This window comes from Diospyros lotus, chromosome 2 (assembly GCF_014633365.1).
Source record: "Diospyros lotus cultivar Yz01 chromosome 2, ASM1463336v1, whole genome shotgun sequence".
Classification (NCBI taxonomy): domain Eukaryota; kingdom Viridiplantae; phylum Streptophyta; class Magnoliopsida; order Ericales; family Ebenaceae; genus Diospyros; species Diospyros lotus.
The window spans coordinates 28,094,556-28,235,933 of NC_068339.1; the positions used below are offsets into that span (position 1 = coordinate 28,094,556).

The window sequence follows — 141,378 nt, forward strand, 5'->3', positions numbered from 1 at the left end:
TTCCCCTATTGATTTAACCAGAAACGGGAGAAAGGTTATGCTTATACTTGGGAATCAATCACCACGCCGTGAGCGCAGTTCTTGTTAGGAAGGGGGAACATGCTGACAACCCAATTTACTACGTGAGCAATGTGCTGCATGGAGCTGAGACTCGATACCCCTACACGGAAAATGTAGCCTTGGCACTGGTAATAACAAGGAAATTGAGACCTTACTTTCAAGCCCACATTGTGACAATGTTAATAGATCAACCGTTAAGGAAGATTCTACAGAAGCCTGAGTGTTCAGGAAGGCTAACCAAGTGGGAAATCGAGCTCAGTGAGTATGGTCTCAGCTTTGAACTCAGACAGGCAATAAAAGGACAGGCGCTAACAGACTTCATAGTGGAATGCACCCATACGCTAACGGTAGAAGAAATTCAAGGGAAGGAGTGGATGTTATTTGTAGATGGGGCGTCCAATGCCAAAGGGAGTGGAGCAGGAATAGTACTAATCTCACATGAGAAGGAAGTCTTGGAATACTCCTTGCGCTTCACTTTTCCCAGCTCCAATAATGTGGCTGAATACGAAGCACTGCTAACAGGGATGAGGTTGGTTGAAAGGTTGGAGGTAAGTGATCTAGTGGCTCACAACGATTCCCAGCTAGTGGTGTAATAGTTTAAGGGCACCTGTGAAGTAAGGGAACTAGTACTATCCCGGTATCTACAGAAAGTGAAAGAGTTAGCACACAGATTTAGCCATTTTGAACTAATTCAAATCAACAGGTCTCTCAATCAACATGCTGATGCGCTATCCAAGTTACCCTCGGCCCATGACACCCCAAGACGATTGATCCATATGAAGGTCTTACAGTGACTGAGCATAGATGAAAAGGAAGGAGAGGTGCATTACATTGATATGACTGAGGATTGGAGAACGCCCATCCTTAAGTACTTGCTTAATCAAGAACTCCAAGCAACACCTTTCGAGGCCAAGAGATTGTTAACTAGCGTGACCCGCTTTATAGTTATTTGTAATGCCCGAGAATGATTTGAGGTCATAAATAATATTTGATGAAGGGCATAAATGGACTTTGTGGAAAATAAGACTATAGGGTACACTAACGCAACTTTGGACGATCGAATTAGTCAGAGGGAGTACCCTGGACCCTAGATAGCCAAGGAAAATGGTATAGTATCGACAAGTAATACGAGTTATGATTTTAGGCATCAAAAGAAGTTGGATCGGGAACGGTTCCCGGTACAGCTAAAAAAGGCAATTGTGATTTAGGCTGAAATACCAAATTATCGTACGGGGCATCCGGGAAGTTAATGGAACCCCGAGGAAGTTCATATTTGGCATATAGAGTAACCCTTCAGTAGTTTTTGGAAGAAACAAAAGGGTTTGTAGCTAAAACGAAGATTCGGGACTAAGTGTAGTTTTTTCGAAATTGACAGAGGGAGATCGAAACGATATTTTTTCAGAATTTTAAAGAGAATGTTTTAGGATATTTCAAAGGGTTATAAAGGTCTTTAAAAGAGAAGTTCATTTTTTGAGCTAGGGGCAAAATCGTAATTTTTGAGGTTAAGGTAAAAGTGTAATTTACCTAAAAATTAGGGGCATTAGCGCAATTAGTCCATTTTGCAGGGACTAAAATGCAATTAAAAATTAGTCCGGGGACCATGTTGAAAAGGGTCTAAGTGTAATTATCTAAAAGTTTGGGTCAAAGTGTAATTCTTGAAATCTTTTTACTAGGGGCATTTGGGAGATTCAGGAAAAAGCTTCATAAATGACTTTAGACATAAGGATGAAGTCTTATGATGACGTTAGAGATAAGATGAAGGCTCATGATGACTTTAAGAATAAGATTTGTATAAGATTTGATTGAATAAGAAAAGATTTGATTTGGATAACAATGATTGCAGAAGATCTTACAAGATTTTGGAATGATTATATAAAAAATATTAGAAGATTTGGAATGATTATAGAAAATTTACAATGATTGCAGAGAATCTTAGAAGATTTTGGAATGATTACAAAAGATATTAGAAGATTTGGAATGATTATAGAAGATTTACAATGATTGCAGAGAATCTTAGAAGATTTTGGGATGATTACAAAAGATATTAGAAGATTTGGAATGATTATAGAAGATTTACAATGATTGCAGAGAATCTTAGAAGATTTTGAAATGATTGCAAAAGATATCAAAAAATTTGGAATGATTATAGAAAATATTAGAAGATTTGGAATGATTGGAAAAGATTTTGAAAGATTTGAAATGATTGCAACATATATATTTCTTGGTGGCTAAGTTTCCTAAACATATAAATAGGGGCTCAAGGCTAAGGATTCTCTCATTCGAAGTTGTGATACATTTGTGCTAGATGAGAGTGCTTCGGGTTTAGTGGATAGAGGGTTTTTAAAGCATACGCGAGGCATCACACGCGTAGAGCACTTAGGTAGTGTGTGAGGACCTGTAAGGAGGTGGTTTGGTTAAAAGACTTGAGGAGTTGCACGAAAATTGAGATTGAGCACAAGATTCGAGGTGTTCTGAGTTTCGTTCAAGGTGAGTGGTTCTCCTCCAAAACTTGATTTATTGTGAGTGTTCTACCGAAAAACTTGGTTTTAAGTTGTGAGTGGTTCTCCTCCAAAACTTGATTTATTGTGAGTGTTCTACCGAAAAACTTGGTTTTAAGTTGTGAGTAGTTCTTCTCCAAAACTTGATTTATTGTGAGTGTTCTACCGAAAAACTTGATTTTAAGTTGTGAGTGGTTCTCCTCCAAAACTTGATTTATTGTGAGTGTTCTACCGAAAAACTTGGTTTTAAGTTGTGAGTGTTTGCCCCCAAAACTTGATTTATTGTGCTTGTTCTATCTGAACATATGGTGATTTCATGCAAAATGGTTTTATGCATTAAAATGGTAACCGGTGACGGTTGAATTTATGAGGGAGGTTTGTCCCTAAACGTTTTGAACTGTGCATTACATTTTATAAATGTTGTTTATATGATGCATTGAATTGTGAATTGTGGCATTGTCTTGAGTTTTATGTGTACGTATGGAATGTCAGCCTCGGATGTTGTCTGGATAGTGTAGCCATAATTCTCCAAGAGCGTGACGGAATAATAGGGGTATCTGATGCTGGTGTGCATGTCAGGATAGCTGCCTTGGTTTCCGTGCCAGACCGTTTGGTCAGGGAAGTTGCACTAGGACGACTAGGTGGTCCATACTGTGTTGTTCATGTGGGATGTCAGCCTAGGATGTTGTCTGGATAGTGTAGCCGTAATTCTCCAAGGGCGTGACGGAATAATAGGGGTGATGCTAGGTGTGCATGTCAGGATAGCCGCCTTGATTTTCGTGCCAGGCCGTTTGGCCAGGGAAGTTGCACTAGGACGACTAGGTGGTCCATGTGAAATTTTGGAGTTGGGATTGTATGGTGGTTCCTGGATGCTTAAGGTGGGAACGTATTCTGGTAAGATGCGTTGGCAGCCCCATTTAAGCTAGAATCGCGTCGCGTCGTCTTGTCGTCGAGTCAATGTGGTGGCATAGTTTTTAGAGAGATTGCTCTTTCCCCATAGTAGGGTTAAGCGCGTGGGAATTCTCTTGAGTTAGGGCTTACCGGGTGTATTGGTTTATTTCATGTCTTGCATTATTCATGAAAAATGTGTTTTGAACTCTCACTTAGATGATTCATCATCTAATTTGGACTTTGTCCCTGGAATATTCAAACGTTCCAGGTGAAGGCAGTGGTGCAAAAGGGAAAGGAATCGTCGAGGAGTGACGGCGATTAGCGGATAGTTTACATTATGTCTTTTCAGTTATGTTATTTACTTTTGAAAACGTCATGTAAACGTTGGTGCAACTTTATATATAAATAAAGTGGTTTCGGTTATGACCTGTTGAGATTTCGATCTAGCTTCCGCATTTGTGTTGGTGAACCTGTCTTGGTTTATTAATGGTTCATAGTTGATATACTGAGAAGGTGTAACGGGATCTTCGGGGAATGGTTTTTGTGTTGGGTTTTTGTTTGAAAAAAAAATTTATCCCCGGAATCTTACGTTACGTTAACGCTCCCGGGAATTGGGGTGTTACATTATTGGTCGCGAGTTGTATAAGAGAGGGTATTCTATACCATTGCTAAAATGCTTAGGGCCCCTAGAAGCGAAGTGAGCCCTAGAAGAAGTACATGAAGGAGACTATGGAGAGCACCTCGGAGGGTGAGCCTTGGCTGGAAAGATCCTACGAGCCAGTTTCTTTTGGCCAACCTTGAGATAAGACACAACCCAGAAAGTTCGAATATGTGATAGGTGCTAGAGACACGCACCTCTAACAGCACGAGCCCCTTCACCAATTCAACCGACATTCCAACCATTGTTGTTTGCACAATAGGGGTTAGATGTTTTGGGTCAGTTCCTAATGGCGTCAGCCCAAAGAAAATTTCTATTAGTGGCTACTGATTATTTTACGAAATGGATTGAAGCAAAGCCCCTAGCAACCATAACCGAGATGAAGGTAAAGGGAATGGTGTGGAAAGACATAATCTGTCGCTTTAGCGTCCCCCAAATTCTCAAGATTGACCATGGAACACAATTCAACACTAAAGCTTTTTAGACCTTCTATTAGAGATGGGGGATCAGTTTGAGGATGGCATCCGTAGCATACCCCCAAGCCAACTGGTAGGCGTAGGCAAGCAACAAAACCATCTTACATGGGTTGAAGACCCAATTAGAGAAGGCAAAAGGCAGATGGGCCGATGAACTCCCCAGCATTCTATAGGCTTTTCGCATGACCAGTTGCATACCTACGGAAGAAACTCCGTTTAACTTGGTGTATGGCACAGATGCCCTCATCCTAGTAGAAGTAAACCTCCACTCGCCATGAGTTATGGCTTTCAACGAAAAAGAGAATGTAGATCGCTTAAGAAAGAACTTGGACTTGTTAGGTGTGTTGAGGGAGAATGAAACTATGCAACTGGTAGCATACCAGAGGAGGATCTCCAACTATTACAATGAAAGGGTTCACCTCCGGACGTTCTATGAAGGGAATTTGGTGCTCAGGAAGATACCTATCACGAACGCCCTTAGGGAAGAAGGAAAGCTCAGGCCAAATTGGGAAGGGTAGTACAAAATTGTAAAGATGTTGGGGCTAAATACAAGTGTGTTGCAAACATTGCAAGGCGAGGTGCTAGACAAGACATGGAACACCATGCACCTTAAGAGGTACCTTCCAGGCGCGTACCTTCCAGCCGCGCCAATTGCAAGAGACAATAAGAGGGACAACTAACAAGGCAATGAGAGTCATATGCCACGAGGAATGCTTCCTAGCCGCGTTATGGACCAGGATCCCTTTTATATTTCCATATGTATTGTAATTCCCCTTGATGAATAAAAGAAGATACCCCCTGTACTCCCGTGGACGTAGGCAATGTTATAAGCCTATCCACGTAAATTCCCTCGTACATTACATGTATACATATGCGTAACTGTCATAAAATCTGATGTAGAGAATAAATTCTAATGAACCATAACCCTAACAAATCTGATGAAAACAAAATAATAAAAGAAATGGGAAGCTTACGTCCTAGAGGGTTTAACTTGACAAGTGGTGATCTGGTGTTAAGACCATGAACTTACTGGACTCTCGGATGCGTTTCAATGCGATGCCCGTATGCTAACCTGGATCCCTCGCGTGAGTCCAGTGCTAGGCCTATGGGCTAACGTTAACTCCTTGGTAGATCCAGAGCTAAGCCTCTAGACAAACTTGGAAGGATTGATGACATTCTAGCAAGCAATCCTAGGTCTAACCTAGAACCCTTATATCAGGCGGACCCAAGAGAAACGTAGGACAATCTCCAACCATGTTAGATGAGCCCGCTTAGCTGTGATCTGGGACCATGGCCTCCTGGATTCCCAAATGAGTTCCGATGTCATGCTCGTAGGCTAACCTGGATCCCACACGTGAGTTCGGTGCAAAGTCTATGGGCTAACCTTGACTCCTTGGTAGATCCAACGCTAAGCCTCCTGGCAAACTCGAAAAGTCTAGTAGAATCTTGGATGGGCCCCCCAGGCTGAACCTGGGTCCCCTAAGGGGAGACAAGTCTGAAGAAGAACAGGCGATACTATGAATACTCATAAGGCTGAATGGTCGCCAGGGATACCCGAAGGCGATCCAGCGTAATGCCCCTAGCCTAACCTAGAGTCACCAACGCGGCTCGGTGTCCAGATGAGAAACTAACCTAGATCCCTCATGGAAGATTAGTGTCGACCTAACTGGCTCTTCTTAGACTCCCCGGGAGAATCCGGTGCTAAGTTTCCCAATAGGTCTGAACACATGGTTGGAATCTAGTGCTAGGTCCCTCAGCAAACTTGGATACATGATGGTTATCCAGTGCAAAACCATTTGGCGAAAGGAAGTCGTCAGAGAGACCCTAGGGTGGGGCACCGCGATCCTTGTAATTCGCGTGAAAAAAAAATCTCAAGGTTATCGGGGCGAGAGGGGGTTGACCCCTCACCAAACTCGAGTCCCAGTTTTGTAATCGAGGTCCGATGTTTGACATAGCCTTGAAATGGTGGAAGTGAAGGGCATGAATATCCCTTGGCCAAAGTTAGGCACACAATGAGGCAGGTGGGAAAACTCTTATGACAAGCAGGCTCATGCCCATTTCAAAAATAAAAGAAATAAGCATATTGTCATATGATGGATGCGTAAAGTACAAAAGGCTGGTACTATAAATCAGACAAATGAGTGAATAAAGAGCTAAAGATGAGAGCATGCATGCCCTAAAGCCATGTATATTCGAAACAAGAGAGTTTCATATGAGTGTACGAAAGTTAATGCTCAAAATACATCTTAAACCCCAAAAGAAAATAACATAAAGAAAGCCTACACTAATCTTGACCAGGGGGATCGTTCGCCCTACGTGAGACCTCTCCCTGAAACCAGCATGGCGAAGTTCGGTTTGCCATGTCTGCCTCCAAGCCCTGCTCGATGAAATGGATAGTGTCAGCCAAGGTAGTAGTAACGTCAACAATGGTTGGGTACGTCGGAATCTCACCCTCCTCAGGGTCTGGCACATAGGGGCTCCAAGGGCCCAACAGGTTCCTCAGGTCATTATCCAATGCCCATCGTACATTTGGCCTTGGATCATTCAATTCATACTTCTGCCAGTCTTGAGGAGGGACAGTAGTCATGGCATTGTCAAAAACCATGTCCTCAAAGAACTCATGCAGCCGCGTTGCTTCTAGGAAGCTACGGTCGTGATAAAGTCAAATTTTGAATAGTATGAAGCATATTCGTCCTTTCGGCGAAAAAAATCCGCAAATAGCCAATAATCGCAAATAGCTTTCTTCATGGCCTCCTCTATGTCCCTTTGCTTGTTGCCTGTCACTTGCTCCACCTCCGTCTTCACCCTTTTTGCCTTTTATTGCGCCTCCATGGCTCGCTGCTTAACGTTAGTTAGTTCGGCCCGCAACTGGGCAATCTCCCATTGGTAGGCGACCTGACTGCACTCTATTTCTGCTTGAGCTTCTTGGTAGCTCATCTCCAAAGACTGGTATTAAGAAGCGAGTCGCTCCTTCTCTGAGCGCACCCCCTGCTCCTCATACTCCAAGTCTTTGAGGCGTTGGCTCAAGGCTTGCCACTCTTGGTTCAAAGAGACGTACTTGCTCATCCAATCAGCTAGGTCGGCCTCTTTGGCCTCCAGGCAGGCTCGATTCATGGTGTTTGTCGCCACTGCCCCTTGGGCCCCCTGCGAGGAACAAAAAGACTTTAAGAAAAGGGTCATAAAGCCATGGAGAAAGTATGGGAAAATCTAGAAGAAATAACTCACGATGGCTAGGCAGTGCTCGAAATTATTCATGTCTTTGGGGGGGTTTTAGAAACACCAGCCCTCATCACGGGGAAGAATGGTGGAATATAGCAAGTGGGCTCCGACACCGGGTGTGTCGATCGTATTGGTGTCCAAGACCCCCAATTAGATTTGAAAAGGCTCGTCTCATGCCCAACGCTCATAACCCAGGTCATACGCTTTCTCAATGGGATGGGGCATCTCCAACAGAATAGGGTGGAGACCTCGCTGGGATTCTTCAATATTCAGTACGCGTCGACTAGGTCATTGATCATAGCTCGTCGGAAGAGGTCGCGCCCTTGCCTCTAGGAAGAGTTGATGGCCACCTCGTCTAGCCTTGAATCCACTTCGACATCCACTGCCCCGATTAGTCCCCGTGGCTCCTTAGTCCCATGAGATGGGATCTTTGCGACTCTCCTCACTAGAGGAAGCCTGAGCTGGAAACATGTACACCTGAGGGAAGGGTTCATCGATGGCTAGGATCTCTTCCTCCTCAAGAATGGTCATATCCGTAATGGGAATGAAGGTGGCGGCATCTCCTTCAGCTTCCTTTTGGATCCTTCTTTTCTTCCTCTGGCTAGGAGAAACCACCGTCTCACCAGTCTTTTTCACGAGGTGGGGGAGAAGGGCCGTTGGTTCCAGAAATCGACCCTTGGGGGCGGAGGCAATGCCTACTCTTCTTTGCAAGCCAATGCCATTCGCCTCATCCTTGCAAATAGAAAATAAGTGGTTAACACTTAAGAAAAGAAAAAGAGCAATGAGTCATACGTGCAAAGTATAAAAAAACGTGAAAAGAAAAGGCCAAAAAGGAAAAAAATAGTCAGGTGGATCCACACCCTCTGGGGAATGCTCCTCCTGTAGAGGGATGTCCCCTTCCTCTACGGTCATATAAGTAGTAGGCTGGTAGTGTGATATGGCTCTAGGAGCCCAGTGATGGGGCGGTCCAACGTACCCTTAAATCTACCTGGCCCGTATTAATCTGTCGGCTGCGAGGTAGTTATAGAGATGCGACAGGCCGCCTTGAAGAACAGCACGACGCTCCTCGTGGTATTGCTCCCAGAAGGCGGAAAGACTGCCAAGCTGTGTCTTCACCACCCTCTTGGGGTCGGTGGCCCACTTGTGGGGAGCATTCCATACGCCGACAGGTGGTTGGAAGAAAAACCACTTAGTGTTGAAGGATTTAGTTTTAGCTGGGGAGTCATGGAAGATGCAATCCTCTGAGCGAGGGCGGTGAAAGGTGTACAGGTGATACCTATTCTTCACTAAGCGAAGATAGAAGAAGCAGTATAGAAGTTTGATCGAAGGGACTATCTATTTTTCTTGGCAGCGTACGAAAAAGGTGACCAGTTGGGCCTAGTCATTAGGATGTCGTTGAGCTGGAGCTAGACCACTCATTCTCAGAAACTTAAGGCCAAAGTCGTGTAAGGGAAGATTAAAGCCATGGTGGAAGCTAGCCTTGAAGATGCTCACACAACCCTCCTCGGCATTAACTATGTAATTTTTGGCTTGGTTTGGGATCCTAGTTTGGTATCGAGGCGGTATCCCATGGTTAGCAAGGAGAAAGGTTAAGTCGTCCTCTGACATACGGGAAGACGTGCCCTTAAAATAGGCTTGCACTACCCCATTCTCACCGGTGTCCCTATGGTAGACTTTGGTGCTAGCCATTATCCTAAGTTGAACTTAACAGACTAAGGCAAGAAGAAGGAAGCAAAGTTTTCCCTCGGAGAGGTAGCTTGTAGAAGGGAATATCTCGGAGAGATGACAATTCTCTAGGAGAAGGTCTAAAATTCTCTCGGAGAGAAAAAAAGATCTCTAGGAGACAAGGAGAGAATCTATTGGAGAGAAGTTATAATCTCTCATATAGAAGAAGATCTCTTAGGAGGAAGGCAAAAATCTGTTGAAGAGAAGGTAAGAGTATCTCGGAGATAAAAAAAATCTCTCGAGAAGGACGCAATCTCTCAGAGAGAAGGTAGTTCTTTCAGAAGAACGCAGAGGACCTTTCGGAGAAAATGTGTCATTTGCTGGGCGAGCTGGCTGCTTTCGGCGAGAATTGTCGCAGAAAATCTCTTTCGGAAATAATATATACTCTCCGCTTTAACCTAAAGGTAAAAGTAGAGAGTGGGGGGAAATTGTTGTACCTTGCCTCCCTGAGAGAATTTCTTAGAGATACTCTTTCGGAGATGCTTCATCCGAGACGGTAGCTCTCTCCGAGGGAATACGTTTGGCAAATGGAAGTTCTCTTGAAAAGGTCATTTTTGGGGAAGAATACTCTCTCGGAGAGACTCTCTCCGAGAGACAAATCACTCTCCCACCACCAGACTTCTATAAAAGGCGAGACACAACACAATTGAGGGGATCCGAGCATCTGGAAACCTACTTATATTCTCTAGAATTTCTCTTTTCGAAGCCTTTGAATTCCTTTATGCGGTTGTCTCTCTTTTCGTTTGTTGACTTGCTCATTGGAGGGTCTTTACGGGAGATTCTTCCCACAAGCCTTCTAACCTTCATCTCAAGTAGTAGACTTTCTGGAAGATGAGCCCCAGCCTTCGTTTTCTCTCCGAGAGAGCCTCTGTTCTCTCCGAGTCCTTTGAAGCACCTTCCCGAAAGAGTCTCTACTCTCTTCGAAAGCCGATTAATCCTCTCCGAGGGGTGTATTAGATCCTCTCTGAGAGTAGTAGCTAAACCAAACGACTCTCCCTCCGAGAGTTGTCATTCTCTCCGAGAGAGGTATAGCTCCGCAAGACCGGCCGTTCTCTTCGAAAGAACTCTCTCTATTAGATCTTCTCTATGAGAGGCCCGCTTCTCTCCGAGAGGACCTTCTCTCCAGGATAACTCATCTAATGGCTATTCCTTCGATCGTTGATATCAAGTACGACATCCGACAATGGTTTCCCCCCCCCCCATTTTAAACAAATTCTATTGTCGTAGTTTTCAAACTACAACATTACATAATATATTATATAGTGATAATATAATATCATATATATATATATATGTGTGTGTGTGTGTGTATGTGTGGCCAAAGTCTGTGGGTGAAAGCAATGGGAGCACATAGGAAGTATTATATAATATATAATATATATACTTGGAGCCCAAGTATAGACAAGTATAAATAGGCATTGGGCGTAAGGAGAAGAAGTACAAGGAAGAAAAGAAGTAAAGGAAGAATCAGAGAAGCGAGAAAGAGAGAGGCAAAGAGCTTGGGATGAGCATTGGAAGGGAATTGACGTGAGAGAGAGAAAGAGATGGCCAATCGTGGGTGGCCGGCGGCAACGGGGCCTGAGGCAGCAACGGCCAAAAACGGTTGCAGCGACGCTAGAGGCAATGATGGCTTGTGAAGAGGCTGGACGAAGCAACAACTCGTAGTGGAGGCAGTCGGAGGAAGAGGACAGGCGGTGGCTGGTATCGTTGTGCGCGTAGGCTGGAGACGTGAGAGACCGTGGTGGCGACAACCGATGGAGCCGGTTATACAACGGTCAGAGGCGGTCAGTCAGTGGCTAGAGGCAGGCAGTGAAGGCCAAGTGGTAGTGGCTGGTGGCGGTCGTGCCTATGAATGGCTGCGGGCATGAGGAAGAAGGAAGAAGAAAGGAAAAAAAAAGAAAAAGAAAAGGAAAAAGAAAGTTAAAAAAAAGAAAGAAAAGAATATATGGAAAAGGAAAAATAAATGAGAAAATAGAGAAAAATTGTAGAAAATTGAAAAAAAAATTAAAAATTATTTTGGAGCTCGAGGTGCATGCCAGGAGCTCAAAAATGCGTTTTGGGCATTAGATTGCAGGTAAAGAGGTAGCGTCAACGTGGGTGTTTTACTGTTTTATGCTATGATTTTTCTAAGGTATGGAAATTTAATTATCTTCAATTATTTTCATTATATTGGGTAATGTGGAAATTAGCTAAAGATTTGTAGAATAAATTAATGGCTCTAGAATTATGAATAAAATAGAGAAAAATTAAGAAAAAAAATAGGATATTGAATTTCTTAAATAAATTTGATAGCCAGGGAATGTCGAGGGATTAAATGGTATGATCATTAGAACCTGGCACAGATTTTGAGATTTAACTAGAATTTTAAGGTGTGCCAAAGTTATATAAGGTGAGTGATTCTACCCAAAACTCGATTTAATTTCATACAAATGGTTTTGACTTGTAAGTGGTTCAATCCAAAACCCGATTTTATGTAAATGGTTTTATCATGTTGTCATGCCTTGTCATGTTATGTTGATGAGAAATGCATATATTCATTGGTGAAGTTAATCCGTCAAGCATTGTATATTTATTTGATGACACGAGAAATCGACAGTCTATCATGGATGTTATTTTACATCCCAACCTCGAAAAGGAGGGTTGATGGATCATCATGAATGTTGATGGATGTCCTGGCCTCGGAAAGGAGGTTGGAAAATAGTGCTAGCAAAGGGATTTCCGGTGGTCACTAAAAAAAGGTGAAGAGATGATGTTATTATTGCATTTTGCATTCATACTCAAATCATGTTATTATGAATCCCTTACTTAGATGATTCAACATCTAACTTGGGTTATACCCCTGGAACATTCAAACATTCCAGTTGGGGCTTGCAGCAAAGGCAAGGAAGTGGTTGAGATATAATGGCACGAGATGTCGTGTCTAATGGATTTGGTAAGTTAATTGTCTCATTATTTTTCTTTTTCATGAAAATTCGGTTATATTTTAGTCATGTTGAGGAACTTATGTTTCATTGATGAGCAGTCTTGTAAAATAAAATAATATTATTTACTAAGAATTATGTTTGAGGAACGATCATGTAATACTGTTATGGTTCAATGCTATTTTTGAGGTTCGATTCCACATTTGATGTTTATGATGATTCTCATTCGAGATAGATGAATGAAAATTTTGAAAAGGATATGAGGAATGATATGGTTTAGCATTAGTTTTGAAAATGAAAAATTTACTATTTCAAAATTGTCTTAAGTTATAACATGCCCGGGAAAATGGGGTGTTACAACGGCTGCTAGGGTTTGCTTGGGTCTCCCCCTCCCCCACTAAATCAGATACAAGCATGATATCTTGATATGTATTTATATTAAATAATATATTTATAAAATATGTCTAATTGATATATATATTATCTGACCATAAAATAATATATTTATAAAATTATGAATAAATTTATTAATGTATTTATAAACGAGTCTATTCACGAACTATTTGCGAACTTCTAATCGAGCTTGTTGGCAAGCCTCTAATCAAGCCAACTCCCGAGTTGAGGAGTCGAGATCTATTAAGTTCAAAATTGTTTGTTTACAAATTAAATTTTAAAGTTAAGCTTAATCTCAACTTGTTTATTTTAACAAACGAACTCAAATGAGTATTTATCGAGACAAACACCGAGCCATTCACGTACAACTCGACTCATTTAGGGACCCTATCCATGTGTATGCTTCGGTGATGGACACTGAATAAGAACTAATCGACATGATTAACGTAATTATAATCAGTGTGGTTCTTGGAATGAATACCATACAACTTTGTATGTTTCATATCTAGTAAAGTTTGATTGAGAAGATTCGAAAGGTGAGGAAAATAATGTTAGTGATATGCCCTAATACTAGATCTAAATGGGCATTTTGAGGTACTCTTACACATTATATTTATAAAAATGACACAATTTATCATTCATAACTCTCCATATTTATATGAATGAGTTCCTAGATTTCTTATTAAAGATCTAATTCTTAAGTTATTAAAAATATGTGGACGAGATTCTTTAATACAAGAATTTTTAAACTGCTCATGTTCCTTAGATTCCTCAAATCAAGACTTCAATTTTTCTAGTACGGATCATCACATGAGTTTACTATTTTTGATTAATATGAGATACTAATGATAAATGATGGTGAGTCGCATGTCATACTACATGAGATGCGAATAGTAAACATGTAGGTGTTTGTTAGTTGAACAACACTAAACATGACATTAATAGCAAATCACATGCCTAAAAGGGTTAGGAACTATTCTTTTTGTATTTTAATTTTTAGTTTTGAATTCACTTTCAATTTGTATTTTGAATATCTGTTTTGAGATTACTGAAAATGCGTTCTTTTTGTTTGTAGTGTTTTTCACGTTTTGAAAATTTTGAGCATGTTTGTGATAAAAACCTCCAAAATGACTTTTTGTTGTTTTGAGTTTTCGTTACAAAATTCTTCTTTATTTTCGAAAATGTGTTTTTAAAAATATGAAAGTAAACGCATTTTTACTATTTTGAAAAATTGAAAATTGAAAACGGCATGAAAACAACAAATAGAACAGGGCCTTAATGTTTTGTTATTAATCGCGATTGTGTAATTAATCATTTGACTTAAGACAATACAATTATCTCATGTATTAGTATTCGAGATTTGTTGATGTTGCAGATTTTTCCAAATGTTAAGTGGGAATGTTTTATTGTCCGGTATCATTCGATTGGCATGTAAAGGTAGCCGATTGTTGAACATGATTCATTAACATCTATGCTTTATAGCATGAGGTGAACATTCTATGTAATTTCATGTTAGGTGTGATAGGTGAAATCTTTGGCCAAGGTACGAAAAATTGAAAAGGAGTTTTCAATAAGTCATTTCAATCACACCAAATGAGATTTTGGCATAACATTGGGTGAGTGAGTTTAATCAATCCATAATTTTTAATTAGTCAAGATATTATTAATAAAAAAATTAAATTACATCATAATTATTAACGAAATAAGTTTACATAACAACGACTTTATTGCCTTGTAGAATTATTTTTGACATATAGCTAAGTGGTACGTAAAGACCTTTCGAGATATTTTGAAAAGATAATAAAATTTTCAAAATATATCAAAGAGTTCAAATGAGGTTGAAGGGGTTTAACATTTTTCTAAATTGTTATTTAGTTATGAACTTAAAAAATCAAAGTAAAGCAAATGAAATTGGTGACTTGAGTTTATATCTTATTTTTTTACAACCATTAAAAATTAATGAGAATCAAAATATTATTAAAAGTTAATAAAATTTAAAATGTTATTAATAATTAATGATGGCGCAAATGTGCAATAAATGAAACTTTGTAGGATAAATTCAATCTGGACATCATTGGCGAGGGCGTACAAAAATTGATCGGCAAAGGTTACATAAGTAACAATCCACGAACAGAGCCAGCCCAACAAAGCTAACGGTTTTAGGCTGAAATATTTGTTAAGATCTTCGAGTATTAATTTAATTATAAAAAAATAAATAATATATTTTTTATACAAATATTTTATCAATTTATTAAAAAAATTAAAATTCAATTAACTACAAAATATAATAATTTCTTAACGAAGATAAATTTTTAATAAAAATATAATATCTCAAAGATAAAAAAAAATAAATAACTTACTACAATAAATAAAAAGAAGTAAAACTAATTTTTTTTTAAAACTCTAAAAAAGCCGGTGCAATGGTGAAAAATTGAAAAATAGTGTAGAGAAGTTAAAAAAATTTATGATGTTTTGTATTTATTTTTTTAATAAAATATTTATTATTAAAAAATAAAAAATATATATATATATATATTACAAATTTTTAAGATTTGGGCCATGACATATATAGCTTTGTGATTGGGCCGGCCCTGCCGACGAACCATCAAGTTGCAGTGGTGACCCCGAGGCTTGCAGCGGTGGTCGACAGTGGTTGCATCGGCGGCTGGCGAGAGCTAAAGTGGCGTCTCCTACGCTGTTTATTCTTCTTATTTTTGGCCCTCCTGTCGTTCTTCTTGCGCCCCTGCCATTGACTTGGTGAACAGAGTTTGAAGAAAAATATCCAGCTTTCTCGGACACCTTCGTTTCAATATTGCCTAACGATCCGTGCCCAGAAGAACAAAAGAAAGGACGTGACAGTTTGTTTGACGAGATGAAAGATCTATAATGGAATGATGGAATTTGTTAAAGGAAAGAGATCAAAGTTTGAGTTGAAAGATAGGATATTGAGTCCCAAAATAGAATCATATAGCTTTAAAAATTGGATAGGAATTCATAATTAACCTGTATAAAATAAAATAAAAATATATTTTTATTTAAATTAAATAAATTAATTATATTCTATAATCACTTTTATGTAAGATATTTAAAATATTATTAATGAGATTTTAAAATAGAAAGTTAATATTACTTTTAATTTCTTTTATCAAAATACCCTTATCTCTTTCACATTTCCTTTCTTCCAACATTCACTCAAACTCAACTATTGTTAAAACCACCCAAAGTTATTGTTGAAACTACCCAAAGTCAACCATTCTTCCTACATTTAAAGTTTTTATTATTAGGTCATTCAATCTTCTTCATCAATCGTAGTTAGAATCTCATTGAAGTTGCATTCACTAAGTTTCTTTCTCTCTAACAAGTATTCTCAATCAATTCGAAGGTATCGATTATGATTTTTATTTATTTTATTTTTTAATTATTTTTGTGTTCATATTACTTATTAAGCTGTATAGAATAATTGTGGTTGTGAATAGAATACATATTTTGGTATTTTGGTTAGATATTATTCTAAATCTAATTGATTTGCGTTGAAAAAAAAATTTTGAAACTACACATTGTAATTGGGTTTAGTGGAGGCACTAAATCCAGTGACCGAGTTTAGTGGGTTTAGTGCCCCCACTAAACTAGGGTTGGCAATGGTTCGGTTTGGTTTCGGTTTTTGCCAAAACCATAACCAAACTAAACTTAAATTACTAAAATCAAAACCAAACCATTACCCATTTGGTTTTAAAAATTTAAAACCATAACCAAACCATTCAGTTTCAGTTCGGTATCAATTTAACCATGGTTTTTTTAGTTTAATCCATATCAACAAACAAAGACAAATAGCATTCATAAATTTTTTTGATAATTTCACAACAAACAAAGATAAATTCTAATAAAGGTACCTTATTCTTGCATAAAGTTACAAAACTTATTGGATATAAAATCACATTTCCAAACCTACAATTATTAAGATTAATAAATTAATATGTGCATAATTAAATTGTAATTTAAGCTAAAAAAAATTAGCTACGAAAGTTATTACCTTCATCAACAACATTAATATATTCTTCGTAAATTAATGCATATTCATCTGAAATGAATGAGCCAACTCCATCTAACAAAATTATAAATATAAAAAATAAATTAATATGAAGAGAGATGAGGTAGAGAGCGAGAGGCAGTGAGGGTGAGAGAGATCGAGGGCGAGCGAGAGCAAGAGGGGCCGAGCCCTAGCGAGAGCAAGAGAGATCTAGCGAGGGCGAGTGAGAGTAAGAGAGATGCAGAGGGCGACTGGAAAGCTCGTGCGGAGGAGCAAGAGAAAGGAGTTAGAAAGGGTGAGAGAGATCGAGGGCAAGCGAGAGCAGGGGCCGAGCCCTAGCTAGAGCAAGAGAGATACAGCGAGGGCGAGCGAGAGCAAGAGAGATGCAGAGAGCAAGGGCAAGGGAGCGCGGACGTGTGAGAGGCAGAGAACGAGAGGCAACGAGGGTGAGAGAGAGTGACAGCGAGGTCGAGAGAGGAAGGAAAAGAGAAGGGGAGAAGGGTTTGCAAGCAAGACAATTGGGCTGGGGTGGGCTGGGCTTAAGTAGGCGGGGTTGTATATAATATATATTATATATATATTCGGTTCGGTTCAGTTACCCACCATTCGGTTCGGTTTCCATTCGGGTTTTGGTTTGATTTTAGTGAAAACTATAACCAAACCATACCCATTGAAACAGTATTCAGTTTTTCCCTGAACCAAACCATTACCCAGTCAAACAGTTTTTAACCGCGTTGACTGGTTCGGTTCCCCACGGTTTCGGTTGCAATTGCCATCTCTACACTAAACTCGATCAGGTTTAAATTTTTTTTATTATGTAAATCTAAATTTATATATCCTTATATGTATGATTTTTATTTAATAATATTTGTCTAAATAATTTGACATATTATTCAATATATGATTGTAGTAAAATAATTTCATGTTATCATATTACTTAACAAAAATAATTTTGACTTTTTAAAATATTAAATTAAAAATTGAACACCTAAAAGCCAGTATTTGTGTCTAAACGTGTTATGTTAAAATCCCCCAAACTTTTTCATAAAATTTTTAAAATTTATGAGTGTGATTTTTAAATTTTTTCATAAATTAAATATTTAGTTAAAATTAGAAAATGATATTAATAATAAGATTGTTGTTTTATAAGTCAAAAATCATGAATTTGAATTGTACAACTCGTTTCTTGAGAAAAATAAAATAAAATATAAATTTTAAAAAGCAAATAAGCCTTTTATGCTTGCTAATAGTTAGGACCAGGTTTAATTGGGGAATTTAACTCGATCCTAGTTTAATAGCCTCATTAACTTGGTATGGGTTATCGACTTGCGTGTGTGTCCCATTGCATCCATGGTGATGGTGAGACTAATTTCTTCATTTGAATTTTGTAGCAATGGATATAGCATCATTGGTCATCGTGTGAAACGGGAAATGGAATTATAATAAGTACGTAAAGGGTAATAAGATGTGTGTGAGGGCCTACAAGAATGTGACTTTTACTGAATTGATTGAAACTGTTTACACAGTAACGAGAATTGATAAAACAAAGTACGACATCAACATTCATTTTGTAACAGAACCCTCAAGCAGTCTTCCAGCTAATAAGTTCTCTATAAAGGACGACCATAGTGTTAAGTTTATTATGTTCGATGAAAACAGATATAAAGTGATGTATGTTGATACGATTTGCAAAGATGTTAAAGTTTCTAACCTATATAGTCAGTCGCGAAACCAATTGCCTTCATATAATGGTGGTAATCAGGATTCAGATGTTGTCATTCCACTTATATCTACACTTAGTCCATTGTGGAATGATGATTTTGGTATATATGGTATGGTTAGTTTTTCAGATAACGCTTCACATACAAATGATGGTGATAATGAAACAGATGATAATAGTGGTGATGATGAAGGATGAGCCAGTTTGGAGTACCCCGAAGTAAGATTTTCAAGTTCACAATTTGAGGACAACCCTTTACAAGTAAAGTGGATCGTTCCTGGTATAGAAAATTATGCAATTGAGGTAATGCGACTCCAAGTGTTGACTCCTTACTAAGGTGATATTTTTTTCTAGGATGCATTCTATAAAAGTAAATGGGAATTGATTTTAACCTTTGGACACTATTATGTTAATGTGAAGATGGACTATCGAATTAGACATTCGTGCACAGTTCAATTTGAGGTTAGTTGCAAGGATGTGAACTGCAAGTTTCTTCTTTGTGCAAGATGCAGACTTGCATGTCAGGTCACACATGTACTTCGGATGTTTACAATTCACATTTTCGGAGTGTAAAGGCTATTGTCATCGGAAGTAGCACAACCTCTACTCGGGAATCTAGGGTCGTTGCAAGGGTAAGCAAAAAATGCAGTATTTACAAAGAGATTGTACACATTAGTTGTCGGTGACCTGTATAGTTGTGCATTCAAAGTGATGATAATATTAGGAACGATGCAGACAATCAGTAGACATGAAGTCTTTCACGTATGATATAATGTCATCACTTATGTTATTAATAGTTCTTAGTGGATTTCTTATTGACCATATGATATTTCATATTTCAGCAATGCTCAAAAATCACTGTCATGACAGAAAAAAAATGATTAAAAGGCTTCTGACATAACATCAATCAAATATATTTTTGTCTGCTTTTAGAAATGAATGTTATGTTTTACATAATTATTTAGATTGAGATTTATTCATATTTTAGCAACTGTAATATTTCGATTTTCTTTACCTAAACTTGTAACTGATAATTAAAAGATTGTGTGGTAGTATGTTGTTGGACATAGAGACTGAGTCTCTAATGCAGGTTCTATAATACCCCAAGAGCCCAGAAAAGAGTAGTATATATCGAGGATAAGTAAGGAAGGAAACAATACCAGTTAGATACCTTTTGGGCTGAATGTTGGTAAAGAACTCCCAAGTTAAGCGTACTTGACCTAGGGTAATCTAAGGATGGGTGACCCCCCTGGGAAGTTCGCGTAAGCCCATTAGGCTAAGTTGTTCCGGTCCTTCCTATCGCTCGATGCGGGATGTTACAAGTGGTATCAGAGCCGACCCTCGAGCCTTTGAGCACGGTGGTGGGGCAAACCTCAGCGAGGACGTTGAGTCCCTAAGGGGGGTGCGTGTAGGCACCTTAGGCAAATCCCACATCGGCCATGCAAGGGGGGAGATCTGAGATCAGTTGTAAGGTCACATGACGAGGACGTCATGTACTCAAAGGGGGGAGAATATAATGCCCCAAGAGCCTAGAGAAGAGTAGTATATATTGAGGATAAGTAAGGAAGGAAACAACACCAGCTAAATACCTTTTGGGCTAAATGTTGGCAAAGAACTCACAAGTTAAGCGTGCTTGACCTAGGGTAATCTAAGGATGGGTGACCCCCCTGGAAAGTTCGCGTAAGCCCATCAGGCTAAGTTGTTCCGGTTCTTCCTATCGCTCGATGCGGGATGTTACAAGTGGTATCAGAGCCGACCCCCGAGCCTCTGAGCACGGTGGTGGGGCAAACCTCAGCGAGGACGCTGAGTCCCTAAGGGGGGTGCATGTAGGCACCTTAGGCAAATCCCACATCAACCATGCAAGGGGGGAGATCTGGGATCAGTTGTAAGGTCGCATGACGAGGACGTCATGTGCTCAAAGGGGGGAGAATATAATACCCCAAGAGCCTAGAGAAGAGTAGTATATATCGAGGATAAGTAAGGAAGGAAATAATACCAGCTGGATACCTTTTGGGCTGAATGTTGGCAAAGAACTCCTAAATTAAGCGTGCTTGACCTGGGGTAATCTGAGGATGGGTGACCCCCCTGGGAAGTTCGCGTAAGCCCATCAGGGTAAATTGTTCCGGTCCTTCCTATCGCACGATGCGGGATGTTACAGGTGGTATCAAAGCCGACCCCCGAGCCTCTGAGCACGGTGGTGGGGCAAACCTCAGCAAGGACGCTGAGTCCCTAAGGGGGGGTGCGTGTAATCACCTTAGGCAAATCCCACATCGGCCATGCAAGGGGGGAGATCTGGGATCAGTTGTAAGGTCGCATGACAAGGACGTCATGTGCTCAAGGGGGGGAGAATATAATATCCCAAGAGCCCAGAGAAGAGTAGTATATATCGATGATAAGTACGGAATGAAACAACACTAGCTGGATACCTTTTGGGCTGAATGTTGGCAAAGAACTCCAAAGTTAAGCGTGCTTGACCTGGGGTAATCTAAGGATGGGTGACTCCCTTGGGAAGTTCGCGTAGGCCCATTAGGGTAAGTTGTTCTGATCCTTCCTATGGCTTGATGTAGGATATTACAGGTTCAATGGCTCGAAAACAAGGGAAACTCTGCTAATTTTTTTTTAAAATTTTAATTAAGTAAATGTAAAGGAAAAGAAGAAAGAAATATAAGTCAAAAAAATGATTTATTGTGTGCTTAAAACAAATTAACAAGGAAGTTGTTTAAAATTAGTTTCGGATTTAGTTGTCCTCTAAACTTGGTCAAAAATATAATTAATGTATTAAAACGAGTCTGCTAAATGTCATCCAAATTTATTATCAGGACACACAACACTAATATATTTATATGTAATCGATTATATGAAAAGGGTTACTCGAGTACAAAAGATTGATACTCAATTATTTTTTTTGAAAAGACAAAAATATATATAACATACTCAAGTAGGAAATTATGATATTGATTATATATTTACATTAACAATAAATTCTAATTATTTGTTATTGTAGTTGTGACACCAGTTTCCCTCTCCATTTATCCCCAGCTGACTTTCGATGCATAGAGAACGAGAGCGAATGGTTAGAGGGGCATCACATTGATAGTCACATGCGTTTCCTAAGGCGTATACAGTCTTTTCCTGTACACGACACAAACTACGCTATCATGTCAACCAGGCTATTTGTGAGTGCTGCACACATCTTAAATTACTCCATTTTTTTTTTTTTTTTTTGCATCATAATTTAGTCTATGATCAATGTTTTTATTTTATTTTGTGGCATCCATAGCAAAATTTTGGGAAAAAGATTACTAACCAAATGTCTTCTTTAGAGGCTATGAACTCAATGTAGCCCTCATGGGGGTTAAGATCATCGTCCCCTCTTTCTCGAGCACTAATGGCACGGTTTTCACATTCGACGATGGGTCTAATACTGCCAACACTAGGTCCATGTCCAACCTCTACGTCGAGACATCCATCTTTCTCTTCTTCGGTCAGGTCAAATCATTATAAGGTGGCTAACAAAACTGCGATGGCAATCTGTCTCGCACAGGTCGCCTCCTGACCCTTACCATTTCCTCCTCATGCAACTGTACAAAAACTAACTGTTATAAAATAGTATTTCAAAATGGTATGTAAAACGTATAAAAGTAAATATGGAACTTACTCCAAATGTAAGATCTATCTGATTACCACCTCGGTGTTGCTTATCGCCATCATTGTTATGATCTAGGTTCCTATGATCTAAGGACTTGTCAATATGCGGGACACGTAGATGAGTAAATATTGCTGCCTGCCTCCTCTCCAGTGCTACTAGCCCCTTCTCTAGTCGCAACAATTGTGTCCTCATTTAACCCATTTCCTGGTCAGACATGTCTTCATCTAACTCATTTTCCCATCCATCCTTCGCAACGTCTCAAGCGTTAGAGTCAGCATTTCGGTGATTTGCAAAAGGCAAACAAAACAAATTAAAAATTAAAAATAATTATAAAAAATATAAATTAAAACTATTATTATAATAATAATCATATCTAGTCTCTTGCCATCCCTCCTCATCTCCATGTATCCTACTTGCCTCCTCATCATCCATGTATCCTCTTCACCTCCAAATTTGTAGACGTCGACTCCAACTGAGTGTTAGGGGTTAAAAGACCTCCAAAAATTTGTTTCCCACTCAGCATCAGTGAGGTCGAGCATCGAACTCAATCCTCGTGCCTCAAAAATTGTATTATTAAAATAGATATTATATAAAAAAATAAATAAAATTTAGATTAGGTTGCACACTTACATTATTCACAAGGCAGTTGTAATTTTTTATTTATGGCCTTTTCTTGGATAACCATTTTTTGCTCCTAGGAATGATTTGGTCGGATATTCTGATAGTCTATTTATTTTGAATCCATGAGAATGTTTCAATCAACCACCACTAAAAAGAAAAAAAAATGTAATAAAAAATAAAAAAATAAAAACGTTTAGTTTGTATAGACAAAACATATACAATAATGTAATATAATACAATACATAGAGAAATATATTAGTGATTGTACCTGAAATGCCCACACAGAATAAAAAATGTTGACTTTTCCCAACTACACCAGTCAGCTTCCCGTCACTTGTGGCCAGCTAGATGTAATGTTGACTCTTATTATAGACTTACGTCTCCCAAGAGAACTCCTCAAATGCGTGTAAATCTTCAGTTATAGTCCACAAGAAATCATTTACTTGTATGCTCTCATCCTGGCCCAACAATAACATGTTGACCACAGAGATGCAAACTAGTTTAAGGGCATCCTCTAAAACCAGGTCATATCTGGTACTAAGTAGTAACTTCATGTCATCTCCAAACACCCATTTTTTATGTGATGGAAACAGTAGCGCATGCAAACTACCAGGTTGAACAAGTCTCGCTTCAAGACTTTCCTTATCAATCACCCCAAATCGAAGTCCAATAATAAGTATGAACTCCTATTCCAATTTCGAACCACATTTCATCATCGTTGATACCCAAAAATATCATCTCCCTAACCAGAACATGAGATATCAATTAGTTATCAAATGTCCAAAAGATGTCCTAATGGGCCTTACACAAATCTATCCAATAACTTATATTGCTTTAGAGCATGATGAATTGCATCAAGGTGTTTGATACCACAATGCATAGTGACATGCGTTCCTGGTGCTATTACCGGGTTAGCATGAATATAAGTAAATTGCCTAGTCTGTTGGTCAGCTATTTGTAAAAACAAATAAAAAACAATTTAGTGTAAAAAAAATACTGAATTGGGCTTCGTGAGGCTAATGAAGCTCGATAGTAGGTTTCGTGAGGCCATAAAGCTCAACGTCAGGCCTTATCGCCCGATGAAGCCTGATAGTGGGCTTCATAAAGCCATGAAACTTGACATTGGGCTTCGTTGAGATGGTTGGGGGCTCGACAGTCGGTCGGGAACGAAGCTCGACGATCGGCGATGATGAGTTTGACCATTTTTTAAACCCACCAAAATCACACAACAAAATCTAACGTCATTTAGTAGCAATGGTGAGTACGAGGTCAGTAGTAATGGCGACAACGGTGGCGATAACGGCGACAGTAGTGAGAGAGATTAGGCGAGGTTATCAGGTTTTCTAGTTTGTGAATGGTTTGTGAGGTTGGGTGAGGGTATTTTGGTATTTGCATGGTCTTGTGGGTTTAAAGTGTGTGAGGATATTTTAGTATTTAATTATTTTTATTTCTTTTTTATTTTTTAAATAAAATGATGGTCAAATATGATAAAGTGGGTAAACCATGCAATTAGTTTGTTCGAGTTGTTAAAAATGTTTTTTTTTTTTCAGAAAAGTGGTTAAAAAAAATTTTTGTATTTAGGTGGTGGTTAGTTTTTGCAATTTTCACTAAAAATTATACAAGATGAGTAAGAGTCTTTGTGATTAGATAAAAGTGAACCCATAAGGACTCTGTTACACTTGGTGAAATAAGTTTAGAATATGAATAGGTGAAAAATCAGCAAAAATGGGTTAGGGTAGGACAAGGGCCTGAGGAAAGAACTGTTTAGGTCAAGTTGCAAGGGGCCAAAGAGGGGGCACCCAAGCACCCCTGAGTGAGAGTCATTGGGCGGTGTCCGAGGGAAAGAGTCTCACATGTACCCCCGAGTAAGTGTCACTTGGGAATACGTCTCTTTAAGCGCACAACCATGAGTGTGGGGTTGGAGTTTAACATGATGATCGGCCGGGATGGTGGCAAGTCATCATGTGTGATCGTGTCCGTGCGATGGGAAGCGATCATGTGCCCATGAGTGTGGGGCTGGAGTTTGAACATGATGGCGACACGGGGAGATTTCTTAATGTTTTACATGATTGAATATGCATGCACTGTTTATTTTCTTGAATCACTCACTGCGATGTTTCCTTTCTTGTACACACACGTATATCTCTTCTTTCTTGAACCACCTCACTTAGATGTAACTATTTAACCTGGGTGTTTTATACCCTTGGAACATTCAACGTTCCAAGTATATTGAATGTGCTAGGTACCCCAGAGATAAGTAAGACGAAAGGCAAGGAAGTGGCCGAAGCTTAATTTGAATTTCTGTTGTTCTTGTACATACAAATCTTTGTATAAAGAAGAGCTATTGTAACCTTTGGACTTTCCTGTCGTTTGGAAATGGTTTCACCATATGTATTGTAATACCCCGCTCCTACTTACGGGTGTTACTCGTGAACAATTACCTGAATTGTCCACATGTCCGGCCCTTGGTGAAGGGTGGACCATGTTTCAAGATGAAACGCCCTATGTGGGAACTACGCTCGTCATTTCCTTCCCTCAATCTCAAGATTCACTAGCAGAATTGGGCTTCAACCACACCGCATTTGGTTGAAAGGAAAACTCATAAAGATGCCCAATCGCCATTTTCTTATTTATATTTAATTCTTTTCCACCCAAGAATTTTATCGGGCTCCATAAATTACCAATAAAATCAATCCATTGATTGATTACCAATTTTGGAGGAAAAACTCAAATTTTTAATTTTTCAAAATTTCAGCATTTTCTCCAAAAATGCCCGAAAAATCCCTTTATTTTGAAAATTCCTCCGAGGCCTAAAATCAATTTAGAAATTCTCCAAAATTGCTAAATTTATGAATTTTTTAAAAACATTTCGGCCGGCGGGGCCCACGACGCTCCCCGGGGCTCGTGAGGGGCCCCGTTGGGCGCTGGCCGCGCATGCTGCGCGCTCGCGCGCCTACCTACGTGCTCGGCCGCGCGCTGCCGCCTGCGCAGGCGGCCGCCCCTGCGGCCCTGGCCGCACGCGGGGCTACTGCCCCTGTTGTTACAACATCACCTTATTTTTTTTTTCTTGGGCTTTTAAAACCCCAAATTTTCCAGAATTCACATCCCAAATAAATGCATTAAAAATCTCCACATTTCACCTCCCAAAGCCTCATTTCTCCAAAAATTCATTTGATTTAATTATTTTGGTGCTTCCCACAACACACCAAAAATAAGGCTTTCACCAAAACTTAGGCTTCAACATGCCATAAGCCACTATCTCATTTCAATTTAAAACCAACACTTCAAAGAAAATACATTCATACACTTAGGCTTTAACAAGCTATCACCAATCAAATAATTTACAAGACATGAACTAATCACAACAACATAGGCCTTTCATATGCTTGGATCTTCTTTCCATGCTTCCACATGCCATTCCACCATTGCCTTTACTTTACCATGCTTTCACAACCTACATGTGAGGGTAAAAACCTCATGAGCTATTAAGCTCAATAAGGGTGTAATGCAACATAAATATGAACATAACAAGATTATATGATGCCAAATGCATGCAAGTGTGGCTAGGTTTCTTTGCCCTCACAACCCTCCAAGGTCAGAGGCATCAACCCACAATTTCAACCATGTTCCCAAACTAACCTATGGCCATAAGTCTCATGAACATAAAAGAACATGTGAAATGCAACATATACATTTATGAAACATACTTACAACACATTGCAAGGCCACCCTCCCATGGGGCCATCCCTTACCTCTTTTCTTCTCTTTAAATCTTTAAATCTACTTCTCAAGAGAACTCCAACCATCATCTTCTCTCATCTAAGATGACATTCAAACAAGAACCCACTCACTTTGCATACAAGAACACTAATTAAAGAGAAGAAGAAAATATGACTTACCTTGATTCCCTTCTCTTCTTCTTCTTCTTCTTCTTCTTCCTTTCCTCTCATCTCTTCTTTCTTTCATTATTTCTACAAATGGCCAAAAGGGAGACAAGTCTTCCACACTTGACATTTTATACTAGGCCTCCATATTTCAAGAATGAATCTAGGCCTTTGGATCTTTATGGATTTGAGAGAACAAATCCTAGCCTTCCACCAAAAGCACAATCCATGTGCTTTAGTCTCCAAAAATCCCAACCATTGGATTTCTTTCCCCTTTTCAAGGCCAAATCTCAACTACTGAATCCCTCTTGAAAATTCCATTTCTTTCTCATTTACTTTAATGAGACAATTATATGCTATTTTCAAGACTTAATACAAGTCCTTGAATATATTTCACCTTTTCAAAACTTGATCCTAACCCTTGGATCAATTTAGTCTTCTAATACCAAAATTAGCCATTTTCTCATATATTTATTTTGACTAATTTCAGCACATCACACTTGAAAGACATAATTAATTTCTTTCCCATTTAATTTAATGGGACTAATTTCCACCATCACATGAGAGACCACTTGAAAGACATAATTGCTTTCTTTCTCATTTAAATAAATCCCACAATTTTCAACCATTAATGGGTGACTAATTTCCCATTTCATTTGGATTTATTTAATTCTCCTTAATCATTCTCTTTATTAAATGCTTGAGAGACTAATTTGAATTTCCTTTGCATTTAATTTAATCTCCCCATTTAACTTGGACCACAAAATGCCAAGTGTCACAACAAGACACTAACCTTGGCTTCCAAGTTCTAATCTCATTCCTCCATGTGGCATTACCACATTAATTCACCATTTTAGGGAAAAATAATTATTTCCTCCAATAATTTCATATTCTCTATTTTCCCTATTTTTCATAATTAATTTCCTCTATGAAATCACTCTAAATTACCAAAATACCCTTTCATGAATTATTAATCCCATATCTCCACATAAATACAAAATTGGGATTTAATTCAGTTATTCACCTAATTCCACATGGGAATTATTTTCAATTTATCAAAATACCCTTTATTGGACTTTACTATCCAAATTACCAAAATACCCCTCTCATAGGACACCTTCAATCTCAAGGATTCATCACTTCCTCAAGGGTATTTTTGAAATTTTCTCACTTCCTTTCTCATTCTCTTAACACCAGTAACATCGGGTGTTACATTCCGCCCTCCTTAAAGGAATTTTGCCCTCAAAATTTACTTTACCATCATCTCCTACCCAAGACAATCACATTCTTGGGCTACTTGCCAAATTCTCCTACTCGAGAATCCCATAGCATATCCATTCCTTACATTTACCTCGGGTTACACTTACCTCAAGGCTTCGCTTTAGGCTTTTGATCCTCTGACTCTCAAGGACATTCAATAACCTAACACCGCTTTGGCCTCCCACCAAACCGCACCACTGGTCGCTAGTCATGCTTACTGCAATGATGTCCATCACCGGATGGATTTTCTCTGCCTCGAAACATCACTTTACTGTTCACTTCCCATTTTCCATCGATCAAACAACTCTTACTAACATTGCATCGCTGATCAGTCTACCACGATTTTACGCCGATCACACACGGCAACGTTTCCCACTGCCAATCACACATGGCCACGATTTTATGCTGGTCCAACCAGCAAAGTCTTAGCATTGATCATCTATTGCAATGTCACTTTTGGTGCCCACAAGACACTCTGACACCCATTCACCATGGCATACCGCCATTAATCACACGCATGCATAGCTTATGTTGATCCTCATGGCAACCTCTCATTATCGATCAACTTATCGTGCTAGCACTATCTAGGAAACACCCATTTGGCCCGCCTTGCCAACTTCGACCATTTCATACATGGTCTTTTTACTTGACCAGCTGACCCTCATTTATCGATACGATTACGCATAATCGACACACCTAACACCATGTCAGGTAATTATACATTTCAACCATACGTGCATTACCCGAGTCCAACTCGAGCTTGGCTATGCATGCACCATTACAATCTCACCTCGAGCTTAACCATGCTCGGGCCACAACCTTCTCCCAACTAGGAGCTCTTCGCATAAGCACACATAATACCTTTGCCTTCATTTCTAGCCGATATCACACGCTAGTAAGGGTCTCATACCCATACCAGGGAACTCTTCACTGAGCAACCCCTTTCCATACTTTACCCAATTCAGCTTTCACAATCATGCCCCATGTTAGGCCTTACCTTGGCTATGAAACCCTACCGCGAGTCAAGGATCCTACCATTGCGCTTAAGGTCGCGCAACCATTTATCAACCCTCGTCATCACCCATGGTGCGTGGCACAAGTGATTGGCATATTACCATCTGCACAATCACTTATTGCATCGCACCTGAAGGATGACTCGTACTCATGCCTTTGGTCCGCACCACAACAAGACAACATGGTTACACCCCCACTCTTGTAGCGGTCTTCTAGCCAAATTTACTCCCCCAGCTTCAATTTCATTAGGACTTTACAATCCTCACCGTTTCTCAACAGTGCCTCTTACTCTTGAGGTATGACACCTCCAGCAATGCTAAATCAGGTTCATTCTCAATCCGCAATAGACACCTGACTTAAACCATGCATAATGGTTCCCCTTGTCCTCCTCGGCAAGGACAACACTATGATAGTAACGAATTTCCCCCCACAGTCGACGCATCTCAAGCTTCACAGGCACCAGCCTTCATGGCCATTCACACTCGGCTTTAAGGTCTTACCATGCACCATGGTTACCCTTAACCTTCCTGATAACATCCTTTCCCTGACAACGACGATGACACCACCATGTCATCTCAAAAGACTCGTTGTTCCATGAATCTCACTGGTCATCGTGACCAGCATGACCCCATTCTTGGGCCGCCTTCATCATATCACTTTCTATACTTATAGCAGCTAGCTAAATCCTTGAGAGACTACTTCTCTCAAAAAAAAAAATTTATATACTTTGCTACAACCAGCTCACACCACTCGGTGAGCGACCACATGGCTCTAACACCACAACAATTTCACTAACCGATTTCCTTTCACATCCATTAACCTTTGACACGAGGTTAATTCTCATCAATTGCCCACACTCCAAGGCATCCCTCTAGCTGTATCACTCACAGCCATTAGGTGATTTCATCACCTTAACACCATTCTTGGAAATCAATCTCGTCCCATAATCTCTTCCTTCGAGCTCTCATCACCCACTGGCGACATCTTAAATTCGCCCTCATCTTCCATCTAACCAACTTGATTAGCTCTAGCCGGATCGCCAGGCTTACAACCAACACAACCTTTCTCCAAGCACTACAGTTGCAATCATCAACTACCACTTCAATATAAACTCCATCCTTTGGAAATCACCCCTACCATTCCTGTGAAATTCACACTTCCACCCAATGCCGTAAGACTCATCTTCCTACTCAGGCACTTGCCTTCATGCTAGCTTTTCCCGGTGATCTCTCCTGATAAAGTTGTAGCGCTTTAGGAAGTTCATTCCACACTGTTGCCTCATGCTCAACTTCTCTTGGGAGAACCTCTCAAGTTCTACCCTGATCACACTTCGACTATCATTGATAGCTCTCATTCCGGAGCCACACTCCTTTAAGTGGCACCATTCTGCCATGACCAACCATCTTTTACCACCTTGGATCACCTTTGCCAAATACGTCTGGTCTAACCGCCAGGACCCGATGAACCTTTATATTGCATACACGGCAACTAACAAGGCTTTACCTCACAGTCCTCGAGCCTCACGCTCTCGTCATTGCCATCAGGTGCTACCGCCTGGCAATGCCCTCTGTCATCAATTGGAAACCCCTCCAGTGCCACATGAGGATATTTCCTCATTTCGCATCGACACAATCAAGACTAACACCAAACTGTACAATTGCGCGCCTTTACGGATTTCGAACCGTACCTTAGCCACGCGTTCAGCCTACCACACTCACCTCACAAGATTTTGAGATCCCCATTTTCTTGAAACCTCCGCACACTTCAATATTCCCGTCTCATGGTTGGCTTCCAACTCATAAATCTTGCCCTCCACGGCACTTACTGTAGATCCTGGAGCCGTTTACCATCTCCACCAATCAATCTCATCTTCATGCATTACTGCAAGATCACACTGGGTCCATCATCCCAATTTTTCAGATCAACTTCGATCAAATTAACCACAACTGCGTTAGCATCCTTTAGCAAGGAGTATCACCACACCTCTTGTTATCACACCACAAGATATCACACACTCGATTCACAAACTTTCTTGTTGCCCTGACAACAAAAGCACTACCACCATACTTCAACCCTTATCACACCACAAGTACTAACTATCTGTATCCAGTAGTACTTAGCATTAGACCCGTCAATGATAGGCATCAACCGTAGCGTTATTCCCACGCTAGACCCGTTTCTTTTCCCCGGGTTTCTTTCTCAAACATCTCGAGATGCTAAACCACCTCAACACTGCTTAGTACTCGTAGTTGAGTTGCGAAACTGACCACCGCTTTCGCACACCTACCGCATCTCATAGATCTTTAGTCCCTGACCATCTGCATAGTCACTGTGTTGCCCTGTGCTTTAGGCGAGCCAACACCTGGTCACCATCATTGTGTCACTCCCATACACTGGCCCAACACTGGTTTCCCATCGTGTTGCCCTGTGCTTCAAAGAGTCAACATCCAATCATGTGTCACTCCCATACACTGGCCCAATACTGGTTCCCCATCGTATTGCCCAGTGCTTCAGAGAGTCAACACCCAATCATTATTATCGTGTTGCTCCCTTACATTGGCCCAACAACAGTTTCCAACAGCATGGCTCAGACTAGTCACACCTCTAATATCGAACCCGGCATGACTACCTCGCCACGCTCGCAGCCATTATCCTTACCAGGCTTCCTACTTGGCAAAAATCTATCGAATCATTACCGCGTTCCGCAATTCTTCCTTAGGACTACTCTAGATGTTCTATCCCTTACAGGAGATTTTCGGCATCTGACCGTCACTTGTAGTTCACTAAATTGCTTAGGCCCATGGGCCACTTGCCCTCAACGCTAGTCAACTCATTAGTCCTCTGCCACACGGTCCATAGCACTAGAATTGTCACATCGAGCCTTACACCCATAGCATCAAAGCTACTTAAAGACTTCCCGAGCTACGATGGTTCCGCCACCATCTTACCAAAGCCGTCTTACTTGGTTATCCTTGCCTTGATAACCTCAAGCTCATACCATGAGCCTCGCTCCTCAGGACTCTACATCTTTTATTGCTTAAGAGACTCTCAAGCCACTTCACATCTTAAGGCCTTATGATCTTACCCCACAAGATCACACCTTATGGCTATCATTCAACATTTCAAAGCTCCAACTTTCCATGGCAATGGATCCAAATCCATCATGATTCATTTTGCCACCTAGATCATCCCAAAAGATTGATTATCAATGATCTTTCAGTCCACAACTGACACGCTGAGCCTACCTCAAGCTCCGGCACCCTTAACCATGGAGCGCCTACCCTTACCCTCTAGGTAAATTGAGACCTCTCGTCTCTCCTTGCACACTCATGAATGCATTCAGTCACTACACCCGGCCTGGCCCTCCCGCACCCCTCGCTCAAGCTTCCTTGACTTAAAATATAAAATTCGGGGCTCCCACATTGCTCACCATGCCCCTGCCCACTTGGCATCCAAAGTTGGCATTTCTTGTGCGCGCATAGCCCACGGATGTCTTGTTACCACAATTCACTACCCTCGGCCCACATACCGCTCATACCTTTCGTTGGGTGATCTCCACGTCTCCCATCAAGGGTCTCATAACCTTAGGCGTCATCTCAACCCCAAGCGTCATAATGAAGGTCTATTCACCTCTCATCTCTTGACTTTAGGCATCCCGCCTGACCCCAAGCGTCAATGAGAGTTTAGATTGGCCCCTCATCCATCAATCACATGAACGGTCACTTGGCCTTTCACAATTAGGACTTCTAATCCCATGGCTCCTACATGCATATCTACGCAAGCCCAACTCCTTTATCCCAATCCTAGATTCCTTTGGATTCCAGCTTGACTCACTTGGGATTTCCATCTCATACAAACACCCGCTAGGGTCCATTTGCCACACACCTATCCTTTCTTAAGATATATCCTGTTTCATCTTGAATCCAACTAGGGTCCACTCACACCCTAGGCACGTCCCCTCCAGGATCGCCATAACCATACGATCACCTCAGACCATATACATTTAGCATGCATACCTCGCACCCGACCCCTTCGGAGTCTTTCTACAAGCTACCAACGTCATGCCTACCCCGGCCATGACTGGCATGTACCTCACATGCTCGCTTCACCTAGAGCCTCACTGTAAGTAACCTTAGCTTACTCCATTCCTGGAGCTCGTCACACAACCCGTTGACAACTTCTTTCGTTGGGCTTCGAGCTAATTTCAACCTTAGCTCACCCTAGTTCAAGCACACAACCCTTAGCACACCACCTATACGGGAACAACTCCATTCCCTTATACATGCTTAACCATATCCCCAACATAGAGGTACTCCGCGAATCCTTCTCGGATTAACTATACCTCGAGCCCTCCAGGCCCTTTCATTACTCTTGTCATGATTCGATTTTGTGTCCCCACACGAGCCTCAACACTTCAATCACTAGGAACTCTTATCCTTAGAATGCCTCATAAACCCTCAAATTTCCACATTCGATTTCCTGATACCAACACCCACACTTGGGCTTTTGACTCTTCTTTGCTCAACCCGTATATCTCTTACGGTATATCTTCTCGACCCACGATATTTTCCTATCCCCATAATAGGGATATGCAAGCACACCATCCCCATTGCCACAAGCCTCAATGCCAGACCCAACTCCTAGGGTCCTCAGTCACTTATGGTTCTACTTCCAAGGCCTTCCGATCAACCTTCAATCACATTTCTCCAAGTATCCTCCACTTGATGCTCTGACCATGATCTGATACCAAACTGTAACGCCTCGCTCCCACTTACGGGTGTTACTCGTGAACAATTACCCGAATTGTCCACCTGCCCGGCCTTTGGTGAATGGTGGACCATGTTTCAAGACGAAACGCCTTAGGTGGGAACTAGGCTCGTCCTTCCCTTCCCTCAACCCCAGGATTCACTAGCAGAATTGGGCTTCAACCACACCGCATTTGGTTGAAAGGAAAACTCATGAAGATGCCCAACTGCCATTTTCTTATTTATATTTAATTCTTTTCCACCCAAGAATTTTACCGGGCTCCATAAATCACCAATAAAATCAATCCATTGATTGATTGCCAATTTTGGAGGAAAAACTCAAATTTTCAATTTTCTAAAATTTCAGCATTTTCTCTCCATTTATTTTGAAAATTCCTCCGGGGCCCAAACTCAATTTAAAAATTCCCCAAAATTCCCAAATTTATGAATTTTTTAAAAAAAATTCGGCCAGCGAGGCCCACGACTCGCCCTGGGGCCCCACTGGGTGCTGGCCGCATGCCCACGCGCCTACCTGTGAGCAGCCAAGCGTGCTTGCGGCCGCCTCTGCGGCCCAAGCCGCGCGCGAGGCTGCTACCCCTACTGCTGCAACATCACCTTATTTTTTTTTCTTGGGCTTTTAAAACCCCAAATTTTCCAGAATTCACATCCCAAATAAATGCATTAAAAATCTCCACATTTCACCTCCTAAAGCCTCATTTCTCCAAAAATTCATTTGATTTAATTACTTTGGTGCTTCCCACAACACACCAAAAATAAGGCTTTCACCAAAACTTAGGCTTCAACATGCCATAAGCCACTATCTCATTTCAATTTAAAACCAACACTTCAAAGAAACTACATTCATACACTTGGGCTTTAACAAGCTATCACCAATCAAATAATTTACAAGACATGAACTAATCACAACAACATAGGCCTTTCAAATTACCAAAATACCCCTCTCATAGGGCACCCTCAATCTCAAGGATTCATCACCTCCTCAAGGGTATTTTTAGAATTTTTTCACTTCCTTTCTCATTCTCATAACACCGGTAACACCGAGTGTTACATGTATATCTCAAATGATGCACTGCAAATGTTGTATAAAAAAATTGCCATGATGATAAGGGATTATTTGTTAGCTTCAAGGACGTATGTTACAATTGTACTTGTATTAAATATTTTATAGCAGAAATCCTTATTATCTAGTTTTAACTAGCTTTCAGGTTCAATCATTCATTTTTGTTGGTAAAGATTTCCATAACGCTCATGTGGGATATTAGCTTCTATTTAACATCATTGTATATTTGAAAGTTGGGGCGTTACAGTCGTGTTAGCCATGCCTCATACGCAACCATGCCAAGCCGTGTCCCGCGTCATGATACCCGAGTACCCCCCGAGAGCCTTTCTCGTGACACCACCGAGAGACTCTCCCAGGGGATCTGCGAGTCACCCACCTTCTCGGAAGACACCCAAGATACCCTTATCGATCACCTTACCCTAGGAGCCTCTCTCTAAGACATGCGAGAGACCCTTCTAAGGAGCTGCAAGCCCCGTAAAACCCGGTCAAAATCGCCCCAAGATGCTTGCTGAGAACATCGAGTCATGCGCCACCTATTGGTCTCCCCTGCCACTATATATAGAGGGGTCCTCCCCACTCCCTTCAAATACACCAACTCTTATACTTACATTTCCTTCTTGCACTCAAGTACTCCATATTTTTTAAAGGTTGACTTAGGAATTGAAGGGTCTACGCAGGGACACTCGCCCGCGCCCCAGCCTAGTTTTCTTTCTCGATAGGTCACTCGTCATGAGAGGGCCATCCATCACTCTAAAGAGTCATCCATTAAAGTTATCCATTACCCAGGAAAGTCGCCCATCACTCGAAAGAGTTATCCATCATTTAAAAAGGTCGCTCATGTTCCATCTTGAGATGGTCTCCCATATCCTAAATTCATTGTTGTAGTTAGGTAACAACAATTGGCGTCGTCTGTGGGAACAATAACAAAAATCCAAGAAGCAATTCACTCATGATGGCACAAACTAGAAATAATCGACAAACCTTCTCCTGTGGCACTCATACACCCCGACAAGAAACCTTCGCTCGTGTAAAAGATCATTATCAGCATTGATGTGAGGGTCAGCCATCCCTCACCCATTAGCATCGACATGTGGGTCAGCCATCCTTCACTCATCAATAGTCTCGTGAAATCCAGCCACCTTTTACACAGCATCCTTATCCATTGGAGATTTAATTCCAAGTTTTGTACTTCAACACCTCACATTCCCTATAGGGGATTTATTTTCCTAGTCACCTAGGCTCAAGCGAACAGGCCGCTTCCATGGGTCCTCAAGCTGAATATGAGGCCTTGTGACAGCAGCACATTGAGTGGGTGCAAGCCCTTCCTAAAAATGGTAAGAATGTTGCAAAGCTTTGGTCCCTCGTGGTGTTAGTGTTAGTGCCCTAATGCTAGATTTAGATGGCATATCACAATTGTAATTATGAGACTAATAATATAATATTTATAAATATAATAAAATATGTTTTCATATTTTAAAGTCATATCTTCATTCATACCTCTTCAATTTGTAAATATGAATGAACCCATAGATTTCCAAATGAATTTCTTATTTTCAAGTGTTAAGAATATGTTACAAAGACTTTCAGAATAAGAATTTCTTAAAGGTATTTCTCATCATTAAATTTCTCAAAAAAGGGCTATGATTAATCAATTACAGCCTGGCACATGGGTTACTACTACCTTTGATTAGTATGTGATACTAATGATAAAGGATAGTGAGTTGCATGCCATAATCCATAAGATGGATATAGTAGACATGTTGGTAGATGTTAGTGGAACATCTACTAAATGTGACGCAAGTGATATATCACATGGCTGAGAAGATATATGATCTATTACTGGCTTCGATTGTGTTATTGGTCCTTATCGGAGCCAACACTATTGTTTTGTATGTTAGTACCTATGATTTTTCGTTGCTAAGAGTCACTAAATTTTTGGATGGGAGATGCAGTGTGTGGTCTTTATATAGTAACATATGAAGGCAGGTGATTGCTAATGGGATCTAATCCATTAACCTCTAGCGTGAGGTGAACATCTTATTTGATCAAGCTGGTTGTCCCCCTAGTCAGGGTATACATGATTGAAAAATTGTTTCCAATCTCTAAAGGAGTTCCAATGTGTCATTTGGATCATACCACGCTAGATCTTGACATAGTTATCAAGTTAGTGAGTTTGATCAATCCATGACTCTCACTCGATCGGGATGTTAGTAAATGGAGGGATTATAGTACATAAGAATCGGAAGCCCAAATAGGTTATCTTTGAAGTAAGACTTCATTACTGGTAGAATCGCCATGACATAATGCTAGTTGTCACTCAGGTCTTTCGAGGAAATGGAGAGATCCTCATTGTAGATCAAAGTGTTTGGCTGGCATCAAAGAGTTTGATATGTCTCGATTGTTACTTAGTAGTGAAGCTAGAAAGTTACACACATATTCGAGTGTAATGGTTGACTAAGCGATGTAAGTTGTAATTATTGATCATCATTAAGAGTTAACGAATCAAGTTCAAGATTTAAATCAATAGAAGCAATTGTCAAAAGTTAACAGGCATGCCGTTAAGAGTTAACGGGGGCCTCGGTTTAATCATGAGAAGATGAAATGGTCATTAAGAGTTAATGGCAGGCCTCGATGCAATTTCTGAAAACTTAGAAAAAAAGGGCAAAATCGATCAACTGACCTTAGAGGTTGTCGATCGGATCAAGCCCAAATCGATCCACAGGTTGAGAAGTAGTCAATTAGCCCATGTTGAACATCGACAGTTCCTTCAGAATGGTTAATCGTTTATGTGGTAGAGGGTTGCATTTCGACACAATCTTTTGTCATATCTGCAACGAAATTGGGGTTACGTGGTTAAGGAGGAAGACAGAAGAACGATAAGGAGGATGACCTGTGTCTTGGTTGTCTCTTTCTTGTCACTTTTTCTCTCTCTCCTTGTCTTTTGTCCCATATTGGGATGTTTAGAGTTTTGGGATGTCCAATATAAAAGGTTTGAAAAGAAGAAAGGAAAGTATGCTTGTTGCTTGGCCATTGTAATTGTTGCAATGATTTTTTTCTCGGCCAGTGTATTCTCTTATTCTTCATAGTTTGCTGAACAACTTTACCCAATGCTCCCAACATTTGCTCCATTGTTGTATTGATTGCTAAAGTAGGAATCCCATTCACATAGATAGTTTATTGGATTGGGAATCTTCTTTTTTGAACCCAAAACTAGTTTCATCTCCTATGCTTAATCTAGCTGGTATATAGATTTGTGGGATTCATTTTCTACTTGGAGTGTGGACTGACTAAGGCCTTTGTAGTTTCAAGGGTCAGACTAGTCATTCGAAGGATTGTTTGGGAGCTATTGGCGTGCAACCATTGTTGTCTCGAAAGGATTCCAACATCTTCATTAGATTTGAAACTGTTGTGAGGTATATATCTAAATGCCCTATGGTGTGGTTTTATTTTATTACATATGATCGTTTGATACCGAGTCTTGCAAGGTGATTTTTGTTTTTATTTTCGCTACGTATTATGTATGTTTTTGAAAAGGTTTTGAAAACGATAAAAACTTTTGCATTGATAGTCCAAATGTTGGTGTTCCCTTTCACGTGGCCAACCACCTTGAGGAAGTTTATACTCGAAATGACTCCACTGTACAGGGCCCAATAGGAAGTGTTGGGAAATTACTCTCATCAAGAGGCCACTCTTGAGACTCACTCTCAATTTGCCCCTTCTCGAAAGAATCAATTAAGGTCTCTTACATTAGAGGCTTATACTCAATCTTTCCTGTTGTCCAGAGAAATACCCAAGAAGGGGGTGAATTGAGTTTTTAAAAATTAATTAATAATTTTAACTCTTTTAAAAACTCTTAAATTTGTAATTTTAATATGTAGTGATTGTAGTAGAATTAATAACAATAAAATCACACAACCACAAGGAATAAGAGAAATTTATAGAGGTTCGGCTCTAAAGAGCCTAATCCTCTCCCTCAAAACTTAGCTTGAGGCTCTCAAGTCTTAACTTGAGGTTCTATTAGAAAGAATCAACACTAGCCTTTAATTGGATTTAGACCAACATACAACTCCTTGCCTAAGCAAGAACCACTAGCATACTACTTGCAAATATAATCCTCTCACACAACAAGTGAATAAAAATAATAAACTTACAACCAGAGACAATTACAAACAAGACACCAATAGTTGAGAATTCCACCAGCCAGCACACTTCCAACACTTTAAACCTTCTCGCTTTTGTTTGAATGCTCTATCAAGTTTATTCTCCACCTTGAGCCTTCATACTTACCCTATATATATACATCTTTCAAACACACTAGCCATTAAAAAAAAGGTTAATATAAAGTTTGAAATTCAAAAACTGTTTAGGCTTTCTCAAATAATAAGAAAACATGTCTCACCTTTAATTCAAAATAAATTTACTTTTTGCGTAAAAAATCAAGATTTGAAAATTCAAATATAAGCTTTTGAGACATAAATGATTAAAACAAGAAAATATGTCTAAAAATAATTCTCTTTTAATTCAAAATAAATTTACTTTTTGCATGAGTAAAAGAAAACATGTTTAAAAATAATTCTCTTTTAATTTAAGATTTGAAAATTCAAATATATGATTTTGAGACATAAATGATTAAAATAAAAAAATATGTCTAAAAGTAATTCTCTTTTAATTCAAAATAAATTTACTTTTTGCATGAGTAAGAGAAAATATGTCTCAAAACAATTCTCCTTTAATTCAAAATAAATTTACTTTATACATGAGTAAGAAATGCATTTATCAAGATATGAAAATTTAAATATAAAATTTTGAGACATAAATGATTAAAACAATAAAACATGTCTAAAGACAATTTACCTTTTATTCAAAATAAATTTACTCTTTGTACCCACTTTTAATTTAAAATAAATTTATATTTTGCATGAATAAAAAATACATTTATATCATAAAAATATTTTTGTTATCATCAAAATCATATTTACTTGCGCTTAACCTTAACATTCCCCCGTCGCGAAAATTAATGAGGGGATGATCTAGGTTGCACAGAAATGGAAACGAAAAAAGTGAAATATTTTCAATACAAAACTAAAACAAAGAAACGACATTTTTTTAAGAAAAAAAAAAACAAAAATGCGGGATAAAGTGTAAATTAAAAAAAATATAGGATTTTTTTTGTAAATAAGACTATTATGAATTATGTAATATTACATTAATATATATAAATAATATTGTCATGAAAATATAGTAATTATTTAAAAGATATGAAAATTTGTACATATTTTGAGTAATATGCAAAATAAAAAAAAAATTATTTTATATATTATATGTCGCAGAACACACCAACACCATACATTAATTTTCAAATAATACATATTTATTATATCTTTTTTTTTAAGTCTAACTATTTATTGTTAATTAGTTTTATTATAATAAATGTATTATTAAAAAAATATTTTTAATGCTTGCTAACCATATATATGGATTACAAAAATCAATTGATCAATCAAAATGATTAAATCAATCAAACTATATATTATAATCCACCATCTATATGCATGTTTCTCATTCAACTAAATTTTTCTTTTGAGCACCTTAATATGATGTTATAATCATTGTTCTTGGTTATTGTTATCTTTTTTAAAAAAAAAAATTATAGAATAAAAAATATTTAAAAAGTAAAATAGATAGGGTATATCTGAAAAATAATTAAAACTGTAAGGGTTGGAATAAAATAAATAAAGGTGTATGTGAAATTAGTTTATAATTTATATAATATAAATAATAGTTAAGTTGTAAACCCTAGATTCAACCATTTGAATTGCAGATTTGCAAAGGAATTTCAGTTTGCTAAAGGTTTGGACCAGCTAGAAAGAGACCCATCGTCGTCACCTCGCCTCCAACCGTTGTTGCATCCTCCATCTCTGTCGTCGCCTCTCTAACCGTTGACACATCGCCTCACATCTCTTGTCACTCTAGTTGCCGCCAACTCGTCACATCTCTCACCCTCGCCACCGATCGCCGCTGCATCTTCCATCTCTGTCGTTGCCTCGCCTCTCTCACCGTTGTATCTTCCTCTCTGGCTACCGCCTTGCCTCTCAATGGCTAGAAACACATTTTCGGCCATTTTATGTAATTTTCGAAATGGCCCCAAAATTTTCACAAATTACAAAAATGGCCTGAAAAACATTTCAAGCCATCTTTGCCATTTCTGAAACGGGAAATGGTTCAAAAACACCGAAACGGGGTCTTTGAGTCATTTACGTGCTTTATAAGGGATCATCATTGAAGGGTAAGAGAAAGTAGACAAAGCCCTCAAATGGGGAAATACTCAAAAACTATGGCCAATACCCCTACAGGTAGGGATCGAAACTCTCTTAGAGTTGTGACAAGGAGCAACAATGAGGCCAACAACAACCCTTTGGCTTTTAGTGCCCGAAAGGCAACTAATATGAAGAAAATGATTGAGTAGGTGCTTCAACAAAAGAAGTTATTGCCAGCCTCGGAGGAGCATTACCAAAGAAGACTCCCATTTATGGCAGATGTAATGGAAATGCCCGTGCCAAAGAAATTCAAGATGCCCTAGATAACCCCTTATTCAGGCAGGGACAACCCTTATGATCACGTGCAAAACTATGAATCTTTGATGATACTCCACAGCTAGAAATACGAGATAATGTGTTGGGTTGTCCCCTTAACCCTAGTTGGATATGCTCGAACTTGGTTTAATGGTTTGCCTGCGGGGTCCATATCCTATTTTGAACAATTGAGGTTGGAATTCATCAAGGCGTGTAATCAACAGTCAGAGGAAGAAGAACGCCACTTATCTCCTTAGTGTTCATCAAGAAAACCAAGAATCCCTTCAACAATATGTAGACAAGTTCCAAAATGCAACCCTTGAAGTCTGTGATCTACAAGTTGGGGAGGTAGTAACTGCCATGTTACAAGGGACTCAGTCCATTCCCTTGCAAGAATCTCTAGCCCTGGATCTGCCCACCACCCTGATAGAGTTGTTTGTGAGGGTTAACAGATACATACTCTAGTTGGAGGTCAGGAAGACGATTAGGGTAAGGTAGGAGAAAGATTGAAAGAGATATGGATAAAGGCCCTGATCGACGATAAGATAAGGTGATAAAGCCCAAAAGAGTCTGATTGTAGTTCCACCACTATACACGGCTCAATGAACCCGCAGTTGGGGATACTAGCGGCCATCGAAGGATTGGGCCTCATTAAGATCCCCAAAAGGGTTGATCAACCCATGAGAAATAATCAAGAGGAGTATTGCAAATATCACAAAACTCGTGGCCACTCTATTAACTAGTGTAGAGAATTGAAAAATTAGATTGAGGCACTTATCTAGGAAGGGCATTTTCAAATATATGTGGTGAAGAAGTAGATGATCAGGCACCTTATAGGAAGGAAGAAAAGCCGAAGGGCTAAGATATGTGGAACCAAAAATGAGGGGAAAATGGATGACAAACAAGCTCTTCCTGTAACATCCTACATCGAGCGATAGGAAGGATCAGATCAACTTACCCTGATGGATCTACGCGAACTTCCCAAGGGTCACCCATCCTTGAACTACCCTAGCTTAAGCACGCTTAACTCGAGAATTCTTTATCCACATTCAACCCAAAAGATATCTAGCTGATGTTGTTTCCTTCCTTATTATCCTTGATGTATATACTAGCCTCTCTAGAGTCCTTTTTTAGACCTAATCTTAGGCTCTCGGAGTATTACATTTCCCCTAGATAACAAGTCGACTCATCAGGCCATTCATGTCTTTTCCAACAGTGAGACCTTAGTTGGAGACACCTCCTATTCTTGAAAAGCCTACGCTTATCAGGCCTATTAGGTGAATTCGGTGATGAAAGTGCAAGACTATGAAGAACCGATTGTTTTTACTCCCGCAAACAGGGGAGACGTGATTACTCCCCATGATAATTTTATGGTAATTTCAGTTGTCATTGCAAAACACTCCATTGGGAGAATCTTGGTCAATAGTGGTAGTTTACTCAACCTTATCTTCTGGAACTACTTTGAGCAGATGCACATCTCCCATGATCAGCTAAGAAAAGTCTCTTCCTCTTTGTATAGTTTCACCGGGGAGACGGTGCTTGTCGCCAGCTCGATTCAGTTGCCAGTCATGCTAGGCATGACTCGACAAGCCAATTTCATGGTAGTGAAAACCTCTTCAACTGCTTACAATGTGACTTTGAAATGCCCCCTACTCAATGATATGAAGGTGGTAGTCTCGTTTTGTTACCTGTTAATGAAGTTTCCCACACCCTAGGAGATACAACAAGTTTGTGGAGATCAAAGAAAGGCTCGCACTTGCTATGTCTCTTCCATGAAAAGAAAGAAGAAAGATGAGACCCTATCAATTACTGAGAAAGCCATACATAAGTCACTTTCTAAGCATGCTATATACAAACCTCAGTCAGTAGAAAAGCTAGAAACTATATAGTTGGGTGAGACTGAACCTGAAAAACTCGTTTATGTCAACTTGCAACTCTCGAAGGAAGCAAAAAGGGAAATTGTAGAATGTTTAAAAGCTAATATGGATATATTTGCCTAAACTCTAGCTGGCATGCCAAGGATCAGCTCGAATGTAATTTGTCATCACTTAAACGTCAATCCACAATTCAAGCTTGTTCATTAAAAGAAGCGAAATATCACCCCTGACAAGTTACTGGCATTGGAAGAAGAGGTAGACAAACTATTGGAGGTTGGTTTAATCTGGGAGGTACAATATCCTAACTGGTTAGTAAATGTCGTGGTGGTGAAAAATCCCGACGGGAAGCGACAAGTGTGTGTCAACTTCACCAACCTTAATAAAGGTTGCCCGAAAGATTTGTATCCCTTACCTCGAATCGACCGATTAGTGGACGAGACGTCAAGATATCAATTGTTGATTTTCCTTAATGCCTTTTCAGGATACCACCAAATAATGATGTACCCTAAGAAACAATCTCTTTTATTTCAAAGAAAGAGACATATTACTATAAGGTCATGTCTTTTGGATTGAAAAACATTAGAGCTATATACCAAAACATGATGAATAAGGTGTTCAAAAACCTATTAGGTAATATGATGGAAGCATATGTCGACGATATGATTGTAAAAAGTTTGAAAGAAGAGTCCCATGTTAAGAAGTTGACTCATCTGTTTAGAGTTCTCCAATAGTACAATGTGCAGTTAAACCCCATGAAGTGTGTGTTCGGGCCTTAGCCAATTGTTGTCTAAGTTAGTCGAGAGGGGCCTCCCATTTCTGCAAACACTAAGGGTTAAAAAGGGATTTGAGTAGACGGGCGAGTGCTAGAAATCCTTCAAAAAAATGAGCATCTAAAAGAGGTCCCCTTTTGACGCAACTAAGAACGGGAGAATCTTTATTCATGTATCTAAGAGTGAGTAACAAAGTCGTAAGTGCTGCGTTGATAAGGAGGAAGGGCCAAATTGATCATCCAGAGTACTATATCAGCAAAACCCTACAACGAGCAGAGAAGTCAACTTTGGTCAGAGTTTCAAATTTATTATAAATTTCAATTTTATCAATTCGCTTTCAATCTTAAAATCTATTGTAGTTACTGTTAAATTTCTACTAAGATTATGTCCTAATCGTTGGTTAAAATGCTCTTATTATTTTGGCCACTTCAAAAGTCACATTCTCGAGCGAACGACCAAACCAGAGCTTAAAACTTTACAAAAATAAGCTGCAACTTTAGGATAATCCAAAGCAGAAGACGACCACCACGCTGATTATTTTTTTCATTCCATGCAGCGAAACCCAGTTCAAACTAGGACCCTCTCCCAACACCAAGTCAATCAAATTAACATCCCTCTTATTCCTAGGCCAAATATAAAACACAAAAAAAAAAAAAAAGGAAATTGATTATCCACCTAAATTCAATTTAATACTAACTTCAAAATTAGGGAAAATAAATTTAGAAGGCAATGGCAATTGAAGGTGGTCTCTTGAGGAAGCAGAACATGTGTTGTTTTCTGCAAGAGATGCAAAAGCGCATCGATGGAACATTTAACTAAGCTGTGTCCCCGAGTTCCAACAGTAGGGTATGGTTGACCGTATCAGCTACAGGGCCGGAAAACTGAATGGGACCTGCGACAAACAGATCAATAAAACATAAGCTGTTGCATGGTGGACAGAAGGGAAGACTAATTCATCAACCATTGGCAAGAAACCGGTCCAGCTATGCTAAAATCCGTAGGCTGATAAGAACGGACCAGTAAAATTCAGCTAAACCCAGACAAGAGTTCCCTGCTACTTGAAGGACGCTGGAAAGTCAAATTCAAAACATACCGGGACTGATGTATCGGTTGTTAAGCGCCCACTCTTCTCTCATGGATGCAAACTTTTTGAATGGTGCACCTGCAGCAATCATCATTTCATGTTAGGTCCTTGGTGTTTCACAAATAATAACACTGGTGTAATGGTTGTTAATTATTAGGATTCACTTTGTATTCAGCAAGGAATGCCAATGGAACAATCTGCAGCTGTTGTACTCTTTCAGAAGAGAAGAGAAGAGGAGAAAAGACAACACAAGGGGGCATAAAAAGAATTCTCACCGTCAAGCTCAACCATAGCCTTCTTTATCACAGGCTTAAATTTACCTGAAAACAAAATCAAATTTGGGAAAGAGATTAAATAACTAAAGATGTAACAAAATGAAAAATCCAGGCAACAAACTCCATTTGTGAGCATTCATCTTAAAGAATCCAAATTTTCTGCATAGTAAAGCATGATTTTTAACATGTCCTAATAACAATTAAGGTGCCTATACCATGCCGCCTCTCCACATCCATTAACGAAGTCAGTGCAGTCCCACCTACAGTCCATTCTCCAACTGGAGCAGCCAAATTACCTACCTGAGAGTCACACTTGATTCAGTAAAGTTTGAATGCAAGGAAATAATCTTCAACTCTTAACCCAATATTAACAAAAACCTAGAATTACTGGCCTGAAGGATACAGAAACATAGTTATAAGAAGAATATCTAAAGCCTAAACAAAAAGAATACAGAATAGAAACACGGACTGAAGATATCAAGCCAGTTTTCCCAGAATGTAGGAGAGCTCCAGCAGCATAACCCAATGCATAACAATATGCAGAATCGAAGTTCGATGGCAAACCACATCTTCCTTCATAACTGCATATATGAAAACAGCATGGTCAACAACATGATCAGGCATCAGCATTGTTTTTCCCACAACTCAGCACATAAAAATTGCCGGAAGGCTTGAGGTCATCAATGACCCCAAGCAAATATTGTCAATGCCTATACATATACACGCTTAATTGGTGCAACACCCCGTATGTTACCAATAAAGCAGAAAGGATAAGATAAGTACCCAAAAAAGTGGGACTGCCCTTTGAACTGGCCTTTATATGTGCCCCTCTGCTTCCTCTGCTCCAATTCAGTCTCAACCATTTGAATAAGCATTTTTTCTGTTTCAATTTTGGCAACCTGGAAGCATAGTGTGAACCAGCACGACCATATTAGTATGAAGAAATAAAACAGAGAATTCATACAGATAACCGGTGACATTATATGAACCTGCACATTGCCGTGCGGATCTCTCTCAAGCATCAATTGTTCCTGGATTGCTGGAGGTAAAAATTCAAAAAGTTGCAAAGACTGGTCATTAAGTTTCTTTTTCCAAAGACCACCTTCATCTACAATGTCGTGAGCCAAAATTTCATTAAGTTCTGCAATGAGTTGCTGCACCTGCAATCAACAGTAAATCACAAAATCAACACATCAGTCACCAAAGACATATAACAATTACAGGTCAGCACCTGCACATAAAAACAAATACAAATTTAAAAAAAAATGGGGTTTTACCTCAGGAATGAAATCAATGAGGCCTTCGGGTATAAGTATCACACCATAGTTATAACCAAGTTCTGCACGATGGCAGATCACATTGGCAATGTAGTCTGTAACATTTTTTAATGTCAGCTTGTTTGCAGCAACCTGCAGCAAGATAAAAACATTGTGAAACAAAATCTATCCTGAACTTATTATTCTGCAAAATAATCTCACATGATTACAATAAATTTCAGTGAGAAGGTCAGACTTCTCATCCACGTACTTTAGAAACATATCCATGAAACAATATATGCAAGTACAATGTGAGGGACATTAGTCTTAAAGCACCACTAAGACTATTAAGTGGAAGTACCTCTTCTCCAATAAGGCTAATATTTGGATGAGTTTGTAAAGCACACTCCAACGTAATGTGTGAAGCAGCACGCCCCATTAGCCGTACAACTGCAAACAGAATTTAGATACCATTTATCCTTGCAAATATATGAATCATGCAAATAAGACAATTACAAAAAAAAAAAAGTGAAATAAAATTAATTGTAGTTAAAACAAGGAATATCCAGTATTCTGACTACCATCCCAATTACACATATAGCTTGGCATGTAGTTTTATGTAGTTGAAAAAATGAAACTTTCACGAAGGCCAAAGTCAGAGACCAATAATTAGAAATCTCAGGTTCATGTGGCATTGCTAAAAAAGGATCCCCCTAGATATAGAACTGGTTACTTACATGACATAAATTACAAAATGCTAACTATCAATATGTGATGAGACATGGATACCAACAAAGAAGGAAAATTTTTGATGACATGGTTTCAACATATGACTACACCAGCGGGAATGATGTTGACGGTGAAAGTAATGCAAGGGCAAGGGGAAGGTCAAAAATAGTAAATCATACATAATTAACCATGGCCCATATGGAGCAGGACGTCAAACAAACTCACAAGTCAACTTATGAATTGCACTAAGCTTGTTGGTAATATGATTATCCATTCTCAATGTTCACTTCATGGAAAGCAAGCAGCAAACAAGTTGGTTTAAGATGGAAGACATATCATGTAGAAGGGTAGGATTAATTTAAATTCAAGGTCCCATACACTAACTGAGATGGATTTTCCAATTGATGCTTATCATGACTAGAAAATACTTACACCGATAATATATTACAAGGATAGTACTTACAATGATAATACTTCCCAGTTGAGCGAGCATCTATCATTACATTTCCTATCATTTCTGCATATACCTGCAAATTGGAATAGATGTGTGAACTTTAACCCCCACAACAAATCAGGAAACAACTTAAAGTTGGATATACAAACAGACTAACAATATCCACAACACAACTTCCATGATTAGCTCAAAGACAGGGACAAAAATGCATAAGCAAAAAGCTGATGCAAGGATAGATGCAAATTCAATGCATTTCCGAATGGTCAATCAGGCTTGATCCAGTTTATGTTATTAAATTGATAGTAAAATTTGAACACTTAACCCCTGTTTGGGTTTTTTTTTTTTTTTTTCTTGTAGCAAAAATAAAAGAAGACTCAAAGGAAACTGCTACTCATTGTTTTCAAACCATGGCAACACAAAGGAAAAAGACAAAAAAAAAATGTTTAGATGTATAGATCATTCTTACCCTTTCTCTAGATTATGTTATTCCAGAGAGAATTTTGATGAAAGGGTGTGATAACACACATACAAAAAGAATTTCCTTCAAATTAATATGTCATTTTCCTCATTCCTTTACCACATTCCGAGTTCCAAACAAAGTTTTGCCAAAATTGAAGAAAAGATTTATGCTACAACAACTAAGATGCTAAACTAAAGCTACCAAACAAGAACTTGCATAACTCATGAGAACAAGATCCATCATTTGAATGAACTAATTAATGCCACAATTGCAATACATTAAGAGTAAGATGTATGGCTAGCATCCAAGAACAGAACAGATTTGAAAAGTTAGTGCATGTACAAAAAGTAGTGTTGAACATTTTAGTTTCACCTTGCATGCGGTATCAAATCCAAAACTCGCTGGAACTTCTTTGCATTTTAGGTCACCATCAATTGTCTTCGGACATCCAATCACTCGAGTTTTCATATTTTTACGCCTAAGCAACACATGCAACAAGGAAACTCAGACAAATGGCACTAAGCATACAACTACAGGATCACTGCAGAAGACCCAACCTATAATACTGGCTAAAGAGTAAAAGAGCAAAAAGGAAAGAACAACCACATTTCATTAGCAAGTAGCAACAGATTAATGGTTCACCTAAAGTTTTCAGCAAGGAGGCAAGCATTTGTGTTTGAGTCATCTCCACCAATTACAACAAGCCCATCCAAATCAAGCTTCAATGTTGTTTCTTCAGCTTGCTTAAACTGTAATCATGTCCATAGAAATTGAGTCAGCTAAAGCTCTAAGAAGTTAAAGAAAAGAATCAACATTGCAATGACCACAATTGCTTGATAAGACACTGAAGAGTATTACCTGTTCTGGAGTTTCAATCTTGTCTCTGCCACTGCAAATCATATCAAACCCGCCCTGAAACAATAAAATTACAATCATATGATTCATATCCAATGTCATTCCTATCTAACTTGCTGCTCAAATGCATCCATCATGATTAGGCATTGTGCTACTGCTTTTGTTTCTTTAGTCAAGTAGAAATTAGCCCTTTTTGTGATTAGACATCAGTAATAACCTTTTCTCCTTTTTCCCTTTTCTCGTAAAAGATATTAAAGAAGAAGATATAAGCCCAATGCAGCAGACTCCCAAGCCATTACATACCCCCTGGTTCCCATTAAAGTTCAACAATTTTACTTTTATTTTTTTTTTAAGTAACAATTTTACTTTTATCGCATCTCTAGTATTTAGGTTTCAGTCTTTCAGACGCTTGTGTTTAGCCATAAAGAGCTCGTGCCCCAGATTTGGAACTGAAGGACATCTTAGCTTGAGTATTGAACTAAGCTGTAAACTTGCCACAAGAGGCATTTTAAACGAATTATACTGGCTTCAGAATGTGCAGGTTGCAAGAATATGACCTTTATAGCCTATGGTCCGTAAGATCAAAAGTATATACTTGAGAACAAAAAGCAGCAGTCTTTATAATTAAGCATAATCAAAAACGTGGCAGTGTCATATAAAGATAGAAAAGAAGAATCTTATACAAATAGCTACAACTTTCACAGAAACAATCATAACCTGATTTCTGTATGGGTAAATATACTCTGACGTAAGAACAACATATTTGCACTTCATGATTCCAGCCGGTCCGCCCCTGAATCCATACAGTGTGCTTCCTTTACAACGATCCTGCAAGTAATCTACCTCACACATACACAGACACATCCAACAAAGAGAAGTTGAGAATACGAATCATTCGGGTTAAATCCGACAAAATAAGAACCAAACACGAAAAACTGACCAAAGATTCCAGAAATCACGTTGTGTCCTCCAGGGGCTTGGCCTCCAGATAGAACCACGCCAATCTTCAAGATCTGCCCCGATGGGAAGTCGCTCGATTCTCCAGGCACCAACATTGCCGGCGGTTGCCCAAACAGGCATGGAAAGAGCTTCGCTATCTCATCTGAAACACCACCTCTCAATACAACCACAAAGATCCATTTCGATCTAATATTGAAGCTAAATAAAACTACACATTACGCTCTGTAGATTGAAAAGTCACTTTAGCAGTTCAATCCCAAGCGTTTGACTTACTACTCAGCTTACCAGAAAAAGCAAAGGGAAAAAAAAAAAAAGAAAAAGCAAATCGAACAGATAGATTAGATCTCAGATCTATGCGCATATAAAGAGAAGACGGTGGTACCTGGATTGCCGGCGGCGGAGCTGCGAGGGCCATTGACCATCTTGAAGGGTTTTCCGAGAACAGAGGGGAGAGGAAGAGCATGGTCGATCCGGCTGTTCTGAACCTCGCTGTAGACAGCAGCGAAGCGGCCGGTTACGGGGGCGTGAGATTGTCCGCCGTTAGCTGCCATAACAGACGCCATTGATCCCTCAAAGACCGAAAGCGCTGAGATCTAGGAGATGGGTAGAGCCTTCTTTTGCGGCGTTGTGTCACCAACTTGAAGACACTGCAGAGTAATAAATAGTGTGTGCAGGTGAGGAGTAAAATGGACCGTCAATTTGTGTAGACTTCCAAAGGAAAGAGTCCTGCTAATATATTTTTAACCAATCGGGGATCAATCATAGTCACCGTCACACGCTCACGCATCATCATCATCCTAATCCAAACTCAATTATCACCCTTTGATTTCAGTTTAATATATATATATATAAATTTATAAAATTTATTTATAAATATAATATTTTTTTAAAAAAAAAAGTATCATACATGTGATATATAGAATATTTAACTTTAATTACAAGCAGCCTCATCTCTAATATTTTTGTAGATGATAGTCATCTTTATCAAATTAAGTCATATTTAAGTTTGGAATGAGTTAAGTTTAGTGTATGGTTCACTATAACAAATAAGTTATTTGATAAATTTTAATTTAATTTACAATTACATATTTTAGGGAGTGTTTCGCGTTATTAAGGGGAAAGGTGGGTGGGTTGAGTTGAGCCAAGATTAAGTGTTGGGTAACAAACTAGATTTCTTAACTCAACTCACTTGAGTTAGTTGAGATGGTTAAAGTCAATCTCCCCAAAGTATATACTCATTTTACTCTTTTATGAGAATTAATACAAATTTTAATTCTTTTTATGCTGTTGCCTGATTAAAATGATTAAATTTATTTATCTTAAGGAACATTTCAGGCAAAGTTCATAATCAAAACCAAGTTCTGGGCTACCGCTTGAGAAAAAATAGGTGTCGGGCTCAATCCATTGTTCGAGAAAGCTAGAATGCCAGAGGTCTTTAGACGAGTCTTCAAGGTCTTCAGAGAACTCATTCCTCGAAGAGTCTTTGAGGGGCTAGTATCCGAATGAAACTAGAGGATCTTCAAAGAACTGGATCGGATAGTACTTTTCCTCACAAAGATAGTTAGAATGCACACGGAGATTTTTCCCATGCTGGTCCCTCTCCGATGCCTATGTTAGACAGAGATGTCTTGAAATAGAAAATGTATACATGTGTATATGCTATAGGCTATGGATAGGTGTTTGTCGAAGAGTTATGTAGAGTCAAAGATATGAGTCTTTAGGTCCCAAGTCTTAACGTACGTGAGTTTGAGAGTTCGAGTCTTTGGGATAAAGGGTGTCATAGGATCCAAAAATGTTCTTTTGCCATGGACTAGGCAAGTATTTATAGAGATTTGGCAATGGGACCCACGTTATATGTGGTTATGCAGATGAAAACCTTCAAACTCTCTAAGAAGATGCATCAAATGAGGCTAGAAGGACTGGAGGTATCTTCGGGGTTCAAGTTGTTAGGTTTCTTAGATCCAAACGCAGCGAAAATTTAAAAATTATTTTGATCAATCAAACTCTTTGACTAATCTTGAAACCCAAAATAAATAAATCTAGCTTGCAAATATATAATCTCTTTAAGAATATAAACATATAACGAAAAATCAAACGTTTTGGTTGTTCAATGAATAATGGATGAATCTTTGTACCACGAGGTGTTATCCACCCTCTATAAGTGATCCATATCAAAGAAAAGCTTCAATCGATGTCGATGAGCACGCCCATTCGATCTTCTTGCATCAATTATGCAAAATCTAATCCAACACTTGGAAATATGGTTGATTTTTCTCAAAAATCATTTTCACTTTCTAGAAAAACTAAAGGAGTTATAAGGCAAAAATGGAGAGCTCACCCCAAACCCTAGTCAAACTAAGGATTTATAGAAAGCCTAAGCATGTTCTAAACATGTTGGGCTAAGGCCCAATCCATTTGTGGGTTTTTCACCTTATTTTACTTTTTGCTCATTTTGTTGACATCCCGTGGACTTTTCTGCTAGTGTTAGCTAGCCCAAAAAATCCACAAATTCTTTCGGACCCTAAAAATATTTTTCGGTCTCACTGAAATTTCATGAAACTCCTCTTTATTTGTGTGTGACCTTATAGGTTCACTATGAAGATAGCAAAGGGCAATTTATAGAATCATACTCCTAATAAAACTCTTTGATTATGATTCTTAATTTATTTTATCTCATGACAAAAAATTATTATCTTGCCCTTAGATCAAGATTGACGTCTAGCAACTTATCATGGCCCCCATATCATAATGAAATGCAAATGGCACTTCTAATGAACCTTTCCATGACAAGTTTGAGTATTATTCGATCATTCTAATAACCAACACTATGTGTACGAATGTTAAGTCCACAACTCCTATAGTTGAATTAATAACTCTTATTAATTCTCAACTATTTGTATTGGCCAACGACTCCTCGAGTTGTGACTTCATAGGGCATATACCTTTTAAATCTTACTAAGGTCGATAGATTCCATCTTACGTACTCACCTACCTTCATATGATACGGATCATACTCAATGACCATCCTATTAGGGACCCATTTTACTAGACCCCGTACAGTGGCATCAAAACATGACACTTTTCATACAAGATAACAGTGATACCTCAGGAAAAGAAATAACTAGCACCTATCGCCACATAAAACTCCCAGTTGACATTTAGTGAGAATTACTATTTGGGTGTTCTCAAGTTAGGTTATTCAGTGAACTCATTCACCAATGAGTACCTACACACTTGCATTAGTGTCACCACACAAGTAGTCAATGAGATCAACTACCTACCTTACAAGCATGCATAATGTGTACCGATCTTGACAGTACTATAAAGGCCCCACTCTATAGTCATATGACCAGGAATAGTTTAAGAATGAAGTATCGGTCATTCGATCTCATTAGTATGATCTCATCATAACTCGATTGACATTGCTACATTCTTTGAGATTCATCTAAATAGTAAAATACAAAAATGAACATATTGTCACATATTAAAAGAGAAATACTGATATTAATAAAAATATGTCCAAGATTAATTAGAAATGTAGCTAATTCACAACTCTTATGATTAACTTCTAGGTTACAACTATATCACAAGTCCCTCGATGAGTATCCTCCGAGTGAATCTGAAGACTCTTTAGAGTCATTGGATAGCTTAGGCCTGGGAGATTCTACATGAGTCTTGGGCCTTAAAGATATGAAGGCTAGATAGGTCCCGAAAACTCTCTGGAGGATTCGGGAGACTCATGCTCCGAAATACTCTTCGGGGTCATCCGAGTCTTCAAAACTATTTAGAATATTTCGGGAATTTTTTACTTCGATTTTTCTAAGGCACCCCCACAACATTTTTTGTCTTTATAAATAATCTAATCAATTTTCTTTCTTTCTTTCGTTAAAATAAATATATTTTCATATTAATTTCATATTTTGTAATTATAAATTAAACACAAATTTATTAAAATATATTTTTAAATAAATAGTCTTTTTGTAAAATATCCAACTCAATTTGATCATAATTTATTTTATAAAAAAAAATTATTTATTTTTCATGATTTATTAAAAACTTTTTGTAATATTTTTTATTCATTTAATATTTTAATTCAACTCAACTTATCAAATTAAACACAGATTTGTTAAAAATATGCTTTATATGAAATAATGAAATTTATATATAATTATAATTTTATATCCTTTTTTGCCATTTCGCATCCTAACTCAAGTCAATTTTACTCTTTTACCAAACACACATTTATGTAATCAAACTATCTCAACTTGGAATCACCTAACCTCAATGCCTTAGAGGGTGCATTCTAACTCAACTCAATTTTACTCTTTTACCAAACACACATTTATGTAATCAAACTATCTAAACTTGTAATCTCCTAACCTCAATGCCTTAGAGGGTGCAAATGCAAGTTGAGTATTTAGGAACTTTGGTGAACTTAAATGTTTTGTCAAACAATCATGATTGAGATCTAACTCGAATTGACCAATTTATCAAACAATTTTATATAAGCAAACTCATCTCACCTACTTCATCTCAATCCAAAATAAGTTCTTTAATAAAACTTGTATCATTTTGTCCAATCTTTTAACAATTAATTGCTATTAAAATTTCAAAAGTATTCAATATGTCCATAAATTTCTCTCTTTATCTCTCTTTCTCTCGCACGTTGAACCATTAACTTGTATAATCTTTTGATATTTACATATGACTAAGATGAGTTTAGTGATATCTACTTGATTTTAGGCCAATATATAGTTACGTAATTTGATATTTTACTTTGGATAAAAGTCAAGTCTATTAAGCAATTGATTTTAAGGTTGAACCTAACTTGGTGGAGCCCTTTTTGTTTTTGGGTACTTGATTTGTTTTTGGTGGAACCCAATCCAATTTACTCTTCCATTTAGGTTTAACTTAATTTTTGTTTTAGTCATTGGGTGTAGTGCCTAATTAAGACATATTAGATAATGTGGAGATTTTTTTTATTTGAGTATGTTTAAGTAATATAAGATACGATACATTATTAAAAGTGTTTTGAAATAACTCAATTCAAAGTATGATGAAGATATAATTTTTGTAATTAATCTGATGTATCTCTTATTATTTGATTGCTACATGGTAGGGGTGTTTAAAACAATCGTTAAACCATGAAAATCGATCACAGTACTATTAGTGTTGTGTGCTCTTATGTTATATTTGAATGACATCTAACGGATTTGTTTTATACATTTATTGTATACTTGTATAAATCTATAAAAGACAATATTTTCTCCATTCATATTTTCTTCGATAATTTATATAAATGAGTCTTAGATCTTTTGTGTGAAAATCTTATTCTCAAAGTATTAAGACTATGTGACAAGATTTTTTGATAATAGAACTTCTTAAACTATTCCTAATCCTTAGATTCTTTGGATAGGGAATCCAATTAATTGAATATGAACTAACACATGGGTTACTACCTCATTTGGTATGGGGATACTGATGGAAATGCGGTGTGTCACATGTCATATGACATGAGATGTCGCTAGTAAACCTGTGGGTGGTTATTGAGGAACGATTAGCTAAATGTGACTCCGATGACTGACCATATATGGTGGATAATAATCGAGTTATTAGGTTACAATGGTGTGTTAATCCTTAGACTTGAACCAACACGATTGTTTTGTGTATTAGTGTGCGGGATTTGTTAACGAGCCAAACCATTCAACTGGGAGGTGGTAATGTTCATTGTTGAGCCAACTTGCTCATATTAATTAAATTTTGATGATTAACAAAAATATTTTTATAATATAAATGTATTTCTTTCTCATATAAAAAAAAATAAATTTATTTTGAATTAAGAGTGGGTACAAAGAGTAAATTTATTTTGAATTAAAGATGGATTGTCTTTAAACATGTTTCCTTTTTCTAATCATTTATGTCTCAAAAGTTTATGTTTGAATTTTCATTTATTGATAAATATTTTTATTACTTATGCAAAAAGTATATTTATTTTGAATTAAAGAAGAATTACTTTTAGACATGTTTTCTCTTTCTCATACAAAAAATAAATTTATTTTGAATTAAAGAGAATTGATTTTAGACATATTTTCTCTTACTTGTGCAAAAAGTAAATTTATTTTGAATTAGAGATTAATTTTAGACATGTTTTCTTGTTTTAATTATTTATATCTCAAAAACTTATATTTGAAATTTTCAAATCTTGATTTCTCATACAAAAAATAAATTTATTTTGAATTAAAGGTGATACATGTTTTCTTATTGTTTGAAAAAGTTTAAACATTTTTTGAATTTCAAACTTCATATTAACCATTTCTTTAGTGGCTAAAATGCTTATAAATACCCCCAAACTCATTTTTTGAGTATCCATTTTTCATATTGCACATCCAAAACTCTCAAAAGCTCTCAAGCTAATTTCCAAACATTCCAAGGCTCTCAAAGATTCATTGTTCATCTACCGAAGAGTCACAAGGCAAGAGGAGAAAAAGAGATCGCAAAGCCGAATCTGATCTTCTCCATTCAAATTGAGGTCACCGCTTATTTATTTATTTAAATATTATTGCCTTATATAATTTGTTCGTAATTACTTATTTGTGTCCAAGTGTGGACATTTGTAACATTTAAATTACTATTATGGATTGTATAGGTTTCCTAGAACCGTTAAAATCTAGGTGAATCTAGTTTCCAAAGTACAATAGGGAGAAAACCTTGGTGTTCGTGGTTTTACTATAACACATTGTAATCTAAGAGTGTATCTAGTTTTCAATGTGAGCTAGTGTGAAAAACCTTAGTGAGATTAATGGAACCCCAAGGGAGGTTGAGATCTTGGGAGAGTGGAGTAGGTATGTGTGGAGATACCGAACCACTATAAATTGTCTTGTACCTCATTTATTTATTCTTGCTATATCTTGTAATTTGAAATTTATTAATCTCAAACTTACGTATACATAGTTATAAAATCTTAATTTGTTTAAAATTAAATAATAAGAATTTAATTAAAAATAATAATTTATATATATTTTTAGAGAAAATAATTAATCAATAATATTTATTAAAAGGGAGAAATATTTTTAACACTCAATTCACCCTCCTCTTGAGTGGCCATACCTTAAGGGACCAACATTCATTTATGTGGTTCCATATTACTGGTATAAGGAAACAAGTGTTGGGAATATGATCCACGTCGCCCTTATCGGTATTTGATGAGGTGAACGTCCTATGTAATTTACTATTAATGTGACGAGACAATCCCTGAGATATCATTTACTCACATTAATGAAATTTGACCATAGTTACTGAGTTTATGAGTTTATCGTTCCATGACTCACGCTCATAAAAGGATTATAGCACACAATAATTATCAGCTATAATAGGTTCACTTGAAGTGAGACTTCACTGCCACTTATATTATCCTAAACCATTGCTAGGCGCTATTCAGGAACTCTCAAGTCATTGTCAGGATTTCGAGAAGTTACAGTAATGGGTCAAAGGGTTGACCAGTACTGTTATGGTAAAAAATACAACAATTAGGATTTAGATGAAGTAGGAAGGGCTGTGAAGCAAGATTCGACCATAGTGGGATATCTGCGAGTTACGGGTTACTTGGAAAAAAAATGGCTTTTTTGAAAGAAGTATTTTCTGAAATGAACTTATTTCCAAAAGAATTGGATCACGAATAGAAAGGTCTTTCCGAAAGAAACGAGGGCCTCAGAGAGGATGTGGCATGCACCGCTGGCTTAATCTTTCGGAAAGAGGTATTACCGAGGAGACTCTTTCTAAAAGAAATTGGAGGTCTTCTGAGAAACTCCGAATAAATGATACTTCGGTACTACGACTTGGCCGAGGGCTTTTGAAAAGGTTATGAAACGTCTATTCGAAAGGAAATGTGCGGCTTTTGGAAAGAATCTGGATTCCTTTAGGAAGGGTGATCAGGCGATTCTAGAGAAGGCTGGGATCCCCTCCAAGATGGGTGAGGTTATTTTAGAGAGAATTGTAACCAACCAACCAAGGGTCAAAAGGCTTGTGGGGGATTTTCACTCACAAAGACCCTCTGATACTTAAGTCAACTACGGAAAGAGTAAAATATTACTAAAAGAAATGCGAGCTAAGATCCCAGAAGAAACTTAAAATATTCAAAGTAATAAGGTTTACCCCCCAATTTTTTCTCGCTTTTTAAGTACTGTAGCTTGGCTTTTATAGGGCTATAATCTAGAGAATCATGTGAGAACACATGTCAATGAATCTGGAGGACACATGTGAATTCTAAATCATTCCTTTCAGAAAGGGTCTTCTGAAAACATCTCTATCTTATTATTACTATTATTATTTTTCTTTGTGATCTTGGGTGTACAACAATTACCCCCCACCTTTCTTTTAATCCTTTAGGTGAAAAATAAAGATTAATTTTTCCTTTTTTTCTTTTTTCCGCCACCAAGAATCGAAAAGGTGACTCTACTAGAGCGTTGCTCGCTTACTGAGATATTTTGTCTTCCTGAGAATCCACTATAAATTATGCCACTTGTTGCAGTAACTGCTTTATGCTTGTCTTATTCCCAAGAGAACTTTGGCTTCATCTCATTTTCGAAAGAATCCTTAGCTCTCTTGGGTCAGTTCTTTCTTAAAGAAATTTTTACCATCCTAAGTAATTTCTTTCCGAAAGAATCTTTTACTGTCTTAGTAACTTTTTTGAAAGAAATCCCCTTCCACACTAGGTAACTTCTTTCCGAAATGATGTTCTACTCACTCATAGGTAGTCTTTGAAAGAAGTCATTTCCATGAGCTTTTTTTCCAAAGCAACGTACTGCTTTTTGAAAAAATTACCTTGTTTCCCAAGAGAAACAGTTCTACTCCTTCCATAGGGAATGTTCTTTTTGAAAGGATAGGTCTTTCCGATAGAACTTCCTTTCTAAAAGAATATTCCTTTATGAGAAAACTTCCTTTCCGAAAGAGACCCTTCTCTTTCTCTTTTGGAACTTTGACCAGTTTCCCCTTGTTATTTTCTTTTTCTGCTGCCACTATGGCAAATGGGAAGATATATCATCATGAGACTGATTCCCAAGGGGTTACCATTTTTTCTTAAAGGGTAAATGTTCTCATATGACAGAGGATAACTTTGCTCTTCTACGTCGGAACTTTGGAATTCCCAACCATTATTGTACTAGGTTTCCTTTTCCTGAAGAGAATTACACAGTTGACGTGCAAAAGAAGTGGATGAGCATTCACGAGGCTAGCTTTCGTCTAGGTTTCCACCTACCTTTCCATGATTTCAGCCTTAAGTTTCTTCATTATAGTGGTTTAGCTTCAAGCCAGCTGCATCCTAATGGCTAGGCCGAGCTAGTTGGCTTTTTCATGCTCTGTCGTGAGAAAAACCTAATTCCTTTCGTAGACTTTCTCTACTATTTCTTCCATTTACGCTTGGTAAAAGAATGTTTCCATATGTGTACCCTTCATCGAACTCGATGGGAGGACCGTCTTTTCACAGATTCTCCTCCTAGTGAAGCCTCTTTTGACTCGCATTGGTTCTTAACCCCCCCAATGGCATGTGGATTACCTTACGCTCATGGTGCCCCGATCCTGATAAGGTGGTGAGGCCAAGATTAAGTAAGCCAGTCGCCGAGCTTCGGGCACAATACGCCAATGGCCATAGGATTCTCATTCGTGGTGGTTTGATGCATTTGCTTGACCTACTCACCATGGATAGACTAATACAGGTTGGATGGGTTCCGAAGCCAGGTGAACCATTGTGTTGTGGGAGGCCAACAATGCCCCCTTCGTGGCCCCCTACTGACTCAGCCACCCATGTTATATCAAGAGAAGGGGCCATCCCTCAACAGGAGCAACCTTCTCCTAAGATTGTGGACCCCTCCTAACTACTTATTTTTTCATTCATGCAGTTTTCTTCCTTCTTGTCTTCGCCTATTCGAATTTTTCCTTTTTTCTTTCCAAGTTTCTTTTTGACTTAAATCCTGATTTGGTTATGACTCTTTCTTGCAGCGATGTATCGAATGATGAGATCTTTCCAGCGAAAGGCTGCGACAGGCGTAACTCAGATAGAAATTCTGCCACCTCCTGCCACCCAAGAGGAGGCTCTCCCTCAGGTTTTTGCACAAGGGGAGGGGATAGGGGAGAGAATGGCTTCTTCATGTTGTCATAAGAGGAGTCATCGCCAGGAAGCAGAGGCCAACCCCGCCACATTCCAGCCCATCACCGATCTTACTCTTCTTGATCCTGTCGCTGTCCTTTGACTAATCCAGAGATGGCGGATGAGCCCACTTCATTCCCCCACTTGTCAACTAAGAGAGACATGTCTGTAGCTATGAGTGGGGCTGGTATTGGGAGAGTAAGGCACGGTGATGAGGAGCTTGATCACCCGACACACAGAGTAGTAGGGCTTAGAGCGAGTACCAGTTCTCGAGGCATCTTAGAGATAGAAGTAACTTTATGCTTGGACCAGGTTGCCATTGACTCGGTCTAAATGAGTGGTCGAGGGCTATTTTTCCTAGCGGTTATTAATCCATAATGCACTTATTATCGTGTCTTACATGCAGAAAAGAGGGTAGTCACTAACGGGTTGGCTCTTATTTTTCCTTCATCGCCTCTTCATTATCGGGGGGGTGGTTCAATTTGAGGGTAACCTTTGGGCTCACAGGGAACGCTTTGAGCTGCAACCCAAAGTTTTGGACATGGACTCACTAGACATGTCCAGCATCAGTGCCAGCCTCCTCTACTCCACCATTCTCCCGCGTAACAAAAATCAGTACTTCTGGAACTGTCCATAGGATATGGATGAGTTTAAGGGTTATCTTACAATTGTAAGTTTTCCTTCCCCTTCTTTCTCCAAGGGTGTTATCTGCTAATTCTTTTGTCTTCTTTCTTCATAGGGTGCCCAAGGTGCGATGGTGACTAATGTAATGAATTGGGCACGCTTAGCCCATCAAGAGGAAAAAATTTATGGGTGGACTCGACGGTCCTACAATGGAAGGAGGAAAAGTAGGTTTTGAACATGAAGATCTGAGACTTGGAGTCAGACAAAGTTGGCCTCCATTCTCAAATTTTGGACCTTTAGTTACAACTCTAGAATCTCTCTACCTGTTGTCAAGATACAAAGGCAGATGCCTAAAAGTGGAAAGAAGAGCTGGAGAACCAGAATAAAGCCTATCAAGTAAATGTGTCTTCCTTATCAGAAGCTTAGGGAGAGGTGTCGTGCCTAAAGAGAGACCTGTCGAGCACTAAGGGATGAGTGGTTGAGGCATTCCAATTGGCGGTACGTGCTCAATCTGAGATTGAAAGGTTAGGGAAAAGCAAGCAACTGAAAAATTGAGGAGGCAACGAGGAACGTGGTGAGGCAGTATCACCTCTCCAAAGACTGTTATAGCCGCAAGGACGAGTACACCAGTTGTTTTTCCAAGGTTGGATTCTACCTCGGCCACAACTTTTTGGAGTCTAAGCGTCTTAGGGAATCTTTCCAAAAGATGATTTTTGCTGACGCCATTTCATCCATAACTCCCCCGACTGGCGGGTGTACGAGCCCAATGACCTTGGGCACGACGAGTGTATGCCAAAAGCTTTGGAAGACAACCTTAGCAACTTGTTGAGTCCCGGAAGCCCTTATGTCCATAACCCTAAAGAAGGCGAAATTGTAGCGAACATGACAAATACCATCCAGATGATTGAGCATGGTCTGGAGAACGACCTTGCTGCTAATGCTTCTTAGAGCTTGCCTTAAGAAGGCTCGGGACAACTAGATCACCCACTAGCCCAAGACTAGCGTAGATTACGTATTTGTAGTGCTTTCATGTCTTGGCTGTAAAGAATGATAATCTTTATGTGTTGTATCTTAAATTGCTTTCATTTCAATGGATGGGATTTTTGTTACTATTTCAATACGCATTATACGTTTGCTTGCAGTGACGAAATTCTATTTTTGTTATCTTTGCGTCTCTTTTACTTGCCATTTATGTTTATTGTGCTTATTCCCTTTTTCTTTGAATTGATTATATTGTGTGATCCCTAGGGATTGAGCTGTTTAGTACCAATGTCTTGGTTCTTGTGTCAGGCTTGGACCGCTCCAGGTAAGGACTTCCTGCCACACCTTCCAGCCTTTCTGATCAATATTTACAACATGTGCCTACAATGTTTTCCCATCCACAATTCGTGCTGGGTACCAGACTTTTAATTCTAGGCATGGGGCCTGAACTCAAAAGGAGGCGTTGCGCCAGATCCTCGTAGAGAACTTAGGTTGCACTCTTAGGCTAGTATTAGGTGTCAATCGAGGGATATGCATTTGCCTCGTTCTACAACCTCAGGCCTCTCGCATGAACTACTTAGATTAGGTACCTTAGCGCGGAGTTCCAACAGGAATGAATGGAGGTTGGCTTGGGGTTGGTTGAGTTGAGGTTTTCCTAGTAGCATACTCTTACCGAATTAGCTTTGCGTCGGCTTATAGTGCATAATTGAAATGCATAGTGTATAGTTAAATTGCATAGTAAAATTATGAATGATTAGAGTGAATTATTGGAAGGGGGCTGAGCAGACTTCAAGAGGAATTCAATTTGGAGAGAGTGATTATGGAGAGAGAGAGAGAAGAAATTATTAAAAAGAAGAAACATATAATCTTCTGCTTCTCCTGTGTGCATTCTTTTCTTCTTTCTTTGCTTGTTCTAAAATTCTTCTACTGTTAGAAAATATTTTATTTGTGAAGGTCACACATAAAAATTTGAGACGCGAGCATTGGTGATATACGAAATCTCTGTATTTAGCACGGGAAGGGGTGACCAAAATGATACCATTCAGCATATTAGGTGTGGACCGACAAAGACCGTTACATCTTGAGATGAATTTAATTTCAGTACAGAAACCACTTACTCCATCCTTACATCGGATAATAGGTATAAATTTATTTATATTCATTTGAAGAATATGCGTGTTGCTCAGATATCCAAGCTCTGTATGGCGTGTATATTATATTCTGTTATGTGTATCTGATACATAGTAAAAATTTATTTTTTCCCGTACTACCATACTAGTAATTCTCTTCACACACTGCACTGTGTGATTTTTTTAGGGGAACGATTTGGTAGGTTTGAGAAATCCTCAAACCGTGCAGTTTGCAGTTTGAGAAAAACACATTCGGTTAAAAACTAAATCGCCTAACTAGTCTAAGAATATAAAAAATAAAAAAAATAAATTATAAATTATAAAATATAAAACATTAAAACCCTAAATCTAATCTTTCATTCCTGATTCCTTATCTCATTTCCTCTTTAATTACCCAACCCTTGCTGCACCGAGACTGACGATGATATCCTCCCCATGGCCATTTCTTTTAGTCTCTAGTTCATTGACGTCGTCTCAACTTTCAGAGGCATCCAAGGAGATCACCATTGCATTGAGGCCTTGAAGCACGCCGACCAAATCAAGGTGGAGGCGCTTAAGTGTGCTGACCAGATCAAGTCCCAGATTCCCTCTGTCTCCGCGCTGTCGTCTCTCGTCGACGTTTCACCAAAGACATCTTCCACGATAGCAAATCTCAAGAGGTTTGGGGTGTAATATCCCCAATTAATTAAATGAAATTAAATTAATTAATTTGAGTTAAAATTTGAGGCAGTGCACGTGTGCTTAAAAGTGGTCGAAGAGGAATCGCGAGAGAGGGAGAGAGGGCGAGCAGAGAGTGAGAGACAGAGAAAGGGAGGGAGATGGAGAGGATGAGATCAAGGGAGAGGGAGGGAGAGAGAGAGAGAGAGAGAGCTAGTGGCCTAAAGCTGGCCGGAGGCAGCCGGGTGCGGTCGCGAGCGGCCATGGAAGCTGGCCGAGCTTTGCTCAGCCATGGCAGCAAAGCAGCAGCAGCAGTGGCGACGCGGGGCAACGGCAGCGGCGCACGGCCATGTGAGCGGAGCTGGAGGCGACGCGGGCCGGAGGCAGGCACGGCGACAGCGGAGGGCCGGATGGCGAAGGCCGACCGCAGCCATGCGCGGTTGCAGGCTGCCTGGGTGCGTGGGGAAGATGATGAACAGGAGCGTGCGCGCGGAAGAAGAAGAAGGAAGGGAGAAGAAGAAAGGAAGAAGAGGAAGAAGAAGGAGAAAAGAAGAAGAAGAAGAAGGAAAGGAAAGGAGAAGAAGAAGCGAGTTGCAGGAAGAGGAAGAAGAAGACACGGGAAGAAAAAGAAGAGGAGGAGAAGAAGAAAAAAAAGGAAGAAAAGAAAGAAAATAAAGGAAAAGGAAAAAATATGAAAAATAATGAAATTTTGGGATTTTTTTTTGCAGGAAAAGTGATCAGGTACATGGGTAAAAATTAGTAGAAGCATGTTATGTTTAAATTATAAATTTTACGCGATTAGAATTAATTAATTTAAGTTCTGGTTGTGTTATTTGCTAGGAAATGATTTAATTCACATCGGGAGTACAAGAGAAGCTGAAAGCAACTAATTTCAGGCAAGCTCCCAACCCTCTTCTCATATTCTTCAATTCCCGCGAAAGACCCCGTGATTTCTCGTATTTTATCACCTCCCTTACTTTAATTCGGCACCTAGCCTTATTTGTTGAATTATTATTCATTTGTTTTACGTTAAATTAAATCTGAGACTTCTAGAATTTTATTCGTTGTGAGCCTATGGGGGTTTGTACCGCCCCCACTGCTTTTGGGAATGATGCTGACCCAGCCTGGGGACTAGGTTTCTAGACGTGAGGGTTATTTATGATTTTCTCGGATTTATTTATGGCTTGGTTAGAGCTATCGAGCAGTAGGGCAGGGGTCGGTTGTTGGTGACGTTGGGGTAGACTATTGTACGGCCCTAAAGTGGACCGTCAGGTGGACACTCCTAGTCACTGGCCGTTGACCGGTGTTGGGCACTGCTGACTAGCTCTACCAGGTTGTAATTTACTGCTCGTCTAGATTCATTATTTTCTTGTTGCATGGTTTGGTATGCACATGGATACAGGGCTGCATGTTGGGATATTCATTTACTGAGTATGCTTGGACATGGACATTCTAGCCTGGTCAGGTTGCATCCAGCACGGGCATATGCATCGCGTGTGGTTTACTATGTGGGCGGAGCATGGCCTGATGCCTGGATGTATGGGCGCCGGTGTATCACGTTGATGCTCACTACGCCATTGCATTTTATGTGCATTGCATGGCTATTGGTAGTATATAGTTCTCGGACGGGAGTACCGTTCCGATGGAGCCTATGGCTTGAGTGTCGGGAGTACCGACATGGACGGGTGGCGGGAGTACCGACATGGACGGGTGGCGCGCACAGGATGCTGGAGGTATTTGTTACCGTCTAGGGTAGCGACAGGTTGGTATGGGACTTGGGTGCCAAGTGTCTTATGTGGGCCCCAAGGACCGGTATGTGCTATGATTATGCTATACTATTGTGTTGTAGCGTCTCATGACTTGTGTGTATTTGGGGGTTGGTGTTCTGGGAGAAGTTTATTGCTTTTGTGCAGCCTTTAGTCTTTCTTTCTTTATACTTGTTGAGTCTCTCAACTCACCTTGTTTTTCCATCATTCTAGAAATGGCAGCGTGGACCATGGCAAGGGAGTCAGTGCCTAGCGGCAGAGTCGGTATGGTGTACAGGCAGTCCCGGTCAACTTTGATGGTTGATTAGGATTTACTCTATTATTTGTACTGTGCCAGGTCTTTCCTCGAGTCTCGTGTACATCGGCACATGAGTCTGTGTTTATGTAATTATCATGTGACCGCTGTGATAGCGGGGTACCCGTAGTGTATGCATGTGTTTAGCTTCGCTTCTGCTGTTCTTATTTATTTATTTTTTTTGCATGCATGCCATGGTGGTTTTGGTCTTGTGTTTATTCTTTTTCTCCTCCCGTAGGCATTCCCGTTCGGGTAGTCCGAGTGGTTGGGATATCCGGACGGGAGTGCTTACATGGGGTCTCAGATGAGCTGAGGGATTTTGTCAAGGGCATTATAATCGATATTTTTCGAGATTTTCCATCATAAGGTAATTACTTGAGCACGCTGGTACATAGGTTTTAAGTGACAACACTTCAATAGTCCAAGAGATGATGTAACTAATTTCTACGTATGGCATGTTATGGACAATTAGAGTAACATAAAAGCCACACATGTGGTTTGGCATATTGAAAATGACTTAAACCACCCAAAGAGCACTGTGAACACCCATACTACATGGTTACAATAATTCGAGTGTAATGTACCACCTAGGGTCTCGTTATTTTTTATTTTTTATAATTAATTTTTGTAATAAAAAAGGCATCCTTAAATTTTTATAATTAATCTAGTGCATGTCTTATTATTAAGTAATGCTAGGAGTCATGATTGATGACAGTGCCATCAGTCATGTGTCACATTCTCATTGGATGAGATGTTAAGCAGATGGGATAATATCACATGGTCTCCTTAACTTCCTCTAATGAGGAGACGCCACATAATTGATAATACCATCTTCAATCAAGACTCCTAGCATTATTTCTTATTATTTGATTGTTATGTGGTTACATTAAGGGTGTGTTTGATTGCAAACATAGAACTTATATAGAAAGAAAATAAGTTCTAGGCAATTTAATTGCCTAGAAATCATTTGCATAGAAATTATCAATTAAACGCGTTTGATTGATTTAATTTTTTTACCTAGAATTTGTTATAATTTTTTATTTTTTGATGTTTGATTACAACTTAATTTCCATAGAATTACACCCAACCTCAGGGTTTCCTCTCTGCCTCCCCCCAACCCTATTTCATCATCTCTCTGTCTTCCCCCATATCTCTCTCTCTCCCCCCTAAACCCACTTCCCCTTCCTTCCCCCTCTCAAACCTACTTCTTCTTTCTCCCTAGCTCCCCCCATCTTTCTTTCTCTCCCTCTCCAAGCCCACCACCTTCTCCCTACATCCCCCCCCTCTCTCTCTCTCTCTCTCTCTCTATATATATATATATATATTGCATGCAGTAGTAAAGTAGCAGATCCGTTGTTTCACTTGTTGTCGTTCGCCGTTGACGCATACGCCGCTGTTGAAGCTACCACCATAAGCAATTCTGGGAGTTGATTTGCAGTGGCCATCATTCGCCTCCGATGCGATGCAGTTGGTTTGCTCTTCAGTGTCTTTCTTTCTCTCTCCCTCTCTCTTTTTCTCTCACATGCTCTTTCACTCTCTCGCTCCGTCGCCCCTTACTTTCAATTTCCTGGAAAGTTTTTCCAATCCCCCTCCCCCCCTAAGAATTTGTTTTCCAACAAAAGTGGGAATTAGCCATCACGTGGCCAAAAGATAGAAATCATTTTTCATGAAAAATAGCCATTTTTCACCTAAATCTAGGTTTTGATGTGTTTGACCAAATTTAAGATAAGATTTTATATCAAAGTAGGATGGTACATTACACTATAATAAGGCCCTAATTTCTCTTGGGAAATCCTTGATCATTTAGCCATGAGAGTGCCCTTTTCATAAACTTTCTTTGATTACTCAACCTCCAAAATCGGGCAATAAGAGGTCAGGAACTTGTTGAAGGTAATAATAGAGTACTTGACTACCCTTGTAACCTCCCATAGAAGGGTGCATGCATTGTCATCAATTAACATGCAGAGAATCTACCGTTTTGAGAATTTTGAATTCTTACTTCAAACTTGCACCAAGTTTTTCATGAAATTACCACGTAAACCCTTATAACTCTTTTGAGAATTATGCCCAACCCTTCCCATTCTTTTAATTATTAACTTGGCTCCCCTCTAAAATTACATTTGGACCTATCAATATTTTGATTCCTCTAAGTAGGGGTGTGCACGACGTGGTCTGGCCAGTTTTTGGCCAAGAAAATGCGTCAAACCGTATATGCGGTTTGCACCTATAATTAGACCGAGTGGTCTGATTTTGTGCAGAAAAATCGAACTGAACCGCACCGCATAATGCGGTGCGTTTTTCGCGATTTGCTGAAACCTGGTGTTTGGTGCCGTTTGGTTCGTTCCTGATGCTGGCGATGGTGAGGGTAAGCAGCTTTAAACATAAAACAGAGGCTAAGCTAAAATACATATGAAACTAATACAGCATATGAAATTAATACAGAAGCAACTTAATAGTTAATAGCAGCAAAACAATATCTTCAACAGTTATTGTTATTCTGTGAGGGTTGAGTGTTGAATTCCAAGAGGGATTGAGTTGAGAGTTCTAACTTCTAAGTAAATTCTTGAGGGTTATACTCTAACATATACTCGTAGATAAATCCAAATATCCTCAAAGATTAAGCTTCCGCACCGAGCCCATCTTATTAACAAATATCCTCAAACTCAAAGAGATTCGTAGCACTTCTGTTGAAAGAGGTTTAACACATACCGCGTCTTCTCTCGTCCGGTGGTGCGGCGCGGGATGGGCCAGGACTGGTTCGTGGGAGAGTAACTTTGTGCAGTGGTAGACGGCAGCGGCGGGTGAGTGGGTGAGAGATCGGTGTGGTGCTGCGGGTAGGTGCGCGCACAACAGCTTGAGAGTTGAGAGAGAGATGAAGCGGAGCAGAGGGAGAAATCAGAAATGCAATTTAGGGATGGGTTTCGGCGGTCCCCCCCCCCCCCCCCCCCCCCCACTCCTTTATATATTTGATATATTATTTTTTATTTATTTTAATTACTAATATAGTTGGACAATTCGGTTTGGAACAGAACCACCAGCACCCCAAACCGCATAAATCATGGTTTGGATATTTTTCAAACCGCGCTAGACCACGTCCCTAGAAAAATCGCACGGTTCAGCGTGAGCGGTTTCCACGGTCCGCTGGTTTTTTTGAACACCCCTACCTCTAGGAGCCATTTTATTTTTTGAAACTCTTTTCTTTTCAAAAAATCTAATGGATGTTTAAAATCTTAATAGAGAGAACATGAAAGAGGAGAGAACAAAAAGAGGAACATAATCATTTTATTTTTTATTTAATAATAAAGAAAATTATTGTTATTTTTGAAATATGAAAAATAATTCTTATAATTATGTCCAATCTCAAAAATAATTATTACAATCTTTTCTAATTTTAATTATCTAATAACTAGTATTAAAACTAATCCCCTCACACATTATTTGACTGATTGGGTAAAAAAATATTAGACTATCTTCAATCACATTCTCTATTTCATTATTTATTATATTATAAATAATTTACATTTTATTTTTTTATTTTAAAAATTGTGTTTGCTTCAACCAAATCCCATATTCTAATATGTATTTGATTCTTGATTTTATTTATTTATTAATAAATTTTAATTCTAATAGTGTCTTATACCTCTAACTAATTGGAGATTGAGTGACATACATTTGAGAGTTTCTTGGATGCATTTTTTTGGGGGGGTTCCTATCGCTCAGTATCACGTTGCCAAAAAGATAAATTTAAATTTAATCCACAGTAACTACACAGAAAGTGAATTCGAATCTAAAAATTTAGGTCACCCATCACTTATTTCCCAACATTGGGACAACCCGAATGACTACATTTGAGGTTCCTTAATCTATATCAATCTGATCATTGTATCCACACGCAACGCAACATCAATGAGCCGAGCCGCTCATGAGCAGCTCGGCATTCGATTCAGTAAGGGCTCGTTCGTGTTCAACTTAGTTCATAAACGAGCCAAGCTTGAGCACAATTTTAGAGCTCAAAATATAAATGAGCTGAGCTTGAGCAAGACAAAGTTTGACTCGTTAACTCGTGAACAGGTTCGTTAATGAGTTAGTGAGCAAGCTCGTGAACAGGTTCATGTATAGGCTCATAAACATACTTGTTTATATAAGCTCGTGAGTAGGCTCGTATATAATTAAAATACTTAAAATATTTGAAAGTTAATGTTGTTGGTTGATTAATGGATTGTTGTTGTATGTGTTGGGTAATTTAAATATAATTTTAAACGATCTTTTAAACGAGCTTTTAAATATAATGTTAAACGAGCTGTTCATGAGCTGAGCTCACGAACAAATTATCGAGCTACCTCGTGAGCTTTTAAACAAGTTGCTCATGAACCGAGCTTGCGAACAAAATTATTGAGCTGGCTCGAGCTCGACGAGCCTTTAAACGAGTCGAGCCCAAGTAAGAATTTGAGCTCGAGCTTACCTATTTTTTGCCGAGCCAAGCTTGAGCAAGTCGAAGCTCGATTCGATTCGGTTCGATTACAGCCCTAAACATCAATCTTAAAAGACAATGTCAATGTCAATGCATTGAAACAATGAGAATCATGTGTTGTATGTATGTGAAGCGTCCCATGTCACGTGGCACGGTGGGTGGTCTTATCTATTAATTTTGGTACATAATTACATTGATACATTGGGAGATTAAAAAAATTTACATATAATATTCTTGTATTTCAAAAATTACAATAACCTCTGTTATTATTAAAAATAATATATATATATATATAAATAATTTTGTTTCTTCTGTCTCTCTTTACCTCACCCTTTTCTCTTGAAATATATTGTTGAGTTGCAGAATATACATTGTAATAATTACGAAAAATATACGTGAACTAATATATACAATTTTTGAAAATTACTTTGTAATTACAAAAAACCATAACATATATATTAATTATCAAAAATATATCTATACTGTTATATAAGCAAATAGAATATTTTGGTGTTCTGAAGAATTTTTAAAATATTTTTTATATTTTTTGTTAAAAAATAAATATAAATTTACTCACTGAGATTTGCAAGTTTAAAATATTTAATTTTACAACTTTGCTAACGTTAATCTTCACCTAAACTTTATCTTAAAAAATATAAAAACTAAACTACAATTATTAATTGAGATTTAATAAATTTTTATTAAAAATATTTTATTTCTTATTTACATGCAGTTCGTGTCACACTTCTAGTATACAAAAAGTTTATCATTTAACTAGAAAATTATATTTTCTATTATATGAATATAAACTAAAAATATATAAAAATATCTGAATATAAAATAAATATATATTTATATTTTCTAAACAATATATGTAAATGGAGTATTTTTGAGAGAGAAAAGTTGGCGATTTAGTGGTGAACCCTAACCAAACGACAAATAGCATGCAATCTCACCTGTCTTTGTCGGTGAGATCGTGACCCCGTAGTCGTCCCACCCCTTGGACAGAGTGCGGGAGTATCTCGAAGCCTCGTGGTCGGTCTAGTCGCGATTTTCGTCAATTGGTCGAGGCCCTATGCAAGGTGTGGCAATGCAGATGTGTCTAGGTAGTACTCAGAGTGATTTTGATGGCCAAGACAACTTGACAACTCGAGTGCAAGAGGATAATATGTTGCTCGACAGTAAGACTCGGGCTGTAGGGCACCAAGGATAGGAGGTGATAGTGATGATAATGACAATTTGTTGGGTTTCAAAGAACAAAACACAACGAAAACTTAAAATTTATTTCGATCAACCAAACTCTTTGGCCTATCATCAAAACTAAAAAGAACGGATATAGTTTGTAAATATATAATCTTTTATGAATATAAACTAAAGAACAAAAAAGAAACCAACTTTTTGGTTATCCGACACAAGAAAATGTTGAATCTTTGTGTCGCAAGGTGTCATCCACCCTCTATAAGTGATCCACACCAAAAAGAAACTTTATTCAATGTGAATGAGTATACCCTTTCGATCTCCTTGCATCAAAATGCAAGCTCTATCGCCTTAACTTTTCTCAAAACTTGCTCTTTTTTTTCCCCTCAAAGGCAAGGGCTATTAATAGCCATTACATAGGGGAGAAAACCAAACCCTAGTCATAATAGAGTTGGAAACTAAGTCCTAGTACGTTTTGGATGTGTTGGGCCGCAACCAAAACGTTGCCAAGTTGGTCGTGCACGTTGGACGCGCGGTGAGCTGCGTAGGCACATGAGTCGCTCGGGCCATGTTAGGCCTCGCGCTCATAGGCCTTGGGCCATGCCTAGTACAACCTTTTGTTGGTTTCTGTCCTGTTTTCTTTTTTTGCTCATTTTTTTGATATCTTGTGGACTTTTCTACAAGTGCTAGCTTGCCCCCAAAACACACGAATTCATCTGGACCAAAACATTTTTCGGTTCCACTAAATTTTTCATAAAGCTTCTCTTTATTTGTGTATGACTTTATAGGTTCACTATAAAAATGGCAAAGGAAAATTAAAGAATGTTATTCCTAATCAAACTCTTTAATTATGATTCATAATTTATGTCATCGCATGACTAAAAATTATCATTTTGTCTTTTAACCAAGATTGACGTCTACCAACATATCATGGCTCCCCATATCATAATAAATGCAAACAGCACTTCAAATGAATTTTTCCGCGATAAGTTCTAGTGTTATTTGATCTCTCTATCATGATGTCTCGATACGATCTAGAAGTATGGTGAAATGTCAAACCTCCAATAACTAACACTATGTATACAAATACTAAGTCCACAACTTCTATAGTTGAATTAGTAATTCTTATTAATTCCTAAATAATAACCACAAATTTATAATGTTATAGAAAATACCCACTTGTCAGTCAGATCAATTCAATGTCGCAAACAATCTGGGCACTGCTTGAGAGACCCACAAACAATAACTAGAAATAATTGCCTAGCATCCTCATTTCCAAAGTAACTAAACTGCTCAAGTGAAGCTTTCAACTGCCATTACCATTGGGCTTTCATTCTGCACATTCTTTGAGTGCCTCCACAAGTAAATCCTTGAGAACTTCATTTGATGCTGCTATTCTTAGAGATGTGATGTCAAATTCCTTGCCAGAACTGGAGAAAGGCAACAGCACAGGCACAAAGTAAGGAACTTCTTTAAGAAAATTCTATGCTTGAATGCATATCTTTTCTATTTCACAAATAAGATAATTTTTTCACCAAGAGGGCATAAGAGAAGCAGAAACTGAAGAGTTTACAGTTGCTTTGTTCCTTACGGATCAAACAGAACTCCTCCGGCTTCTTTGACAATCACAGCACCAGCTGCAACATCCCTATCAAGCAAGAGTAGCAAGCCAATATTGTCAATCATCTCTACATCTCACTTCAGTTGAGATAAAAGATGAAACCATACCAAGGACCACCGAATCCAAATTGATAGAATAGGTCAAGCCTTCCGCATGCAATGCCACAGAGGTCCAGAGCAGAAGAGCCACACCACCGGAGTGATCTGACCTGATCACATAGGATCATCATCACATCAATTCTGGTAGCTATAAAAGTGGCCAAAAGGTCGCCATTTCAAGTTGTGAAAATAGCCTCTTTGCAAAAGAAAAAAGAGAATAGACTGCATATAAAACAACCCTCCTCAACTCTTGGAAAGTGAGGAGAATTGTACACTAATAAGAACCTTTTTATTCAAACTTTCATTTCTATGAGACACTGTAAATCAGACCAGCAGGTTTGTTCTTACCTTTGAAAGTAAATAATTAATTCTTTTTGTAAAGGCGTCTCGAGTTGACTGATCTCGATTTGTTCCACCCTGTTTTCTCAATCAGATAAAAGATAATTAGTTCCTGGCTAGCATGAAATAATAGTCATGCAGTTCATTTATTTCCCCTTCAAGGTCAAGTATTTACAAGATGCCAAGTAATTGTGCAAGATTTGCAGCAGTGAATGTCATACACTCAAAATTAGAAAGCATGCACTATATGTTATTCTTATGAAGAAAGCCTCCATTATAGAACAAGTTTATTTAAAGGAACACATTCTAGGTTGTAAATTTAATGCATCTTAACAATGAGTGGGTATGTTTAAAAGAATTGTCATTCTATACTTGAACCAAAGTACCCACTGGTCATCTCAATGTTGTGAAGAAAGACAGATGGTCATCTCAAGTAGAGGGCTTACTTTCTGACTTGAATGCCCTTGGGAGAGAACTAAGTCCCCCTTTTACACTGTTGTCAATAGTAAGCCAATACAAGATACAGGAATCTACCTACATATGTATAGCAAAATCCATGTACCAAGAACTGAAAAGTCATGTTGCTAAATCCATTTCAGGAAACTAAGTACATGAATTCATGTCATTTCTTGAAAATACTATGAAATTGAATTGTTGAAAGTTGAAAAACCATTTCCCATTCTTGGAATTTAAAACACATTCCAACAGATAATAATGCCCTTTTGTTAATTAAGTAGCATAAGAAACTTTGGTGGGTATGACAAAGGGAGTCACATAATGCAGAACCGGACACCAGGATCCATTCAGTCTTTTTTCACACTATGTGTTCTAAAGTTGGATTATTAGAAAAGGAGTGCAAGCTAGCTATTCACACATCTCATGAGGTTCAGAGTGCCCTATTCATTTGTCACTTTAGTACCTTATGCAACTACTCAATTTTGTATCCTCAGTTTCTTTTTCAGTTTATCTTATTGGATACAAATTCCTATAAAATCAGATAATTCATGTTTATTAGTTTGTATCATAGTATAACAACAGAGAGGGCCGGGAGCCTGAACACCAAAGTATATTGTGGTAAACATGACAAAGGATTCCCTGAACGTACCTCAGTGCCAAGGAGAGATTTCACAAGTTCAGACTGAGAAGACACTGCAGAATATCAAGAAATAGGGCAAATTTGTCATAGAATCATCCAAGGAAAGCCATTCTATTTTTTGATTCATGGTGGAAAATGCCCGAGAAAACTACTTTAAATGATGAAAACAATGAACTTGCCTTTTATTGGTTTTCCATTCAGAAAAGCACCTTTTCCATCAATAGCAGTGAAAAGCTGCACATTAAAACCCAAAATTCTTTGTTCACTCAACCACTAGTAGATATCTAAACACAATTTCTTATATTAGCCAAATCAACATATAGCTCATAAAAATCTATGCCCTCAGAAATTTCAGTATCGCCATACTGAACCTTGCAGGAATTACAAAAAGAAGGAAATTAATCACCAGACCAGTAAGTAATAAATGAATGTCACTTAAGTCCATTGTATTTATAAGGGTGAAACGATATCATAAAACTAGCAGGGTATTCTATGCTTCTCTAGGAACTTAACATCACCAAGCAAACCAACTACCAAGGTACAATCAATGGACAGCATTCCCACATCCATATTCTGTAATGCGTCTTCACATGAACAATTCCTTGCAAGTAAGAATAAGTTGTAGAAGTTTAACTATCAAACAACACATGCTTGGAGTATGAAATTCTCACCTCATCCATGATAGGATTGTAGACAACACCAACTATGGGGACCTTTTCTATTGTTAAACCAATAGAAACACACACAAAGGGGAACCTACAAATGTTGTGCGGTGCCCATAATATCAGTTAGAGAATATATATATATATATATATATACATAAAATAAAGAACAAATTCCATAAAAATTTGATATCAAGGTTTAAAAATTACCCATGGACAAAGTTAGTTGTACCATCAACAGGATCAACTATCCATGTTGGTTCAGCAGTCAACTCCATAAAGCCACAAGCTGCAGTGGTTTCTTCCCCAATGAACTAAGTGAAGAGCAGTGAAAAGCTATGTTGGGAAACAGTTTGTGGAAGAACCTAATGCCGCTACACTAAGCACTAACTGCAAATCATCAAACCTGTAAATTCTTATCTAGAAGGAAGGAAGGATAACCTTATGGCTAGGGAAATGCTGCCTGATATGATTGAATATGAGATCTTCACATGCTTTGTCGGTTTCTGTGACCAAATCCACCTGCATTGGTAGACAAAGGTTGATGATAACAAGTAGGAATTCATGTTCTCTTCCACAAAAAGTTATGATCAAATGTTGTATTTGGTTTCAGTTCATTACAAAATACATGAAATTATATACAGTTCAAAACTCTCACTGCTTCTTAGAATCTGTCACACCATATTGTTCAATCATAGGCATCGTACCTGGTTCTATCAGGGTCTTTTCATGCACATGGCCAAACAATTTTCACTCATCAGTTGTTGTGCAGAATGCAATAATTCCAATAGTCCTTCCTATATGTTTTTTCTTTATTCTCTTCAATAAGGCTTTTATGCTCTTATGTAGTCATCTGGGGTCCATGTCCTTCTATCCCCAACCATTAGACCAACACCACCAGCACCAACTTCTCAAAAGCTTGAAAATTGGAATTCTGACTTAAAACATTTCCGGACTAGCTTTTTCTGAATTACAAAAAATTTTAGAACTCAACTGGCCATCATTTGTATCATTATTAAAGTTGCAATTTTTTTTAGATGAACGGGTATTGGAAAGAACACTACTGGACCTGATTTTAAGCAATCATCATGTTTATCCTCTGTGATCTTTTAGTCCAATTTAAGACAAAAAGAATTGATCAAGGGTGTTCCCAATACATGAGACTCCCCACTTTGAGAGGGTCGTCCTTTTGTACCTAACCTTACATTTGGTTTGTAAAGAACTTATCAACAAGATCAACTTATTAAGCCTTAATCCTACTAGGTGGGGTTGGCTCAACATTTCTCCGTGCATCAATCATAATGAAATGCTACATCCATATACAAGTTATAAGCAACTCTCCCCAGCATTGGGCCTTCCAGTCACTTTATCTAACCCCCACCTCATATATTACAAGATTCTTCCCCTAAAATCAGTTTCATTTCATATCAAAAGCCGCCAGAAATGTACAGAATTCGGTATATATACAATGTCTTCATACATATAAATGTGACAAAACAGAAGAGTAAAGAAGTGCATAGACCTGGCCCTTGTATTCCACATGCTTAGTTTGGTAGAAGCTTTTACGGATGATCTGTAAACCAAAGATTTAAGAGAGACAGTAAGAGTTACAATGAGCAATTTGACGAAGAAAACAGAAGAGAATCACAACAACTGGATTTAGAACACGATTTACGTCTCCGGCCTTCTTGGCTGCATCGACTGCAACGGCGAGGAACTCCGAGCGTAAATCTGAAGATCAATGGAACTATATCAGATCGGGCTACAGTGAACAAATACCCACATGTGTATCATGCATAAAACACACACACGCGCGCGCGCGCGCACATATATATATATATACACATGCGCGCGCGCGGAGACAGAGGAGAGGTTGGGTTGCTACCGTTTTGGGCCATTTTTCTTTTCCTTCTGGATGAGAAGACAAGAAGGGGAGGAGAGAAATATATAGGCTTGCTCTTGAGCTTTGGGGGGCCAAGGACACCTTAATTTATAATAATTAACCAAAAGCAACGAAAGAGTCCTTTTATCATCGCCAAGAACATACAAAAAAGCAACAAAAGAGGAGATTCTCCAGTTGGAAATTTTATTTGGCCAAAGGCATCTCATGTTCATTGAATGTTGCAGATAACACGAGGCAGCTGCATAAAGATTTTGACTTTGAATGTTATATTAGAAATAAGACTTGAGTGGCGGCCAACGCTTAAAGCGTGAGTTTTCAAGTGAGAGATTTAAGGACATGAGGGTCAACAATTTAAAAATGATGCCTTTGATAGCCCATCTACAGTTTTTTTTTTTTTTCTTTTTTTTAGTAATTTGAACAATTTTTAGATCTAATATGATTAACAAAGCATTAAAAATTGACCCCAAAAAATTTTGTTTTATACAAAATATGTCTCAAAAACGAGAGGGAGAGGGTTTCATAAAAGGAGATCCCTTTAATATTTTATTTTTCTTTACACCTCAATTTGGTGAAGGGGGTGCATAAAAGGAAGAAGAAAAGTATTAATAAATATTTTTATTGATTTTATTCTTTTAAATTTGTTATTAAAATATCTATAAATACTAATATAATAAAGTGAAGTCTATAATTATGACCTTATTTTTGTTATTATTTGATTTTATGACAATTGTTATATTGTTTGCATCAAATAATTGTAGAAAGCAGGTGTGGGCCCAACTGTAAACCCCACCCCTCACTTATCCGCATCGGCCAACATAAATGCGAACAAGATATTAGCACTCTCAATTTCATACTCTTTTCTCTTTTTCATTCAAATAATATAAAATTATGTTATCTCTTTAATCTTGTAAAATAAAAATAATAATATATTTCACAATATATTTCCAAGTTACTTCATAATCTATCATTCCATTCCGCCCTTACTCCATTCATCCCCCAAATATAGCATAAAAATCATCAAAGACAATGCAATCCCCTAATTCAATTAACATACATCTTATCTTTGCTTTTATGATAGAATATAAGATAAGATGGGGACAAGAGCAAGATTTTATCCTCTTTATCTTTCTGCTCCTTTTGGTTTTGGTGGTCTTCCCAAATATAATCAAATCCACATTTCCTTACTGCTTCCTGAATAAAAAATGGCATAAAAATCATTGCTACTAATACAAGGAGGTCAGTGCCAGGAGCATTTGGAATCCCCAAACATAACTCTATGATGAAAACCAAAATTAGAAAGCGATTAAGAAGAGCAGTAAAGCTTTGGAAAAGATTTGAGGCAATTATCAATAACATCTTTTGTTGCTTGAAACAGATTTAAGATACACAAATGCAGTTACCCTTTGGAACTACCCTTTTCAAGTGTCCATCATCATCAGCAAGTTGTATAAAAAAAAAAAAGTCGTTGATTCTGTTGGTTATATTCTTAGTTATGCCATGCATGCAGTGGCAATGGTTCTGACTGGCCATCCCAAGCATCTCACTTCAACTTTGCCAGCCAGTCTTCAGAAGGCATCGCATGCTACGAGCAGGGAAGCATCCGCACCATTGCTGACTTTTGCGAGTGTGCGACCAAAGAGTGAAAATTATTAAATCTCCAATTAAGAAATAGAAATTTATTTATGTATTTATTTTTTAAATTTTCTATAAGCAAATGTTATTACTTTTTGAAACACAACATGCTCAATTGTAAGATTAAAATTAAAAAAACTAAAAAAATTATTTTCTACAGTAACGATGTGTGGTAGAAACATCACTATTCTCATAAATAGAAGGAAATTGCTGACGGCGGGCCTGTCTAGACCATTTGAGTGGAATATGCCATCATTCGAGCTCATTATTCGGTTCTTTTCACAAGAATATGAGGCAAAAGAATACATTTAGATGGGTGCCAAAGACACAAAATGGCATCAATCTTGGGATGCCCTTCTTTGCGGGACGCTTGCCGCTCGGTCTCCACGATTTCGACAAGAGAGGAAAATGGCATCAATCTTGTCTCTGGAAAAGAGGGTTAAAGCCTATTATGATAGCCATGCATAATTGTAGTATCTGATGGAGAATCAAGCTCCACCTCATAACTGCACTAACTTGTACATTATTGCCCCCTTAAAAAAAAAAAAAAAATTGAATCATTCGCACCACAAACACAGACTAAAAGAAAAAAAAAAAAAAGAAAAAATCACAAATCCCCAGTAATAGAATAAATCTGCCCAATTAACAAAATTGTATCCTTTGAACCCAAATAATAATAATAATAATAATAATAATAATAATAATAATAATAATAATAATAATAATAAAAACCCACAAGATCTATCACAATATAACTTTTAGATGGACAAAATTGTGAAACCTTGCTTTCGATGAACAAGACTGTAAGCCCTCAGGAAACACAGCACCATATTTACCAGATTACATCCTTTCTCTGGTAACTACTACGAGACTAGGTCACTTATTCCTATCCCTATATCTAATAGACACCAATCTCTTCTATCCATATATCATAATAGAATGTTAAGACCCAAATCAAAAAGATGATAGAGAAGTAAACCGCTTTAGTTCAATATTATACAAATACAAACGAATAAACTGATGCAGCTATAGGAAGTGTTCAAAACCAGGCTTCAGTGTCAAGTATGAACTACTACTAGGATAACAGTCCCTACAAATTCAGGTGATCAAATTATTTCACAGTGATCAATCCTCTCATAAAAATCTAGCACCACCAGCCAAAAGGTTCCTCGTCCTCTTCATCTTCGTCTCTTTCTTATTTCTTGTCCCAAGAAGTTTCCATGTTTAAATTACATAAGGTTGCTAAGAGGTGCTCCGGAAATGGGGAAAGAAAAAAATGGAAAGAGAGGAAAAAAATGTTTAATGGACATCTCTCAGAATAAAAAAAAAAATCCTGACATGAATTATATATAAGCTATTAATTTGCACGACTTAATTAAGCAAAAGACAAATTACAGAGATTACGCTAAGACGAAGCCAATCATGGGCGGTCTCCTTGTTCAAGGGCTGCAATCTCTCTAACAACCTGTGCTTTGTCTGCCTCAAACTGTTCATCCTCTGCGCCATAACAAACCACAACTGAACTGAGAAACATAGACACAGACTGCTAATTATATAGATGATTAGTCCAAATGTATAGTTGTGTTCTACCTTTTTCTGTCTTGAAATCTGCAAATAGTCGTAGAAGCTTGCTCCTATTTGCAACAAGAATACTAATAATATCTGGCGGCTTCTGCTGATTGGCAACGAATAACTAGAAAATTGTCTTCAAATTAGCAAGAATCCAACAAACTTTGATGATTAACTATAATAGATATAAGACCACATGTTTATGAAACATACCTTAAAAACATGAAATGCTTCTATCTGAATGCTCTTACTTGATTCCTGAAAAGAAGATTTCTCCACTTAAAACATTTCCATTTCACATTACAAAGGGAGGGGGGATAATCATATGCTGAATACATAGACCTATAAACAGTCCGAATTTAGACCAGATCCACTCTAAACCAATAGGTAATGGTCCAGTCCAGATCCATTTATATTTGGACTGGATCCTAAGTGATCTGGTTCTCATTGATTTGGATCTGGACCTAGTCCAAATCCATTTCTTTTAACTTTTTTTTTTCTTTTTCTTAAACCTACCATCATTTTAACCGTATATACACATTTTATGGCCTGCATTCCTTGAGTCATATAAAATTAATTTCAATCCTAAACTAAAAATTATTATTCAAAATTAATAAAAAAAATGTTATTAATACAAATTAGTAGTTTCAATATTCAACTCTTTGGTCATACCCAACCCACCCAATTTCAACTAAACAATAATATAAAACAGAGTCAAAAATTAAACAAAAACCAATTATTCATGTCCAATGTTTTAAAAACCAGACTGAACATGAGGGGAAAGGGTTAAAGGTCGTACCAGGATTTAGTTGAAATATAATATTACATAAATACACAATAACTAACTTTATTATCTGAAAATAGAAAAAATAAAAACACATTATATAATCTTTATTAACATTATTCTATATTTAAAAAATCCATAAAATTAATAAATATTCTACATACAAATATAAAAAATCTCAAAAAGTAATGAGAATTGACAACCAGATAACTAAAGTTGAACTGTGAAATATATATTACACCCCCAGTCAAATCCCCTCCATTCAAATCAACATGCCTTCCAAAAGCCAACAGTGAAATCGATTTACAGTCCTCCCTCCCTCCCTCCCCTCCCTCTGCCCCCTTCTTGGTGTTTCAGATATATCCGAATGCTTCCTGGTGCTTCATATATACATATATTTGTAAGGACTATGTTACAGGTACGTCATTGCCTCGCCTCACCGCGCCTTATCGCCTTGGGTGAGAGACATTTTAGTCATGCGCCTCACACCGCCTCATCTCACTGTTTTGAGTGAGGGACATTTTAAACATTTTAGCATCATTGTGTAGCCAAAAGTGTACACAATGATATACCAATAGCATTTTCTTATTTGTAAATCAGTGGCTTTTCATGCTTCTCTTCTTTCTCTCTCTCATCCTCAAAATGAAATCCTTGGCCACTGAGCTCGAGCTCCCCTTTCTAACTGGATCTGAAGCTTTTCCAAATATCCATCAGGGCAGTCTTGATCCAGACCACCTTAAATGCGGGCCTAACAGGTCCGGACCATATGGATCTGGTCTGGGTCTAGAATTAAATGGGACAGATCTAAAGGGTTTGGTCCAGGGAATCTGGACCAGATCCGGCCTGATATCAGGCCTTCAATGCACAGATCTCCGCTTAATGATAATTTTCTCCCCATATTAGATTGTTAGGCAGCTGGTTACCACAAATTCTAAATATGAATCAACTTTTTTTAAAAAAAAAAAAGTTGCCAGAAATTCCAGAAGGGTTCAGTATTGAGTGGGGACCGGAAAATCACATGGCCACAAAGGCAGTATGATTGCAAGTATCTGCGTCATATAAGGCAGCAGAAAGGGAAACAAATTCACCACCAATATGCTGATTCTTCAACAAGAAAAACACTGTGAAACATGAAATCCTTGCTCACAAAATTAAAATATCTTCCATGAAGATGAATTCAGAGTCCAGATATGTTCACTTTATTTTGATGTTTTCCTGCTTTTCTTTTTTGAGTTCAGGGGGAGAGTGTCAGATAAAACTCCAAACAAAAAGAAAAGACAACATACTCTGAGAAGATTCATAAGAATTCTCAAGTTATCCCTCGAGCTCACATATCGTGTCATCACGGCAGAATTTGAACGATCCAGTAGCATGTCTCCTAACAGCTGTAAGGGAAAGATGTTTATTAACTAAAGAATAGCAACTATATATATATATATATATATCAAAATATGATGCAAGCAAAGAGTAAATGCTACACACTTCGGTAAGTAAATGGTCAGAGCAAAACAATATCAACTATCAGACAAATAAAGAAATATAATCAGCACTTTACACAGAACCACAGTTTAAAATACGTCAAGGCATTCCACAAACCTGTTCTAAGATCATTTTAGGAACATTGCACAAACATGCTGATCACCACACATCTTCTTAGGACCAAATCACAAGTTAAACAAACAGAATTCTTATAAAACTTAAAAAAAAAAAAAAAAGCCCTCTGATTCATGAACAAAATCAAACTATTCTACGCTGGCTTTTAAATAGAATTCTTGAACTCCAGCAAAATCTACAAGCACCACCAAAACTCATATAAATGGTCATTCTTTACAAAATTAGGATTGTTACAGTTATATTCTTAAAATTTGTTCCCAGAAAAATAATTACCAATTAACAATGAAGTTCGAAGTATTTACTTACATTGTGAATTTACTTTGTTTTCGAGGAACTCAAGTGATGTTAAGAGTTAAGGAAAAAGAGCACATATAATCTGCCAATAGCATATCCTTTAGTAATAAGTAACCCTTTTCTTAGTTAAAGAAAAAGAAAAGAGAAAGATTACCATTTTCTATAGAGTATAAATGTTCACAAAGCCATTGTTTGACTTGGTACAAAATCAACAAGAAAACAAAAGCAACGAAAGATAACACATTATTTAATACACCATATGAGGGCATCCCAATGCAAAAGGTGTTATGACCTGGGGTTGGAATTGTAATTAGGGAACTATTGTAACTGCTGTAAGAAGCTATTGGTTAGGCAGTTAGACCAAGCCTAACTAACTTGGCTGACAGTTAGCCCTCCTAACTGTAATAAGTGCCTTAAAAGAAGGCTGTTGTAGAAGGAGACGGCAGTTTTGGAATAACAGATTTCCCTCCAATCCCTTTCTTCTCAATTTCTCTCTCAATCTCCCTAAATCCCATCTTTTTCTCGAAATTCTTCTTGAATTTCCGCAATTGCCCAGCCTTCAATCTGAGGGCTTGACAAAAGGCTCCCGACTTTGCATAGGTTGGGAGAGGATCATATTGTATGCAACCTTACCCTTTGCAAAGAGGCTGTTTCCACAACTAGAGCCCAAGGCCTTCCGTCACAAAGGAACAACTTTACCAACAACCTTACCATTACTACCAAGGCTTGCCTCTATTGTAATACACCATATTTGTATAAGATAAACATTTTGTCGTGATGTCAAATTTATTACAGTTAGCATGCTAGCAAACACCATAAACTTTTGACCTACCTTGACAGCTTGTCGTCTGGTAATGTAATTTGGAGATTCCAGCAGTTTTGAGTTATACTCTGCAAAAAACTGAAAAGACAAATTTTGTGGACAATATCAAGTACTGATCAACCAGAAGCAAAACCAAGAACAGCAACAAAACAATAATGATAACAACAACAATGATGATAGCAGGAAGTTGATTAAAAGGTAAAACCTAACAAGTGTCAGGCATGTCAAATGTGGTCAATGTTAGACAAGTGACATGCAACAGCTACTCATGCATGACAGGAAAAACTTAATCAAGTAGACCCAAAATTCTATTTTATATTGACTTATTTGACACATCTAGCACATGGCTCTGCAAATGTTGGTGAATCCTATCACAGTAGTACATTGCTCACAAGACAGTTAATTAACAGCTGAAAAGGATCGCATAAAGACAGTTATCAACTTGCACATTTGGACATTGGCAACCCAGAGGAAATCTACTTGTGAAGATACCAACGTTGACAGAGTAACCATAAAATTTCGAGACATGATACAACCAACACCAAACTTTAGTCCCACTAGATGTGGTTGGATACATGGATTCTAGCCCTCCAATCATCTTTATATCTTCTATAAAGAAATCATATTCCATATCATGCCTAAGAGCCTCCCACCAAGTTTATTTTGGTCTTCCTCTACCTTTTTTGCAACAAACTTCTTCCATTTTGCCCACTTTCTTCACAAGTGCGTCCATAGGTCACATGCCCAAACCATATTAAGCGTGTCTCACATATTTTATCTTTAATAAGTGCTACTTAAAATTTATTATAGATAACCTCATTTTTTATTTTGTATTTATATAACCACAAATCCATTGCAGCATCTTGTCACTGACCTTGGCAGAAACAATAGAGTTTCCCTTGATTCAGTGAGATTCACGGGATTGTAACAGGGAAAATTAGAGAGAGCAGAGGAAGAACAGAGAGAATAGAGAGAAAAGAGTGAGACAAGAGAGAGTGTAGAGGGAGAAAAATTGAGTTGTTTTGTATTTGATTTTGCATAACCTCTCCCACAGAGTAGGGAGCGTAAATATACTCGCTTGGCATGGGTGCGAATGCAGCAGATCATCCCCCTTATAGCAGTTACAACTTCTTTTGTCCTTTTCTATGGCCTCACATGTGGCCCTCCTATGCTAATAGAATTGACAACTGGAAATTAAGTACAGTAATTGAAATAAAAGAATTATAGCATAACAAGAAAACAAAATAAAGATTGAACATTAAGGTAAAAAATTTAAAATAACCATAGCCGTGACAATTTCCCCTCCCTTAGAAACATTTCTTGTCCTCAAGAAATGCTAAGAAGACTCGCACCCTTGGAAAACGCTGGAGTAAGCTCGATAGATACTCCCAGGTGTTGCCTTTGGTGTCCCCATGCTCCCATTTCACCAATACTTGGATGAGGGGAATCCCCTGATTGTATACAACTCTCCTGTCCATAATACCTTCTGGCTCCATCTGGCTATCCTTCTCCTTAGGTAGTGTAGGTAGAGCTGGGTTGACCTGTTTGGTTCCAGTTGACCCATAGTTGTTAAAGGCGCGCCTAGGCGCAAAGCGCCTTAAGGAGCCAATTCAGCGCCTCGCTTGGGCTAAGGCAAGGCGATTTCGGCAAGGCCATCGCCTTGCATGGTGAGGCGAGAGGCGCGCTTCATGAAACTTAGGTTTTAATTAAAACCTGAGCAGCCCAATTCTTCCCCCTCTTCTCAGTTCCAGCATGCATACATTACATTTACTTTGGTGTCCCCAGAAAATGTCAACATTTTCTTTTATTTATATTTTTTACATTCCATTTACTTTAATACATAAATGTAAATAAGAAAGTACCCTCCATTTAGATTCAATAAAAATATCTAAAAAATCAAAATCCATAACAATAAGAAAATAGAATTTTGGTTTTAATACAAACTTGGGATTTAGCGATTTTACCACCCCCAAAATACATACCTACTATTTTTTGAAAAATTCATTAAAAATCATTTTAACAACAATGAATATTAGTTATCAAAATACCGGGAGATAGTTTTTCAAAATGAAAATATTTTCTTATATGTCTCCTTATAATGTGCTAATCTTCTAAACTTAGAAAAATAACATTTTTCAAAATGAAAACATTTTCTTGATTGTGGACTTGTAGTGTTTATATGTTTGTTTAGAACTTTGCATGATGATTGGTACTTGTTTGAGTTTGAGACTTTAAGTTTGAATTTTGATGATGTTTTTAGTTTAGAATTTGCATGATGAATGAATGAACTTTGATGTTGTTAGTTTAGAATTTGAAGATAATGAATCATTAATGATATGCATGTGTTATTATTGATAATTTGATAGTTTTTTATAATTTTACAAGATTTTGAGTTTTTTTTCTAAAAGGTGCGCCTCGCTTCGCAAAGGCGCGTCAGGCTCCAGGACCCTTTGCGCCTCGCGCCTTTTAGAACTATGGGTTGACCTCTTCAAAAGGGTCACATGAAAAACCGGATGTATGTAGCCTTTGGGTAATTGGAGCCGGTAAGCCACCTTGCCGATTTTGTCTATTATGATGAATAAACCAAAATACTTGGGACTTAACTTGGACACTGATCCCTGACTGATGGACTTCAAGTGTGGATACCTTAGCCTTAGATATACTTTTTCTCCCACCTCCAATTCTCAGTCACTTCTCTTCTTGTCTATGTATTGCTTCATCCGATTCCGAGCTAAAGCCAACTCATATTTTAATTGTTGCAAAACAACCCTCCTTTGCTGTAGGTATTCTTCCACTGACATTGCTGTAGTATGCCCTTCTATGGTAGGTAACAGTGGGGGTTTGTATCCATATAGTGTCTCAAATGGGGACATTTTTAGGGATGTGTGGTAAGTAGAATTATACCACCATTGTGTCAAGGCTAACCACCTATGCTAGTTCTTGGGCTGCTAGATACACATGCACCTTAGGTAGGTTTCTAGCACTTGGTTAACCCTCTCAGTTTGCCCATCCGTTTGGGGGTGATAGGCTGTTGACATGATGAGCTTAATTTCCATAGATCCCATAAGCTCCTGCCAAAAATGACTTGTAAACACCTTGTCACGGTCTGATACAATGGTTCTCGGCACCCTATGCTGTGACACTACCCTATTCATAAATACCCTAGCTACCTCCTTGGCTATGTAAGGGTGAGCCAACCCTATAAACTGAGTAAACTTTGTGAACCTGTCCACTGCAACCATAATACTGTCCTTCCCTTCTGACTTAGGCAATCCTTTGATAAAATCCATGGTCATACTAATTCAAGCTCAGTCAGGTACTGGTAGGGGCTGTAGGAGATCGGGTAAGCCACATTCTCATGCTTACACCTCTTGCATGTGTCACATGCTAACACGAAATTCTTTACATCCGTTTTCATCTTGGGCTAATAGAATAACTATTTAACCCTAAGATAGGTGTTTTGGAAACCCAAATGTCCCCCCACTGGTGACTCATGCAAGGACTGCAAGATTTTTTGCTTAAGGTCCCCTTTACCCCCTATGACAATCCTGCCATTAAACCTCAACACCCTCTCTATTAGAGTGTAACTTCCAGCCCCGTTAGACTCCACCACTAGCCTTTCGAGTAGCTCCCTTATCTGTTCATCGTTGGCATAGCTATCAATAACTTCCTGACACCACTCAGGCACCACAATAGTAATGGATGCCACACTACCTTCCTCTTGGCACCTTGATAGTGTATCGACAGGTACATTTTCCTTGCCTTGCCTATATTGTATTGAATAATCAAGTCCCATCAACTTGGTGTCACGGATCGGATTTTATTACAACAATTTTGTTTTTCTTAAGTGGCTGTAACTCTTTTATATTTCCTTTGTATTTCCTTTACTATTGTAGTTTCTGTAATTTATTTTCTTTTACTGCTGTATTTGGGAATATTTCTGTTAGGCTTAGTAAGAGAGAGAGAGCACATGTTGGGGTTAGAATAGGACAAAGGAGACAGTTGCAACCGTTTTAGGGAATGATCTGTTGTGGTAGCATCATCCTAAGGTCCTATAAATACTCCCCAAGGCCTCGGGGAAGGATTATCGAAAATCAAGAACAATATCTACTTCTCTCTCAATTTCTCTCTTCTCTCAACTCTACTTCCTTCCCCCTATTCTTCTTCCTACTTTCCTACCGCGAACTACTTATTCGCACCGAACCAAGAAGTCCGCCATTGTCTCTGCTTGACAATGACAATTTGGTATCAGAGCACTAGTCTTGGTCAGAGTTATTAGAGGGTTCTTTGATGGCGGAAGGTACCTACATGAAGAACTACAAGTCGCAGCTGTAGCAATTCGGCTCGACTTTGTCCGAATTCTAGAGTTGGGTAGATTGACTGGAGCGGGGTTCAGAGCGCAAACACGAAGTAATCCTAACTATGGATCTCAAGGTGGAGAGCTCAATCGGAGGACTGGAAAGGAGGCTCAATGGAGCTCTATCTCAAATGTGAAAGGATAACATGCAAATGAGAGTAGAGTTGGGGGCCTAGTTATAGCAGTTTATGGTCATGTTCACTCACCAAAACATGGCAAGATTGGCTCCTGATTTCCCTCCTAGGGATAGAACAAAGCCCATATTACCAGAAAATAGAAGGGACAGAGTAGATGGGAATAATGAGATTGGAATTGACTCGGAGGAAGATGTAGATAGTATCAGAGCTAACCTTTGGAGAAGGCAGTCTAATGAGAGCAGGGAGTGGTGCCGAGGCGTGAGGGCCTGAACAAGGAGCGACTCCTGGCAGGCTTCTAAGATGGCAGCCCCTAAAGGGGAGAAGATCTGAGACCAGTTGTAAGATCACATGACGAGGACGTCATGTGCTCAAGAATAGGAGAATGTAATACTCCAAGAGCTCAAGGTCAGGCATAAGAAGGGACTCTAGAGAAGCTAGTATATATATCGAGGATAGTAAAGAAGAAAACAACACTAGCTAGATACTTTTTGAGCTGAATGTGGATAAAGAACTCCCGCGTTAAGCGTGTTTGAACTAGAGTAACTCCAGGATGGATGACCCCTGGAAAGTTCGCATAAGCTCATCAGGATAAATTGATCTGATCCCTCATATCGCTCGATGCGAGATGATACAGTCAATGTTTAAGCTCAGCCCAAGGTATTTTGGGCCATATCCTATAATAGCTAGAGTAGGAAAGGTTGCCTATCGCCTACAGTTGCCTAAAGGAACACAAATTCATCTAGCGTTCCATGTATCACTGTTAAAAAAGTCGATAGGGGCAGAATAGGTGAGTCTTGCATTACCCTCTCTCCCTAAGGAAGTGAACCAAAGCAATGAACCAAAGGCCATACTAGATTGTCATAACCCAAGAATCTATAGAGGGCAATATTGTAATAGGTTAATAATAGTTGTTAGAAGATATTTTAGATATTTTAGCAAGTGGTTAGAAGCACATGGGAGCATGTGCTAGGCTGTTAGAAGGCAAATAGGCCTATAAAAGGTTGCTGTAATGGTTTGTTTCCTTATCCAGAATTAATGAATTGAATACTATTTTCTCTCTAATATTCCACTCTTTCTCTCTCATTCTTCTTCCTCTATCTTCTATTCTTCTATTTCTCCCTCCTTCTATTGATTTCCCCCCTCCTTCAATCTGATTTTCTTCCCCATTTCCCCTTTTAACCTATCACGAACCCTAGGTACGTGACAATTGGTATCAGAGCAGTCAATCCTTGGCTGTAGGTTTGATTTCAGTGGACGAGACCGGTGAAATAAATTTCAGTGATTGAACTCCAGATCGAGGAGGCCTCAAGGCGACTACTGTGAGGTGAGCGATTGTTAGTGATTGAGGCAGCGGGGCTTGAGACGATTCAAGTGGTCCAGTGAATCCAACGGAAACGGAAGTCCTAAAGCTGGTTGATCGCGATTGGTGAGGGAGTCCGTCAAATGCGTTCTCGGAAACTCAGGCCTATCGTTGGCGCATCGTCTGGCGAATTCAAGTAGCAGTGTCGATGGGGAGTTAAGTTGCTTAAGGCGAGGACAAGACTCACTTTAAAGGTGACTTTGAAGGACGGTAGCGGAGCCGACATCGGCCATCCAGGCAAGCTTAGGGAGCGACAGCAGCGGTGCAGGTTGGTCGGACGACTGGAGTGGGTGACTAGAGGGTGACGCGAACGGCCAGGAGGTCGCGATTTGGACGTGGGAGTGTTGCGATGCAATGGGTTGGACTCGGGGGTGTCTCGATACAGCGAGGGTTGCAATTTGGACTCGGGAGTGGGTGTAGCTATTGAACTAACAGTGAGTTCGGGTGATTTTGGAATCAGAGGCGATTGCAAGTGGGCTGGGAGCCTTGAACAGTGATTGGGTTGAGAAGAATCGCCATTAATTTCTAGGGCGACTAGGCTAATTTGATCCGATAGTGCCTTTGGTGAGCAAGGAAGGCTATCGATTAAGAATCAGCTGCAACTGGAGAAGCCGAGCAAAGTAATTTTGGCTGGGAATTGAAGACGACACAAGCCAGGAGAGTGCCGACGATGATACTGGTTCTTGGTGGCTCTGAAGGTGGCGGAATAGGTCTTGGATCTCGACTAAGAATCCCAGCAATTTCAGTAACTGATTCCAGCAAGCTCATAGCAGCTGGGAGTGTAGTTTTGAAGGCATTCCTAAGCTGATGAACCTCAGCCATTGAGTGACAGAAGCGTGACAGAGCAGCGGAAGTGTGGTGAACCTTGTTGAAGAACCGAGCAATGGATTTTCCGTGTTTGAGATTTAAGTCGAAAGGAAACAAGGTTGATCGAAAACTGACGGCAAGCAGTCCAGGCTGTCTAGGGTGCATTCACATTGATTATTGGCTGTGATCTCTATTTAGAATTTGAAGGAGACTCCTAGAGCAGTTCGGTGATTCTCAATTGCTGCGATTTCGATTGTAATTCTCGGCTGACAGTTAAGACGGTCTAGAGGACTCTTGAAGGCCGATCAAGTCACTGTAAGTGTGCAAATTTTTCTGCTGTTACAATAAACTTGGTCTTGAAGCATAACAGTGGCTGCAATTGCCACTTATTGGATCAATTTTAGAGGTGATTGGGTGAGGCAATTACAGAAGGAAATCAGGATGGAAAGAGCTGTTGTTTCTTGGCCTATTGCTTTTCCAGCCAGTGAGATTTTGGCCAGGAGGAGTAGTGCACGAAGGAGTCCAATGGAATCTCAGTTGCAGCAGAAGAATTCTTCCTTTTCAATTGGAATGGAGCATCAATGACAGCCAAAGAACGCTGCATTTTCAGTGGGGTGTCCTACTCATGAAGCTAGGGAAGGCAGTGCATACATGAAGCAGAATGCTTCATTTTCAGTAGGAATGGAGCATCAATGGCAGCCAAAGAAGGCTGCATTTTCAGTTGGCAGCAACAAGGAACAAAAGAAGGGGACCAGCCAATTGGACAAAGGAACCAACGGTGGGTTTGATGAAGAGTGCAAGGAATTTGGCCGTATGTTCCGCGAGAAGTTGCAGGAGTTTGTGATGATACTAATTAAGAAGTATCATTACAACTTTCCAATAAAATATTTTGATCATTATCACGGAAGTTTTAACAAGGAGGACTTCCTTGGAGTAGAGCAGCTGAAGGAGGAGACAAGAGTACGAACGACCAATTCATTGCCTACTCCAGACTTTGGGCGGAAAAAAAAGCATTGTGACGGCGGCAACAGTGACCAGAAAGATGGCTGCAATATTGAGAGTAAATTTGGTGGTGAAAAGCATAATCTCAAGGAAAATTATAATGAACAGATTGATAGGGCGGCCAATGCAGAGGGATCATCTGATATTGCTGAAAAAGAAGTCCAAATAAAGGGGAATTGCAGCCAACAAAAGGGAAAAGAAGTTGCTGAATTACTTGCAGGGAATCAAGAGATCATAACTAAAACTTCAGTCATCATTAAGGATGTTCCAGGTGATAATCGAGGAGATCCAAACCAAGAAATGATTGGGGTAGTCAATCAGAAAACAGTACTGATGGGAGCCAACAAGAAATTGGGAGACTTGGACATGAATTTGGCCACAGCTGCTTTGCAACCAGCCCTGCAACAACAATTGAAGGCTGAAGGACTACAAGTTTCAGCTGTTGCCTGTGATCAAAAGCAGCTAAATTCAATGAAGGCCCCAGATGATGATATATTGACTGGATTTGGCATCATATTGGATCCTCAATCTATGGGTACAAGCTATCTTAATTTGGTAGCTATCACCAACCCACGGAAAATGGTATGTCGCTCATTGGAGGAAGATGCAATTTTGATTGCACTGATTATCATTTTTGTTTCAGCTAAGGAGTATCCAAGAACACATAAGAAGCGACCTAGAAAGGGAATGATAAAAGAAAGAACAACCAAGCTAGAGAGAGTTGGCATTGGTTGAGGAGCAATGGCTAAATTGTTGTAAGTTCTTGGGGACAAGAACTCTCTCAAGGAAGGAGGAATTGCCTTGAGAGGAATTGTCATGACCCAAGAATCTATAGAGGGCAATATAGTAATAGGTTAATAATAGTTGTTAGAAGATATTTTAGATATTTTAGCAAGTGGTTAGAAGCACATGGGAGCATGTGCTAGGCTGTTAGAAGGCAAATAGGCCTATAACCTATTGTAATGGTTTGTTTCCTTATCCAGAATTAATGAATTGAATACTATTTTCTCTCTAATATTCCACTCTTTCTCTCTCATTCTTCTTCCTCTATCTTCTATTCTTCTATTTCTCCCTCTCTTTCTCTTAATATCTCTCCCTCCTTCTATTGATTTCCCCCCTCATTCAATTTGATTTTCTTCCCCATTTCCCCTTTTAATCTATCACGAACCCTAGGTACGTGACATAGATAGAAGGGTGGTTTACAACCAAAGGGTTCCTCTTATACAAGTTTTTGTGAAATGGCAAAAGGGAGCTATGGGAAGCAACACTTGGGAATACCTACCTAGTCTTCTTCAGCAATTTCCGAGAGTTGCTAATCTCCTTAGCATCTCTTGAGGACAAGAGACTGCTAAGGGAGGGGGAATTGTCACAAATCGGATTTTATTACTGCAATACCCTAAGAACCCAGAGAAGGGTAGTATATATCGTGGATAAGTAATAAAATAAACAACACCAACTAGATACCTTTTAGACTGAATGTAGGCAAAAAACTCCCGAGTTAAGCGTGTTTGAGCCGGGGAAGCTTAAAGATGGGTGACCCTTGGGAAGTTTGCATAGGCCCATCAGGATAAGTTATTCCGGTCCATCTTATCATTCAATGCGGGATGTTAAAGGTAGTATCAGAGCAACCCAGGCCGTGTGTTGGACCATGTACTAGCCAAAGGCTAGGGGTATTGGACCGGGGACCGTGTACTAGCTAAAGGCTGGGGGTACTAGACCAAGGACATTGAACAAGGGAGAGCTGGGACCAATTGTAAGGTCGCATTACGAGGACGTCATGTGCTCAAGGGGGGAGAATGTAATACCCCAAGAGTCCAAAGAAGGGTAGTATATATCGAGGATAAGTAAGGAAGGAAACAACACCAGCTGATTACCTTTTGGGCTGAATGTAGGCAAAGAACTCCCAAGTTAAGCGTGGTTGAGCTGGGGAAGCTTAAGGATGAGTGATCCTTGGGAAGTTCACATAGGCCAATCAGGGTAAGTTGTTCTGGTCCTTCCTATTGCTCGATGCAGGATGTTATAATTACAGCAATTTTGTTTTTCTTAAGTGGCTGTAACTGCTTCATATTTCCTTTGTATTTCCTTTACTATTGTAGTTTCTATAATTTCTTTTCTTTTACTGTTGTATTTGAGAATATTTTTGTTAGACACTTAGTAAGAGAGAGAGAGAGCATGTTGGGGTTAGAATAGGACAAAGGAGACGGTTGCAACCATTTTAGGGAATGATCTGTTGTGGCAACATCATCCAAAGGTCTTGTAAATACTCCTCAAGGCCTCGAGGAAGGATTATCGAAAATCAAGAAGAATATCTACTTCTCTCTCAATTTCTCTCTTCTCTCAGTTCTACTTCCTTCCCCCTATTCTTCTTCCTACTTTCCTACCATGGACTACTGATTTGCACCGAACCAGGAAGTCCGCCATTATCTCTGCTTGGCAGTGACACTTGGCCATACCATTTTTTTGCAACTGAGTTTGTAACTTCTGTTGTAGTAAAAACTTTAGACTTTCATGATCTATTTTAATGATAAATATGCCTCCCTCTAAATAATGCCACCACTTCTCCACAGCCATTAACATTTCTAGGAATTCTTTCTCATAGATGCTCAACCCCAAGTGCCTTGTACTTAAGGTTGGGCTCAAGAATGCCAGTAGCCTCCCCTTTTGGACTAGGACTGCCCCTATGTCTACCCCACAAGCATCAGTCTCCAATACAAAGGGTTCACTGAGGTCTGGCAATCCTAAAGTTGGCATTGTACTCATTGCTTCCTTAAGCTTTTTGAAAAGCTTCTTCGGCCTCTTTACCCCATTTGAAGTTTCCCTTCTTCAAGAGATCAGTTAGTGTCTTGCTTATAACCCCATACCCCTCAACAAATCTCCTATAATAGTCGGTTAGGCCAAGGAACCCCCTCAAAGCCTTCAAGGTTGTGGGTTTAAGCCCAGTGACCATGGCTTTCACTTTCCTTGGGTCTGTCCTAACCCCATCTCTTGATATTAAGTGACCCAAATATTCCACCTGATCTTGACCAAAGGAACACTTAGACCTTTTGATGAAAAGCTGGTTAGATCTGAGGACCTCTAGGGTGATTCTCAAGTGGGTTAAATGTTGATCCAGGGTTGGACTATAAACAAGAATGTCATCGAAGAATTCTAGTATGAACTTTCTCAAATAAGGCTCAAATATTTGGTTCATAAGTGACTGGAAAGTGGTTGGGGCATTGGTGAGTCCAAAGGGCATCACTAAAAATTCGAAGTGTCCATGATGGGTTCTAAAAGCAGTTTTATGGACATCTTCGGTTTTCATTTTAATTTGGTGATAGCCTGGTCTAAGGTCTAGCTTGGAAAAAATAGAGCATTATGTAGCTCATCCATTAGGTCTTCTACTAAGGGTATAGGAAATTTGTCTTTTATAGTTAGGGTGTTTAGTTATCGGTAATCCACACATAAATGCTAGGAACCATCCTTCTTTTTTACTAGAAGGACTGGTGAGGCAAAAGGGCTGTGTCTAGGTCTTATGATGATTGGTTTAACATCTCCTTCACCATTCTTTCAATTTTTGTTTTCTGAGTGGGAGAATATCAGTAGGCCCTGATATTCACAAGTTCAAAATTGAGCTTAAGGTTGATAGAATGGTCTAGGTTTCGGGTGGGAGGTAGGGTGTCAAGCTTAGCAAATAAGTCCTCAAATTCCACTAGCAATTTATCAATAAGGTAATTAGAGTGTACCTGGCCAATATTCCCATGTTGGTTGTTGATTGACAAGGTTAGTTCCCCAAACATCATCTTCTCAGGTCCCTCTTTCACTGCCACAATCGAAAACAATTGAGTCAACTTGCTCCATTTGCTTCTAATGACTCTATGCAGCCTCTTCCTTGTTATCATCTTACATGTACCGATTTCTCTTCCCCTTTTAGTGTCATCCTTTTCCCTCCTTTTTCGAAAGACACTTCCATCCGATTAAAGTCAAAACTTATGGGAGTAACCCCCTTCATCCAGTCAACCCCTAGGACCACGTCACATCCTCCCAATTGTAGCAGCCTGAGACCTGCTTCAAATTCTTCTCCTTGCATCTCCCAATTGAATCTGTGGCAATCCGAATTACTCAGTACCCTTTTCCCATTAGCTACTATCACACTCAAGGGTTGAGTGTCCGAGAGTGGACACTTCAATTTTCTAGTAGTGCCTTCATCAAGGAAACTATGAGTGCTTCCACTATCTATCAAAATCATTAAGCTCTTGTCCTTCACCTTTCCCTCTACTTTGATTATTTTGTTGTTGGTCAACCCTTTCAACACATGGAGTGAGATTTCTCCGTTGTCTTCATCTCCAGACTCCTCACACTCCTCAGTTCCTTCTCTTCCTTCTTCCATTCCTTCCCCTGAGTCTCCCTCCAATAGGAGAATTTGGCGCCTACATTGATGTCCTGGGAAATACTTATCCCCACATCTAAAACACAAGTCGGGCTGCCTCCTCTGATCATTGAATTTCCCACTTGAGTGGAGTACCCCCAATTGCCTAGCTTTGGTGTTACCCCTAACCCAATCACGGTTGAATCCCTCCCCCCCTTGATGGGAGGTTCCCATTGTCATAGCCTTATTTTGTTGCCTCTGCTTCTTTATCAAAGCCTCAACTACCATCTCTTATAGTTTAGCACTCTCTACTGCTTGTTCAACTGTTCGAGGTCTGATCATCTTAACCATAGGCCTTAGGTCATCACTTAAGCCACTCAAGAAGCTAGACACGAAATAGGCCTCAGAGAGATGAGGGTCCTGGCTGCTCATGAGAGATCGAAGCTCCTCAAATCTCTTTAAGTAGGATTTCAATTCTCCCACCTGCCTTAGTTTATTAAACTCTTAAATAATATTTGACATACTTCTTTCCCCGAACCTCTCGCACAGTTTCTCAGCAAATTCTCCCCAAGTGAGATGATCCCTCACACTAGTCCACCCTTGGTACTAAGCATCTACTACGTCATCAAAATAGGTAGCCGCTAAGGATACTCTTCTCCTTCTGGTATTTCATAGCATTCGAACATCCTCTCACACTTCCTTACCCACCAGCGTGGGTTATCTCCTTCGAAGATAGGGATCTCCATCCGAGGCATGGGAAACCTCGACTGTTGACGATGGCCATGCCACGGCCCCCATCTGGCATTGTTTCTACCTCTTCATCCTGTCTCCCTCCAATGTCGAGAGTTTTAAGCCTACAAATTGTTCTATTGTTTTGTAAGAGAGGCTATGTTCTATCTCTAGGAGCAAATTTAGGGGCCATACTCACCGAGTTTTGGCATGTGAATATCAACATAAATTGTTGAAGTTGTGTTCCTAACTCCTCCCTCATTTGCGCCATCTCCTCCCGCATTTGTACTAGTGTCCCATCCAACCTTCTTTCCAACCCCCCTATGGAGCCTTCCATCTTATGGTCAATTGCCATGATCGCCTCATGGTTATGTCCATTCCCTAGCTCCAGCTAATCAACTCACTTTTGGACTTCAAACATGGAAGAGCTGACTTGCTGTAGCTGGGATTCCAAGTTCTTCATGCAGGTTCCTTCCGCCATGAACTTCCAATAATCTTTGGCTGGAATCAAGCTCTGATACCAAATTGTCACTGCCTTTGGCAGAAATAATAGAGTTTCCCTCCTATGCTAACAGAATTGACAATTGGAAATTAAGTACAGTAATTGCAATAAAGGAATTACAGCATAACAAGGAAACAAAATAAAGACCGGACATTAAGGAAAAAAAATTTAAAATAGCCATAGTCGTGACACATCTTCACCTCAATTACCCTTATATTTTTGCCCATATTATTACTTAACTGCCCAACTTTCCATGCCATAGAACAGAATTTGTTTCGTAATTGCCAAATAATATCTAAAAAATGATACATGTCAAGCCTTTATTCCACTATGTGGGATCGGCTAAAATCCAAAAACCGATGTCTTAATAAAAAAGTATTAAGAAAATGTCACCACAACAATATAGTAGTTCAATTATTGTAATGATGAACCACAAAGGAACTTTTATTCCTAATAAGTTAGCATCAGAAAGTCACATCATTCTAATTCAAATTTTTTTTTTACAAAAATTCTTTTTGTGAAGGACTGCACTAAAATTTATATAAATAGCGTTTAGCCCCCACAAAAAGGAAAAGGGAAAAAATGAGTTTTAGATGCTTGCAGAAAGAGATCATTTCCATTTAACTTCAATAAACTTCTTCATTGATCATATTGTAAAGAGCTGCTTAATTGTGGTCTGTGGATATGCATGCATGAAAATCAATCAAGAAGGCAAACAAATATACAGAACAATCCTTACCCAATCATAATTTTTGGAAAGAAATTCAGCTACAGTTGATTTATGCCTTGTTAATAGTTCCTGCAGCAAAATTATCCAAGTCAATGATAACAGAACTACAGTACAAGCACGTAATGACAAAAGAGCAATCACTCACTATTTCAAATCCCATGATATACTTCATTCAACTATTGTAAAAGAGAGACCTCCTGAACCATCTTTCCTATTGTTAAAAGTAGATGTGGTACATATAATGTCTAAAAAGTTATAAAATTTATCAAACTGCAATAATATGTTTCCACACATAGATACAAGGCAACACTGTTTGTATAATGGATGGGACAATGGTTTATCTATGCCAGGACAACTGTCCACAACCCCTTTAAGGGATAATGTAATAGATCACATCTTCCATTATGTAGCCAGTAAAGATCATTTGGCTTGTGCATGAAAGAAAAGAAGTATTCTTATATTCTAGACAAAAAAATCCTCAGACAAAAAATGGATATAAGACAAAATATAACAAAATAGTTTTTAATAGTTGAAGATTGGGAATGTAATTTCACATTGGTGAACCCAAATTCTAATTGTCACAGTTGATGGGATTACTATGTAAACTCTTTGTCAAGTGGAACTACGTCTTAGTAGGGGATCTCCCTTTGGCAAATCTAGAGCACCATATGATAATAAATGAACTTTTTTATTGCAAAGCAATGAATTATAGCATCAAGCTGCTCCAATAGGGAAACAAACTCAGCGCATGCAGACCAATCTCTAATGCAGGTTGGCTGGTTGTTCTTTAAAAGGGGGATGATGGTGCATGCATGTGCTCTGTGTGTGTGTGTGAGTGAAACATACAGAGAGGAGAGTAAGACATGGAGAGCTCTGATCACTAGTTCTTTCAACCATACTCAACCTTGAAAGTTGCAGCAGCATCTGCAGAAATATCAAAATTTGGAAGTTGTATATAATCGAAAAACTTTTTCATGTGCTCCGATTCCAAAACATACCTAACAAACAGAGCAAAAGGGACCAGAATGGTTAACATAATTAACAACATAGGAAGAAAGCATACAACAGTAGAAGCTCACATATTTCTAATAACAAAGAAGAAGCTCCTAATAACCATCTTAATTGGGACAAAGACATACAAAATTTTAATTCTGTTCAACAAAGCTTCAGACAAAACCATTATGACATTTATAACCATATGCCATTAACCATATACCTTATAATAGTGCATGGATATTGTGAAATTAAATTGGTTAATGAAATATAGGTAAATATTGGCATAGTCCAGGAACTGAGATATATGCAATAAAGGCAATGAACCGTATGTAATATTTATGCAAACATGGTTAACATGGAATGATTTATGAAGGCATCATTGTAGGCATACATACACTTGCAATGATTGATCAGGGCATCATGAAGGCAAAATGGCTTACTGTAGAGCAACTGAATTCTAGAGCAACAGAATTCTATGTATCGCTACTCCTATGTCACTCTTTCTATAGTTTACGAATTTTCACAGATAACATTAGATCAAAATGAAAATTACTGATATGGTCCCTAGTTTGAGATGTAGTTATGGGTCTATGGACACAGAAATCTAGTCGGGATTAGGATGTTTCTGCAATCTTTTTCCTTGATGACCTATCTTGAAAGACTAATTTGGGCTCGTTTGAGAGAACCCAACGATCTCTTTAAGTTTAGAGAGGAACTCTATTTTTCTGGATAAAAAAACCTGTCCCTTCTCCTTGCAGAATAGCCATTTAAGTGCATCTGGTTACAGGAAAACTAGAGAAACTAACCACTAAAAGATGGGTAACCACCCTTACAGAAAAAACTAACTGGCACATCCAGGAAACAGGAATATCAAGAACTGAAGAATAAAACTAACATAAACTGAAAAGTAAAACTAACATATTAGCTTATCATCAGGCTGACCTTTTCTTGCAGCCATGTGTAAAACACTGGTACACTTGGCCGCTGAATGGGATCACTCTGACTCGGCTATCATGGCTGATATGTCCTGATGGAGAATTCATAACATTCACACATATAAGCAAGCATCATTCTTTTAAGATGTATGTCAAGTCCTTGAATTGGGACTTGGCAATTCAATAATTCCAATTGAAGAAAAGGGAGGGAAAAGGTGAAATAGAAGAGAGAGATTGGAAAGATCAAGAGACAGAGAGAGAGATTTATTCATCAATCCATTGGTAAAATCCCTAAGTGCCATAGGTCTTCTTATTAATAAGACCTCTAGCTATACAATGCTTCTTCTAACCTCCTAACTATCTCCTTCGACTGTTACAACAACCTCTCCCGCTCTCTAACCTCCTAACTGCTCTAACAGTCTATTAGAGGTAGAAATTACAGAATAACCCCCAAGGTCATAACAATCCCCGCCCCTTGAAAGAATTCTTGTCCTCAAGAATTTAAAGAAGTCCCATGGCCTTCGGAAACTGTTTCAAAAGGTTTGGGAGGTATTCCCAAGTGGTGTGGTCTGGATGTAGATGTGACCACTGAACTGGTACTTGCGTCATAAGTACTTTGCCTTCATATAGTACTCTCTTCTGTAAAATAGCGCGGGGTTCGATTACTTTCTCTGCCTCTTCCGTATTGGGTGGTAAATCTATCCGTATATGATCATCTGGTGCTGTAGCCTTCTTTAATAGTAAAACATGAAACACCGGATGGTTTGTCACACCTTCTAGTAACTCTAATCTGTATGCAACTGGACCTATTTTGGCCACAATAGGATAAGGTCCAAAATACTTGGGGCCCAACTTAGAGGGTGGTACTGATGTATATGGTTGTTGTAAGAATCTTCTCACCTTGAGATAGACTAGATCAACTAACTCAAAAGTCCGGTCAGTCCTCCTTCTATCTACCAACTGCTTCATCCGGTTCCGGGCATTGACCAATTCTCTTTTTAAGATGGTTAACAATTGCTGCCTCTGCTGGAAATAATGTCCTACTTCTGCCATAGTAGGGAAGGACTCCGAAATGGCAGACAACAATGTGGGTTTATACCCAAACATGGCTTCGAAAAGGCTCCTCCGAATGGCACTGTGATAGTTGGTGTTATACCACCATTGTGCCAATGATAACCGCCGATTCCAGCTCTTAGGTTTAGTGAAGCACATACACCTTAGATAGGTCTCCAAACACTGATTGACCCTTTCCGTTTGGCCATCAGTTTGAGGGTGATAGGCAGTGGACAAACATAAGCCTAATCCCAACTTCTGGAACAATTCTTGCCAAAATGAACTTGTAAATACCTTGTCTCGGTCGGAGACAATAGTCTTACAAACCCCATGGATGCTTGCCACCTCTTGTGCAGTAAATGGATGAGATAGACTAATGAAATGGCCAAATTTTGTCAAACGATCTGCCACTACCATAATTACATCTTTGCCTTCCGATCGAGGTAGACCCTCCACAAAGTCCATAGAAAGCCCTTCCCATGCTTGTTGAGGTATTGCTAAAGGCTGCAATAACCCCAGGTAAGCTACATTTTCATGTTTACATCGCTGGCATATTCCGCAAGTCATCATAAATTTCACTACATCTGTCTTTTGCTTAGGCCAAAAGAACAATTGTTTGACCACCTTTTGGTAAGTAGTTCTTATCCCTGAATGACCCCCTACCAGTGAACCATGAAGGGCTCGTATTATTCTCTCCTTTAATGCACTGTCATCACCTACTACCAACCTGCCCTTGTGCCTAATCAAGCCATTGGACAACGTATAATTTGCCATTGCAGTAGGTTGGATTGCCAGCTGTGCTTGGAGACTCTGAGTCCATTCTGACTGTCCGTAGCTGACTTCTAATTCCCCCATCCACTCAGGTACTACTACTATTATAGCTTGGCAGGCTGCAGTTTCACCTCTCTTGGATAGTGCATCAGCCACTATGTTTTATTTTCCCCTGCGGTACTGAATAGTGTAGTCCAGCCCCATAAGTTTAGAAACCCCTTTCCTCTGCAGCTGAGTATGCAGCCTTTGTTGGCCTAGAAATTGTAAACTTTCATGGTCTGTGCGGATCACAAATGGTTGGCTCTCCAAATAATGTCGCCATTTATCAACTGCTCCGAGCACTGCTAACAGCTCCTTGTCATTCACAATTAATCCCAAGTGTCTTGGAGACAAGGCTTGACTTATGAAAGCCAATGGTCGCCCTTCCTGTATCAACACAGCTCTCACACCGGTGTCACACGCATTCGTCTCAACTGTAAATGAGTTAGAAAAATCTGGAAGAGCTAATACCGAGGCTATAGACATGGATTTCTTAAGGGCTAAGAATGCTGCTTCTACTCTTGGATTCCACTGAAACCCTTCCTTCTTTAGCAATTCAGTGAAAGGTTTGCTGATAATACCATAGTGTTGCACAAATTTTCGGTAATACCCAGTCAAACCCAAGAAACTCCTCAATTCCTTTACATCTCTAGGTCTAGGCCACTCCAACATTGCTTCTACTTTCTTTGGATCCGTCCATACCCCCTGTCCACAAATAATATGTCCCAAATATTCTACCTCCTTCACAACAAAGGTACATTTTGAGAGTTTAACATACAATTAGTGAGATTTAAGGATCTCAAATGTAGTGCGGAGATGCATGAGGTGGTGTTCAATAGTGGGGCTGTAAACAAGGATATCATCAAAGAAAACAAGGATGAACCTTCTCAAATAGGGTAGGAAAATCTGATTCATCAAAGCTTGAAATGTGACAGGGGCATTAGTTAATCCAAAGGGCATAACAGTGAATTCATATAGCCCTTGGTGGGTTCTAAATGTTGTTTTGTGAATGTCCGATGGGGTCATTCTAATTTGATGGTAACCAGACCTAAGGTCTAGTTTAGAAAATATTTTTGCACCATATAACTCATCTAATAGGTCATCAATCAAAGGTATAGGAAACTTATTTTTGATAGTGTTGGAATTAAACTATCTATAATCTATGCAAAACCTCCAAGTTCCATCTTTTTTTTTTAACAAGGAGGACTGGGGAAGCATAGGGACTTTGGCCGAGCTAAATAATGGCTGAGTCTAGCACTGTTTTCACTTGCTTCTCAATTTCAGTTTTCTGCACAGGAGGGTATTGATAGGCTCGAACATTGATAGGTTCTGAGTTTGATTTAAGGTGGATTGAGTAGTCCAATGGTCTTTGGGGTGGTAAAGAGTTGGGTTCTGCAAATAGATCCTTAAATTCTACCAAGAGTGAATGCAAATTCTCTTAAAAACATACCTTATTTGTGAGTTGGGAATCGATGTTAGTATCGATAAGCTGAAACTCTGCATTTTCTTGACTGTCACTTTCTATTTCCTTTGCTTGTATAGAATAGAGTCGGGCTATCTGCCCTCCCTTCTTCAACATCATCTTCTGCAGTTGTTTCCCTGCAATCATCTTGCACTCTCCTTGCTCCAAGTTGCCCAGCAAGGTCAACTTCTTTCCGTCGATCACCACAGTGACTTCTAACTTGTTGAAGTCAAAAGTCAGGGGACTTCCAGTCCTTATCCAGTCTATGCCGAGGACTATATCACATCCACCCAATTCTAAATTCTCAAATCAGCCACAAATTCTTGCCCTTGCATGATCCATGTAAATCCTAGACATTTATAATGATTGTACATCCTATTTCCATTGGCTACTGTTACCGCTAAAGGGGTGGTGGCTGTCATGGGACATTGGAGGCTTGTTGTTATAGCTTCACTAAGGAAGCTGTGAGTGCTTCCACTATCGATAAGCACCATTAGTCTTCGTTTTCCCACCTGTCCTTTTACTTTTATAATCTGCCCCATAGGGCTTCCTTTTAGTGCATGGAATGAAATCTCCCCTCCTTCCTCTCTTAGCCTTTCTTCTTCCTCTGGCTCCAACACTTCTTCACCAGCTATGTCCTCTTCTTTTGTTTCTTCTACCATCTTTTCCCCATCAATTCCTTCCATATTCATCAGCTAACTTTTGCACTGATGACCCGGACTATATTTTTCTCTGCATTTGAAGCACAACCCAAGTTGCCTTCACTGCTTTATCAAATTTCCCTTGCTTCCATTATTATTTACTGGTGCCTTAGAATTCTGTTGATTATACCATGTTAGCATTGGCCTTGCGTTTCCCCCTCCATACTCTCTCGCTGAAATACTGGGTTTATAGGGAACCTTATGTTTCTTGAAGATGGCTTCTAAGGCCAATTCTTGAAGTCTTGCTTTTTCCACGGCCTGTTTGACGGATGTCAAAGTCATCATCTTAACCATTGGTCGCAATTCCTCCCTCAGTCCACTAATGAAGACCAATACCAGGTACTGCTCTGTAAGTCCCGGCTGTACCTTACTCACCATCAATCTCAATTCTTCAAATCAGGCTTGGTATTCAATCACCGTCACTTCCAGTTTTAGCTTGTTGAATTCTTCTACTACATCAGTCATGTATTTCTCCCCAAAACGTTCACATAACCTTCAACAAAGTCAGCCTAGCTTCCCTACATTCCTTCATCTTGGATCCATCCTTGATGCCAAGAATCTGCTTCTTCATTCAAATAAGCCGCTGCCAAATTTATCTTTTACGCCTCTGGAATTCGGTAAAATTGGAAGAATCGTCCACACCTTCTCACCCACCATCGTGGTTTCTTCCCTTCGAACATCGAAATCTCCAATCTTGGCATGGGAACATGGTTCTGAGTCCCTACCTAGTGATTCCTTTCCATAACTTCTTGCATCGCTCCTTGATCTACTTCATCAAGAATCCCTTGTGTGCCCAAACGATTGCCCTGGTGTGGCAGGATCGGTTCAAAAGTCTGTCGGGGTGGGTATTTCGGTGGTAAACGGAATTGGGGTAGCGAAGATAGCATGCTTAGCAAGCTGTAAATCCTCCGCCCTTACGTCTCTACCAATTCTTGGCATCGATTTGTTACTTCTTGTTGTTTCTCCATAGCTGCTTGCATTACTTCTCTCCATTCAGTCAATTCTTCTCGTGTTTGACGTAGGGTCTCCTGGGTATGGGTCATGCCCAACTCCAACGATTCTAGCCGAATCTCCCATTACTTCATACGTGTGCCTTCCGCCATTGCGCCCTGAATTCCGAACCTCACAGCCAAATCGTACGGCTCTAATACCACTTGTCAAGTCCTTGAATTGGGACTTGGCAATTCAATAATTCCGATTGAAGAAAAGGGAGGGAAAAGGTGAAATAGAAGAGAGAGATTGGAAAGATCAAGAGAGAGAGAAGGATTTATTCATCAATCCATCGGTAAAATCCCTAGGTGTCGTAGGTCTTCTTATTAATAAGACCTCTAGCTATACAATGCTTCTTCTAACCTCCTAACTATCTCCTTCAGCTGTTACAATAGCCTCTCCCGCTCTCTAACCTCCTAACTGCTCTAACAGTCTATTAGAGGTAGAAATTACAGAATAACCCCTAAGGTCATAATAATGTAGCTGAACTACAATGGGAAGCAAAATTCTGTAAGAACATTATATGTATGATTATAACTTCATAGGAAAAAGGCGGGATTTAAAAGTTGAAAAGCAAGTTAATTTCAAGAAAAAAAAAAGTGTTATAGAGATAAAAGAGATTGAACTGTAGAAGGAGAGGCTAGCCAAATGTGGGTTGAGACTTATGATAGCTATTACTACTTAAAAAAGAAACACATCAAGCCTTAATCCCGCCAGGTGGGGTCGGCGGTACTGTTAGACTATGACCAAAACAGTTCTAGGTGAGTGGTAAAAGCCCCGAACACAAAAAGTCATGGTGGTGAAATAAAGTGGTATAAGAAAAAATCAAAACCAAGAGATCTTGTTACAAGACTTTACATACATGCTGTAACGACAAAAATGTAATGAATATTTGGCAAAAATGAAGTAAAGAAGGTAGTTAGTGTAGTAGAGTCAAAACCTTACAAATATTTGTACAATCAACATAACACGAGAATACACATTAGCTAAAGTAAGGGAAAGAAAAGAAAATGATTTGAACCAAGTAAAATGTATAAAAAACCAAAATTAAAAGCTGCTAGTAAATGAGGGGCCATCAAGGAGAGATTAAAGGAGCATTTCTTGAAGTTATTCAACGATGGGGGAGAAACAAGTTATCAGCTCCCAAGGATCTTACCCGTAAGGATAGAGAGAGAGAAATTAGGGAAAGAGAGAGAGAGAGAGAGAGAGAATAGGAAAGAGAATGTTTAGAATTTGTTGGAATAAATTGCATATCCATCAGTGGAAGGAATCAGTTGTATATATAGCTGGATTCTCTTCCCCATGTGCGGGTAACCGCTTACAGTAGGGGAATGCACAACCTGCCCAAAGCAACAACAAACTTTGTACCCCCCTATAGCATATTCTACTAATTTGCAATTCCTTCCTTCCTATTACATTTAATTACTATATCACCCCCTCTTGCTACGTGGATCATGACACAAGTGTTAAGTTGGAGCACTTAGTAACTCTAAAGAAGATAGGAATCATATCTTCTATAGACATATTTGTCCAAGTGAAATAAAGCAAACTACGAAACAGGCAAAGAATAGTAAAGCTATTGGACCAAATAATCCCAATAGAAACATAGAAATGCAAAGGAAAAGAGGGCTTCTTGTTGATTTCTTTTTGGGCTTGATAAGGGGGCATTTTTTAGTTGACTAAAGTATGTAATGTGATCCTTACATCAAAAAGGATATTAGACGAGTTGAGAAAAAGTACTTTAGTGCCTATTTATAAGAATAAAGCGCATGTTTAAAGTTGGAGGAATTAAGCTAGTAAGTCATTTTCTGAAATTTTGATCTAGGGTAATTGCAAAGATTAAAGAGAAAAACCAAGATCTCTAATTTGGTCTTATGCCTAGTAGGTCAACAATAGAAGATCGCTACTTATTGAAATGACTAATGAAAAATCCAAGAATAAACAAAAATATTTGCATATGGTATTCATAGACTTGCAAACACCTACGATAAAGTCTCCAGAGAAATCTTTTGGAAGGTGTAAGAGAAGAAAAGAGCTCAAATTGCTTTCTGTATAAGTTATTAGGACATGCATTATCAAAGCAGAAATGTGCATTAGGAATTGTGGAAGAGATGTCGATTCTTTTCCAATTACAATTAGACTACATCAAGGATCTACATCGAGCCCTGGCCTCTTTGTTCTTGTGATGGATGAACTCATAAAGCACATTAAAAAAAAAAAGTGCCTCAGTTTATGCTATTTGCAGACAATATTGTGTTAGTGAATGAGACAAAAGGAGGATGAACAATGAACTTAAATCATGGGTAATAGTAGATCGAAAACTGAATATAACAAATTAAAAGTGTGGATAATGTCACTGTATGACTTAGAGATCAAGTTATCCCAAAAAAGATCAATTTATGTATCTTGTATAAATTCTTCAAAAAGAATGAAGGATGTTACTAGATGTTACTCATAGAATCAAGATACAATGGTTAAAGTAGAGAATTGCATCTAGTATTTTATATGATCCTAAAATCCCTTTCCTAAAAAAGGTTGTAGAACAACTATAAGACCATCTTGGCATATGGCTCAAAATGTTAAGCAGATACATACCAAGATTTGCAAAATATAACTAAGCCTAAAGGACATTATGGTAGATGTGCAACCATATAAGAAAAAGTAAAATAATAATCAGGTTATATATATAAGGTTGGAGTCAGATCTATTGAAGATAAAATGTAGGGGATTTGTTAAAGATGTGACAATAAAACATGGAGCAACTGGATGAAATGGAATAAATTTGTAGGAAAATAGGGAGAGTAAGACCAAAAAGACTTGGTGGAAAATCTTAAGAAGTTTCAACATAAAACAGGACACAATGGCCTTACAAAGGATATGGCCATAAAGATGGCCAAAGGTCTATAATTCATGTAGCCCCACCCAGTAGAATTAAGGCTTGTAATTATTGTTACTGTAAGTTTAGGAAGAAAACCCTAGCTTTTAATGTGTATTTACACTTAATTAATTCATAGACTATACACCTATATATATATATATATACAAATACAATGGGTCATGGGCTCTAACATAAAATTAACCCTAGACTATAACCATATAACTCAACACTCCCCCTCAAGCTGGAGCATATATATCATATGCACCAAGTTTGCTACAAATATACTCAATTTGAGGACCCCTAAAGACTTAGTGAAGACATCTGCTAACTGGTCATTAAAATTGACAAAATCTATGGTAATACAGTCAGATAAAATCTTCTATCGGATGAAGTGACAATCTATCTCGATATGTTTGGTCCTCATGAAAGACTAGATTGGAAGCAATATGTAATGTAGCTTGATTGTCGTAAATTAATCTCATCTGTGATATCTCCCCAAACTTGAGCTCCTGAAGCAATTGTTTTAACCAGATAAATTCATACATTGCCAAGGCCATAGCACGATATTCTGCTTCTGCACTCGACCTAGCAACAACCTCTTGCTTCTTACTTTTCCAAGATACTAGGTTTCCTCCAACCAGAACACAATATCCTGAAGTAGACTGTCTATTAGAGAGAGAACTTGTCCAATCAGCATCAAAATATCCAACTACTTGAGTATGACCTCTGTCCTCATACAATAGTCCTCTACCTGGAGCTCCCTTAATATACTTGAGAATCCGGACTACCGCATCCCAGTGGCTATTGCAAGGAGACTGTAAAAACTGACTGACAACACTGACTGAAAAAGAAATATCTAGGCGAGTGATAGTGAGATAATTAAGTTTTACAACTAGCTTGCGGTATCTCCCAGGATCAGCAAGAGGCTCCCCCTGTCCTGGTAAGAGCTTTACATTAGGGTCCATAGGAGAATCTGTAGGTTTACAATCAAGCATCCCAATTTCTTCTAGAATGTCTAACACATACTTTCATTGAGAGATAACAACACCAGAACTGGACTGAGTAACTTCTATGCCAAGAAAGTATTTAAGTAACCCCAAGTTCTTAGTCTGAAAATGATAGAAAAGATGTTTCTTCAATTAAACAATACCATCCTGATCATCACCTGTAATAACAATATCATCCACATAGACAACCAAGTATATGCACCTCCCATGTGATGTGTGTTTATAAAAAATCGAATGATCAGATTCACTACGAGTCATACCAAAGTCTTGAATGACAACACTGAAACGACCAAATCAGGCTCGAGGAGATTGCTTCAACCCATATAGCGAGCGACGAAGTTTACAAACCTGCCCAGACTCCCCCTGAGCAACAAACCCAGGAGGTTGCTCCATATAAATCACCTCCTAAAACTCACCATGTAAGAAGGCATTCTTAATGTTCAATTGATACAACGACCAGTGGCACATAGCTGCTATAGAGAGAAACAAACGCACAGAAGACATCTTAGCAACAGGGGAAAAAAGTGTCATCATAGTTAAGACCATAAACCTGAGTATACCCCTTGGCAACCAAACGGGCCTTAAGGCGATCAACCTGCCCATCAGGACCCACCTTGACAGTATACATCCACCGATAGCCAACAAGAGATTTCCCTGGGGGTAAAGGAACCAAGTCCCAAGTACCATTGGCATGCAAAGCAATCATCTCATCCACCATTGCTTATCGCCACCCCAGATCAAAAAGTGCCTCACTAACAGTCTTAGGTGCTGAAACAGAGGATAAGGAAGACACAAAAACACAAAAAGGAGACGAGAGACGGTGATAACTAAGAAAATTATAAATGGGGTGAGGATTGCGAGAAGAACAAGTACCTTTCTGAAGGGCAATAGGAAGCAAATCCTCAAAAGGCAGGACCGCAGCAGGTGGAGAGACTGGAGCAGGATGTGAGGTAGCAGAAGTCACTGAAGTAGTAGGAGACACAGGAGAAGGCGCAGGAACATCTCCACCGGGAGTAGACCGAAGCTGACAACACCAATGATAAACCTGCAATGGGGTAGAAGAAGGAACAGGGAGAATAGGAGCAGGAGGACTCGCAGGAAGAGGGATTGCCTCAGAGATGGGTTGACACTCGGAATGAGGCGAAGAGTAGAAAGGAGATGACTCAAAGAAGGTAACATCCGCCGAAAGAAAATAACGGCGAGTGTCAGGAGAATAACACCGATAACCCTTCTGAAGGCAAGAGTAATCAAGAAAAATGCACTTGATGGACCGAGCAGACAATTTATCTTGACTGGGAGACAGGTTATGGACAAAGCAAGTGCAACCAAAGACACAAGGAGGAAGAATATATAATGGTTGATCTGGAAACAAAAGAGAGTGAGGAATCTAGGGCTGAAGAACTAAGGAGGGCATCCTGTTAATGAGATAGCAAGCAGCAAGGACAGCTTCAGCCCAAAAGCGAAAGGGGATATGATGATATAGAAAAAGAGTGCAAGCAATTTCAATCAAATGTCTATTTTTAGGCTCAGCAACCCCATTTTGCTATGGTGTATATGCACAAGACGACTGATGCAAGATCTCTTGAGAAGACATAAAAGTAGTAAAGAGAATAGAAAAATACTTAGGGGCATTGTCACTGCGCAATACTTGGACAGAGGTATGAAATTGCGTTTTGATTTCAGCACAAAAGGATTCAAAAATTGAGACTAACTCAGAACGATTTTTCATTAAATATAACCATGTGCAACAAGAATAATCGTCAATAAACGTTACAAAATATTGAAAACCCAAAACAAACACAACACGACTAGGATCCCAAACATCGGAATGAATTAAAGCAAAAGCGGACACAGCCCGATTATTGACACGCTTTGGAAAATAAGTGCGAGACTGTTTTCCAAGTTGACAAGACTCACAATAAAAAGACGACAAACTAGACAAACTGGGGACCATCTTCTGAAACTTAGCCAAACTAGGATGTCCCAAATGATTATGGAGAATAGCAGGAGACTCAGTCACCGAGCAAGCAATAGGAGATGCAGGAAGGTTGAGATGATGGAGACCCTGCGACTCACATCCGACACCAATCATCTGTCCCGTACTGCGATCCTGAATAGTAACAGAATGATGATCAAAGGTGATAGAACAATTTAAGGCACGTGTAAGTTTACTAACAAAGACAAGATTAAAGGGACAATGAGGAAGATAAAGGACAGAATTTAAAGGCAGAGAAGGTAAGGGTTTGGCAATGCCAACAGCTTTAGCAACCACTTTGGACCAATTGGCTAATGTTACAGAAGATAAAGAAATAGAATTAGTAAAATGAAAAAACAAATGGGGATTACCAGAGATATGGTTAGAAACACCTGAGTCCATGACCCATGGTCCTAAAGAGGATGACTGAGCGAGACAGACAGTGGAATCACCAAAGTGGGCGACAGAAGCAACTGTGGATGAGGATTGCTAGGATGTCTTATACTTGAGATACTCATCATAATCAATCCCAGTGAGAATGACAGATTGCGGTGGATGACCATCAAATGACTCAGATAGAGAACCATCAGCATTAGTACCATTAGCATGAGTACCATTAACACAAGGAGGGCAGCCATGCAACTTATTACATTGTTCCTTAGTATGCCCTCACTTGTGACAGTAGTTACACTTGGGACATTTGCCCCGATTACCACGATCACCTCCCTGTTCGCCACTACTCTGAACCTGTGAAGCCATAACTGAATGATCACCTACAGAAGAAGGAGGTACTGTAAGAACAGATGAAACCCGAAGAAGACGAGAATACATTTCATCCATAGTAGGTACAATAGGACTAACAAGAATCTGATCACGAACAGGAGTAAGCTCAAGACCAATGGCAGCAAGAGTACACACCATGAAGAACTTATCCCGCTGAGCTAGATCCTCTACAGCAGTCTTACCAGCAAATAACATGGAATTAAATTCAGCTTTAATAAAGGCCATCCGACCAAGAAAATCAGGAAAAGCCAGACCCTACTGTAGTAAACTGAGCAGATTAGACACCACTGAATACAAATGTTGAATGTCATTAGTGTATAGTGCCTTGGCCTGAGCCCAAAATGCACAGCATGTGGTCTAGTTAGTATAGATCGGATGAAGAGAATGATCAATTGACTGCCACAGGAGACTGCACAACAAAGCATCAGCTCTCTGCCACTCAGTTTTATATGTGGTCACATTCTCAGCCTTGGTAGTTAGATGATCCTGTAAACCTTGACCCATACACCATAGTTCAACCGCCTTAGATCAAGAGATATAATTGGAACTGCCCATCAACTTCTTAGTAGCAATGGTTGGAGAGGGAGACAGAATACCAGAGAATGAGCCAGATTTACTGATACCAGCCATGTTGGACAAAAGAGAGTCCTACAAGATCAACAAATCTGAAACGAAAGGGGTTAAATAAGCCAAAAAGAAAGGCTGGATGATCCAACACAGAGAATGAAGCTTGGAGGCGCGCTGGAGCGACAGACGGTGGATGCCGATGACTGGTGACGGCGGATGGCAACAAAACCACTAGAACTGTGATGGATTGGAGGAGGTGAGTACAATGGTGAAGATGGTGTTGCGATCGGAGCACTGGAGAGAGAGATCGGATCAAAAACGTCTCCGTGAACAGTGCGACAGAGGCGGCGTGTGGCAGCGGCAACGACGATGAGCCTCTGGGGGTCGACAAATCGAAGGTCGGCGAACGCAACGGCGGTGGCTATGTGCATGATTGGTGGTCGGACTGTGAAGACCTGCACAGACCAGTAGCGCGAGCAGCAGGAATGCAGTGGGCGACGAAGACAGTGGCATGGCAGGCTTCGGTGGTCAATGGTAACGCGATCGACAGTGGTCTTCGATGATGTGGGCAGCGGCAGCTAGGGTTTGTATGGTAGCTACTAGGGTTTGCTAGGGTTTGTATTTGGCTCTAATACCATGTAAGTTTAGGAAGAAAATCTTAGCTTTTAATGTGTATTTACACTTAATTAATTCATAGACTATACACCTATATATATATATATACAAATACAATGAGCCATGGGCCATGGGCTCTAACATGAGAATAACCCTAGACTATAACCATATAACTCAACAATTACTATTGTGTGTGTTCTCATGGGAAAAACATGCAATTTCATCTTCCAAAGAGCAAATAATTTTCAGTTCCAGTTAGCCATCATAATAAAAGAAAGTACACATACGACTATGTACACTATGTTTTCAAATCTATAACCAAAGCAACCCAAGTTTGGCTCACCTTGCAACACTTTGATGGCGTATGCAATCTCTCAACATTGCACCATAATGTAAAGACATTTCTGGGTTCTCGTAACTAAATGAACCAGCAAACCATATCAGTCAAGTTGATTAACAGAACATGTAGAACAAAGAATATGGCTAAAATCTAGACCGTAAACACAGAAAGTCAAAAAGGGACAAAACAACTCTCCCCTCCTCAAGATGTTTCAATTACATGAAGCCACCACATGTAAATATTATGAAATATTGTATATGTATACATAGGGTGAGATATGAATTAATTAATCAAAAAAAAATTCATAGAAAAGGAGGAGAAAATGTCAAGAAATCTCTTTCTGGCTATGTAAAGAGCTGTTTCTCCTCTACCTTTAGCAACCTTTATAAAAGAAAATAAAACCCTGGTAACATTTCCTACATCTTCTTTATTGAATATAAATATTGAAATACTAAAAGAAAAAATGGTTCATTTACACTATCCAAAAAATAGTCAGCAGACAACATAATTAATATCTGATTCAAAAATCTGGTCAAACATAAAATCAATCTTCCTCCTTTCAAGGACTCTTAATCTTCCCATTTATTCCCACTTAGCATATCCAAAAAATAAATAGTGGGGAAAAGTAAGCTAACAGTGACAAATAAAAGATTTCATTCGACACTGCAGAAGTTAAGCTGCAAATATATGAATACATAAAACTTAAAGTGCATATGAATCAGTATGTACATAATAATGATAATTTACTACAAATTCTTCTTGCAACAACTTACCCAGCCACCAAAATATCAAGTAGATCTAAGTTCTTTTCCAAGTAATCACAAGAAATCAGCCGTGACTGAACTTGTTGCCTTTGCAAGTTGGCAACAACTTGAGTGGCATCTTTACGGGTCTGCAAAATTGGCCATGCAATGAAAAACAAGATGAAGTTAAGGGTCAAAATAAAGAGTTGCAGTCCATGAAACTGGGAATGACAACAGCAGCAGCAGCATATCAAACCTTAATCCCACTATGGAGGGACTATATGAGTTCTAGCTCACCAGTCAATTCTTTTCATTTATCTAGAATTCATGTTATTTGATCCAATGAGTTTTATGCCAGTTGTTGGCTACTTAATAGCCTTTCCACAGAACAGGGGAAAAGAAAAAAAATCATCCATACTAAATCTGACAATTTGATTCAGTAGGTTTTAAATCTATGTTAATGAACTCCGTATGAGTATTGGTTACAGGCATGCGGTCTATATATTACATATTCTTAAATCTTTAATCTCAACATACTAGGATGTGTCCAAGACATCAATATGTGGACAGGTGGTGAACAATTAATGTAACATATATTGCATAATATTCTAGAATAAAATTGTATTATTGTTGAGAAAGATTGTTCAAATTAAATAAAACTTGGGAGAAAAAAGGAGATAAATGTCTCTTATCCAGGTTAGAAGTTTGAATTTTTCTATAATATCAGAACACAAGTTTCTTTTTTCTTCAATTATTACTGGAAAAAAAATAAGAAAAGCAAATAGAAGATGCACTAGACACAACTCAACAATTACTTTTTTGGAACCAAAGGCCATGAGTATGCAAGAGCCAATTGAGGAGTTTATGTAACAACAACAACAACAATCACAAGCCTTAATCCCATTAGGTGGGGTCCACTACATGAATTCTAAACCTCCAACCATAGGAGTTTATGTAGCACAAATCTAAATTATGTAGTACAGATAGGAGAATGTGCTAATACTACCTCTAAGCTCAACTTTGGAAGGCACACAATTAATAGGCGCAGCATATTCTCTCTAAAGAACTCCTGGGTCAACTGTGCACAAGCTTCTGATACTGGTTCAGCTTCACTATTTCCATAAAGAGTTGACTTTATCTCCCGAATTAGCTTACTTAACTCCGTCATCTGCAGACCTTCCAAGGAGGTACCAAAACCAAATATTGGTAAATAAAAAGCATGCACAAATAGGGTGAGGTATCCAACTAAGGGGGTAATCATCACGTAAGTAACAATGCGTAGGCAATAAAAATTCTCAAAAATTCAAATTCAGTATCATTCTCAAATGCCAAAAAGTTGCCTTGGAAAGTAACATTGTATATGTACATCTGTCAAGAGGCGGGTTAATTCACTGCGTGCATCTGCCAATCAAACTATGGAAAATCAATGCAATATTTCTCTTCTTTTCACATTACATCAGTTTAGAAATCCTTACAGAATCCAAGACCCGTTATTATCCTTGGCTTTAGAATGCCAAAACATATCAGAGTCCAGATGCATATTGTTTCAGGCAGCCGTTTGCAAAGTTTCCACTAGGCCTTGCCGATACAAATAAGTGCATAACAGATAAACTAAAGTATAGAATAACACAGATAGACAGAAAATCATCGTCCAACAACACACCAATCCTTAATCCCATCAGATGAGTCTGGTTAGATACATTTTAGCTCACCAATCATCTCCAGGTCCATGCATTACCATAATAACCCTTCATGCAACAGAACCAGTTAAAATTGATTAAGATAGATAACGAGCATAACTCATTTCGAGCGCGCATATTCTGCTTAGCAATTCGTTGTTTCCCTAATTGCTTATTCATCTCAATCATACCTTTTGGAAGAGTTTACGCCTTGCGACTTAATTGCATAAACAATTTAAGAAAAAACGAAAATTTGATGATATAATAACCAAGAAAATAACAGAAAAATTATTAATGAGGAGCAACGTAAATCATCATTGACATAGATCAGAATAAACTAAGCGAAACAGACAAAATCTACATCGCTGCATATAATATCGGATCGAAATTGAGACGAATGAAGGAAGGAACCTTCTCTTCGCGCTTGGAATCGCGAGTGCCAGAACTCCGGTCTAGGTAGGTGAGGAGATCGCCGGCCTGCAGAACCAGGTCAGCCGGCGTTTTAGGCTTAGACTTGAAGAGACTCTTCATCTTCTTGTTATCCGCTTCCCCCTTAGGCTCTGGTAGCGCTGCCTTCGCCGCCGGTTCCGGCAACGAAAGCTTCTGAACCACCGCCGGTAACGGCGAGGCTCCGCGCACCAGAGTCTGGGATCCGCGCGATGACAAACAGAGTCCTATGTTGCTAGAGGGGGAAAATCTTCTGTATTCCGTAGGGGTAACAGTTCTTCTCCGACAGGGGAACGACTCGATCCACGCTTCAATTGGATCTTCTATCTATGTATCTATCTATCATTCTCATCGATCAACATGCATTCTCTCTCTCCCTCTCTCGTGTACGCACATTGATTGAATCGCGATAAGGACAGATTCAGGTGTCTGTTTTTTATTCCATCGCTAAATAACAAATATAATCAGTGAGGGAGATTCAAGTGTTTTTTAATACTTATTAATTTTAAAGCATAATTACACTAATCATATATGGGGTTCTGCATAATTACAGAGATTCTCTCTCTAATTTGAGATAGAATGATTCTCTCTCATTTTAATAAATATTATCTAAAATTTTAAAAATTTATTATTAGACAACCACCCATCCATGGTCATCTAGGGTGAACCCTTGCTGGTTGCCCCCAAATGTCTTGGACTATAGGAAAATTCTAATTTATTGAAAGTCCCAAGCTAGGACTATTCCATTATACCCTAGGCTAGTGATATACTTATTTGCCCTAATGGACATAACCTAGTAGTTGGGATTGTACACGTGTTGATCCCAAAAAACTCTGAATTTAGTTGCTATATAGTCGATGTTGGTCTTGTGTTCGAATCTTGTTAGTAGATTCTGTGATTTAATCCCCTACAAAAATCTTTGAGCTGAACTGCGAGGGCCCTAAGATAAAGGGATTTCACCTTTTGGTTTCAAATGATATATTTATTTACTTTTTGTTTTTATAAGTACCAAAAGGATTTTTGTTAGAACCAATTACAATGGTATATGGTGGTCTCCCAATTGGTTAGTTCCACAAAGATTATTCTAATTTGACAAACTTTAGCCTTTTAGATGATTTTGCAAGCTGAATTTACTTATCATAGAGTTGGGTTTCCACATATCAATACACTATGCATATCTCATGCTGTATTCTAATCAAGTAAACCCAAAATGCCCTTTTAGCATTTTTCCTTGCCTTATTTTCTAAGATAGCATTTGTTAAAATAATTAAGATAAAGTTATATCAAAATATGATTGTAATATTTTTCGAATCAATTTATGAAATGGTCAAGATAAGAGTAGAAAATATTTTAATATTTTTATCAAATTATTTGTTAAATTTTTTAGAATACATTTGAGAACATATACGGTATTTTTTTTTTATCTGTAAGATTCAAAATATGCTTATTTAGAAAGAAAAATAGATAAGCATATATGAAAATGCTAGATAAGAAGTCAGATTACTTCTGTTCTAAGAGTCGCCAAATAAGTTTAACAAACGTATTGGAAATGACAAAAGTTTAGAATATTTTTCACATCTTATATTTTTCAGTCTATATCTTAATTAACAAACACTACCTAAGTAAGGAATTCTTTATGGTCTTTTGGGGGAATTTTATATTTGTTGAAAATGGAATTATATTGTAAAAGCTATGGAGAAAAACACTAAACCCACGTTTGATGGATTTAGGTTCTATCAAGCCATTGTAAATCAGCATATTGAATGGATAAGTGAATGAAGATTATGGTTTAAAATGGAGAAGAATGCACTTATTATTGAACTTCTAATGTGTATCAATCTAGAAATTAGCCGACACCATTGGTTATTCACATTATTTGTCTAAACAAAGAGTAATCAATTCAAATATAAAAAGATGATAATTTGTTAGACTATTGCTCAAATAAAATTCGTCCATGACACACAATTGTATAAAAATCACACAAACCATCAACAAACATCTTCTATCCATCTTTTTTTTTTCTCTCCAAACAATGTGCAACATCATTGAGTCCATCCTAGTTATTCAAATCTCTTCCCCAATATTTTGTGTGTTCACATGTACTTCTTTGGTCACTATAGTGCTCAAAGGTGAAAATGGATTTCGATAGAAGTGGTAATGCTAGCCATGTGAAGGGGGGAGAGGGAAAAGGAAAGTGAAGAAAGAATGGAGAGATATCATATTCAACACCAAAATCACTTGGTTTTTCAACCTAGGTAAGGTTAGGATGGGGTAAGGTGTGAGGAAGGGGAGGCATGGATGCCATTGTTGAAGATGAACCACCACAATCATTGCCTATGTTAGAAGAAAAAAGGAAAAAGGGATAAAAAAAAAAGATAGAAAATTGGAAGAGATTTTTTCATTTATCCTTTATTACCTTGAATCCTCAAAACTTTTAACCTATCATAATTTCATAGTTACCCATATACCTTGTGGAGTTAATCAATTTATGTTTTGATGATTATGATATTGTTATAATCAAAAACTTTAATTATCAATATATCAATAATCTGAGTGAGCTCTTGTAAATCATGTCAAAATCTTGTGTGAACTACTCGAGATTGTATAGTGTGTATATAGTCTCCAAATCAAGTGAATGTAATGTAAAGGTTTGTTTTTACCAACTTTCAAACCATCACTCAAATAACTAAGTGTTAGCTATCAAGTAGACAAATATCTTGGAATTATTGTTAATGTCAAACTGTGTGTGTTATCAAGTGTCAAGACAAGCAGTGGAATACTTATTTGAGCGACTGTTGTATAGGTTAAAATATTTTTATCATTCAATCAATCGAATGATCTAAAAATCATTATCAAGTAAAAAGAATCATCATTTGAATAATCATTTTAATCAATCAAATGATAACTATGAATATATTAATCATCATCCGAATAACTCACTTAATCAATCGAATGCAATTTGTGAGTATCTAAAAAATCATTCGCATAACTTAATCATTCAAATAAAAGTTGCGAACATCTTAATTATCATTCGAATTACTATCTTAATTAATTGAATGAAAGGTATGCCAATATCAAATCCATATATTAAACTTATTCTAATAATTAAGATCATCAATTGCACAATCAGTTCATCAATAAAATAATGAAGATTAATCATTCGAATGATATATATATATGTGTGTGTGTGTGTTAAATTGAGTCAAGCCATAGTGCCTTAGTTTCATACGATTGATATTTTATACTCAATTGAATGATAAGTAATTCAGTCGAATGGGAAAATACCGTAGTCGATAACCTTGTACTTAATAGAAAATAGATTCTTGTGTCTCTTCATTTACTCGACTAATTGGTATTTAATACTTGAATGATAACATGCTCAATCAAATAACAAAGAATAGTCAATCGAATAATTTCTATTTAGCTTATTTTCCAAATGATTAAACTAACTTGTTATCGAGTTTAGGTATTATTAACTTTATGTAATCAATGGCACCTCACACTTAGGGGGGGTAAATTGGGTGTTTATAAATTTTAAAAATTTGTGAAGATTTTAAATAATAAATAACAAAATAGTGAATTGTAAGCTAGAAAATGAAAAAATCAAGAATGCAAAAGACACAAAGATTTAGAGTGGTTTGGCTCAACCCAGCCTACTCTACTATTTTAGCTCTCCATTAGAGATTTCAAAATTCACTATAATCTCATACTTTACTTTATCAAGTAGGCCGCTAGGAATTTACAACCTCCTACTTATACCTAATTAGCTCTTCTAGCAAACTGTTAGGAAATATACAATAATGAATACAAAAAAGATTATCTGAGAGATGAATCTTCTTAATTACAATATCTCTCAAATAAATACACAAAGGCTTAAACAAGATTTTGCAAATGATATATGTTGAATGGATCATGGAAACAAGGAATTGGTTGCAGATTATCACCTAATCTAGCTTTCCTCCTAATCTAGCTTTCCTAAATCAAGAACAAATCTTATCTTATCTTTGGCATTTAGAAAGAAATCCTGTTTTAGAGATTTCCTATTCTTGTTTTGTATCTTTTACTTTCTTTGTACCATGTATAGCATATCTTTCCCTTTTATGTAACTTTCCTATGATGTATTTCTCTTCCCTATTAATAGGGAATTTAATTGTCGTGCATAATCAAGGAATAATAGAGAAGTATTCTTGTTTCTCCTACATTCTTTAACCTATTTTCTACATAGTAACAAAGCCTATTTATCTCTGATTATCAACTATGAGCCTTTATTGTCACGGTCTCTCCTTTGTTTCTTTTTTTTTTTTTTCTTGTTTTTTTTGCTATACCTCTCTATAATGTCAGAAATTTTTGAAACTGCTTCTCCAATGTCAACAAGAGAAGTGATGCTGATTGAGCAATATGTCAATGGGGCTCTGGCCAACGAGCCACCGGGAATGCACCATTCCTACCGTCTAGATGGTGGGAATTATCTTCAGTGGTCCTAGTTGGTGATAACTTTTTTGAAGAGCCAAGGAAAAATAGCCAATCCCACCGAACCAGTACCTAAGGCCACAGATCCTAATTTTGCTGCATGGGATGTGAAGGACTCAATGTTAATGTCCTAGTTTTAGAGTGTAATGCTCCCTGAGATAAGTAAAACTATATGTTTTTACCTACCGATAGGGATATTTGGGAAACAGTTAGGAGAACCTACTATAAGGTGCAAGATGTACCGGTTGTGTATGAAATTAAACAAAAATTAGTAGTATAAAACAAGAGTCTTTGACTGTAACTAAGTATTACAACCTGATGAATGGCTTGTGGCTAGAATTTGACCATTATTATCAAGATATAAAAATGGTGTGTAGTGAGAATGCTATTATTTTAACTTATATGCTGGAGAGAGGTAGAATAGTGGAGTCTTTTGAAAGACTTAACCCTAAGTTTGATCAAGAAATAGCTCAAATACTTAATAGGGAAAGATGCCATCATTAAATGAGGTTTATTTTATAATAAGAAGTAAGGAGCACAGAAGAACAACCCTGCAAATGATCATAACATGGAGGGATCAGCTATGGTAAGTAACCAGGTGCAGGGTACATGGGTAAAGTCTCTGCAAGGTAAAGATCAGTCTTTATCAAAGCAGACTAAGGAAAGGCTTTGGTGTTCTTACTGCAAGAAGCCAAGGCATATAAGATAAACATGCTTTAAATTGCATAAAAAATAGGTTGTGTTAAACAAAATGGAGGTTTCAAGAATTTGCAACCCAAGAACAAAGTAAAAGCCTACCTCTCAACCAAAGAACTAGAGGAGCCAACTGAAAAGGCTGACTCAATTGTCTCCTCAGACCTAGAAAAATTGAATGCATAAGAGATTGAGAAGCTGAAGTCTTTCTTAAAGACTCTTTAAGGAGAATGTTCTTTGTCTCAAGCAGGTATGTGCTTTAATTTTGAGCTCTTTATTTCCTCATATACAACTAGGAATGAACTATGGATCTTAGATTTTGGAACTATTGACCACATCACACCTAACTTGAAATTGTTTAAAAATTATGAACCAATAACCAACTCTAGGAAAATCACAATTGCTAATGGCCAAGCTGTTCCTATAGTTGGGCAAGGGAATGTATGTTTAAACCCCTCTCTACCTCACGGTCAGGTTTGGAACAAACTCAGTCCACTGATTTTCCTAACCTTATTGTTTTTCTTAACCCTATATGCAATGATCTGAATTTTCCTACTGTTGTTAAAAAAGGTGTTAAAAACTGCACACAACACCATATAGCATAGATTACTTGCAAACATTTGCACCTATTACAAAAATGACTACAGTGAGGATCCTTCTATCTTTAGCTAGTTGTTATGGCTAGGAGTTAATGCAATTAGATGTCAAACATGCCTTTCTACATGGTGATTTAGAGGAGGAGATCTTTATGGAACCATCACCTAGTTTCACTAATGGAGTGGTAGATCATGTTTGCAAATTAAAAAAACCTCTTTATGGGCTAAAATAATCCCTTAGAGCCTAGTTTGATCAGTTTTCAAAGGCTATGAGGGAAATAGGGTATTGGAAAAGTAGGAGACATCACTCTATTCATCAAGCATTCAAAAAAAGGTACTCTCATAGCCTCACTTGTGTATGTCGATGACATAATTGTCACAAGAGATGATGATGATGAACATAAACTATTAAAGGAGAATTTAGTCCGTGTGTTTGGCATTAAAGACCTTGGCAGACTTAAGTACTTCTTGGGGATAGAGGTTGCCTACTCTAAGGATGGTACATTTCTTTCCCAAAGAAAGTATACCATGGATCTATTGGAAGAGATAGGGTTGCTAGGTGATAGGGCAGCAAGTACACCCTTGGAGCCTAACCTGGAGCTGGGACCAAATGATAGTTCAGTGGTTGATAGGGGAAAATATCAAAGACTAGTAGGCAGATTAATCTACCTATCTCACACCAAGCCTAACACAACATTTGTTATCAGCTTGGTGAGTCAATTTATGCATAATCCTATTGAAGAACACATGCAAGTAGTGAGGAGAAATCTGAGTTATCTTAAATTAACACTAGGGAAAGGTCTTTTGTTCAAATCAGGAAAGGAATTGGGAGTTATAGGCTACATTGATGTTGATTATGGAGGTTCTCTTGTGGATAAATGATTTACTACAGGCTACTATGTATTCTTGGCAGGAAATTTGGTATCTTAGAGAAGTAAAAAACAGAGTGTATGTAACACCCGGTGTTACTGGTGTTAAGAGAATGAGAAATGAAATGAGAAACTTTCAAAAATGCCCTTGTGAAAGTGAATGATCGTTGAATATAATGGTGCCCTATGAGAGGGGCATTTTTGTAATTTGAATAGTGAAGTCCCATAAAGGATATTTTGGTAATTTGAAAATAATTCCTAGGTAGAATGAAGTGTTGAAGTGAATTAATTTTTCATTTTTATATTTATGTGGAGATAAGTGGGATTAATAATTCACAAAGGGCATTTTAGTAATTTAGAATGAAATTCCATAAAGGAATTAAATTATGAAAATTAGGAAAAATGGAGAATATTCAATTATTTGATAAAATAATTAATTTTTCCTAAATTGGTGAATAAATGTGGTGATGCCACATGGATGGTTGAGATGGAAGCTTGGAAGCCAAGTATGGTGTCTTAGAGTGACACATGGCATTATGTGGTCCAAGATAAATGGAGAGAATTGATTAAATGCAAAAGAAATTATATTAGTCTTTCAAGCATTTAATGAGAGGCATGATGGTGTTGGATTAAAAGAAAATCCAAAAAAAGAAATGAAATTAGTCATGTATTAATGGTGGAAAATAGTCTCATTAATTTAAATGAGAAAGAAATGAAATTTAAGAGATGAGATTAATTCTTGGATTTGGAAAGTGATCTAAGGGCCACCATTAAGTCTTAGAAGTTGGCATGGATTGCCAAATAGGTGGAGATATTTTAAAGAGAGATGATTGGAGGGTGGAGATTTAATCTCCAAAATAAATCAAATGGTAGGATTAAAACCTAGCAAAGCACTTGGATTGTGCTTTTTTTGGATGGCTAAGATTTTGTTTTGGAAAGTGAATGAGATCCAAGGGTGGATATTAATTAAGACATAAAGGCCATGGAGTGTGCTTCTTTCAATGGCTAAGATTTGTTTTTAAAAGAAAAGTGAATAGCCAAGATTTAGTTTTTATAAAGCACATGGATTGGGCTTTTGGTGAAAGGCTAGGATTTATTCTCTTAAATCCACAAAGATCTAAGGGTTAGGATTCATTCTTGAAAATGGGAAAAATGGGTATAAATTGGCAAGTTAGGAAGCCAAGCCTCCTTTTGGCCATTTGAAGAAAGAAAAGAAGAAGAAAATAAAGAATAGAGAAAGGAAAGAGAATGAAGAAATGTAAGGTTTCTATCTTAATGTAGTATAAGTTCTTTCCATTTCTCTTGAATGGTAGCTTAGTTCTTTAAAATTTTGTTTAAAGGATCTCTTAAGGAGAAGAGATGGTAATGAAGCTAGGAGGTTCTTGAAGCTTCAAAAAATGAAAAAAGTAAGGGATAACCCCATGGGATGGTGGCTTGTAAGTGGTAAAGTATGTGCTTAAACCTTTAAATGTGTGCATTGACATGTTTTTCTTTGTGTTTAAGGACCTATGGCCATGAGGTTGTGTGGGGTAGGGTAGTTTAAAACCTCAAACCTAGGTGGTTGTGAGGATGCAGAAGCCCTAACCATGTTGCATACATGCATTTGGCATCACATGATATGTTTTTGTTCATACTTATTGTCATTGCACCCTTATTGAGTTAATAGCTCATGAGATTTTTATCCTCACATATAGGTTGTAAAGGCATGGAAAAAATCAAGGCAAAGAAGAAATGGCATGTGGATGCGAGAGAATGAAGACTCAAGATCATAGTATGGCTTATGGAAGTCTTGTGATGTATTATTTTGTGTTGTTAGTGTGGCTTGGTGAAGCCTAAGTATGTATTGTAATGGTCATGTATGATTTTATTTTGAAAATGAGATATTGGCTTATTTATAGCATGTGGAAGCCAAAGTATTGGTATAAATCTCATATTTGGTTTGGCTTTTGGAAGCCTATTTTGGTTATTTGATTCATGTTGTAATGAGCCCAAGAGTGGGGTAAGAAGTATTATTTTGTTGTGTAAGCTTTTTATGTAAAAAGTGGGCATTTTTTATGTATGGGTTATGTGTGTGAAATTTGGAAATTTGGGCTAAGATGGCTAAGAAAAAAATTTGAAATCATGTAGGCGAGTCACAGGTAGCAAGCGTGTAGTAGGCGGGCGGCACAGGGCGCGAGCGCGGGCGCGCTGGGCCGCACGGGTGGCAAGGGTAACCAGTGCACTGCGGGGCCCCACGCAGGCCCCGAGGTGCACCAGCGGAACCTACTGGCCAATTTTTTTGAAAATTTTGAAAATTTGGGGGATTCTTGGTTGATTATGGGCCTTGGAAGAATTTTCAAAAATAAAGAGATTTTGGGTATTTTTGGATAAAATACCAAAATTTTTTAAAATTTAAATTATATGAGTTTTTCCTCTAAAATTGGTAAAAATCAATGGTTGATTGAAATGGTGAATTTTATAGAGCCCGGTGGAATTCTTGGAAAGATGAAGAATTAAAATAAATAAAAATGGCGATTGGGCAAACTTAATGGAAATTAATTAGCCAAATGTGGTATGGTTAAAGCCCAAATCTGCTAATGGATCCTAGGGTTGAGGAAAGAAAAGGATGAAACCTAGTTCCCACCTAAGGCATTTCGTGTGGAAACATAGTCCGCCCTTCACGAATAACTGGGCATGTGAGCAGTTTGGTTGATTGTTCACGAGTGGCCCCCGTAAGTGGGAATGGGGCGTCATAGTATAGTAGCCCGGTTTAGTGCTAAAGCTGAGTTTCAAGCAATGACTCTCAATTTATGTGAGTTACTATGGAAAAAAATAGTGCTAGATGATCTCAAAATCCCTAGTCATGGTCTAATGAAATTGTTTTATGACAATCAATCAGCAATCAGCATTGCACATAATCCAGTACAACATGACGTCACCAAACATGTTGAGATTGATTGCCATTTTATCAAGGAAAAAATAGAAGCTGGAGAAATTTATATACCCTTTGTTACTTTAGAAAATTGGCTAGTTGATTTACTAGCAAAAGGTCTTCCTATCAAAAGGTTTGAAAAGCTTGTAAGCAAGTTGGGAATGACACAAAAACAAGGAATTGGTTGCAAATTATCACCTAATCTAGCTTTCTTAAAAGAAGTCATGTCTTGGAGATTTACTATTCTTGTTTTGCATTTTTTACTTTCTTGGTATAGTGTATAACATATCTTTCTATTTTATGTAACTTTCTTATGATGTATTTCTCTTCCCTATTAATAGGGAATGTAATTGTCGTGCATAATGAAGGAAGAACAACGAAGTATTCTTGTTTATCCTACATTCTTTAACCTATTTTCTACTAATATATGTAGCCTTTTTGAGAGAAAAGTGAAAGTATAAGCACTAATGAGAAGAATGAAAACTCTTATAAGCTTTTATCACATCATTGGACTTTCTAGTGCATCATTGGGCTGGTATTTATAGTTTTCTCCCAAGCATTGAAGATACTAGCCGTTGTAGAGCCATTGAGAGCTTTTAATGCTTGCAAAAGCTAGTCATTAAAATATATTAGTGAAGAAACGGTCAATAGTTTACCAAACTAGTCGATAGTTTCCATAGAGACATTTGGAAATTTCTTTTGGCTTTAGCAAACATTCGACATTTTTGAAAAGATGTTGACTTCTTTCAACAAATAGTTGACGATTTTAAGTACCCAGTCGATAGTTTTTGGAAAAGATCAACACTATATAGTGGCTTTTAACAATTTTTGAACTTACACAAAAACAACAAAGCGGGTAAAAAATCCCTGTCGATGATTTTTTTTCTTCTAAGGCTAAAAGTGGTCGACTTTATTCTCAAGGAAATCGATAGTTTTTGGCCATTTCTTCAGCTCATTTTTCAAAGGTACAAAACAGTTGATAATTTCATTAACATGGTCAACAGTTTTGTCTTGGAATATAACCGAGTGTGTATAGTTTGAAATAATTTTGTCACACTCTAATAAATAAATTTGATTTCAAAACAAATACAAAAATTAATTTTAAAAAAAAATACAAGAGATTTTGCATACATTGAAAGCATATATATCCTTTGGCATTGATTGGATTGATCATTTTTAATTTTTAAAAATAACATATAATTCATTTTCAAATGCCAAATATATAAAGTTTTTCCTCATCAAAGGCAAAACAATAGGTTTCTACCCATTCAAGTATATATTCTAGCCTAGTCAAGCGTAGTAGGATGAACAAAGAATAAGTTTTTGCATTCTAAAAACCATTCAACTAAGTGTTTTGATCATTCGAATGGTGTTTGTGCTTAATTGATAACTGCTTATGACTAACTCAGATGAATGCTCATCCAAGCTGTTGTTTTGCCTTTGATGATGAAAAACCTTATTACCTGACATTTGAAAATAAATTATATTTTATTTTTGGAAATGAAAAATATTCTATTCAATCAATGCAAAATGATACATATGCTTTCAATGTATACAAAATCCTTTATTTCTATAGTTTTAATCTCAATAGAATATGTGTATGTATTATATCAAATTTGCTTTCAAAAATCATACACATACTTTTAGAGATCAAGGCAAACTATTGACTTCTTTGTGCTTTTTGTCAACCATTTTTAGCCTTTGATCTATGGGTTGTCTTAAAGACTAATAATGTCGACTTGTTGTTTTAAAATGTCGACCATCTTAAACCTAAGATCTAAAATAGTCGATAGTCACTATGAACTATCGATTGGCATTTTTTAAGCTCTTTGTTATTTTATTTTAGTTCATTTTCAGCCAACTGCGCATGTATAGTGTCGACTTTTTTTTCAAAACTATCGACCATTTCTTTACATCATTGACCATTTGTTGTAAGAAGTTGACCTTTTTGTAAAAGAGTAGACTGTTTGCTCAAAAGTTGAATGTGCTTCAAATAGTCGAAGAAAACTGTTGACTGGTTGTGTGAAATTGTCAACTGTTTCCATCACTAACATTCTGTAACGACTAGTTTTTGTAGACTATAACGGTTCACAATGGCTACAAACGACTAATTTTATTCAAAGCATTAGAGTAGTTTATAAATATAACCCAAGGAAGCACTAAAGAAGGCTAATGGATGGGAATAAAGTGAATTGAGTTTACAATTGTATGCATACTTCTTACTAGTGCTTGAGCTTTCATTTTTCTCTCAAAAGGCTAATAAATATCATTTGCATTATATTGTTATTAGCCTTCATTTATATATTTGAGAGATATTGTAATTGAGAATGTTAAACTCTCAAATCTTCTCATTTGTATTTATTATTGTAATTCCTAGTTTGTGTGCTAGAGGGCCTATTGGGTTTAGTAGGAGGATTGTATTCCTAACAATTTATGCTACAAGGCCTACTTGGTAAAGTAGGAGGTTTTAATAGATTTGAAAATCCTTAGTGGGGAAGTAAGGTAATAAAATAGACTAGGTTTAGCCGAATCACTATAAATCTCGTGTCATTTTTTATTCTTACTTTATATCTTACAAGCATTGCATTTGCCATTTTCTATTTTAACTCACTAAAACCTCATTTCAAGTAAAGATTTTCACAATTGAAATAGATTTTTAAAACACCCAATTCACCCCTCCTTGGGTGTGTGGTGCCATATTTATGCAAACCCAACATAAGCGAGTGGCGATATTGTTCACTCAAGTGACTGTTTAACAAATTCAAATTTTATAGTCGTTATCTAGCCATTACATAGAGAAGAAAAATGACAGTTTCCGATCGTTGGTTCTTTTCTTTCACGTCTTTATCAAGTCAGATTTCTTTCTCTTAGTAAAAGAAGAAATATATGAATATATATATGTGTGCAAAATGTTTTACCCTTAGCATATATATGATTTGTTCACTAATTTAACTATTATCAATTAAATCAAAGAAGCTATGAGTATGTGCAGATTACACGTGCTTAATTCAAACCTCAAGCTTCTATAAAGGGCCAAGGGTTGCACAAGTTCAAGTTGTTCTCCTAGTCAATTCTTAATGATGTTAAGCTTACATGTGTTGAAGGCCAGCCATGCTAAATTTGATTTTAGGCCACATTATTCCTTGAGTGTCAGCCTTCATGATCAAATCTTTTTATCAACTCAAGTGAAGTTTGGTTGTGCTTTATAAAGATCATTCCTACTAGTAAAGATCAAGAAGAATGTAGTGGTATGTTATTCTTATTCTTTTCACTTATTCGAGAAATTGTAACATGTGTAGACGTATAACTACAGAGGATAACGTCATTGGAGAATGTCGTGGATTCATTGACTAAGGTTTTGACACAGGCACAACTGAATCACTATCTTGAGAGGGTGGGTGTCAAACACCAGGTGATCATGCGATGATTGCTTACACTACAAAAAATCAATGTTTTAGCGACTAAAAATTCCATCGCTAAAACATCAAAATCCTTCACTATATTTTTTAGCAACGAATTTAGTGACGAGTACTTTTTTGTCACTAAAAAGGGCATCGTTGAAATTTAGCGACGGGATTAGCGACGAAATCAGCAATAGGGGTTATACTCGTCACTGATTTAGCAACGAGTATAACACTCATTGTTGATTAGCGACAGGGGTTATACCTGTCGCTGATTAACGATGGGTCAAACTCCAGTCGCTGAATTCAACGATGGAATTTTCATTGCTAAATTTAACGCATGCCCACAAAATCAACACGTGTCCGCCCCACGTGGTCGCTGGGATAATGATCCCAAGCGCTACACCTTGGAATCAAATCCCCAACCTCCAAGGACCAACCACCTATATGCGCGAGCGTGAGCCCGCCGATCTGGAAACCTCCTTGAATATTAATGTGCATAAATTATATTTATAGTATTTTCTTCCAAACTTTCCAGAATTATATTTATACTCCAAAATTTCTCAAACTTATTTAATGAATATTAATTTTAATATCAATGTTAGTAGAGGGAAATGAATATTAATTTTAATTTTAATATTTATTAATTTTATTTCATTACTAATTAAAATAGAAGTTTATAATTTTTTTTAAATGTTTTTTAGTGACGAGTATAACCCTATAACTAAATATAAATTTTTTTTATTTAATTTATTTTTTTCTTTTTTAGCGACGGGTATAATCCCATCGCTAAATTTTGAATTTTTTATTTATTTTTTTCTTATTTAGTGACTAGTATAACCCCGTTGCAAAGTTTTAAATTTTTTATTTAATTTTTTTCTTTTTTAGCAACCGGTATAACCCTGTCGCTAAATTTAAATTTTTTTATTTAATTATGTTTCTATTTTAGCAACGGGTATAATCCCGTCACTAAATTTTAAATTTTTTATTTAAATTTTTTTTCTTTTTTAGCGATGAGTATAACCTCATTGCTAAATTTTAAATTTTTTATTTAATTTTTTTTCTTTTTTTACTTTAGCTAAAGTTTAAATTTTTAATTTAATTTTTTTTCTTTTTTAGTGACGAGGTTTTTGCCACTAATTCAGCCGTTAAATTTAGTGACGGGTTTTTCTGTGGCTAATTCTATTGCTAAATTAAAAAAATATTCAAAAATATTAGCAACAAAATTTTCGTCGCTATCTGTCGCTAATTAGCGATGGAATAATTTCGTCACTAAATTCTGTCGCTAAAAGTATTTTTCTTGTAGTGTTATAAATTAGAATTAGTGCAAGTGAGAGTTTGTTGGTGTTAGTGCCCAAATGCTAGTTTTACATTTTATTCGATGTATGTAAATAACACTAATGATGTAATCTTGTTCATAAATTAATAAAAAGTCATATCTTCATTTATACTCTCATGTTTTCCTTATAAATGAGTCCTTTGATTTTCTAATAGAGATCTTATTCTTAAGTGTTAAGAAAATGTGACGAAGACTTTCAGTTCAGAATTTCTTAAAGGTATTCTCGATCCTCAAATTTATCAGAAAGGGAATATGATTTATTAATCATGTACCGGCACATTGGTTACTACCATTGATTAACATGTGATGTTAATGATAATGGATGATGAGTTACATGTCATATTACATGAGATAAAGATAGTAGATATGTGAATAGGTGTTAGTTGAACATTTACTATATGTGACGCTTGTAACAAATCACGTATCTTCGAGGATTAATTATCTGTTAGTGGTTCTCGATTGTATATCTAGTCCTTTGACCGAAACAGATAAAGTTGTTTTGTGTACTAATGTCAGAGATTTACCGTTAAGTGGAACCATCTAGTGTAAGAGGTGGGGATGCTCTCTATGCAATCTTTACACAGAGGTGTATGGAGGCAGATGCTCGCTGATGGAATTCATTGTCCTTTGTTTGATGGGGGTGAACATTCCATATGGTCTCAGTTGGTTGTGGTTGGAAAAGCCCTAGTCAGGGTAAGCTCGATTGGAAAGGAGTTTCCAATTTTGAAAGGAGTTCCGAGATGCTATCTCAATCATACCATATTGGACATAACATAGTTATCAAGTCTTGTGAGTTTAATTAGCTATGACTCTCACTTAGTCAGAATGTTGGTCAATAGAAGGATTATAATGCATGGTAATCTAATAGCCTTAATAGGTTCATCTGAAGTATAGACTTCATTGTCATTAGGATTGTCCTTGCTAGAGATATCCTCTTAATATGTAGAAGTATTCGACTTACGTCAAAGAGTTGAGTTGTTCTAATTGCTACATGGTTGTGAACCTAAAAAGTCACACACACACACAAACACACATTGAGTAATATATCAGATTAGTGAACCTTTGTTGTTATTGTGTTCCATATCATTTTTTTAATAATGCAAAAATCGAGGAAGCCCCAATACACAGTGCCTTTTGGCGAGGATCGTCATCTTCTCCTTATAAATAATGGACCAAACCCATACATGCAAACAGGCTGGGCTAAGTAAGTTCGGGTCGAAACTCGTACCCTGGTCCCTTGGTTAGAAACAAGTGATATAGTGTTGCACTGCCCAGAATTCAAACACGTAACTTTGGCATACAGAGCACCTAAATCCCGTGCGGACAACCACTTACGCTACCTCGAGGGTATGCTGTTAAGAGTTAATGATGTCAATTATTGTTAAGAGTTAACTAAATGGATTAACATGTTTAGGAGATAGTTAAGAGTTAACGGGGAATGCTGTTAAGAGTTAATGAGGGTCTTAGTTCCATTAAGAGTTAATGAAAGTGCTATTAAGAATTAATAGTGGGGCCTAAGTGAAATATGTTGGAAGTAACGGAAGCTGGCATAAATAGTCGATAGTTATGCTAGGCAGTCAATAGTTTCTTTGTGAGACAAAGAAACGGTCAACGGTTTTGAGAGGAAGATTAATTCTTCGTACTTTTACTTTTTTGTAACAACCCATTCTCCCAATCAAGCCGTTACTCGGGAAATCTTGGGAATATATATATATTTTTTACATTCATAAGATTTATTAATTTTCTTTTTTCATCCAGCTAATTTTAAAAACCACAATCTTCGCATGCTCAAAATCCTAAAATCCCCCAACCATACCCATTTAGCTAACAAAGATTAAAGATTGAAACTAAGTAAGGTATTTCAAGTGTACAATGGAAATAATATAAATTTGGAAACAATTAAGCCTCTCACAAGTTAAAGCATTTGAAATGAAATACTGTGAATATAGGCAGGTCAATCACTAGATAAGGTAGTACCACTTACATTCGAATAACAAATCGTTTTTTCTCGATATGTGTACTAACATCAAAATTTACGAAAATCCTCAATTCCTCAAGCTAAATTTTCTCTTGATCGTCAATAATTCAAGGAAATCATTATTCCTAATTTTTCTAAATTTCTCATAATTTTCCAAATTTCTCCTAATTTTTCTATTTTTTAATAATCATTTTCTCTCAAAAATAAATATTTTCTCATGATTTTCCCCAACTAAAATTCATCAAAACTCATAAAATAATTTCCTTGGCTTTCTGAAATTTATTCAGAATTTTTTGGATTTTCTCCTATTTATTTTCATAAAATTTTCATTCTAAAAATTCAAAATAAATACTTATTTAATTATTTTTCCTAATAAAATTTTGAAATAATAAATCTCCCTATTTTTTTGACTTTTCTGAAATTTTCAGAATTTTTTTTTCAATTTTTCCTTATTTTTTTTCTTTTCTTATTTTCTTTTTATTTTTTCTTACCTTTGGTCATCCTCTCAGACGACGACGGTCTGTCGGTGACTACGATGAAGGATCCGATGACACCAACACGAAGCCCACAACCTTTCAACCATGATGGCATTAGCTAATACTCGAAAAACTGGTTGGAGATACATTGAAATCGACAATTTCAATCTGCTGACGACGACTATTCGCGATTTTCTGGCGATGTTTAAAACCCACTCTAAACTACTCCAAACCACTCCAAAATCTCCAGATTTACTCCTCTCCCCCAGAGAAACAAAAGCCCCTTATTTAAATTGCTCAATTCTCTCTCTAAACCCACGAATTGATCTTGATGCTTGCATAAACATTATTGGCTGCGAGTTACTATTTATAGGCGATTTTGGGCTGGAAATCCTTCGATTCTTAGGTTAATGATACCCTAGGATGCTAGATCTAGCCCATAATTACCTCGATTCATCCTTAAAATCAAGAAAATCCATTGATTATTCTGTTCGAATTTTTCAGCCATATATAATAAATTTTTTACTATATCACAGCCGATCTTCAGCCAATCTCCACCACAACTCGCTCATGATGGTCTGAACCTACTCTAAAAGCCTCTAGTGACCCTCCCCGACGTTGACGTGATGGCTGGCCAGAGATTTGCAGTGTCATACCTAGCTTTGTGATATTTGCATATTTGCCCCTATTCCTATTTTCCAAATTTATAGATTGGTCTTTCCCCAATTTTTTAGAATTTCCTCAAGGACCTCAAACTCTAATTTTCTCATTTCAGTTCCCAAAGAATCAAAATTTCAATTTGACCTGAATCAAAATTTCAATTTGACCATCTTTGACCAAAATTTAGAAATTTCACTTAGGCCCCAATGTTTGGAAAATTACATTTTTGCCCTTATTTTTCGAGTTCTTTAGTTTCATGAATTCCAACTTTTCTTACACATTCTTATCCCCAAATTTTTTTTTAACACATACGTTACACCGTCTTTTGGCCAAGAATTTAAAATTTCACTTTGACCCTAAAGATTGAAAAATTGCATATAGACCCAATAATTTCACAAAATTCCCATTTTATTCATTCATAAATTTCTTGGGTATTACATTTTTGATGCTTCTTTCCATTAGAGCATTAAATGCTCTGATACTTTTCCATCATTTCTTTTCAGAGTATTTATTATGCTCAATAAATAAAAAAGAGAGAGAAAATAAGCAAAGTGAGAAGAAAATTGGGAGAAGCTAATTGAGGAGATATGTGAAAGCTTTTGAAGCCTCCAGCCTTCATCTTCTTCTTTATTCTTATTCCATCCTTCTTCTGGTTCGGTCTTCTTCTTCTTCTTGCTTTGAGAAGTCAACCGATCTTCTTCTTCTCTTGCTCCCTTGTTGTTGATCATTGGTTGTGAGACAACCATTAGCAACCCGAAAAAACCATTTTAGCTTCTATTCACCTTCATTGAGATGGTCATAGCACAGGTTCAATGAAAGGTTCTGAGGCAGCTAAGGCATGGATAGACTAGGTCCTCCACATTTGAGGAGGCAAGCTAGTTACCCAGGCTTTATAGGCATAGAAACGGATCTGGATAGCTTGGAGGAAGTTGGGAGCTTGCTATAGAAACACGTTGGACAACTGGAAACAACCATCATCTGTTGAGGTATATCTCTCAATCGTCCTATGGTTGGTTGGTTTATGTTAAAATGCATACATATGTTTAATACCAAGTCTTGCAAAGGTTTGCTTTTGTTTTCGCTATGCAATTTTTATGGTTTTGAAAATGTTTTAAAACCGATATACCCTTACATAGATCCACTAAGTGTTGGCTTTGGGCGTTCATTCCTTTCAAGTTTAACATAGTTATAAGAACTATAAGACTATGTTTCCATAATTAATCTATAACAAAATAGGGGTGAAGTACCTACCAAGTTGACCAATTCCCAGAGTTTGTTTCGCTAGCGTGTTCATGTTATTCATATTCTATACCCATGCACCAATCGTATGCCTAATTGAGTAAAATGTACTCATCATTTTCCCTTTTTTATTTTTAATAGTTATTACAGGTTCCATTTAAGACAATATAGTAATCAAGCGATGATGTAGAGCTTAAAAAACAAATGGGGATGAAGAATAAGCCTTGTTGTATGTTAAACAAGAACATTGCACGCTTAGGTTATGTTTAAATCAAATTTCCACAAGTGTAAAACATAAAAAAAACCTTTTTGCCATGAAAGGTGCCTGTGGGGAGTACTTACTAAGAAAAATTTCACGTCTTTCGTTAACTTTTCCCTTAGCTTAGTGGGTAGGAGAACTAATTAACAACTTATAAATCAATCATCCCTAATTGATAGCTCTCAATCGGGTGTTTTCTCTAAGTAGAAAACCTAACACTTTTTTTGATACCCTAGGTTAGGATGGGGTGTTATACTTTAAAAACCTTTATGGACCAGCGATCAAGGTTGCAATGGGGGTTTCTGTAGAAACTCCTACCCTCGTTATCAAAACCCTAATTAATGGAGTTTTTGCAAGAGAAAGATATGAGAGAGGAAGAGTGAGTTGTCGACCAAAGATAGTTGTGTACATGTTAAAGGTAAAAAAGAAAAAAAGATGAGATGAGGGAGAACAAAGAGCATAGATGATGTGTCCAAAATATAAAAGAAATACTAGCACCCCTTGTTTGATAAGAAAATTCGCCACAAACAAGAAAATACCAGGTTTGATTTGCCACACTCTAAGATAGAAAAAAGAAGAGTGATAAGAACAAAGAAAATTCGCCATTAAACAAATAAATTACTTAGATAAGAATTATGATAAAAATACTCTATGCATTTTTTTCATAAGAATGTTCATACCAAAACATTACAAGATCATACATATAAATACTAGTTTTGCTGACAAATTACAATGATTAAAGACAAACATAATAATTAAAGATAGACAACATCATTGCCTCTTTTGACAAAATTGGGCTAATGATGATAAAAGACACATAAAAAACATAAAGTAGAAAAACATCATTATGCCACTTTTGACAAAGAAAATCATGATAATAAAATACAATCATACATAAAAAATAAAACACTCTCAAACATAAATGACAAATGAAGAGTAACATTATGCATGACATTAGTTAGGAAACTTGGGCTTGTTGGAAAGACTTGAGCCTGATAGATGGACTAATTGCTTGGGCTTGATCATGGAGTGCCTAGCTTGCATTCTGGTCCTGGGCTTCCATGCAAACGAGCAATGTGATTAATTTGGGCTTTAACTCATTCACTTTGAATTCTAACTCTTCTAAATGGATTGGAGTTTTCCCAATAAATAACTTAAGTTTCTTTTGAAATTGTTTAGCCCTTGAACGAGTAATTGACTCAAGACTTGGAATTACCTACTCTTTAACAACCCTTGCATTTGCATATTTATCGTTCACATCAATAGAATAGAAAGAAAGAGAGAAAAAATGGTTTATATACAAAGGTAAAATGGTCAATTTACTCGGTCTAGTAACAAGAAGAGAGGTGAGAGACATTTTCAAAAACATAAAGGTGGTTGCTATAATTTAGACAAATCTTGAGCTGGTGTGTGAAACTTACCCTTTTTATTTTCTCATTTATCCTTTCTTTCAACAACTATAAAAATGAAATATATATATATATAAATATGTATAATTTGTCTTATAGTGAGTGAGTAATATGATAAATTGCATTAAGATTTTTTTTTGTTATTTATGTAGAAACTCTTTTTTGATTTTAAAATGCCTTTGAAAGTTCATATGGTTTACTAATTTTTTTATTATAACCCCTATTTTAAAGACATTTTTAAACTAATAGAGGGAATGTTTGAGCCAAAATGAAATGACCTACATCATATTCCATGAATATTTTAAATCATAGCAAATTTTTGTACAAATTATAAGGGATTTAAGTGCAATTTACAGATAGTTTGTACTTGAATGAATGAAATTGAAATCAAACGACATTGTGTATGCATAAAATTCATTTGAAATGTGGAATTTATTTGCACATGAATTGTCATGTTTTATATAACTTGAAATATAGAATTCAATTGAATTTCATAAACTTATATTTGGAATAAATCTAAATTGAAGTTTCATTTGCTCTTATTTCATATAATATACTTGATATGATAAAGAGGGAGGGAAAGAAAGGTTGTGAGCATTTCTATTCATAAAATTTATTTGTTTAAATTTGTGGAATTCATTTCTAAATTCTAAATTTATTTCAAATGTAAGAATTCTTTTGCAAATGAATCACATAATTTAAAAATTCATTAATTCCAAATATGGCTAACATTTTAGGAAATTATTTAATTCCAAATGAGGAACAAAATTTGGTGAGAGATTACATGTATACCCTTGACAAAACGTAATAGAATTGTATCCTGCATAAATAATATAGAAATGATTTGGTGAGAGATTACATTTGTACCCTTGACAAAACGTAATAGAATTTTAACATGTGAAAATAATATAGAAATGGTTTGATAAGAGATTACGTAAATAGCCTTGACAGAACGTAATAGAATTGTAGTCTGCAGAAATAATATAAAAAAGATTTGGTGAGAGATTACATTAATAGCCTTGACAAAACGTAATAGAATTGTAGTCTACAGAAATAATATAAAAATAGTTTAGTGAGAGATTACATTAATAGCCTTAACAAAATGCAATAGAATTGTAATCTATAAAATAATATAAAAATAGTTTGGTTAGAGATTACATTTATTGCCTTCACAGAACATAATAGAATTGTAATCTATAGAAATAATATAAAAATTATTGACAGAACGTAATAGAATTGTAATCTATCAAATATTATAGAATTAGTGAGAAATTACATTTATAGTTTTGACAAAACATAATAGAATTGCAATGTGCGAAATAGTCTTGACATAACGTAATAGAATATTAATCTATGGAAATAATATAGAAATGCTTTGATGAGAGATTACATTTACAGATTTGATAGAACGTAATAGAATTGTAATATGTAAAAATAATATAGAAAATGGTTTGGCGAAACAATATACCACTAGCCTTGACAAAACTTAATCGAATTGTAATTTATATAAATAATATAAAATAGTTTGGTAAGAGATTATATTTATAGTCTAAACAGAACGTAATAGAATTGTAATATTCAAAAATAATATAAAAATATTTTGGTAACGGATTACATTTATAGTCTTGACAGAATGTAATAAAACATAATAGAATTGTAATATTCAAAAATAATATAAAAATAGTTTGGTGATAGATTACATTTATAGTCTTGCCATAACGTAATAGAATTGTAATATTTGAAAATAATGTAAAAATAATTTGGTGATAGATTATATTTATAGTATTGACAAAATATAATAAAATATAATAGAACGTAATAGAATTGTAATATTCAAAAATAATATAAAAATAGTTTGGTGAGAGATTACGATTATAGTATTGACAGAACACAATAAAATGTAATAGAATTGTAATCTTCGAAAATAATATAAAAATAGTTTGGTGAGATATTACAATTATAGTATTAATGGAACGCAATAAAATTTAATAAAACGTAATAGAATAGTAATCTTCAAAAATAATATAAAAATAGTTTGGTGAGATATTACAATTCTCGTATTAACAGAACGAAATAAAATGTAATAGAACGTAATAGAATTGTAAAATTTGAAAATAATATAAAAATAATTTGGTGAGAGATTATATTTATAATATTGACATAATGTAATAAAATGTAATAGAACGTAATAAATTGTAATCTTTAAAAGTAATATAAAAATAGTTTGGTCAGAGATTTCAATTATAGTATTAATAGAACAAAATAAAATGTAATAATACGTAATAGAATTGTAATATTCAAAAATGACAAAAAAATAGTTTGATGAGAGTTTACATTAATGGGCTTAACAAAACATAATACAATTATAATCTTCGAAAATAATATAAAAATAGTTTGGTAAGAGATTACAATTACAGTATTGACAGAACGCAATAAAATGTAATAAATTGTAATCTTTAAAAATAATATAAAAATAGTTTGGTGAGAGATTTCAGTTATAGTATTGACATAATGTAATAAAATGCAATAGAATATAATAGAATTGCAATCTTCAAAAATAATATAAAATTAGTTTGGTGAGAGATTTTAGTTATAGTATTGACAGAACGTAATAGAATTGTAATATTCGAAAATGATAAAAAAAATAGTTCGGTGAGAGTTTACATTTATGGGCTTAACAAAACGTAATACAATTGTAATCTTTGAAAATAATATAAAAATAGTTTGGTGAGAGATTACAATTACAGTATTGACAGAATGCAATAAAATGTAATAGAATTGTAATCTTCAAAAATAATATAAAAATAGTTTGATGAGAAATTTCAGTTATAGCATTAACAGAACGCAATAAAATGTAATAGAACGTAATAGAATTGTAATCTTCAAAAATAATATAAAAATAGTTTGGTGAGAGATTTCAGTTATAGTATTGACAAAACGCAATAAAATGTAATAGAACGTAATAGAATTGTAATCTTCAAAAATAATATAAAAATAGTTTGTTGAGAGATTTCAGTTATAGCATTGACATAACACAATAAAATGTAATAGAACGTAATAGAATTGTAATCTTAAAAAATAATATAAAAATAGTTTGGTGAGAAATTTCAATTATAGCATTGACAAAACATAATAAAATGTAATAGAACGTAATAGAATTGTAATATTCAAAAATAATATAAAAATAGTTTGATGAGAGATTTCAGTTATAACATTGAAATAATATAATAAAATGTAATAGAACGTAATAGAATTGTAATCTTCAAAAATAATATAAAAATAGTTTGGTGAGAGATTTCAGTTATAGTATTGACAGAACGCAATAAAATGTAATAGAACGTAATAGAATTGTAATATTCAAAAATAATATAAAAATAGTTTGGTGAGAGATTTCAGTTATAGTATTGACATAACGCAATAAAATGTAATAGAACGTAATAGAATTGTAATATTCAAAAATAATATAAAAATAGTTTGGTGAGAGATTTCAGTTATAGTATTGACAAAACGTAATAAAATGTAATAGAACGTAATAGAATTGTAATATTCAAAAATGATAAAAACAATAGTTCAATGAGAGTTTACATTTATGGGCTTAACAAAACGTAATAAAATTGTAATATTCGAAAATAATATAAAAATAGTTTGGTGAGAGATTACAATTACAGTATTGACAGAAAGTAATAAAATATAATAGAACGTAATAGAATTGTAATCTTCAAAAATAATATAAAAATAGTTTGGTTAGAGATTTCAGTTATAGCATTAATAGAACGCAATAAAATATAATAGAACGTAATAGAATTGTAATATTCAAAAATAATATAAAAATAGTTTGGTGAGAGATTTCAATTATAGCATTGACATAACGCAATAAAATGTAATGGAACGTAATAGAATTGTAATCTTCAAAAATAATATAAAAATAGTTTGGTGAGAAATTTCAGTTATAGCATTAATAGAACGCAATAAAATGTAATAAAACGTAATAGAATTGTAATCTTCAAAAATAATATAAAAATAGTTTGGTTAGAGATTTCAGTTATAGCATTGACAGAACGTAATAAAATGTAATAGAATGTAATATAATTGTAATCTTCAAAAATAATATAAAAATAGTTTGGTGAGAGATTTCAGTTATAGCATTGACAGAACGCAATAAAATGTAATAGAACGTAATAGAATTGTAATCTTCAAAAATAATATAAAAATTATTTGGTGAGAGATTTCAGTTATAGCATTGACAGAACGTAATAAAATGTAATAGAACGTAATAGAATTGTAATCTTCAAAAATAATATAAAAATAGTTTGGTGAGAGATTTCAGTTATAGCATTGACAGAACGTAATAAAATGTAATAGAACGTAATAGAATTGTAATATTCAAAAATAATATAAAAATAGTTTGGTGAGAGATTTCAGTTATAGCATTGACAGAACGCAATAAAATGTAATAGAACGTAATACAATTGTAATATTCAAAAATAATATAAAAATAGTTTGGTGAGAGATTTCAGTTATAGTATTGATATAATGTAATAAAATGTAATAGAACATAATAGAATTGTAATATTCAAAAATGATAAAAAAATAGTTCGATGAGTGTTTACATTTATGGGCTTAACAAAACGTAATACAATTGTAATATTCGAAAATAATATAAAAATAGTTTGGTGAGAGATTACAATTACAATATTGACAGAACGCAATAAAATGTAATAGAACGTAATAGAATTGTAATATTCAAAAATAATATAAAAATAGTTTGATGAGAGATTTCAATTATAGTATTGACAGAGCGCAATAAAATGTAATAGAACGTAATAGAATTGTAATTTTCAAAAATAATATAAAAATAGTTTGGTAAGAGATTTCAGTTATAGCATTGACAGAACACAATAAAATGTAATAGAACGTAATAGGATTTTAATCTTCAAAAATAATATAAAAATAGTTTGGTGAGAGATTTCAGTTATAGCATTGAAAGAACGCAATAAAATGTAATAGAAGGTAATAGAATTATAATCTTCAAAAATAATATAAAAATAGTTTGGTGAGAGATTTCAATTATAGCATTGACAGAAAGCAATAAAATGTAATAGAACGTAATAGAATTGTAAAAATAATATAAAAATAGTTTGGTGAGAGATTTCAGTTATAGCATTGATAGAACGTAATAAAATGTAATAGAACGTAATAGAATTGTAATCTTCAAAAATAATATAAAAATTGTTTGGTGAGAGATTTCAGTTATAACATTGAGAGAACATAATAAAATGTAATAGAACGTAATAGAA

At 37.4% G+C, this 141,378-nt stretch overlaps 3 protein-coding genes across 8 annotated transcripts; all 3 read right to left on the reverse strand.

Moving 5' to 3' along the window:
- Positions 1-44,563: 44,563 nt before the first annotated feature.
- LOC127795458 (pyrophosphate--fructose 6-phosphate 1-phosphotransferase subunit beta) lies at positions 44,564-68,649 on the reverse strand. Of its 2 annotated transcripts, XM_052327132.1 has the most exons (17): positions 68,438-68,649; positions 50,517-50,781; positions 50,115-50,276; positions 49,892-50,013; positions 49,178-49,231; positions 48,962-49,068; positions 48,692-48,797; positions 47,869-47,932; positions 47,038-47,126; positions 46,698-46,829; positions 46,410-46,580; positions 46,204-46,319; positions 45,890-46,001; positions 45,636-45,720; positions 45,421-45,465; positions 45,155-45,223; positions 44,564-44,953 (listed from the first exon to the last, which is right to left on the reverse strand). In XM_052327132.1, the coding sequence occupies exons 2-17, from the start codon at positions 50,695-50,697 to the stop codon at positions 44,877-44,879; spliced, it is 1,692 nt and encodes a 563-aa protein (XP_052183092.1). In that variant the 5' UTR covers positions 50,698-50,781; positions 68,438-68,649; the 3' UTR covers positions 44,564-44,876. The 2 variants fall into 2 exon arrangements, with proteins under 2 accessions (XP_052183092.1, XP_052183091.1); XM_052327131.1 differs by lacking the exon at positions 68,438-68,649 and having other exon boundaries at positions 50,517-50,832.
- Positions 68,650-72,539: 3,890 nt separating this feature from the next.
- LOC127793915 (inositol monophosphatase 3-like) lies at positions 72,540-77,304 on the reverse strand. Of its 3 annotated transcripts, none has more exons than XR_008021507.1 (12): positions 77,098-77,304; positions 76,888-76,943; positions 76,735-76,785; positions 75,654-75,734; positions 75,423-75,526; positions 75,222-75,306; positions 74,730-74,784; positions 74,560-74,603; positions 73,464-73,532; positions 73,125-73,225; positions 72,932-73,044; positions 72,540-72,826 (listed from the first exon to the last, which is right to left on the reverse strand). XR_008021507.1 is itself a non-coding variant. In XM_052324705.1 (12 exons), exons 1-11 carry the CDS (start codon positions 77,108-77,110, stop codon positions 72,984-72,986), a joined length of 720 nt encoding a protein of 239 aa, XP_052180665.1. In that variant the 5' UTR covers positions 77,111-77,304; the 3' UTR covers positions 72,540-72,826; positions 72,970-72,983. The 3 variants fall into 3 exon arrangements, 2 of the variants coding, with proteins under 2 accessions (XP_052180665.1, XP_052180664.1); XM_052324705.1 differs by having other exon boundaries at positions 72,970-73,044; XM_052324704.1 differs by having other exon boundaries at positions 72,988-73,044; positions 77,098-77,301.
- A 2,406-nt stretch (positions 77,305-79,710) lies between these two features.
- Positions 79,711-116,211, reverse strand: LOC127794890 (putative MO25-like protein At5g47540). Of its 3 annotated transcripts, none has more exons than XM_052326178.1 (11): positions 115,746-116,210; positions 114,662-114,823; positions 113,686-113,804; positions 112,916-112,990; positions 98,705-98,798; positions 97,810-97,869; positions 83,841-83,909; positions 82,387-82,485; positions 80,530-80,574; positions 80,338-80,440; positions 79,711-80,244 (listed from the first exon to the last, which is right to left on the reverse strand). In XM_052326178.1, exons 1-11 carry the CDS (start codon positions 115,863-115,865, stop codon positions 80,168-80,170), a joined length of 1,023 nt encoding a protein of 340 aa, XP_052182138.1. In that variant the 5' UTR covers positions 115,866-116,210; the 3' UTR covers positions 79,711-80,167. The 3 variants fall into 3 exon arrangements, with proteins under 3 accessions (XP_052182138.1, XP_052182140.1, XP_052182139.1); XM_052326180.1 differs by having other exon boundaries at positions 114,662-114,831; positions 115,746-115,886; XM_052326179.1 differs by lacking the exon at positions 112,916-112,990 and having other exon boundaries at positions 115,746-116,211.
- Positions 116,212-141,378: the final 25,167 nt, after the last annotated feature.

What these genes read in the sequence shown, in the direction of transcription:
- LOC127795458 (XM_052327132.1), bottom strand. Translation starts at nt 50,697, where the DNA reads ATGGCGTCTGTTATGGCAGCTAACGGCGGACAATCTCACGCCCCCGTA. An exon ending in GGCTATGGTTGAGCTTGACG is followed by an intron (nt 45,224 to 45,420) that starts GTGAGAATTCTT and finishes TGATTGCTGCAG; the next exon opens with GTGCACCATTCAAAAAGTTT. An exon ending in CAACCGATACATCAGTCCCG is followed by an intron (nt 44,954 to 45,154) that starts GTATGTTTTGAA and finishes TGTTTGTCGCAG; the next exon opens with GTCCCATTCAGTTTTCCGGC.
- LOC127793915 (XM_052324704.1), bottom strand. An exon ending in ACAATCCTATCATGGATGAG is followed by an intron (nt 74,785 to 75,221) that starts GTGAGAATTTCA and finishes TTTAATGTGCAG; the next exon opens with CTTTTCACTGCTATTGATGG. An exon ending in GAATGGAAAACCAATAAAAG is followed by an intron (nt 74,604 to 74,729) that starts GCAAGTTCATTG and finishes GATATTCTGCAG; the next exon opens with TGTCTTCTCAGTCTGAACTT.
- LOC127794890 (XM_052326178.1), bottom strand. Translation starts at nt 115,865, where the DNA reads ATGAAGAGTCTCTTCAAGTCTAAGCCTAAAACGCCGGCTGACCTGGTT. An exon ending in TTCTTATGAATCTTCTCAGA is followed by an intron (nt 80,575 to 82,386) that starts GTATGTTGTCTT and finishes TCTTCTTTTCAG; the next exon opens with GAATCAAGTAAGAGCATTCA. An exon ending in AGATTTCAAGACAGAAAAAG is followed by an intron (nt 80,245 to 80,337) that starts GTAGAACACAAC and finishes GTTATGGCGCAG; the next exon opens with AGGATGAACAGTTTGAGGCA.